Below are 144,179 nucleotides of genomic sequence, written 5' to 3'. Positions count from 1 at the left end.
CTGCGGGGGGGGCTGCCCGGGTGATCGCTGGATTGTCCGGGCAGCCCATAGCAGATAGCAGCGGTCCTATTCCATGGAGTGACAGAAGCAGATTGTTGCTATCCTGGTCGTTTGTCTTTCAATATGTTGTCTTCTATCACACCAGACGATCATCGACCGTAACGGCCCATATCGGCCAAATACGGCCGATAATCGTTTAGTGTAATAGGGCCTTAACCATGGCAAGGGGGCATCCTCTATGTCAGCCCAGACGCAGATTCTTTACAGACTATGGATCTAGCGGTGAGACTATGGATAACAAAAAGTGCTGGTTAAAAAAATTTCTCTGCGTGATTATTAACCGATTAACGATAAACAATCGCAAACGAGATTAACCTGAAATCGCTCACCATATTACACAGTTACGATCTTTACGATGAGATCTAAATCAATGATCGGCGACACATGAGCGATTTTTTAATCGTTGCCTGCAATTACACAGAACGATTATCGTTTAAATTTGAACGATATAACGATTTTCCGCACAATAATCGTCCTGTGTAATAGGGCCCTTAAAGGGCTCATTTTTGCTGATGAAAAAAAATCCCTTACTACTCTCATAATTATGTGAACATTGATCTATATGGTGTTGCATATTATTACTGTGTATTATATCTATAGATGGGGATCGTTGGCTCCTGCACACCTGTCCATTACTTTACTAAGCTAACAAGTAACTATCCATTCTGTTGGATCCTCAGCTTCCCTGAAATTGCACAAAATAAATATATATTAACAAAAAATCTCTAATTATTTATCCCCAGACAGGAAGTTGTTCCACCTAAACAATGATGCATCTGATGATAGATCCAGGTTCTTAGGATGCATTTTTTTCAATCACATACACTATATGTGATATTCACAATTATCAGCCCATATGTGTGCAAACATATGGGCAACAGATGTTGCAGTCATGCTGTCCCCTTCTCCCTGGTCACGTGCCGCTGACATAGTGTGGATTGCAGGTAATGTTGCTCCAGGCAGGAAGCAGGGACAGGAAAGAGGTCAGACAGGAGGTGAACCAAGCCTGCCAATGCTGCGACTACACTGCTTTCCTATTTAGCAGAACAAAAAAAAAAAAAAATCATAGACACTCTCCGAGATATCCAACAAACAACATATTTCTATTAGCAGTGGTGTACCTAGAGGAGAGGAGTCGCCACTATGGTGCTAGATTTTGTGTTGTGTTGCTATATTGCTTATATTGCTATTGGGTGGTGCTAGGGGTGAGTACAACTGCGACTGGATAGTCACTTCTCAAACAGCAATGAAGAAAAGGGATGGCAGGAGGTTGAAGAAGGGTTCTTATGTATAGAGCCAGGTGAGTGTACAGCTCTTCTCTTTTATGTTGACAAATTAACCCCTTGATAACTGCCCACTATCTTTGACGACAGGCTCTTGGGTTCTTTAGCTGGCGCCTGGCGTTATGGCAGTAGAGGGGGTATGTGGCTGCAGAGCTGCTCCTATGCTAAGAACTGAAGATGATACTTACAGTCCTGTGGAATCCTCTGGTCCACAGGCAGGATTGGAGGAGCCTCTACTCCTGCCAGCTTAACCCTTTTATCACCACACTCCATGACCAGGGCACAAAGGGGATTCCTTGTCAGGCCTGGTCATTAGGAGTTAAAGTGAATCTGTATCGGCAACCACCCATCCGCCAGTATTATTCCCTATTTGCCACCGTCTCTTGACGGTCCTGGGGTCGGCCTTCCTCCTAGGACCAGTATTATGGTTAAAAACAAGTTTGTGGGGCGAGGCAGGGAGTCAATGGGGTGGGCCCTAAAGCATCTCAACAGAAATAAAAATTCTCTTTAACCATAATTCCAGCCCCAGGATGAAGGCAGGGACCTGACTTGCTATGGTGATGACTACAGAACGTTACTGGCCATTTGGGTGGTTGGCAGCCGTTACAGATCCCCTGTAAGTTGAAAGCCAAAGTCATTGTAAAGTTGTGATTGAACAGTACTGGCTTGTGACCCTGTGACTTTAACATTAGAGTGTGTGAAAAACTGTAGAGAAGAGGTTTCAGAGCCGTGTGAAGTTAACAGTGTTCCAGAGGTCTGTGTGAAGGCAACAATGTCCTGACTGAATTGTATTGACTGGAGTAACACAAATTGGAAATTAGGCCTCATTCACACGATCCGTGCCGCTATGACCAGAGGAGGATCACGGCACGGATCCCCAATAGAAGTGCAGCCCCCACGTCCCCTGGCAGCAGAGATGACAGGATCGCAGACGACAACTACTCGCCTACATGGCTCACATGTTCACCGGCATGGGGGGAGTAGGCGAGTAGTTGTCTTCTGCGCTTCTGTCATCTCTGCTGCCGGGCGGCGGAGGGAATCTGTGCCGTTATCCGCACTAGGACATGTCCTATTTTTTCACAGTGTGGATTGTGGTGGGGGTCGTGGCACAGATCGTGTGAATGGCTGCAATTATTCACGACCACGGACAATTTTATGGGACGTGAGAATGCAGCCTCACACTACGTAAGTTCTGCAGAAATCATGGCCGTTGTTACAACGGCCATAATTTCGGCGGTACTTACATAGTGCTGCAGGCTGAGGGAATCCCGGTCAGAGTATATAACACATAGTATACACTCCGGACGGGATCCCTGGCGGTGCCGCGAGAAACTGACATGTCAGTTTTCTGCGGCCACTATTCAATGAAAAGCGGCCGCAGAAAACCCTGTCAGTGCACACTATGGAGCGAGCGGCTCCGGCGTACACTCCATTGTGTGCAGTGAGGAGTTCTGATGCGGGCGCGCACGATTGCGCCCGCATCAGAACTTAGTGGCGCTAAAAATCATCCGGCCGGTACTGCAGTACCGGCCAGGATGATCTTTTCTGAGACTGGCCGCTCCGTGACCCGGATGGGTCACGGAACGGCCAGTCTCTTACAGTCAGTGGCGGGCTGGGATATCTGGGGCCCACCAGAGGAAATGATCCTGGGGGCCCACCAATGAAAAACCAGCGGGAAACAACATGTCAGTCAGTGTTTGTGCAGGTTCTAAAGCTGGGGGCCCACCGGAGGATTGTCCAGTCCTCTGGTGGGCCAGTCCGACACTGCTTACAGTGTATAGCCATAGCCTTACTAGTAGAGAACGAATAAGGCAGGAGTCTCACGGATCCTTAGTGCCATAAATATATTTTGCCGTGTGTATCTTCTCCTAAATGATTTACATTGAAAGTATTAACTCATATAGTCCACTATTATAATATTAATATAAAAGCCGGCATGTAGTAAACAGCAGTGACCAAAAATGCACATAATGCATCATAATACATGCAAATCTCAGGAGGGTGTTTGCTGCTTTAAGTCAGGCCTTCCACTAAAAGAGAGGACAATGGCCATTATGTACATGAGCACATTTAGGAACCCCCAGGACGATCTGCCCTGCAGAATCTAACACCATTAATAATCAGCCCATCATTCCCTTTGTCTCGCCTTCTATTGGGATTTTACGAGTCATTTCTGTTCTGCTTGACTAAAGAGGAGGCCACGAGGCTTGTACATACAGCACGGGGAAGAGTCATGTAAATAAAGGGCAGCTTTGTTGCAGCTTAATTCCTTACCTGCAGAATTAAGCTTGAACGGAATAGTGTGAACCTGCCTGCTAAAAGAATAAATTATTCAATTACACACATTACAAATAGCCGGCTTTCCCCTGAGGTCTTTATTCTGTAAATTATTAACACACATTAGTTCTCGGTTGCTGATCAATTATCTCTTAATGTTTCATGTGTGTTTTATTTGTGCAGCCAGTGTTATATGCATAAACAAAATTACTTTTATTTTCTTTGTCGCCAAAAAATCCGAAGAGCGCCGAGAGCCCCGAGGACAACGCGTTTAATGTGGCGGTAAACGTGCAGGTAATAGAAAAGGATGTGTTCACAAATGTTTTTCGATTTTTTTTTTTATATTTTAACCCCTTAAGGACCTCTGTTTTTTTTACTTATTTATAGAATTCTTTACCTATAACTTTTTTTTAAAAAATTGTTTAAAGGGGTAGTTCACCCCCCAAAAAGTTTTTTAATTTCAAATCAACTGGTGCCACAAAGTTTTAGAGATTTGTCATGTACGATTGAAAAAATCTTGAGTCTTCCAGTACTTATCAGCTGTTGTATGTCCTGCAGGAAGTGGTGTATTCTTTCCAGTCTGACACAGTGCTCTCGGCTGCCACCTCTGTCTATGTCAGGAACTGTCCAGAGCAGTAGGAAATCTCCATAGGAAACCTCTCCTGCTCTGGACAGTTCATGACACGGACAGAGGTGGCAGCAGAGAGCACTGTGTTAATCTGGAGAGAATACGCCACTTTCTGCAGGACATACAGCAGCTGATAAGTACTGGATGACTGAGGATTTTTTTATTTTTAATAGAAGTAAATTACAAATCTCTGATATTTTCTGGCACTAGTTGATTTGAAAGAAAAAAAATTTTGTGAACAACTCCTTTAAGCTCTAAGGTTGTAGATTGGGTTTTTTTGGAAGTTATTTTGGGGCATATTAATTAAAAGGAAACCTGCCACATTCTACAGGCAGTATGTTATAGAGCAGAAGGAGACGAGCAGATTTATATATAGTTTTGCAGGAAAAGTACCAGGATAACTCGTCGTTTATACATGTAAATTTCTGCTTATTCTGAGCTAAATAGTCAAGTGGGTGGTCCTACTCAGTGATTGACAGAAAAATGCAAATGGGTGGTCATATAGAGAGGGTAGTCAAGTGGGTGGTCTTACTCAGGGACTGACAGCTCTCTCTATATGCACATGAATACATTGATGATAACTGTCAATCAGCGAGTAGGACTGCCCACTTGTCTACCTTCTCTATATGCAGACTTATACACACATAGCTGTCAGTCACTGAGTAGGACAACCCACTTGGCTATTTACCCCAGAATGAGCAGAGATTTACATGAACAAATAACAAGTTATCCTAGAACTTTTTCAGTAATCCTATATATCAATCATTTGTTGAACTTGTATAAAATCTTAATTATTTTTACAATTCTTTGGGGGAGATTTATCAACTATGGTGTAAAGTAAAACTGTCTCAGTTGCCCCTAGCAACCAATCAGATTCCACCTTTCATTTTCCAAAGAGTCTGTGAGGAGTGAAAGGTGGAATCTGATTGGTTGCTAGGGGCAACTGAGCCAGTTTCACTTTACACCATGTTTGATAAATCTCCCCCCTTGAGTCCAGTTTGGGGACTTACCCTTAAACTTTAATGACATTATATTACGGCCTGTGCAGTAAAATGCACCAACATCTGTTGGGTAACAGGGACTTCTACTGAAAGCTCTGGGGATTGTAGGCCCCAGACTGAGAGTATAAAACCATTAGTCGTGGTAAATGCCACATGTTAGAGATGGTGGTGAGATAACAAAGAGGGACGATCACTTTGTCTGCTCTGATCATGATCTGTAAAGGGTTAAATGTCCAGGATCAGAGTTTTCTTTCATGGAGTGATCAGGCAGAAATAGCTTATGTGCTATCCCATCATGTATGTCAGAATTCACACATGATAGAACCCTTCCTGCAGTGTATAGGATATGACATAATGATGTGGGAAGGGGTTAAAGGGGTTGTTCTCCAATTTTTTTTTCTTTCAAATCAACTGGTGCCATAAAGGGCCAGAGATTTGTAATTCACTTCTATTAAAAAATCTTAAGTCTTCCAGGACTTATCAGCTGCTGTGTGTCCTGCAAGAAGTGGTGTATGCTTTCCTGTCTGACACAGTGCTCTCTGTTGCCACCTCTGTCCATGTCAGGAACTGTTTAGAGCAGCAGCAAATCCCTATAGAAAACCTCTCCTGCTCTCCAGACTGGAAATAATACAACTTCCTGCTGGGCATACAGCAGCTGATAAGTACTGGAAGGCTTGAGATTTTTTTTTTTAATAGAAGTAAATTACAAGTCTCTGGCACTTTATGGCAGCAGTTAATTGGAAAAAAAAATTCTTTTTTGGTGTACAACCCCTTTAAAGGATATTTCTAAAGTGTCCTGAAAACCGAAAAATTTCTTTCAAATCAACTGGTGTCCAAAGTTTATATAGATTTGTAACCTGCTTCTTTTTTTTTTTTTTAAATCCTAAGTCCAGTACTTATTAGCTGCTGCATATCCTGCAGGAAGTGGTGTATTATTTTCAGTCTGACACAGTGCTCTCTGCTGCCTCCCCTGTCCATGTCAGGAACTGTGAAGAGCAGGAGAGGTTTTCTATGGGGATTTGCTGCTGCCCTGCACAGTTCCTGACATAGACAGAGGTGGCAGCAGAGAGCACTGTGTCAGACTGGAAAGAATACACCACTTCCTGCAGGGCGTACAGCAGCTGATAAGTACTTGAAGGTATTATTTGTTACATTATTCTGCCGTGATGATGCTTGAAGCTGAAATCTACAATGATAAGACAGAGGTATTCTAGAGAGGATACAGTATTTTTCTAGGTAGAATACGTCAGGTCCCACTGGACTCCATACAAAGTCTGTATACATCATATATAACATCTGCTAGCTATCCATGGTAAAGCACAATCTGCATCTTCCTCTCATTTGTCTGGTATCCCTTGTTTTCCGTGCATCGCTCACTGCTCCAAAAATCTTTCATCTCCTTATCTCGGCTCTTTCATCGTCTCTAATTCTTGAGCTTTGCACCTGCCAATCTGCAGTCTTGTCCTTCTATCTCCCTAACCTGCCCGATAACCTGATTCCAAACTAATAGACTTAAAAATAAATAAATATAGAACTAATAAGCAAATAAGCAAAATAATAAATGCAAAAATTTATATAAACAACCTAAACTAAATAGGAAAAAAGGGAAGAGCCACCCGGGGCCGGCCTCATGGTATCTGCTCCCATCAGTTTTCTAAACTAGTTGGTTGAAATCAGGGAGCCTGATGCTGCGTTTACACGGAACGATTATCGTTCGAATCTGCACGATAACGATCGCATTTGAACGATAATCGTACGTGTAACGATCAAGCAATGAATGAGAAATCGTTCATTTTGATCTTTGAACATGTTCTCAAATAGTCGTTGGTCGTTCACTAAAAAGTCGCAGATCGTTTCGTGTAAACAGTCTTTCACCGTTTTAACCTATGTGGGAGATAGGCTTAAGCGATCGCAAAACGATCGCAATATGATTTTTACATACGATATATCGTTCCGTCTAAACGCTGATCGTTATCAAAAACAAATCGTTATTTCGAAATCGTTAATCGTACAATCGGGCGAATTATCGCTCCATGTAAACACAGCATGACTGTGTTTCAGGCTGCCGAAGGGTGTTATTACATGGCCCGATGGGGGCCCGAAAATAACTGAAACGAGCGCCGATCTGCTAGATTGGTGCTTGTTTACTGGGCCTATTACATGGCCTGATAATCGTTTAACAAGGGCTGCAGGGACATCGTTACCGATGTCCTTGCAGCCCTTGCTTAAACTGTATACATTACCTATCTAGGCTGCAGGGCTCCTCTTGTGGTCCGCTTCTCCCCGGGTCCCGTGTGCTGCAGCATCAGAGCGGCCTGTCTCAGCTAACAGGCCGCTAAGCCAATCACTGGACTCGCCTGTCCCGGACAGTGATTGGCTAAGCGGCCTGTCAGCTCAGACAGTCCGCTCTGAAGCTGGAGCGGGCGGGACCTAGGAAGAAGCAGAACGCAAGAGGAGCCCTGCAGCCTGGATAGGTAATGTTTGCAGTTTGGAAATCGTCAGCTGCCGGCCACTCACCGCTATTACACGTAGCGATGCGCAGTTGGCGCCCGACAATTATAGGTCCAAACCTATATCAACGATCAGCCGATGATCGTTGTAATTGGTTGATCGTTGTGTTTATTACACGGAGCGATAATCGGCCGGATAGGGCCGGTTCGTACGATTATCGATCCGTGTAATAGGGCCCTAAGAATTGGGTTGCATGAAAACGATAATCGGTTCCCTTTAGGGTATGCTCACATGTGTCAATATGTTTAACATATCCTTGGTAAAATCTGAAACAAATCTGCAACTTATCCACTATGTGTGAACATACCCTTAAAGGACATGCAATACCTAGATAGACTTTTACTGGTTGGAGCCCGATTCACGAATGTTCTATTTTCTGATTATATATATATTTTTTTGTTTGTTTTTTTTTCCTTTCCTTTCTGTACATTGTTATGGGGCCACCTGCCATCTTGCCTGATATGTGTTTACAGGGAATGCGTCACCTAAATTTTCTTCCACTGATTAGTCAGATACTAAAACTTGTTCTTTTATTTTAAAGGGGTTATCCAGCGCTACACAAACATGGCCACTTTTCCCCCTACTGTTGTCTCCAGTTCAGATGCAGTTTGCAATTAAGCTCCATTTACGTCAATGGAACTGAGTTTCAAAACCCCACCCAAACTGGAGACAACAGTAGGGGGAAAGTGGCCATGTTTTTGTAGCGCTGGATAACCCCTTTAATCTGTTTTTATTTTCTGACTTTAATTTTTATTTATTTCACTTTTTGTGCATTGTTATGGAGGCTGCCGTATTGCCTGGGCTGTTCTTAGCAGCATTTAGTGGCATGCTTTACAGCAAAACTCAAGGACATAGACGACAATAGACAGAGTCTTTCTCCTTTAGAAAGGTCATTCCACACAGAGCTGCAATTGTCTCTTCTATCTACTGGTGTCACATGTCGCTGCAATGCAAATCACTTTACAGCAGCCTCCTCTTATCACCACAGACACAATAGAAAGTATCAGCTTAAGAAGGGTGCTGAGAATTCATGATATGGAAAGGGGGTGACAATATTACTTTACAACTTATGTTCTACAAAAAGAAGCCCCAGGACTCACGGACAGAGGTACCTGCTGCTGTGAATTTGGCCCACATGGGTGATAGTATTAAGTTAACAGCATTTACTGCTATGCTCTTCGCCATGCCCCATGGACATAGACAACAATAGAAAGGAGCTGTCTAACTGATATAAGTGTGATACATTACTGAGTATACTTTGTGAACTTTGAAAGGAGCTGCTTCTGTCATATCTACATACTGGTGTCACCTGTCCCGGTAGATCACTTTACAGCAGCCTCCTCCTTATCATTACAGACAGAACAAGAAATCTCAGTTTAGTTTCAGACATAGTGGTGAAATTATTTATTGTATTAATTATTGATTATCTTATAGTATAGTAATATGGAAGCTTAGAAACAATGTAACAAAATTTCTTAAAAAATATGTTAACATAAAAACTTTAAGCAATAGGTCTTTATGATAGTTAGCAGTCCCCATTATGTATTTTAAATTGGGGCTTAAACATTGTGAGACATACCTTAACCCCTTTACGTCAGCAATATTTATATTTACGTTCCTACTGCCGATACGTTCCTGCTCCCGATAATGTATATAAACGTTCCTGGCGTGAAGGGGTTTTAATGTGTGTGGGGCCTATCACATTGAAGCTGGCAAGTCCAGCGAAAATTTTTATTAAAGTAAAAAAGTAAAAAAAGTTATACGAATCACCAATTTACACTTATTACAGGAAATGAACATAAAGTACTCTTTTTCCCTGCACTTACTACTGCATCAAGGCTTCACTTCCTGGATAACATGGTGATGTCACGACCCGACTTCCAGAGCTGTGCGGGCTGTGGCTGCTTGAGAAGATGATGGCAGGGTGATGCTCAGTGTCCCTCCAGTGCCCTGTGTCCCTCAGTGTCCCCCTGCCATCATCCTCTCCAGCAGCCACAGCCGCACAGCTCTGGGAGTCGGGTCGTGACATCACCATTATATCCAGGAAGTGACATCACCATGTTATCCAGGAAGTGACATCACCATATTATACAGGAAGTGACATCACCATGTTATCCAGGAAGTGACATCACCATGTTATCCAGGAAGTGAAGCCTTGATGCAGTAGTAAGTGCAGGGAAAAAAAGCACTTTAAGCATTCCCCGTAATAAGTGTATATTGGTGATTGGTATAACTTTTGGGGGGGCAATACAATACATTAATAAAAAATTTTGCTGGACTTCTCCCTTAAGGGAGTCAGTGACTTACGTCCATCCTGTAAGATCAGCGATCTTCTCATTGAGGGCTGCCCTCAGGCAGACTCTGTGCAGATGGCTGATAATGCTAAATCAATGCTATGCAATGGCACAGCATTGATCAGGATATGCAATCTAATGATTGCTCATATAACGCCTCTAAAGAAACTTATAAAAGTGTAAAAAAAAAAATAAGTTTTTTAAAATATTAAAAACCCCTCAATAAAAGTTAAAATCACCTCCTTTACCATTATACAAATTAAAATATGTAAAAGAAAAAAAATATTACATACATATTTGGTATGACAGCGCGTGAAATTGACCGATCTATTAAACTATTACAATACTGTTCCTGCACAGTGAGCGATGTAAATGAAAAAAGGGGGAAAAAACACCAGGATTGCATATTTTTTTAAATTATATATTTTAGAAAAAATTAATAAAAAGCTATTAAAATTTTTCTTTTACACCAGTATGATACCAATAAAACTATAGATCATGGCTCAGAAAAAGACAGCCCTAGCAGCCCTGTAGGTGGAAAGATGAAAATGATATGGATCCTAGAAGGCGAGGAAGAACATTGCTTTAATTCAACCTGTACATCTGTGCGTCAATGACGTTTAGTCAGCACAGTGCTCTCCGCTGCCACCTCTGTCCATGTAAGGAAAGGTTTTCTATGGGGATTTGCTACTGCTCCAGACAGTTCCCGACATGGACAGGGGTGGCAGTAGAGAGCACTGTGTCAGACTGGAAAGAATACACCACTTCCTGTAGAACATACAGCAGCTGATAAGTACTGAAAGACTGGAGATTTTTTAAATAGAAGTAAATTACAAATCCATATAACTTTCTAAGGGTGCGTTTACACAGAGAGATTTATCTGACAGATTTTGGAAGCCAAAGCCAGGAATGGATTTGAAAAGAGGAGAAATCTCAGGCTTTCCTTTATGACCTGTTCTCTGCTTATAGTCTGTTCCTGTCTTTGGCTTCAAAGATCTGTCAGATAAATCTGTCTGTGTAAATGCACCATAAAACCAGTTGATTTGAAAGAATTCCCCCCTAAAAACTGTTACTTCTAAGATGCTCCAAAACTACAACCCCCAGCATGCTCAGAGTTGTATTTGTTGCCACAGCTAGAGAGGGAACACTGCCCTAAGGATTGAGTAGAAGCTCTATCATGTAGTAGTTCCTTTGTTTGAAGTAATACCATTTCTTTTTAATCTTTTCATAAAAATAATCTGGTATAATGGCGTTTTCTCAGAATATGCTGGAAACATTGATTTACGTAATGGGTCTCTTGTTTTATCTGTTCTCTAAAATGATGAGAAAGATAATTCATCAAATCATCAAATCAGATAAATCATCACCATAATTTACGTCTTTTTTTTAAACTCCTGCTTAGTTATGTCTTATTATATACAGGTCTATTTACTAGGGGGGCTTACAGGGCCGGACACAGGAGGGCCGCAGACAGCTGGACTCAAGGAACGCTCTTGTATAGCCCATAGTTACAGGAGAGCATGGGCAGAGAACTGAAAAAAGTTGGCACTTGTGCTCTGAAAGGCCCGGCTCCCCAGACGTGAATACATGATGTGCATGAATAATCGGCCGCTTCATTCACATGGAAAACCTCTGCATGACAACGTCCATTCACGGTTTGAAAAGGACATAACGTGTTTTTTTATTTCTGCCTGCTAGTACTTTATATAACGCTATTCACATATCACAGGCCTGTAAAATAAATGTTATAGACTTCTGTATGTCTATAAACCAAGTGGATAACTGAGGGAGACCTTTTGTGTCGTCCGTGTTATCCAGCTTGATAGGTTCACACTGCGTTTTTGCAATCCGTTTTTTTTTTCATCCGTTTTTTTGCAAAAAAAACAGATGAAAAAAACATATGCATCCGTTTTGATCCGTTTTTCCATTGACTTCCATTGGGAAAAAAAAAACCGGATCAAAACGGATCCGTTTTTTTTAAGGGACACAAAAGTAGTGTCAGCTATGTTTTTGTGTCCATCAAAAAAAAAACAGATCCATTTTGATCCGTTTTTTTTCACAATGGAAGTCAATGAAAAAACGGATCAAAACGGATGCACACAAATGCATCCTCTGTTTTTTTCATCCTTTTTTTTTGCAAAAAACGGATGATAAAAACGGATTGCAAAAACGCAGTGGGAACCTAGCCAACTTTTCTTACGTTCTAATGGTCGGTTATGCGATCTAATGGATGGCTACATTCTTCATTAATCTATTTCTCCTAACTTCGTAAAAAAAAAATAATAATTTTATCGACATGGCAGATGAAGTGATGTCATTAGTCTTTAACCCCTTCATGACCAAGCCTTATTTGCTACCATTCTACCATTCTTATTTTTGCATTTTTGTTTTGGCCTCGCTGCGCTGTTTTTTCTCAATCTACAGGTCCGTGCAAGGCTTTTTTCAGGGATGAGTTGACTATGTAATGGTGCCTTATAAATGAATGATGGAGCCCCAAAAATATTATTTATGGGGAAAAAAATGCAATTTTGTTCCTTTTCAGTGGTTCCCATGTCTACGTAATGCACTTTATGGTAAAAGTGACATGATATCTTTATTTTATAGGTCAGTCCAAACACAACCATATACATGTTTACCTAGCTTCTCTAATGTTTTACATGTTTTTGCAAACAATTATTATTATAAACCTAAAATGGCCTTACTGTGATTCTTATTCTATGGGGCTGTATGGTATGTAATTTACTTGCACCATGATCTCTACTTTTTATTAGTATCATGTTTGTATAGATTGGATGTTTTGATCACTTAAAAAAATTATATATATATATATATGTGGATAGTATGTGTAATAGGGTTATGAAGAGGGAGATTTATTAAACATGGTGTAAAGTGAATTTGGCTCAGTTGCCCCTAGCAACCAATCAGATTCCACCTTTCATTCCTCACAGACTCTTTGGAAAATGAAAGGTGGAATCTGATTGGTTGCTAGGGGCAACTGAGCAAGTCTCACAGATCCAGTTAAATGGACCACCCACCCTGCAGGAGTGTTTCTTGTAACACTCCTGGTTGATAATAGGGCTGTGTAAAAAGCCCTTAATTGGGTAATCCTGTGTGAGAAAAACATGGCCATTTTCTTCCACAGACAGCCTGACTCTTGATGATAGCGGCCATGTTTTTTCCCTTTAGGGTGCGTTCACACCTACCGCATCCGCAGCTTATTTTTCCGCGGAAATCCGCAGGTCTGGTAGTGCAGATTTCAACCTGCGAGAAATCCGCATATGTGTGCGTTTTGCGGTTTTTCTGCAGCAAGTTTATTGCAACTGAAATGTCCGTTTAGAATGAGAGACATTTTAAACTGACATTTCAGTTGCGATAAACTTGCTGCAGAAAAAACGCAAAACGCACACATATGCGGATTTCTCGCAGGTTGAAATCTGCACTACCAGACCTGCGGATTTCCGCGGAAAAATAAGCTGCGGATGCGGTAGGTGTGAACGCACCCTTAAAGTGTCACTGTTGTTATAACTTTCAAAATCTAAATCAACAGTAGATGTGATATAAAGCCAGTTTGAGCTTGATAAAGGCCTTCCTGGTAATTTGTCGGCCGAAACGCGTCACTTTATTGTGAATAAACTGGTTTTTACCGTTTGGAACAGTTGCGTGGTTGAACCATTTACAGAACACTGATGCGGTTCCCATGCGTTTTTCTACGATCACGATATTACACCTGTGCCTTCCATTGTGTAAAGGGGGAATTTTTTACCGCTGGTCCGTAGCGGTATTTGGAGCTCTATAAAGCCAGTTTGCAATTTACATTCATTATTGATTTTTTAGTTATCATGGAGAACACAGCACTTCCAAAAAACAGGAAACAGTCAGAAAACAGGAAGTCCTTTGTTTCTGTACTGGCCGGACTTCCTGCATTTAGTCTGTTTTTTTCAACCAGCACAGAAAAAGTCAGAAAATTTGCCTTCAGCACCTGGATTTCTGGTAAGTACTGCTTTGTTTTACAGCATGATAACAACAAAAACAATATTGAATGTAAATTACAAACTTGCTTTATATCACATCTACTGTTGATTTAGATTTTGAAAGTTATAACGACAGGTACACTTTAACTGTGACTTATCCCTCCCATAGGGAACACCTATTCATGTGTAGGGGGATAATGGGAGTGATAACTGTCCTCTGAACAATTGTTCGGTCAACATTTATCAAAGGTGTATAGGCACCTGGGACACAATATATCAGAGGAGATGGCACCACTAGCTATGGAAAGGCAAGCACATAGCTAAGAAAGCAGTAGCACCAATGGATAGCTGTAGAAGTGTTAGCACCGGGACACTGGCAAGATAGGTAGACAAGACAAGAACAGTGAGCCCGTCCACTGTCCCTGCCTACTTGCCACAAGACAGCCCTAGGCGATTGCGAGCAACCACGTTGCCAGTCCCTACACTGAAATAGGTGGATAACACGTAACAGGACAGACAAACAAACACAATACAAGTCAACAGTCCGGGTCGGCAACAGTGGGCAGCGAAGTACAAAGCAGCAGGCAAGAGAAAGGTCCAGACACAGGCACAAGGTTCAGGGCAGGCAGCAAACCAGGATAGTCCAAGCAGAGAAAGCCAAGGGTCAAACACAGAAAGAGATACAATACAAGCTGAGCAGTTTAGAACTACAATAACCAGCAAGGAGTGCTGGAGCTGAATACTTATTCATACAGGATCAGGGACTCAGTCCAGCAGCAGATTGGACCAGCGCCTGATCCTCAACACAGCTCACCTGCACAGCAGCAGGGTTATCCCTGAAGCTGCCAGGCAACAGTGAGCAAGACGGGTGGGGCTGAACAAGCCTGATATACACCTGTGTTCAGACAGGGTTTCGGAAACTGCACAGAAACCTCAAACTCAGCACCTTCTCGGCCACATAGCCAGAACCAAGTCCTGACAAGAAGACAAAGAAAATGAAGACCAAATGTGTTGTTCACTTGCACCAACACTGGGGCGGGGGGTTAAATGTTATTTATAGTTTTTTTAAATTTTAACTTTCAAGGGACTCTGTCAGTAGGTTAACGATTTCCTATACAAGGGTAGCATAAGCTAGTGACAAAAAAGCTGAACAGAATGATGTATCACTTACATTGTTCTGTGCAGCTGATCCAGAGATATCCTCCTGAATAACATGGACAATAAGTAGTCCTCTCCATTATGTGCATGAGCCCAGTAGTCCTGGATATTCATGAGAAGCAGAAAACTCCACTGCAGATTGGCAGTTATCTATCCATGCTGTGTATAGGCAGTTAACTGTCAATCAGCAGCTGAAGGGCGGGGGGAGGGGTGTGGCAAGAATCCTATTATCCTGCATATTAGGAGAATGGCTGAACAGAATGATGTAATTAATACACCGATCTGTCTAGCACTAGTTTATGCTGCCTGCATTTAAGGCAGCATAAACCTAGTGACAGATTCCCTTTAACATCCCTTTAAAAAAAAAAATCCAGCTTTTTCTGTCTGATAGAATGGCACAAGTATTTTACCACTGGTTTCCAGATCATCTCAGCACTTTCTTTGTGCTGTATACCCAGCATACACCATGTGCTTAAACCCCAGTGTTGTCACAGCATTCTCTAAATTGCCCTGCGGGAGGCGGTATCAGCTGGCCATCCATTATACGCGGGGATAACAGAGCTGACAGCTAAATGTTTTATTTAACCATTGCATAACACAGCGACATAATAACACCGCTACAACGCACAAATGGTTCCGGTGGAAGCAAAATGAAGGTAAACTAAGATGACGGATGTGGCGAGAATGACGTCACTTTCCATTACAATATATCCAATTTCAGATGAATAATTTATGACATAAACTAAAGAGTAAGGGGTATGTAGAGTGTATTAACAGGCTCACAATGGAGGTGAGGTCACATGCTTATGTATTTGCATATAAATTCCCATGTAGGCCATAAATCCCTATTGATTAGGTAACATAAATGCGCCTACTGTGTGTTTGTAATGCAAATGCTGCTGGTGGTGAGCACAACGTACAGACGTGTAGTCATTAAGTATTTCATAGAGGCCTTTTTTTCTTTATCTTAAAGTGACATTTATATCGCTATTGAGCCTTATTTAGCCATAGTCTAAAGAAACTTCCACTAATAAATATCTGGTTTAAGGTGGAATTGTGTTTAGTCAGAATCAGTTATACAAATATTACTATATAATGAATGTCAATGGTCAAATCCACATGTATGCTTCAATACAGTGATCCCCAACCAGTCACTTAGATACCAAATGTGGCTCCCCAACCACTTGGTGTGGACTGGTTGGCTGGACCTTAGGAAATCAGTGACTTCTGATGAGGTGTAGACAGTTACATGTATGGTCACCTTTACTTAAAGGAGAAGTCCGGCGAAAATTTTTATTAAAGTGTTTTATTGCCCCCCCAAAAGTTATATAAATTACCAATGTACACCTATTACGGGAAATTCTTATAAAGTGCTTTTTTCCCTGCACTTACTACTGCATCAAGGCTTCACTTCCTGGATAAAATGGTGATGTCACTTCCTGAATAACATGGTGATGTCACTTCCTGGATAAAATTGTGATGTCACGACCCGACTCCCAGAGCTGTGCGGGCTGTGGCTGCTGAAGAGGATGATTGCAGGGGGATGCTCAGTGTCCCTCCAGTGCCCTGTGTCCCTCAGTGTCCCCCTGCCATCATCCTCTCCAGCAGCCACAGCCTGCACAGCTCTGGGAGTCAGGGTTGTGACATCATCATTTTATCCAGGAAGTGACATCACCATGTTATCCAGGAAGTGACATCACCATGATATCCAGGAAGTGACATCACCATTTTATCCAGGAAGGGACATCACCATGTTATCCAGGAAGTGACATCACCATTTTATCCAGGAAGTCTGGTGGGGAGGGGAGTCAGTGAAAATTGATATTGGGCAGGGGATAGGGAGAAAATAACAAAGAACATATGCTTACCGGACCTCGTGCCATTGCTGTGCCGCATCGTCAGGCAACCCTACCATGCTATTTTCTCCCACCTATGAGATACGTCACGACCCTGCTGCCACATCACTGAATAGTGGGATTTAGCCTGTTCAGCCAATCAGTGACTACAGCGGTTTCCTGCCCCAGTCACTGACTGGCTGAGCGGGCCATCTGTCAGCTGGGACGTGACATAGGAGCAGGGGGAAACATGCAGGATCCAGGAGCGAGATGTGCACTGCATGGGCACAGTGGTAGAGAAATATACCTTCTTTATTGTGTTCCCGCCACTCCCAGACTGAAATTATTGTTTTGCCCTCCAGCCAGACTTCTCCTTTAAAGGGGTTGCCTTGTTAGAAAACTCCTTTTCTACAGTTTCTACAGTTTCTACAGGGATGATGTGTCATCAGAAACCGGGAAGCAGCCGTGAAGACACTGAACCCAAAACATCAACATGGCAGCTGTGGGGAACTGGAGTAGGTGAGTATACGTTCTTTTTTTTTTTTGCACCAAAAACATCTAAAAAATATTTTTATCCATGGAGCACATGCATCAAATGACTTCACTTCAGTAAGGATTGTGTAATGCCCAAACTCCCAATTTTGTGGTTGCGCTGTATGGGAATTGAACATGTGCATAGTCACATAAGCCACATCCAGAGACTTATCTCTCCCAGAACTAAAAGGTTGGGTGGTAAATTTCCATCATGCCCGACCCTTATCTCCACCGACATTATCTGTCGGTGGTCGAAAAACCAACTATGATGGCCCGATTACACAAATTGACTATTGGCCGTATTCGGCCGCTGCGGCCGATAATCACTTCGTTTAATAGAATACAACGATCAGCCACATGAACAATGTCAGCTGATCGTTGTTTTTCAGCAGGCTGAAACATAAACGATCAGTCTAGCAACGATCTGCTGCCGTGGTTCCGTGTAATAGGAGCGGTGGCAGAAGATCCCCATTATCTCCTACGCCCCTGTGTTGTTCCCCTTATAGATGGCTCCTGTATTGTCCCCCTTATAAATGCCCTCTTATGTCCGATGTATAGATGCCCCCCTCCCTGTGTTGTTCCCCTTATAGATGCCCCTTTTGTTGCCCCCCCCTTATGTTCCCCCCTCGTGTTATCCCCCTTATAGATGGCCCCCCCTGTTATCCCCCTTATAGATTACCCCCTAATACCACTCTTATGGATGCCCCCTAATATCCCCCTTATAGATGCCCCCCTAATATCCCCCTAATACATGCCCCCTAATATCCGCCTTTAAAGAAGGCCCCCCTAATATCCTTTTTTTGGCCATGTGATCAGTATTACCAGGCTTCATCACTGGTGTTTTTCTTGTCATAAACAACCTGATGAAGCCTGGTAATGCTGGCCACCTGGCAGTAGTAAGGCAATTTACTTTTTATGCTTAATTAACACATTACAGTTATGGTGCGTTTACACAGGCAGATTTATCTGTCAGATTTTTGAAGCCATAGCCAGGAACAGACCATAAACAGGGAACGGGTCATAAAGGAAAGACTGAGATTTCTCCCTTTTTCAAATCCATTCCGGGGTTTGGCTTCCAAAATCTGTCAGATAAATCTGCCTGTGTAAACGCACCATTATATACCTTTTTAATGCTGCATTTACACGGAGTTATTATTCGGCCAATCGAACGATTAACGATTTCGAAGTAATGATGTTTTTTATAACAATCAGTGTTTAGACAGAACGATATATAGTTTGGTAAATTCATTATAGCGATCGTTTTAAGATCGCTTAAGCCTATCTCACACCTAGGGTAAATCAGTGAGAGACTGTTTACACGAAGTGATCTGCGGATTTTTAGCGAACGACCAACAACGATTTGAGAACATGTTGAAAGATCAAAATGAACGATTTCTTGCTCGTCGCTCGATTGTTCGCTGTTTTTACACAGAAAGATTATCTGACAGATTATCTGCCAAAGATTTGAAGCCAAAGGCAGGAACAGACTATAAACAGAGATCAGGTCAAAATCCACTCCTGGCTTTGGCTTCAAATCTTTGGCAGATAATCTGTCAGATAATCTTTCTGTGTAAACGCACCATTACACGAGCCGATTATCGCTCAAATGCGATCGTTATTGCAAAAATTCGAACAATAATCGTTCTGTGTAAACGCAGCATAATGTGTATCAATAAGCTATCTGGCCCGTTACCCCCCTTCCAGAAGTTAAATAAAGTATACATACCAAGTAACTGTCGACCCCGTCCTCTTCTTCCGGGCGCCATCTTGGGTCGATGTTGTCAGAGCAGGGGGCCTGGACTTCTTCCTCTTCGCTGTCTTCCACAGCAGTGAATGGGAGAGGAAAAGGCTGCTGTTGCACTTGCGCACCAGCAGCCTTTTTATTGGCTGGAGCGCATCACATGGCTTCAAACTTGGTCAGCCCTGATTGGCTGAGCAAGCTGTAAGCCATGTGATGCGCTTCAGCCTTTTCTCTCCCATTCACTGCTCCGCAACCCTGAAGTGAGGGAGACTGAGGACGGCGAGCCGAGATGACGGGGATGCGGCCGGCGGGAGATTCAAGCGGCGATCATCACCAGAGGGATGGTAAGTATGGGTTTTTATTTAATTTAATTTTTTTAAGGGGGGAGTACTCAAGCCCACAAACTATGAATACAAATGAGATAAATAAGCGACTTGTGGTTGGATGAGTAATTTTATTGAAGGTTATAAAGTCAGGCTCGGCTCGCTGGTGGCTTTGGCTTACTTTGTACTCTCATTATTGGTACGTTGTATGATTAGAGGGTTATTAGATACATTGTCTGTTATTTTAAAGAAAACAAGTAAATTTTTGTTTTTTTCTAGAGATGAGCGAACCAGGTTCGGGTTCGAGACCATCCAAACCCGAACAATCGGCAATTGATTAGCGGGGGCTGCTGAACTTGGATAAAGCTCTAAGGTTGTCTGGAAAACATGGATACAGCCAATGACTATATCCATGTTTTCCACATAGCCTTAGGGCTGTATCCAACTTCAGCAGCCACCGCTAATCAAATGCCGAAAGTTCGGGTTGGGATGGACTCCAGCATGCTCCAGGTTCGCTCATCTCTATTTTTTTCCCATTTCCATCCGTTTCAAGAATAAATATATATATGTACAATATATATATATATATATATATATATATATATATATATATATATGTATATACAACTTTCTTGGTTTAGTCCGGGAACGAATAGGATTTTCACTGCACAAGGTCAATAGATGTGAATAAAAAAAACTAAAAAAAAACTACTGGCAGTGCTAAACACTCGTGGCAACTGTTCCAGATCGATTGTAATGAGGGACTAATTAATTAATTATCTAAATGAACAGAGCAATGAGTACAGATGCATAACCTTCAAGCTCGTAAATCCAGGTGCCAGCCGCAGAAGGAGCCGGCTAAGAAAAGGACTCTCTTGAAATCTCTTTGTATCAATGATTCAGATTCCCTTGACTTTTCGCCGTGACACGAGCCGATTGTAGACTGGCAATTCTCACACTCCGGAAAGAAGGGGGACACTGTATTCGGCTGAGTATACAGACAATGATATATTCAATGGGCTTCCTACACATGGAGCCGGCAGCTGCAAACAGACAACATTTCACTTTGAATAATTTCTCCGTACAGGTGTTTTTCACACAAAGTCAAAGCTGGCAAATTTATGCCAGACCTGGCTCCAAATCGAGAGCAAATTGCCAAATCGAAAAATCAACTGTATTGTGTAGTTAACTAATTTGCTAAGTGACATGTTAAGCTTTCTGTTGTCATGGAAAGATTAAGGAAATTAATGTGTAATTTGTCAAAAATTTGCTGGCGGGGAATAAACGACTGGCTTTATGGTTTATGTGAAGGGTCTAATAATATGTACAGTCCGCTCTGCCTGCTAAGTGAGTCTCCGTGTATCTACAACTGCGGAATAATAATGACAACTGATTTATTCTCCAGTATAGGATATAGGTCGGTGATTAACGCAGTTGGGAGAATCGGGCTGAGATTTTTGTAAGAAAATTCACAGAATTTTTCTGGGCTGTCATCATTATCCTAATTTAAGTGGGAACACCAAGCCAATTCACATGCAGTTTTATACACAAGTAGATTTTGATATATATATATATATATATATATATATATATATATATATACACACACAGTGGTGCCTTGGATTACGAGCATAATTGGTCCCAGGACAGCGCTTGTAATCCAAATTGACTCTTATACCAAAGCAAATTTTGCCATAAGAATTCATATAGAAATGCAGACAATTGGTTCCACACCCCAAAAATAATGATTTATTATTCTGAATAACATGTAAAACAGATGAAACAAACATTCAGAAACAGCAGAATATGTGATATTATAAGTTACTGTACAGTAATGGAGAGGATGGGAAACACAAGGGCGGACAGAGACTGCAGGGAGCATGAAGGAATGAGCAGGACAGATGTGGGCACATACATGCAGCGCTCTCTGTCCGGGGAGAAAGGGGTTACAGCTATAGAGAGATTACCTCCACAGTCCTGTCCCCTGATGTAAGCCCCAGCCTGAAGTGGATCTGCTATGATTTGAAAGGTGAGGGAGACTTCCTGGGTCAGAGTACAGTGCTGTAGACCCCGCTATGCAGACCATGCCCCTCCCCTACTCCTGCTCCCACCCAGTACAGGGAGCTCTTAAACCAAAGCAATGCTCTTAAACCAAGTCAATTTTAAAAACCTGTGAGCTCTTAAACCAAAACGCTCTCAATCCAAGTTACTCTTAAACCAAGGCACCACTGTATATGTAATGAAAAAGAAAAAAGTTGGTGAAATTTATCTAAATTAATTAGAAAGAAAAACAAAGTATTTTCTTTATTTTTTGCAATTTTTTTGCCCCCTAGGGGGCTTGAATATGAGATTGCTTTTACAGTATACTGCTGTGCTTGGTAGTCTCCGTAGGGGCAGCTTAAAGGGGTACTCCAGCGAAAATATTTTTCTTTCAAATCAACTGGTTTCAGATTTGTAAATTACTTATATTTAAAAATCTTCAGTCTTCCACTACTTATCAGCTGCTGTATGTCCAGCAGGAAGTGGTGTATTCTCTCCAGTCTGACACAGTGCTCTCTGCTGCCATCTCTGTCCGTGTCAGGAACTGTCCAGAGCAGCAGCAAATCCCCATAGGAAACCTCCCCTGCTCTGGACAGTTCCTGTCTTGGACAGAGATGGAAGCAGAGAGCACTGTGTCAGACTGAAAAGAATACACCACTTCCTGCAGGACATACAGAAGCTGATAAGTACTGAAACTGACAGCTGAAAAATCTTTCAGACATCAATTATCTCTCTCACCTGACCTCCCCATACAAAGGAAGTGTTCCTGTATTCTCTATGGGGAGCGGAAGGGTAAGCTGCAGCCAGAGAGCTTTCACTGCGGCTTATCTCTTCCTGAACAAAGGGATTGGGCAGAGATTTTGCATTACTCGCGACCCCCTTATTACCCCGACATCATCTGTTGGTAATTGTTTTGGAGAGCCCCATACACCTTAGGTTGACATCCTAACCCACCACGAGCGGTGGGTACAGCCAACTAAAGTCTAAGGTGTATGGGGACCTTTACCAATGGTAACTCTTCTGGTTCATACCAATCAGTACCCAGACTGCCAGGAAATCAGTCAGCGCCCACAAGCCCCCTTCTGCCCTCTATACTTCATAGTGTCTGACTCATAGTATCTTTATAGAATCAGTATACGTAATACATAGAAAAAGTCATTCATGTTAACCACATGTTTAGTCTTCTGCAAATCAGGACAAGAAAAGTCTTCCTCTTGGCAGGGACAAAGCCGGTGCCCATGGCTGTGCCACAAAACAACAAACACTTCCAAACAGGAGAATGGTTTTATAGTTGCCTATAATGCTGCCAAGAAGAAGATATTCATCTCCAAATTTGGGTTTTTACGTTTTATATTCAAAATGTAAAAACAGCCATGATCCTCCATGTAAGAAGCTGATGTAACAATCCGTGTCTGTTGGGGGATTCGCACTGCCAGAGACGCTGACATTTCCCATAGTCCTCTAATAAAGGGAGCAATTGTGGACATGTTGTTATGTCAGGGAATTGCTATTTAAGGGATAATAATCTAATTTATTCTTATGAATGGGGAATAATAGACATAATAATATAGATTATTTCAATTGAATTGTTAACTCTTTCAGTTAACCTCAAGGTTCCTGGGATTCGGTACCTACTGTATAACCTTACTGTTTACCAAATGTCATATGTGCAAGTATTTCTGAGACTGTACATGTCCCATGTGCCCAATTCCCATGTGTTTTGTTGTCCTTACGACCATCTTAGGGGCATCCACTGAGATGGTCAAGTGTGCTCTGCATATGGCTTGTTAGCCTCTACTGCCGTGGCCTGGGTTGCTGGAGCTGATGTTAGGCCTGCTGGTGGGTTCTGGTATTCGGGAGGCTACTTGTCACAGTGGCCAGGAGTGGTAACACCCACCCCCGGACACACGGCAACCGGACATTGGTTAGGACTAAGGTGAGGTGCGAGGTGTAGATGCAAGTGCGGCGGCAAAGATGACAGAGGAGTCCCACTTTAAGCAACTTTCAAACTTTAGTTATCAAAGGTATCTAAGTACAAAAAAAAAAATGACAACTTAAGGCAAAAATCAGTAATAGAATTCCAACAGGCAACACAGGTGGAGTTAATAGAAGAAAACAGTAATAGGTGTCAGGGACCGGATAGGAGGGCCATTGCCTAGTGTACTAAGTACTCTGCCGGGATGTGGTGAAGTGTTCCTGCAGTGTTGAAGAAATCCTCGTACTAATATATGGATAAGTCCAAGTTATCTCACCTAACCGCCTTCTGTCCCAAAGTGTCAGGAGTCCGTCCTATTAGGGTAGTACGAAATCCGCTGTGGATACCTTCCCATTCACTTCAATTGGATGACATACTCACGGTGGGATTGTCAAAGTATGTCAAAGTCAGCGCCCTTAACCCCTCGCGGCCTGGGTACATACTTTACCGGGTCCCCTGTAGTCTCCCGGCGCTCAGCCAATCAGTGCGCTGCGGCGGGGCAATCAGTTTGAAGGAGCCTCGTGTTAAAGGGGCCATGGTACTGCAGCATTGTCAGCATCTAATAATGATAGCCTGAAAACCTAAGCCTTACCTTTTTTGACCCAAACAAAAATAAGTTAGAAGAATAATCTCCTTAGAAGCAGACTATGAAGAAAAAAAAATCCTACATTTGCTCTGAAATTATAGGGGGCGCTTTATTTTGATGGGACATTTCTGTAACAATATATCGGAGCATTTGGAGATGATGGAAGATTTAACTAACTGGATATCTCGGTTGACTGAAAAAATTAAAACGGCTTTATGGCAAATGGGATTTTTTCCGCTTCATCTAGTTCTCAATAAATAATATTACTTTTGTGCGCGAAGGATCGGTGGCGCAGCCTGTTCTATTCATGCTTGATGTCAGTTTTGGTATTGGATCTTACAGCTGTCTGCACAATATAACTTCTCTTGTAATATCGGTTCGCTAAAGTGGACTATATCTTATATGTATCGCAGGATATTATAAAATAAAGGAACAAAGTTGTCAGTATGAATGATACATGCATATATATATATATATATATATATATATATATATATATATATATATAACTCCTGCAACAAGATGGGTAGAGCAGTAAGTCACAGAGTGAAGCACTCAGCGAGCACTTCTCCCAGCCCTATTCTACAGTCAATAGAGGTCTGAACAACCTCATCCTGAAGGCTCAAAACTTTAGACATGCTTGTGTTTTTAAAGTGACAGTAACTTTTTAAAGGGATGAACATTTAAAACTATTAAACTTGGTAAAAATTAAAAATTTAAACTTACTAGCATTCTCTTATTGCCACTATATGTGTCCCCTGCCGCCAGATACAGTATATCCGCCAGATACAGTAACATCACTACAAAGGCTGTCTGGCCCTGCTATATGATGTGTCATCCTGATGGGCAATATGTCATCATACAGGAGTGTGGAGAGAGATGTCATCACCAGTAATTTCTAGGAAGATTATATAAAGCTATTAAACCACTTACTGGTAATATGATACAAATTTTGCTTAGAATGTTGTGTCAGATTTCCAGTAACAGAAGTCTGTGTGATAGCGGTCAGGTGTTTGTTTTTTTGATACATAGTCCCATATCTCCTGTATGAACATAAAGACAAGTGACAAAATTCAGGCTGCCTGCAGGCACCACTAGGGGGAGCTTCAACATATAAGTCATATTGTATTAAAGGGGAAAAAAATATATTTTTCATATCAACTTGTCAGAAAGTTATTCGGATTTGTAAATTACTTCTATTTAAAAATCTCAAGCCTTCCAAGCTGCTGTGGGTCTTGCAGAAACTGATATATTCTTTCCAGTGTGACAAAGTGTCTCTGCTGCCACCTCTGTCCATGTCAGGAACTGTCCAGAGCAGGAGAGGTTTTCTATGGGGATATGCTACAGAGCGCTGTGTCAGACTGGCAAGAATCCACCACTTCCTGCAAGACATACAGAAGCTGATAAGTACCGGAAGACTTGAGATTTTAAGATAGAAAGCATACAAACGTGTATAACTTTCTGAAAACATTTTATTTTTCTTTGGCATACCCCAATATTTGACGTTCATGTACATCATAATCTTAGGTCAGACTACATATACCCCAACTGACATTATAATGTATGGGTGTATGGCGTGGGCTCAACTCACTTCATATATAGTGATTGTAGGCGGTACAAGCCTGATAACCAGTGATGAGCAAACTTTCTGAATGTTCAGGTTCTTCCACACCTGAACGCTCGTATTCAACTCCCAGCTGAAGAAGTTGGATGCAGCCCTAGGGAGTCCTGGAAAACATTGATATAGGTCATAGGCTGCATCAATGTCTTCCTGGCAGCCTTAGGTCTGCAGCCGCCAGGAGTCAAATGCCAAGCATTCAGGTTTGGATGAACCCGAACCTTCATCAGTACTGATAACCTAACCTCCCCCTCATACACACACGATAAGAATTGATTACCAGGATTTAGAGAAGTCAACTACCATTCAACATGGATTTGAGACAATCTCTTGAGTCTTGACCTAGAGCAGGGATGGGGAACCTTCGGCCCTCCAGCTGTTGCAAAACTACAATTCACATCATGCTTGGACAGCCAAAGCTTTAGCTTTGGCTGTCCGGGCATGATGGGAATTGTAGTTTTGCAACAGCTGGAGGGCCGAAGGTTCCCCATCCCTGACCTAGAGGATCACAAAAAAAAAACAAGCGCCTGTAGCATTCAAATTTAAAGAAATGCCGATCACTGTGATTGGGTAAGCAGGCACTTCCTGTGTATCAATGCAGAACCAGGAAGTGTCATCCTGGTTCTGCATTGATACACAGGAAGTGCCTGCTTACCCAATCACGGTGATCGGCATTTCTTGCCATATTCCATGTGGAAGTGAGGATCACTGGGAATCCAATGAATATTTTAAACCAATCTGATGCCTTTAAAAAAAAAAAAGCTGGACAACCCTTTTAATTGCAGCAACAGTAAAGTGAACGTTTGGATATAATAAACCCATGATAGCTGGAATAAGGGTTAGACTGAGTTTGTAATTCTTGGTAATAAAAGCCTATAATGTTACTTTCCTCCCTGGACCAGATATTACAATACCCGGCCATGGGAATGGGATAGTCCAGCATATGGTGCTGTGATTAAAACTTCTGAAATAGGCCTCTCTGTATATAACTTCTATTCAATTAGATTTTCCATTAGTCATTGGATAGAAAAGTCTGTAGGTTATAAAAAAAAAAAAAAAAAAATAGTCCCGGCATGATATTCCTTCCTGTGCAATGTCAATTCTATTAGAAGATCACATGGAATAAACAAACCGGATTAGTAGTGAGTACGAGGGGATGTCTCCCAGTCTTTATCAGAAAGGTTATATATAACTTTCATTGTGATTTAATTACATGGAGGTTCTATGTGTTAATCAACTTATTTATACCTTTGTGAGTGTAGTATTAGAATATCTCAGAGATCAGACAGGAAATCTGACAGTGGTTTTACCATACGTTTATTCAGGGCCGTTTTAATACATTGGTGGGCCCAGTGCACAGTCCTCAAGAGTGGGCCCCCCCCCTTCCCTTTTGGCACATTGTATAATGTACTGAATTTGCCCCCACACTGTATCAAGAGCCCCAATACATACAGTAGTTACCTTATAACACTATTTCCACCATACAGTGATTACATATTACATAAAAACTGCACTAAACAAAACAGAAAGATATCACTAATGATACCATTACATAATACCGCCACATCATGACCCCTAACACTACAACCCTATAACAGAGTACAGTTACATCCAGTGACTCACCGGGGACGTCTTCTCCGATCAGAGTCTGTCACCTTTTCTTTTTCTCTCCATCTAGCCTGGGCCACCTTGAAATCTTCTCCTGGCTGTGAATCTTCTCTCCAGAATCTGCCAGACAAATATTTAAGGCTCCAACACATACAGTAGTTAGGTCCCTTGTACCCCTATACAGTAGTTACACCCCTCTGTACCCCTACATAGTTACACCCCTCTGTGCCTCCATAGTTTTAAGGTGTCCCTGTAGTATATAGACCCTCATGTGCTCCTCCAGTTATATACAGCCCTCCTGTGTGCTCCCCCATTAGTATATAGCCCCCCTGTGCACTCTCCCCAGTAGTATATAGCCCCCCTGTGCTCTCCCACAATAGTATATAGCCCCCCTGTGCTCTCCCCCAATAGTATATAGCCCCCCTGTGCTCTCCCACAATAGTATATAGCCCCCTGTGCTCTCCCCCCATTAGTATATAGCCCCCCTGTGCACTCTCCCCAGTAGTATATAGCCCCCCTGTGCTCTCCCACAATAGTATATAGCCCCCCTGTGCTCTCCCTCAATAGTATATAGCCCCCCGTGCGCTCCCACAATAGTATATAGCCCCCTGTGCTCTCCCCCCAATAGTATATAGCCCCCCTGTGCTCTCCCCAATAGTATATAGCCCCCCTGTGCTCTCCCCAATATATAGTCCCCCTGTGCTCTCCCCCATAGTATATAGACCCCTGTGCTCCCCAATAGTATATAGCCCCTCTGCACACTCTCAAATTAGTATATAGCCCTCCTGTGCTCTCCAATAGTATATAACCCCCCGTGCTCTCCCACAATAGTATATAGCCCCCCTGTGCTCTCCCCCCAATAGTATATAGCCCCCCTGTGCTCTCCCCCCAATATTATATAGCCCCTCTGTGCTCTCCCCACAATAGTATATAGCCCCCCTGTGCTCTCCCCAATATATAGACCCCCTGTGCTCTCCCCCATAGTATATAGCCCCCTGTGCTCTTCCCCATAGTATATAGCCCCCTGTGCTCCCCAATAGTATATAGCCCCCTGTGCTCCCCAATAGTATATAGACCCCTGTGCTCCCCAATAGTATATAGCTCCCATGTGCTCCCCAATAGTATATAGACCCCTGTGCTCCCCAATAGTATATAGCTCCCCTGTACTCCCCCATAGTATATAGCTCCCCTGTGCTCCCCAATAGTATATAGCTCCCCTGTGCTCCCCAATAGTATATAGCCCCCTGTGCTCCCCCATAGTATATAGCTCCTCTGTGCTCCCCCATAGTATATAGCCCCCTGTGCTCCCCCATAGTATATAGCTCCCCTGTGCCTACCCCATAATATATAGCTCCCCTGTGCTCCCCCATAGTATATAGTACAAGTTGTAACGTGTGGATTGAAATCCCTGATCATTTTGTGATAAGGAGTCCAGTGGGCGGTGTCAGGCAATAGACTGGATTCTTTAGCATGGAAACATTAAAGATTTCAAGTTATACTGAATCTTTTGCCATAAAGATATATATCAATCCGCTCAGCTGCTTCTGCTCTATAACACGATGCCGATAGCTTTGGTAGCGTTTTCATGGCGATGGGTTCCCTTTGAAGGTTTTAAATCATGCTAACTTATTACGTATTATCTACCCTCCTAGGATAAGTAGCTTATTGCTGCAGGTCCAATCACTATGGCCTCTGCCGGTCATGAGGTACCTTGGTCCAGAATGAATGGAGAAGCAGCGAGAACACTTGACCGCCACTCTATGGACTCTTAATGGGGCTTAAAGGGGAGTACAATGTGCAGCTAGATATAACCCACCCTGTGGACAGTTGATAACTTTTAATCTTGTGATAACCCCTAAAATGAGCACTGTCACTTTTAAACAGTGAGAGTCTGGGTGTTCAGACCATGATCTATAGACAGAATAAACTAAGCGCATTGTCTCCCAGCTTTGTGGCATATGACTGAGATGGACTGTATTGGCTGTATTACACGACATGATTTTCCTGGGGAAACAAGCGCCGACCTTCCCCCTCGTTCCCTGCTCGCTGCCCGTGCTATTGCACACACAGACAGCAAGTGGGGAGCAGTAGAAGGGGTGGCCCGAACGATCCCTAGATCGGGCTGCACATTGAAGTCACGGATGAGCGATGAGCAGCAAACTGTCAATGACATAATCGTGACCTTTCAGCATGTTGAAAGATCACAATCAAATTGTTGCCTTTCAACATGCGCCATTACACTAAACAATTATCACCCTAAATCGTCAGTAATCGGCCAAGTAAGGCCCGTAATGGCTTAGTGTAATAGGGCCTTAAAGGAGAAGTCCGGCTAAAATTTTTATTAAAGTATTGTATTGCCCCCAAAAAGTTATACAAATCACCAATATACACTTATTACGGAAAATGCTTATAAATTGTTTTTTTTCCCTGCACGTACTGCTGCATCAAGGCTTCACTTCCTGGATAACATGGTGATGTCACTTCCTGGATAACATGGTGATGTCACTTCCTGGATAACATGGTGATGTCACTTCCTGGATAACATGGTGATGTCACTTTCTGGATAACATGGTGATGTCACTTCCTGGAGAAAATGGTGATGTCACTTCCTGGAGAAAATGGTGATGTCACGACCCGACTCCCAGAGCTGTGCAGGCTGTGGCTGCTGGAGAGGATGATGGCAGGGGGACACTGAGGGACACAGGGCACTGGAGGGACACTGAGCATCCCCCTGCCATCATCCTCTCCAGCAGCCACAGCCCGCACAGCTCTGGGAGTCAGGTTGTGACATCACCATGTTATCCAGAAAGTGACATCACCATGTTATCCAGGAAGTGACATCACCATGTTATCCAGGAAGTGACATCACCATGTTATCCAGGAAGTGACATCACCATTTTATCCAGAAAGTGACATCACCATGTTATCCAGAAAGTAAAGCCTTGATGCAGTAGTAAGTGCAGGGAAAAAAGCACTTGATAAGCATTTCCTGTAATAAATGTATATTGGGGATTTGTATAACTTTTGGGGGGGGGGGGGCAATACAATCCCCTAAAAATTTTCGCTGAACTTCTCCTTTAAGTCTAAGTTGTGTGCACAGACAGCAAAGATAGACGGTCTCATTAGAAATGAGCGCAACTGGAGTATCGCTCGACATTTGAATGTTGGTGGCTGACGAAGTTGCATGCAGCCCGAGGGAGTTCTGGAAAACATGTACAGTATACAGCCATAGGCTTTTCATACACTTTTCTACCGATTCTACCGATTCTAGCAGTTGGTCGTCGTCTGAACACTTAGACCTTGATTAATCAAATTGTTTGACATGTCTCTATGACATACTACAAGAAAATAGGGTCCAACAGCAACGTGGGTAGCAGTCGGAAGGCAAGTGTAGGAATGGATGCACACAGGGGCGGTCTTGGCATTTCTGGGGCCCCAAGCGAAGTTATGTCTGGGGCCCCCCCTTGGCACGCATTCCAAAACAATAGACCGCTGTGTGTTGCCCCCAGTAGTATATACCCCTTATGTGCTACCGCCAGTAATATATACTCCTTGTGTGCTGCCCCAATAGTATATACCCCTTGTGTCCTGCCCCAGTAGTATATACCCCTTGTTTGCTTCCCCCAGTAGTATATAGACCCCTGTGTGTTCCCCCAGTTATATATAGCCCCCCGTGTGCTCCCCCAGAAGTATGTAGACCTCCTGCGTGCTGCCCCAGAAGTATATAGACCTCCTGTGTGCTGCTCCAGTTGTATATAGACCCCCTGTGTGCTGCCCCCAGTTGTATATTCCCCCTGTGTGCTTTCCCACTAGTATATAGGCCCCCTGTGTGCTCCCTCGGGGGTATTTAGCCCCCCTGTGTGCTCCCCCACTTGGAGATAGACCTCCTGTGTGCTCCCCCACTTGGATATAGACCCCTGTGTGCTCCTCCAGTAGTATATAAACCCCCTGTGTGGTTCCCCCAGTAGTATATAGACCCCCTGTGTGCCCCACCAGTATTATATAGACCCCTTGTGTGCTGCCCCAGTAGTATACAGACCCCTGTGTGCTCCCCCAGTTATATATAGACCACCTGTGTGCCTCAAAAGTAGTATATAGACCCCCTGTATGTTCCCCCAGTAGTATATAGACCCCCTGTGTGCCCCACCAGTAGTATATAGACCCCTGTGTGCTCCCTCAGTAGTATATAGCCCCCCTGTGTGCTCCCCCACTTGGATATAGACCTCCTGTGTGCTCTCCAAGTTGTATATAGACCCCATTTGGCTGCCCCAAGTAGTATATAGGCCCCCTGTGTGCTGCCCCCAGTAGTATATAGACCCCTCTGTGAAGCCCCAGTAGTCTATAGCCCCCTGTGTGTTCTCCCTGTTATATAGCCCCCTGTGTGCTCCCCCCATTTATATAGACCCCCGATGTGCGCTCCACCAGTTAAACAGACCCCTGTGTGCTCCCCCTCCCATATAGTATAAAACACTCAAACAAACACTTATACTCACCTGGGTCCGGGCGTCTCCTCTTCTCTTCACTCTTGTGGCCGCAGGAAGGGTTTTCCCTGCGATCACAAGAGGCCGCACTCCCCTTGCCCTGGCGCCGATGCTCCAGTGATGTCACTGGAGCGCCGGCACCACAAGGACAAAGCTGCCCCTTGTGACCACAGAGAAAACCCTTCCTGCGGCCACAAGAGCGACTGACAGGAAGGGAGCCAATGTCTCCCGCCCTGTCAGTGCTGCTGCATGTAACTATGAGCGCTCATTATGAGTGCTCATAGTTACAGTTCAGATGGCAGCAGCGAGCGGGGCAGCAGCCCTGTCCAGCAGTCTTTAACACAAGAGCGGGTCATGGGGGCCCCCTGGATGTTGGGGGCCCCAAACGATCGCTTGGGGTGCTTGGTGCCAAAGACCGCCACTGGATGCACACCAGCTGACCAGCAATCCCAAATGGCTGTATATCAACCCATAAGAGTCAGAGAGTCCAAGAGAATCCCGTAGTGTGCAAAGAGTTCCAAGCTTTCATTGTATGAGCAAGTATACAGCAGCAACGTTTCGACCTCGGAACATTCTGTGCACTACTGGATGCTGTTGGACTCTCTTGCTCTTTCATGCCTCTACAACATATCAAAAGTTTTTTTTTTATTTTAATGAGCACAATTTAAATAAGCAACGGAAAGAGCCAAGGAATGGATAATATAACTATTTAAAGGGCTTGTCTGGGCAAAATAAAAAAAAAAACGGGGAAGTGAAAACATAACAAACACATACCAGTCACCTGTCCCGGTCAACTAAATGTTCTAGGAGCAAGACAACTCCTCTTGAAAGTAGCGCCAAGTAATTATGATTTGGTGGACCAGAAGGCGCCGGAACGAGCTGGTGTAGATGGGCATCATTTATATTTTCTACTACATCCTCAGCAAAATATTGAAACTGTTAGGTAACCTGAATACCCCTTTAACCCTTTAAAGACAGAGTTAATTTCGATTTTTGCACTTCTGTTTTTTTCCTCCTTGTGCTTAAAAGGCCATAGCAGTTGCATTTTTTTACCTAGAAACCTACATGAGCCCTTATTTTTTGCGCCACTAATTGTACTTTGCAATGACAGGCTGAATTTTTTCATAAAGTACACTGCAAAACCAGAAAAAAAATAAATGTGTGGTGAAATTGAAAAAAAACAAATGCATTTTGTTAATTTGGGGGGTATTTGTTTTTACGCCATTCACCCTGGGATAAACATAAAAATATGTTCTTCAAGCTGTTACGATTACAACGATATATAACATGTATAACTTTTATTGTATCTGATGGCCTGTAAAAAATTCAAACCATTGTTAACAAAAATATGTTCCTTAATATCGCTCCATTCCCAGGCTTATAGCGCTTTTATCCTTTGGTCTATGGGGCTGTGTCAGGTGTCATTTTTTGCGCCATGATGTGTTATTTCTATTGGTACCTTGATTGAGCATATACGACTTTTTGATCCCTTTTTATTACAATTTTTCTGGATTTGATGCGACCAAAAATGTGCAATTTTCCATTTTGGAATCTTTTTAAACTAAGGGGTTAAGGGGTTAAGGTCTTAAAAATTTGCATGGAACAGTAAAAGAGTTCCCTGTGGTGTATGGGGTCATGTAATATAACCTCCATATACACTTTGTGTCCGTTAGGTGTTTATTACAAACATAAAAACATAGAAACATAGGAGATTGTTGGCAGAAAAAGACCACTGGGTCCATCTAGTCTGCCCTTTTAGTATTTCCCTTCTTATTATCTTAGGATAGATATATGTATACACCAGGCAGGTTTACATTCAGTTATTGTAGATTTATCTACCACCCCTGCTGGAAGTTTGTTCCAAACATCTACTACTCTTTCAGTAAAGTAATATTTTCTCACGTTACTTCTGAACTAAACTCTCACTGTGTCCTCTTGTTCTTGAGTTCAGTTTGTTTCTAAAAACACTTCCCTCCTGCACCTTATTTAGTCCTTTAATATATTTAAGGATCTGAATCTGTATAGTCTGGAGGAAAGAAGGAAAAGGGGGGACATGTTCGAAACCTTTAAAGAGAACCTATCACCTAAAACTAACTATCCCTATTATCAATGTGCATCTCTCCCTAAGTCTATCTATGAAGATACAGACTGCCTTTACCCAATTCTTATATCTTATACTTTACCCAATTCTCTTTTCTCGTCTCTTTTTCCCATCTTGATGACGTCCCTTTGCGTTCCACCGCTGGAACGCAAGCAGCAGACACCCATAGAGAATGACAGGAGAGTCCAGCGCTCCATCATTCTCTATAAGCGTTGGACTCATCTGTCAGCGCGCGCGCCGGGCTGCAGCGGCTGAGATCTTCATCACCCGACCACCTCCAGAAGCGGGACCCGGCGGGATTAGGTAAGTATAGGGGGCTCTAACGGGGGTCGGGAGCCTGTTCCCAGGTTCCCTTTAAGTCTTTCCTAACTTGTTGTATGCCTGACACCCTCCACCATTTTTGTAGTCCGTCTTTGGACTCCTTCTATTTTATCAATATCCTTTAGTACAAGAGGTCTCCAGAACTGGACACAGTATTCCAGATGTGGTCTTACAAGAGCTCTATACAGCGGTATCACAATCTCCCTCTTCCTACTGGTTATACCTCTAGCTATACAGCCCAGCATACCATCATATAAACAGCCCAGCATACCATCATATATATATATATATATATATATATATATATATATATATATATATACAGCCAAGCATACCATTGTATATATACAGCCCAGCATGTGATTTACTTTCCTCACCGCCTGGTTGCACTGGTGACTCATTGTAATGTCAGAAATCACTACCCCTAAATCCTTCTCTTCTGAAGTCTTTGCCAACACAGAACTGTCAATATGATACTCGGATAGAGGATTCCTCCTCCCCAAGTGCATTATTTCACATTTGGAAACATTGCACTGCAGTTTCCATTGTTTGGACCACTTATCTAGTATTGCTAAATCATTTTCCATAATACGGACACCTCCAGGAATATCAACCCTATTGCACACTTTTGTTTATTCCTGAAAAAAAAAAAAAAAAAAAAGAATAAAAATTGTGCCTTACTTCAAGATTCTATTAGGCTAGGTTCACACTCCGACTTTTTTTGTCCATTTGACGCCATTTTAAGGCCAAATAATGGTTGTTATTGCGAAAAGACGTCCATTACTTCAAAACAACGTCCATTATTTGGCCTCAATATGACATCCATCTAATGGCTAAGGGAAGACAGTGTGTGAACCTAGTGTATGTGCAATTTGCAAGTAGAAGACAATGGGGGAGATTTATCAAACATGGTGTAAAGTGAAACTGGCTCAGTTGCCCCTAGCAACCAATCAGATTCCACCTTTCATTCCTCACAGGCTCTTTGGAAAATGAAAAGATGAATCTGATTGGTTGCTAGGGGCAACTGAGCCAGTTTTACTTCACACCATGTTTAATAAATCTTGCCTGTAGATCAGGGATGGGGAACCTCTGGTCCTCCATCTGTTGCAAAACTACAATTCCCATCATGCCTAGGCGTCCAAAGCTAAAGCTTTGGCTTTCTAGGCATGATGGGGATTGTAGTTTTGCAACAGCTAGAGGTCCCAAGGTTTCCCATCCCTGCTGTAGATCAACCCATGCCGGCTGTATGGCCAAGACTCCTATGCAGGCATCGTATATAGGGCTCTGCAATGTGCATGGATCCTAAGGAAAAAGACTTTTTAGCTTTTTTGGCACCTGGGAGGCTTTTTGTCGGTGCATTTTTCTACAGATTAGAAAGTAGCTTTATAGTGTCCGTGATAGCGGGAACAAAAAGTATGTTAGAGCCTCCATTCATGGCTCTCCATTACAATGACTATTCATGAGCTGGCGGATGCAGCGTGGCTCCAGTACACACATGACTACTATCCTGTCAGTGCGAGCCTTGACTCTCTTCCAGATCTTATAAAGGATTCTGTCAAAGACATATTTGTTGGATTAGTTGTATGACCTTAGGAAAACTATGTCCGATGACTCAGAACGTAATAAATAACACCAAAATGTCACAGCACAATACACTACTACAGGCTAAGACCGCCCCCAGAAGAGCAAAGGGTCCCAAAATATTCCCAACCTGCCGCATTGTCGTGATGGGGCGCCGTGTATCCGCTAAAAATAAAAAAAGCTTTAGCATTTACATCTAACAATACAGAATAAAATGGTAATTTTCTTTACACATAAAAAGGTTACATTTAAAATCAGCTTCCTATATCATTATAGAGTTTTCTAGTTTAGTCTTAATTACAATATAGTACTTTTTATGGCACCATAATCTATTTTCTGGCCTTCTAGTATTAAAGGGGTACTCCAGCACAAATAAGAAAAAAATTCTTTCAAATCAACTGGTGCAAGAGATTTGTAATTTACTTCTATTTAAAAAAATCTCTGGTCTTCCAGTACTTATCAGGTGTTGAATGTCCTGCAGGAAGTGCTGTATTCTCTCCAGTCTGGAGATCAGGAGAGGTTTTCTATGGCTATTTGCTGCTGCTCTGGACAGTTCCTGACATGGACAGAGGTGGCAGCAGAGAGCACTGTGTCAGAATGGAAGGAATACACCACTTCCTGCAGGACATACAGCAGCTGATAAGGACTGGAAGACTGAAGATTTTTAAATAGAAGTAAATGACAAATCTTTGGCACTTTCTCTCAACACTTTAATTGAAAGAATTTAATCTTTGCTGGAGTACCCCTTTAATAGTGAGCCAGTTATAGGGAATCAATAGGAGATGGAAGGATATGTTTTGTTCTGGCTGACTTTTCCAAGGCATCAACTTAAACATAACCCAACCTCTTTCACTCGGTTCCATGTCCATTATACCTTTCCCTCCTCCCTGGTCCTTCCATTTCCCCCTTCCAGGGTAGGTATCAGCTCACTTCTGTATGAATACATGGGTATCTGCCTGTATATGGGAGCATAGTTTTGTATCTTTTTGTCTTCTATTTTAGCCCTGCTAGTCATGGTTAGATGTTAAAGGGGAACTCTGGCCAAAATGAAAAATCAGGAATGCGATAACATAATAAAGAAGCTGTACCTACCCATTCCCCGTGCCCCCCACAGTGCCATATCACAGACTTACTGATTGCCGCTGGGCTCTAGCTTCTTCCCTGTTCCCTTAGGGGATAGAGTCTTGTTATACACAGCAGCTACTCAGAGGAGGCAGAACTGCAGGGGAGGGACAGAGCAGCAGCCTGAACCAATGATAAGATAGGAGGCGTGGCTAAGACTACTTCAGCCTCCCTGTAAGAACTATAGCTGTAGTTGATATCCCAGGTGCGTCCTAATGGATCTGATATACTTTTTTAAATGGCCATAATCTGAGACAATACATATCAGGTAATCACCCCCTGTAGCTGCTGACTTACTTACCATTTCTATTCTATTCACAGGGACCCGCACAATTTGAAGGATTCCATTTTTTTCTGTTTTGCTTCCTTGCATTACTTTATTTTTTTTATATATATATTTTTCATCTCGAGTACCAGTATAAGGCGTCATTTTTTGAGGCATGAGCTGTACTTTCTGCAGATGCTACTTTTGTCATATTAATATCATTAGTTGGAAAATGAATAAACTAAAAAATACAACATAAAATATTTTTATTTGGGGAATTTTTTTTTAAAAAAGCTTACTCCATAAAGGCTTTTTAGATGCTATTAGGCAATAGCATACCTGCTCCCTACTTAAGCTCTCTGACATGCAGAAAAAAAATCTCAAGTCTTAAAGTACTTATCAGCTGCTGTATGCCCTGCAGAAGTGGTGATTTCTTTTCAGTCTGACATTGCTCTCTGCTGCCACCTATGTCCATGAAAGGAACTGTCCAGAGCAGGAGAGGTTTTCAATGGGGATTTGCTACTACTCTAGGCAGTTCCTGTGTGGAACAGAGGTAGCAGCAGAGAACACGGTGTCAGACTGAAAAGAAAACAATATTTCCTGCAGGACATACAGCAGCTGATAAGTACTGGAAGACTGGAGAATTTTAAATAGAAGTAAATTACAAATCTTTATAACCGAAACCACTTAATTTGAAAGAGTTTGGTTTTTTTTGCACTTTTATCCGCTTTAAAGGGGTTATACAGGATTTTAAGACTTTCTACCAAAAACAGCGTCACCCCTGTCCTCAGGTTGTGAGAGGTATTGCAACTGATCTCCATTCGCTTCAATAGAGCTAAGCTGCCAACACAAACAGGTGGCGCTCTTTCTGGAAGTAAACAGACATGTTTTTCTAATCATAGGGGCAGTGCTGTGATGCAACTCCCTGCACAGCGGGCGGTGAAGAACACCACTGAGTAGGGAGAAACCAAAAAGAGACTCGGATTAGCAGGGGTCACAGATGTCATATGGCTTGGAATGTTATGGCATATGTAATATAGTATAACATCCAATAATTGGAGTATCTGTATATGAGTATAGTGGTATATAGGGAGAGCAGTGGTTATCCTCCCCTACTCTGCCATTGGATCATTTAGTCTTAATGGCTATGATAGTGATAATACCAAAGGTCGTCTATGCAATTCACTACGCATTGAGTACACAACAGACAAGGGCATTGCTTTATTATTACTATTATATCTACCTTCTGGCAGCCATGTTTACCTGCAAAATACAGAATTATCGGTCGCACCAATACACCAACGCATGTTATACGTTGAACATATGAGGAAAACTGCTACTATGGTTAACATAGGTGGTTTTGGGGATAACCCGATTCATCGCAGATCAAACAGAAGTGGAATGACGTAGTGAAACCACAAGAAAACAGATGTTCTCTCCATGTGCCGGCAACAGCGCTCGAGTACAGAAGGAGCTCGGAAAACAAACCCTGTTACTAAAACTGCTAAAGCATATAAATAAAGTTATTCAAACACCAAGCTGTTTATCTTCTAAATGGGGAAAGATGGCTGCCACCAAGACTAAGGGGCCTATTCCACGGAGCGATAATCGGCCCGACCGTGTCATCGGCTAATCGTTTATTTAGGTTCAAACCTAAAATCAGCGGTAGCCACCCACGCATCGCTACATGGAATAGCGGCGGGCGACCGGCGATTTGAAAATATAATACTTTACCTCACCAGGCTGCAGGTCTTCTCCTTCTCCCGGTCCCGCGCGGCAGCATCAGCTTCGGAGCGGCCTTTCTGAGCTGACAGACTGCTGAGCCAATCAGCTGCGGCTCGGGACCGGGAAAATGAGAAGATCTGCAGCCTGGTGAGGTAAAGTGTGAAACAAGGGCTGCAAGGATAACGGTAACGATGTCCCCACAGCCCTCGCTAAACGATTGTCAGACCATGGAATAGGCCCAGTAAACAAGCGCCGATCTAGCAGATCGGCGCTTGTTTACATTATTGATCGGGCCCTGGTCGCCCGTGGAATACCATCCTAACACTCACACAACGGTTTATCCCGTCCTGCTCTACAATCAGATCTATCCTGTTTGGAGCCATGATATCCACATATCTACAAAGTAAACAGAGAATTATGAGGGAGATTTTATCAACTGGTGTAAAGTAGAGCTGGCTCAGTTGCCCCTAGAAACCAATCAGATTCCACCTTTCATTTTCCAAAAAATCTGTCAGGAAAGAAAAGTGGAATCTAATTGGATGCTAGGGGCAACTGTGCCAGTTCACACAGAGTAAAACTGTCGGAATTCCACCAGCCTTTGTGTCATACAGCCTGTCTATGGGAGGGATCACGCGCCTCCTCTCTCTGTGCTTCTCCTCTCGGAAGAATTGACATGTCAATTCTTCCGAGCGGAGAGGCGTGGAGAGGAGAGGGGTTGTACCAAACTGATGCATTATGTGAAATTGAACATATTTTAAATGTACAAGGATTTGTAAAAGTGTCCTGTCTGAGAGATAGAGACTGCCCAATGTACCAGCATTGTTCCAATAACCTGCTGCCCTTAAAGGGGTACTCCAACGATAAAAATGATCTTTCAAATCAACTGGTGTCAGAAAAAGCCAGAGATTTGTAATATACTTCTATAAAAAAAAAATCTCCAGTCTTCCAGTACTTATCAGCTGCTGTATGTCCTGCAGGAACTGATGTATTCTTTCCAGTCTGGAGAGCAGAAGAGGTTTTTATGGAAATTTTCCTGTTGCTCTGCATAGTTCCTGTCACAGACAGAGGTGGCAGCAGAGAGCACTGTGTCAGAGTAGAAGGAATACACTACTTTCTTCAGGGCATACAGCAGCTGAAGACTGTAGGGTTTTAAATAGAAGTAAATTACATATATGTGGCACTTTCTGGCACCAGTTAATTTCAAAGAATTTTTTTTCCATTGAAATAACCCTTTAAGACTGAATTAACTGGGCCAGGCATGCTTAGTTCATCTGCAATCCCCAGGAACTATTGGCAGATGGTCTCCACTGAATCTAAAAACAAGAGGGACTGCATGGCAACACTAGGGTCACAGTTCACAGAGGAAACCAATAATGATTATATACATTGTGTGTGTATGGGGGGGGGGTATGGGATATGTGATTAAACCTCCTCCCCTCCGTGACGCGGTTCCGTCAAATTGTGGCTTATAGACAAGAGGACCCTAGCTCAAGGTGGTAGCTTTTCCCCCAAGCGTGTGACTTCATATGTGCCCCTCTGTATATAAGCCGATGGAGGGTCTTACACAGGCAAACTGACCCAAGGGACGTCTACTGCCTCCAGTGGTCGGTCCGTTAAATAGCGTGAGCATATTACCCCTATAGGATCAGGTTATTTCTAAAAAAGATCTCGTTGTTTCAATGTAACAGTTAGGGTTCTCCATGCTATTAAAGTCTTCTTCTCACATTGTAAAGTAGTAGAGTACAACCAAAAGTAATAACAGTTATTACACCGTCCGGCCTGACCTTGAGTTCATCCACCACATTCACTAAAAGGGTCCAGAAATGAGGATTTCTACAGAAATTGCCTTATCGGCGACGACTTTGCTTACACTCAAAGGAAGAGCAATCATATCAACATCTCTCCGAGAAGCGAAATCAATATCAAAAAACTGTTATCTGTAAAAGATGCCGAGCGGATGGCACAAAGTGCATTAAGGAATACAAGTTTCCAACAGATGGTGCCAAATTGGAGGCACAGCACGCCTGTCAGTGTCAACAAAGCATGGAGGGATGGGGAAAGTTGGCAGAGCGTTTGTCTCTGTTGACATCTGCCTGGCAGGAAGAGGGTTAACACTGTGCTGAGCCATACAATCGCTGGCTGTTCCTATGGGACAGATGCGCTGACGATTTTCCGCATGCAGAAAATCAGCAGCTTAGTACCGTGGATGAGAAGTTACAAGAGCTCATTCACATGGTGGGAAAAATATGAGCACATAGAGTAAATCGATTCGATTTATAGTGCGGCTACACTATAAATTATTGCTGCACTACAAATGAAAAATTTAAAGTGACACTGTCCCCCCCTTTTTGCATTCTGACTTCTCTACACAGGTGTAAAGGGTAAATTGAGCAGTTTTTACACCTTATTTTATATCATACGTCATGGTGCTTGTTCAAGTAAAGAGCCATCTTTTATCATCTGCGGATTGTGCTATCGTAGGCCCCGCCCCTCTGTGACATCATCGGCGCATAGGCCCCACCCCCTCCGTGGCCATTGGTATGGCTGACCTAGAGGGGGTGGGGCCTAGTCCTTTAGGCCAGCTCACTCCAATGGCCGTCGAGGGGCCTACACGGCTATGATGTCACAAAGGGGTGGGGCTACGGTGCCGTTGTTGGCGCAGCTAAGTGCCGCTTTGGCCGAGAAGCCCCCAGGCAGCCCCCAGGTAGCACTGCAGATAATAAAAGATCACTTTTTACTGGAACAAGCACCATGACGTATGATATAAAATAAGGTATGAAAACTGCAAAATTTACCCTTTACACCTGTGTAGAGAAGTCACAATGCAAAAAGGGGCTGACAGTGTCACTTTAAAGGAGTATTCCAGCGAATTTGTGAAATTTTTAAATAAATTTATACAACTTTTATTACAAAAAAAGTAATTATATTTTTTCATTTATTTTTTCACATTTTTACATTACCCCTCTGCTGCCACCAGTGGTTGTATCGGGAACTGCAGGGCTGCTGAAGCAAAGTTAGTGATACAGAGAATGCCCTGAGGTCTATTTTAATGCATGTTAGCATTAGAATAGAGATTACACTTGGGGAAGCTGTCTGTGTCACTAGTGCTGCAGCTACAACAAAGATGGGCCGATGGGGACCTGATAATAACAGTAAACGAGCGCCGATCTGCTAGGTCGGTGTTCGTTTACTGGGCCTATTACATGGCCCGATAATCGTTTAACAAGGGCTGCATGGACATCGTTACCGATGTCCTTGCAGCCCTTGCTAAACTGGCGTACATTACCTATCCATGGTCCAGGGCTCCTCTTGTGGTCAGCTTCTCCCCAGGTCCCGTGCACTGCAGCTTCAGAGCGATCTGTCTTAACTGACAGGCCACTCAGCCAATCACTGGCCACGGCAGTCCTGGCCAGTGATTGGCTGAGCCGCCTGTCAGCTAAGACAGGCCGCTCTGAAGCGCGCGGGATCCAGAGAGAAGAGGATCATGGATAAGTAATGTATTTATTTTGCAAATCATCAGTCGCCGGTCGCGCACAGCTATTACATGTAGCGGTGCACGTTCGGTGGCCGACAGCTACTGGTGGTGGCTGTGTTGATTGCTCGCTCCCTGGCGACTCACCTTCACTGAGCGTGCTGATACAGCCCAATACTTTTCTTGCTTCTAGGTGGTGGGCTGTGATGCCGGGACTCGAACAATGTCTGCATGTGCTGGCCAATGGCTAAAGTTGCAGTATGGGCTTCTGTATGCAGGTTTGGCGTCACCCACAGGTGGCAATCGCAATATAGTCCCAGCCCTAGTAACACAGTCCGACCATTGCAAGATGCGCCAGAACAGGTGGTAAAGCCTAATACATAACCCCTCTAAGGCCAGTTTCACACATAACAGATCCGCAGCGAACTTCTCGCTGGAAATTTGCAGCGGAATCCGCTGCAGATCACTTGCCTGTCATTCTCAATGAGAAGACATACTCATTCTCATAAGACATACTCCCAGTGGAATTGACATCCCGATGCGAGTATGTATGTGACAACCCCCTTAACCCCCTGCAGACTCCGCGCTCAGGCTTGCTTAGGGGCTTCCCAGCTCCTGGACGTCCCGCTCAGCGCGGGGCAGCGCACTGATTGGCTGAGAGGGATGTCCAGCTGGGAACCTCGAAGCAAGCCGGGCAACAATCTACACCTGCTCCAGTCTTTTATGCATTGTCGGCGTAGGGGCGGCTAGCTGTACTAAGTAACGTGTGCCTCTTAGTAAATCCGGCCATGGAAAAGGGGGCGGGGCTTTAAGACTGGCTTACTGGTACAGTCTTGATAAATGTTTCTCTTAGGGCCCTATTCCACCGGCCGATTATCGTTCGCATAATCGTTAACGATTACCGATCTCAAGCAACCGCTATTGCGAAAGACCTGAAAACGTTCCCTCATTTCCATGGAACGATAATTGTTACTTATGATCGTATTTGCGATAGTTTTTTCTTCGCTATTTCTTCACTATTGCGTTCGTATCTATTGCGAACGATCGAACGACGTCTTATTCAATGCGAACGATTTGCGAACGTTTTGCAAACGAGCAACGATAAAAATAGGTCCAGGTCTTATAAAGCGATCAATGATTTCTCGTTCTGCCGTTAATCGTTAACTGCATTTCAACCGAACGACTATCGTTTAGATTCGAACGATTTAACGATAATCTGAACGATAATCGTCTGGTGGAATAGGGCCCTTAGTCCTCAGTTTGGGTGTGGGTTTTGCAGCTTAGTTCCTTTTAAGTGAATAGATCAGACTTGTAATACCAGACACAACCTAAGGACAATAGTGGCGCTGTTTTTTTTTTGGGTCGCTAATCGTTGTATTTCCACATTCGTTCACTCAAGTTCCACATTTGTTCAATAATCACTCAGTGTAATTGCACATTGTTCATTGTTTTGCTGGGATCAGAAGGAATAAAAGATTGCAATAACGATCGTAGTAACGATCATATCTGACGACCATCGTTCTGTGTAATGTGGTGGACGATTAAAGGTTAACGCTAAACAATCTCGTTTGCGATCGTTTATCATTAGTCAATAATTGTTAAAAATCGCTCAGCGTAATAGCACCCTAAGGGCCCTTTTACACGGAAAGATTATCTGACAGATTATCTGCCAAAGATTTGAAGCCAAAGCCAGGAATGGACTATAAACAGAGATCAGGTCATAAAGGAAAGCCTGAGATTTCTCCTCTTTTCAAATCCATTCCTGGTTTTGGCTTCAAATCTTTGGCAGATAATCTGGCAGATAATCTTTTAGTGTAAAAGGGCCCTAAGAGGTGTAGACAAATGTGACCTAGGCTAAGAGTTAGGTTCAGTTCACACTGGACTGAAATGCAGTGGATTAAAGGAGTTATACAGAATTTTTAAAAAAACAGCTACTTTCTTGCAAAAACAGCGCCACCCCTGTCCTCATTCATCTCCATCATTCACTTCAATGGAACTAAACTGCAAAACCCGCACCCGAAGTGAGAACAAGGGTGGTGCTGTTTCTCAATGCAAGTGACCATTTGTGTTCACTCATTTTTCAAGATGACCTCAATAGCGAAGTATAAATCTGCAGCAGTTCAGTCCTGTGTGAACACAGTATAGACCTACGCCTATGCTCTTCACTTCATTCTATTATCCATCACTGTGGGCACCAGTGATTCCCAACCTGCGGCTCTCCATCTGTTGCAAAACTACAACTGACAGTGCATGCTGGGAGTGGTAGTTTTGGAAAGTCACATATTGGGGATTGGATGTATATTATATGTGTATGTATAATACTGGGCATCAGGTATACACTATATCAGGGGTAGGGAACCTTGGCTCTCCAGCGGTTGCAAAACTACAACTCCCGTCATGCCTGGACAGCCAGGCTGTCCAGGCATGATGGGAGTTGTAGTTTTGCAACCGCTGAAGAGCCAAGGTTCCCTACCCCTGCGCTATCTGCTAATAAATTAAAGGGCTTTTCCATAAAGATGACCTGTGACCTTCCATGAGACCCCAGACCTGACAGAGCGACCCCCCTAGATGCCAGCAGTCTGCAGGGAGCCCTGGGGCGGTTTGTTTCCTCTGCATTTGTTGTATTTTCCATGTGTTGTAGCTTCTCTCTTCACTTCCCCTGTATGATGAAGTGTCAGGGGAGGGGGAGGCTGCAGCAGCAGGGAGCCCCTCCCCACCTGGTTACGTGTCTGGCAGGTGGGCTGCAGCCCTGGCACAGGATGCTGAATAGACACGATGCGTTTGGCAGCAGCAGCTCCTGTCACATTGTGTCACTCAGCTGCCTGGGAGGGAGGAGAAGAGGAGGAGAAGAGGAGGAGGAGGAGGAGGCAGCAGCAGGGGGCTCCTCCTGGCCCAGGCCCCTCCTCACCACTCACTTTAGCACATCTGATGTTGCCATGTGATGTTATCCATTGCCCCATTCACTCGCATGTTGGCACACCCTGCTTATATTACCTAATAAGAATACCTGATCTGCCAGCTGATGCCCCCACTCAGGCAAGGGCTGGTGCCAAGAGCTAACACTCCACACCTCTGTGCCCTTCCTGCATTGGCACAGTATAACTTATAGCACTGGACCTGGCACCCTCCTCCTCCACCCACTGCTGCCAGTGTTTTAGTGCAACACCTGGGGGTGGCACACACATCCAAGCAGACACCTCTGGGTAAGTTAGGGTGGCATCTTATTGATAGCAACATGTGGCTGCCCTAAAAGTCACACTGCACCCATCCCAGGCATATTAGGAGTTGTAGTACTATACTAGGTTTCCAGATCTCATTGCACCTATTAGGAGTTGTAGTGCTATACTAGGTTGCATAGATCTCATTGTGCCTATTAGGAGTTGTAGTACTGTACTAGGCAGCACAGATCACATTGCGCCTATTAGGAGTTGTAGTGCTATACTAGGTTGCATATATCGCATTGCGCCTATTAGGAGTTGTAGTACTATACTAGGTGCATATATCGCATTGCGCCTATTAGGAGTTGTAGTACTATACTAGGTTTCCAGATCTCATTGCGCCTATTAGGAGTTGTAGTACTATACTAGGTGCATATATCTCATTGCACCTATTAGGAGTTGTAGTGCTATACTAGGTTGCATAGATCTCATTGCGCCTATTGGGAGTTGTAGTACTGTACTAGGTTGCACAGATCTCATTGCACCAATCTAATCTCCAGTTTTAAGTAGCTACTTATTATTATTGTCCCTACAAATCCCAGCCCTGACATGACATGCTGGGAGTTGTAGTGCCACTGAAGCTGAGGTGAGTAGTAAATTGTTTCTCAGTAGCAGCCTGTGGCTGTTATACACTACAGGTCACAGAAGACCCAGAACAGGTATGCCATACTGGGACTTGTAGTACCACACATACTGATCTTGTTTATTATAGCTGCAGATTATGTTATTATAGCAGCATGTGGTTGCCCTTCAGGTGCCAGCACTTCCACTAACATTTGAGATGCTGGTTGTTATATCACTATGAGACAGGGGTAGGGAACCTTGGCTCTCCAGCTGTTGCAACACTGCAACTCCCATCATACCTAGACAGCCAAAGCCTTAGCTTTGGTTGTCCAGGCATGATGGGAGTTGTAGTTTTGCAACAGCTGGAGAGCCAAGGTTCCCTACCCCTGCTATAGGGGATAATGAGTGATGGCTGTCCTGGAGGTCGCAGCACTACACTATAGAGATGACATGCTGGGAGTTGTAGTACCAGGCTGTTGGCCAATTCTAGTGCCATGTGGGTGCCAGCACAACCACCATCTCATATGAGGCTGGGTGTTATACAACCATAGAATAGATGATGAGAGTTGGCTGCTCTGATGGTCCCAGCACTGCAGCATAGACAGCTGGGACTTGTAGTACCATAGAAGCTGAGGTTGGTCAACAAACTGATGCAGATCCAGCTGTCACTATACTCCAACTCCCATCATGCATGGTGGGAGTTGTACCCTTGCGACAGCTGCTATAGGGGATGAGTGTTGGCCGTCCTGAAGGCCCCTGTATTACACCATAGACCTGCCATACTGGGACTTGTAGTACCCCAAAGAGTGAAGCTGCCTATTATAGCAACATGTGGCAGCCCTTCAGGTAGCGCCCCCCCCCCCCCCATGAAACGCTGGGTGTTATATCATCACAAAGACTGAGTGACAACAACATATGGCTGTCCTGGGGGTGACAACGCTACACTATCGACGCGACATGCTGGGACTTGTAGTACCACAGAGGATGTGGGTAAACATCTGTCCATTAGAGCAACATGTGGCTGATCACACCCACCAACATAGAATATTCTGGGGGGGACCACAACAAAATATGGCTACTCTGGGGGTCCTAGTATTACATGAAAAATATGACATGCTGGGAGTTGTAGTACTGCACTATAGACGGGACCTGCTGGGACTTGTAGTACCACAGAGGATGTGGGTAACCATCTGTCCAACATGTGGCTGATCACATCCACCAACATATGACATGCTGGAGGGGGGGGGATATGGCTGCTCTGGGGGTCCTAGTACTACACTATAGGTGTATAACATGCTGGGAGTAGTAGTACTACACTATAGGTATAACATACTGATAGTTGTAGTACTACACTATAGGTATAACATGCTGGGGGTAGTAGTATTACACTATAGATATGACATGCTGATAGTTGTAGTACTACACTATAGATATAACATGCTGGGAGTAGTAGTACTACACTATAGGTATAACATGCTGGGGGTAGTAGTATTACACTATAGGTATAACATACTGATAGTTGTAGTACTACACTATAGGTATAACATGCTGGGGGTAGTAGTATTACTCTATAGATATGACATGCTGATAGTTGTAGTACTACACTATAGATATAACATGCTGGGAGTAGTAGTACTACACTATAGGTATAACATACTGATAGTTGTAGTACTACACTATAGGTATAACATGCTGGGGGTAGTAGTACTACACTATAGATATGACATGCTGATAGTTGTAGTACTACACTATAGATATAACATGCTGGGAGTAGTAGTACTACACTATAGGTATAACATACTGATAGTTGTAGTACTACACTATAGATATGACATGCTGATAGTTGTAGTACTACACTATAGATATGACATGCTGAGAGTTGTAGTACTACACTATAGGTATAACATGCTGGGAATAGTAGTACTACACTATAGGTATAACATGTTGGGGGTAGTAGTACTACACTATAGGTATAACATGCTGGGAGTAGTAGTACTACACTATAGGTATAACATACTGATAGTTGTAGTACTACACTATAGATATGACATGCTGATAGTTGTAGTACTACACTATAGATATGACATGCTGAGAGTTGTAGTACTACACTATAGATATGACATGCTGAGAGTTGTAGTACTACACTATAGGTATAACATGCTGGGAGTAGTAGTACTACACTATAGGTATAACATGCTGGGAGTAGTAGTACTACACTATAGATATGACATGCTGATAGTTGTAGTACTACACTATAGATATGGCATGCTGATAGTTGTAGTACCACAGAGAATGTGGGTAAACATCTGTCCAACATGTGGCTGATCACACCGACCAACATATGATATGCTGGGGGGACCCCAAAATATGGCTGCTCTGGGGGTCCTAGTACTACACTATAGGTATGACATGCTGGGAGTTGTAGTACTACACTATAGATGACATGCTGAGAGTAGTAGTACTATCCTATAGATATGACATGCTGAGACAGCCATAGTGACAAGTGTGACATCTCCAGCAGCAGCCATGACTGTATACATAGGTGCAGTCTGTTCTCTATATACACCTCTCCCCACACTCTCCTGGGTGCCAGCCTAGCCTCCCCCACCTGAGCCCCCCTCACCCAGCCCCATGGGGTGCTCCCACCCCCCTTCTAAGACCACTAGGGGGGCTGAGGTGATGTCGTAAACGAGAAGTGTCGTAAACCAGGTGCGGACCTCGCCAGGGGGAGAGGAGAGCAGTGCAGGCAGGGAGGGAGGAGGGAGGTGGTGGTGGTGTTAGGAGGGGCGGGGGAGGGAGGTGACTCGAGCATTTAGACACAAGAACGAGAGGATCATGGCGGATGGCCCCAGGTGTAAGCGCAGAAAACAGGCGAACCCCAGGCGGAATAACGGTGAGTGCCGGGCCCGGGGGGAGGGCGCTGCTGCGGCCGGGGGCCGGGGTGCTGGGCATGCTGCTCCCCGGGAGGAGCGGGGCCGGGGGCCGGGGCTGCGCGTACCGTTATGTTACCTGCTGCCGCCTCCTCCCTGGACCGTTAGACGCATCTGCTCCCGTGTTACTGTACGGAGGCTGCCGGTCCCGCACCGTCCCCGTTATGTGTCCCCCCTTGGACCCCTGAACCCAAACTTCCTCCATCCCCCCCGATCCCCCTCCCCTCCAGGTAGTGCAGAAGTAGCGGATCAGCGGCCACGTTTATTCTACAGGCGCCCCCCCCTCCCCGGCCTGGCTGCCGTTCTCTCCCAGCATTGTTACATTGGAGCAGGATCCATGGAACTTTCCGGGTACGGGGGCTCCCCGGGAGTTCTGTTACCTGGGTGATGATCCCGGCAGCGGCGGGGGAGGGGGATGGTGCCCACTGCTCAGCCCGACACTGTTGCTGCAGTACAAGTGTATCGATTGTCTATCAGCACATCCCCTGCTGCGTCTATAGGTGACAGGTATATATATATATACTGTGTATACACCTATATACCTGCCAGGTACAGCTCACTCCTATCACCCAGCCCCTATAATAAATCCATTCTCTCTCATCCTCTATAGGAGCTAGAAAGTCTGGCTACTGCAGCTGCTGCAGAACCTCTTTGAACTATTATTTTTTTAAAGCTGAATCCCGAATCTTAAGAATTCTATAATATCCTTCCTATTCAGGTCTGATTTTATTTATTTATTTTTTTTGAGGGGAGGGGGCAAATATTTTTGTATGAACTTCCTTGCCAGGTTGGTTATCGATTTGATCGCTAGGTGTAGTGTCCCTTTAAGACTGACCGGTCTGAGCGAAGATGTTCTGCAGTAGTTTGTTTACTGCAGTGTTTTTTTTTTTTTTTTTTTTGATTGACAGGTAGCAGGAAGTGACTTCTATCACCTATATCCCTGGCTGTATACTACTTGCCACTCTGACCTTAAATGGTTGCCCTAAGGGGGGGTATTGCCCCCCCCCTCTAGTGACTAAGTGACGCCCCCCTTCACCCATTGGCTTAACCCCTTTGTGGTGTATGGCAGCTGACGCTAACCTGGCACTGCAGAACAGTCCAGCTTCCTCCTACAAGGGGTTAATAGAGCAGTTTATTTGATCATATTTCCACCCACTTTGAAGGTAATTTTCCTACTCGCAGTCACTCCCTCTGCTGGTTTCCATTCCTCTTTTTTTTTTTTTCTGATGTCTGATCTATATCAGGGCTCCGTCCCTATATTGGCCGGGTGCAGTTCTCCTTTGTACAGCTATCTAGGTGCTGGTTAGGTTATTTTGGTTGGGTGGTTTCCAGTCTGGGGGTGGGTGGGTGCTGATGGTGATAATGATGATGAGACATTTGGGTGCGGTGAAAGCTGGGGAATGGCCTACAGAAAGTTGTGTTTTTTTTTTTCTTCTTCTTCTTCTCTCCTTTGGTCATCTCTCCCCTCCTTCTACAGAGAGGTACCTGCCTGTCTACAAAGGGGTGGTGTCTGTATGCAGAAAGGGGGGCCCCTTCTTACTCCGGCCGCAGCCTATATAAGGGAAACATTTACATTTCACACTCCGGCTGCCTTTTCATTCTTACCCCCCCCCCCCCCCCCCTCCTCTTCTTGTCCCCCTCCTCTATATCCCTAGTATCAGGAGTTTCATCCCACGGTTGACGGGCACATTGGCAGACACTCCCAAGGGTTGAAGTGGGTTAAAATAAAGATATTTCCCAGATGAAGGAAGGGGAGGAAATACTTGTTGTTTTATCTCACCCCCCCCCCCCCCCCCTTTCTTCCCCGCTGCTGACACTTTGTAGTATTATGGGTTTTGTGATGATGGGACTTCCTGTCTCACAAGGATTGTATAGGGAAGGGATTTGTACTCCGCCGCCGCTCCATGCCAGCCCTATAGTTTCCCCCGTTATGTTGCCGACTTGTAATAAGCAGCTCGCTTTTAACCCCTCATAGTGGGCTGAAGGAATAGGGAAGCTTGTTAAGATGCAGGGCAAGGTAAGTTTGGAGATGCTGATGCTGGCTACGAGGGGGGAGGGGGCTTCTTGTCATTGCTGACGACATGGGTTTTGACATGTGGGCATGTGCCACCCAGCGTCGAAACCTGTAAACATGTTTACCTGGGCACAAGGCAAGCCTATTGGATTCTATGGGAAAATAAACCTAGATGGGTTAATCTGATGCCCTGAATGTGCCAGGATCTATTGCCATCTACAGGAAATCGCTGCACCAAATGGCAACTTCTTGTGCAGGTAGAGGAATAAGAATAATAATGATAATAAAAAATGGTGTTTAGTTCCTTCCTGCAATGCCGGGCAGAGCCCCTCCTGCCTGCTGCCTCCTCCGATCTCCAGGGAAGCATTGATTTACCTCTCGCAAGGGCTTTTTTTTTTTTTTTTTTTTTTTTTTTTTTCCCTTCCTCTCCTACCTTCTGTTTTAATGCAATTTTTATAAGCTGCTGACATATCGCGTGGACTGCTCCATGATGCCCCACCCTGGCAGCAAAGGTGCACTGGGCAGGGATCATAGAAACCAATCTCATTTCAGGTATTTTTTTTTTTTTATACTGACGTCACCCCGTCTTGTCTCTGATCCGGCATAATCTGTATATTTTTGGTCACTCTAGATAGAATGTTTTTTTTTTTTATTATTATTTATTTATATTTGTAAATAAATATATATATATATTTTTTTTTGTTCTGCTACTTTGTTGCTCTTGATGGAGTTTTGTTTAGTGTTTATGAGGTTTCTTCTGTTTATGTAAATATGGAAGAAGAAGAAGAAGAAGGTAGGTGGGATGATTATGGGGTTGGGGGCACTTTGCAGCAAGGTGCATTGAAAGGGGAGGGAACTGCTAGTAGGTAATGGAAGTTGACAGCCTGTAAACTAATGGAGAGAGCGTTTGGCGAGTGTATGCATTGGGCGTCACAGTAATGCAATTGCTCATGTATTATAAAGCTGCATTAGAGGGAACGTTTTATTACTCGTATTGTAAAGCTCCATCTCCCTTGCATGTAGGGAAAGAGAATTCTGATAAGCTTTTAAGCCCTTTTGTGGTGTGCGGTGCTGTACGGCGATAGACTGGAGTAGCGTGGAGTATTTATCTGCTCAGTCCAGTAACAGTCAGGACAAATGCTATTAAAGGTCTGTACAGATACAGTGGGGGAGGAGTCGCCTCTTAAGAATGACTTGCTATTTTCTCCTGTCTAAAATGTCATTCAGTGGGTGAGGTGAGGCTGACCTCTACTTTCGAAACGTGTCAACTGGATGGGGCGACGGCCCATGGCGGACCTGGAGACAATAAAATAACGTAAATAAATGAGCTCGGCCTCCAGTGACTCAGATCTCATTCTATAGATGGTAAAACCTTTTACGGATGTAGCAGAGCTGAGTTGGTTATATGCCATAATTTAGTGGGTTTTTTTTTTGTTCTTACCAAAAAGGCCAGTTTGTTATTGGGAAACGACAGCGTAGGTTTTGCTGCAGTTGTGCCAAACTAGAGGTTCAGCTTGACGACATAACGAGTGTTATTATGTATATGGGCTTATATAACGTTATATAGTTATAGATTGACTCTTTACAGATGTAGCAGTCACTGACTTGTGCGTGCATTTTATTAGCACATACAGTTCAGCTCTGCTACATCTGCCGTAATATAAACAACCCAAACCAGAATTAGGTCTGCTGCCTCTGTACAAATATAGACAACCAGAACCCAAGCTGAATACTGCTACATCTAGAGAACCGAAGCAACTCTGCTACATCTGTGCCAATAACCAGAATCCAAATTCAGCTCTGCTACATCCTAAAATAAATAAGCAGTCACCATAATCGCATTGGTCTATCACAGGTTATTATAATTTTATGAAACAAGTCAATGACAAACTCCACTCTGCTTCATCAGTCTATGCCAGCTGCAGCCATGGCAGAAGTCAACCTACTACTACATATTTTAAAAGTGACCTCTGGTTGCTATCTATATCCTCCCTGCTTAAGGCCATTAACTTAAAGGTGTTAACAAGTGTCAGGATGTCAGGTGGTGGTGGTGACGCCTGGGATACTGCATTCTTTGTTGCAGCGTCCTCCCCCATTTTTAACTTCTACTTTTAACCTGGTATCGTGTTCTCTCGAGCTGGATTTGAAACTTTCATTTGGGGAATAGAGGAATTCGGCCTAAGTGAACATTCCAGGCTCGACGTGCTCATTTTTAGGGCCAGATGATTTTATGTAATTTTTTTTTCTTTTTAGTTTGTGGGAAAACAAAATAAATAAAACAAAACAAACTTTTTTTTTTTTTTTTTTTTTTATACTACTTTAGATGGGACTGCTCATAATTCCTGCCTAGTCACCCAACTTTCCCAGAATCCTGTATGGCAAATCAGTTATGCAATGAAGCATCCTAGATCACAGGGTGACGACCGGCTTACTAGTTGTTGCACAGACTATAGGAAATCATTGACAACTTGATAAATCAGGGAGCGTTTGAAAAGTTTTTTTTTTTAAATTTTTCTTTTTTACTTATTACTTTTTGCTTTTTCCTTTTAGCTATTGCCAGGTCTCACAGCTGGGCCTTTTGTGGTTGAGAATAATTTTTTTTCATGTGGATTTCTGTATATGAAGGCATCCATTCTGCGCACACACACACACTTGTTCTAAAGGGAGACCCTGGACTGTTCTCTCTGAAGTATCTGTCAGTTTGATTGCTAATTCAGACCAATATTTCCTGTATTACCTTCTATCCATCACCTTTTGGATCTGAATTTACTTCAGGAGATGTAGCAGAGCTGAGTGTGTCCCTTGGTGGGAGGCTGGTTTGGCCTTATCTGTGAGGAGGGGGAATATACATTAAATCGTACAGTTCCCTGGAACTCTTATCACAAGAACAGGCCGGTTTAGTCTTGTTCACTTTTTTTTTTTTTTTTTGGCAGATCCCATTTTGCTGTCCGCCATTTTTAATAATTTAATTTTTGAATTTCTCTGCAGGGAAATTAATGGTGATACATATAAGGGTTCAAGTACCGAAGTAAATCTATATTCTGATTGAACACGCCACTATGTGCCTCCATATGCAATCACCTACAATACAGTAGAGTCCCAGTGGTCCCATAATATGGAACCGTAGGGACTTCTGGTGCCACCAAAGAAGCTGAAATTTACAACTTTGGATATTGGCCTTTTTATAGCTACTCGCCCCAATCTCTTTAGTTTTCAGTGTTTCTGCCGCACCCTCCTACGGGACAGGCAAATGGTATTACTCTAAATCCACTGGCGCTGCCTGCGGACCAGGAATAGCAACATGCGGGAGAGCAGAGGACATACTAAAATAGAACAGCGATGGTGCCATGAGAAGCCTTGTCCTCCCTCCCATTGCCTCCGCTTCATTATGCATTTTATGCCTCTACCTGCTGCATTATCTGGTGGTATTTTATTTTTTTTTTCTTTAAGTTCCCATTTACATTGACAGGTTTTATTTTTTTTCCCCCGGCTCAGCTGACTAGTACCCCAGCCCTCCCTCCCCCACCTAGAGGATAGAACTTCAGCTCAACTAATACTTTTTACTCTGTAGCCAAATTGGTTTGTGTTGGAGTCCCAGAACTTTTTTTTTTTTTTCCCCACTTCAAGAATTTTTTTTTTTTTTTTTTTTAGGGTGCACCTTATATCCTCTGATACCATAGACACACAGGTAGTCTGGCGATTTATTGTAACTGAGGGCTTATACACCTGGAGGAGCCTGGTTCTTGGTGGCCATTTTTTAAGGGAGAAATAGATGCAATTAAAACTTACAAAAAAAAAAAAAGGAAATATATATTATCAGTTTTATTTTTTCTCTTGTAGGAAAGTAGATAAATATGAAAAAAGATTGATCTGTTAAACAGACACGATTTGATATCCTCTAGCTTTATCCATCGCCCTACACTGTGAATAGAAGTTTAAAACTGATCAAGATGGAGAGCAAAGCATCCAGGGTTTTTTTTTCTTGTGCCGAATAGTGTCTAAGATATCCTATGCAGATTCACCTCTGAGTCAGAGGCTCCTTTTGGGGCCTCCGTGCCAGATTCAATAGCAGTAAACAGAGCCGGCAGGTCTGCTCCATGACGGACACCAATGGAGCCCTACATTCCCCATTATCTTTAATGGGTCCCATCAGGATTCTAGATGGTGCCCGTCATTTTATTGGCTATTATGTTTTTTTTTTTTTCTTTTATTTGAACTGTACATGGGGATACAGTCCCCAACACACATATGAACTCATCCTAAAAAAAATATAATGCTACAGAAACGGTTGCATCAAGTTGATGTATCCGTTAAATATACGTGTCAACAGGGTCTTATGTGCGTCCATCTGTGATGCATTCTAAGTGGCGAATTCATCTAGGCTCCCATATAAGACATCTGGAAGCAGCTGTTATGGGGTCTGCAGGTTGGGGGGGGGGGGGGGCACGCTAGGATGAGAACTTGTGTAGGGCTACTGCAGTATGTAGGGTCTCTGATACATGGTACTATTGTTTATACCGTATTACACCTTATGCTGCTTCTTCCTTGCCTTACTATAAGTCATCTCAGTTAACATAGCTATACTTGTACGTGTGGTCAAGTTAAAGGGGAACTATAAGCAGGTTCGTACATACAAACCTGCTGATAGGTGCCTGTACCGGCGTTCCTCAGCCCCTCAGTGCACTGTCCCACCCCCCTGCTGCCTCTTATGTCCCCCCTCCTACTTATGCATAGGAGATGGGCATGGCTATTTATGCATAATGGGAAGGGACATAGGAGGCGGCGGATGGGACAGTGCACTGAAGGACTGAGGAATGACCCCATTGCATAATTTGCATATATCATTAGATCAAACTACAGAGTAACTGCACCACAGAGCGAGCGAGAGAGAGGTAAGAAGAGCAGAGCGGGAATGTGCAAGTACAGGTACCGATCACCTGCTGATAGTTTCCCTTTAAATATTTTTGTAGATATATTTATTTAGCAAACTCGTCGTCTTCTCTTGATATTCATGCACTTTTTCTCTCATAGTTAACAACTCGTTGTCTAGGTAATGGACCACTGCTCTGCTCTAAAAGCAGTGCTGTAGTATACCTAGTGTCTGTATAGGTATAATATACATATTTATATATACTATACATCATGTATGCACCATGGGGACATCTATGAATCCTAGCGCTGGGGCGTACGCCAGAGAGAAGCTGCAGATTCGCCCCTTCTCCCTGGTGTATGCATGCTGTTTACCCCACTTGCCTGATGGGGTGCAAAAAGTTGGGAAGGAGGTGTGGCCTCCTCCTGCACCTCATCTATCATGATTCACGTCTGCTTGCAGATTTAAATCATGATTCAAGTCTACACCTCGAACGGGGAAAATGGGCGTACGTCAATCTTCATAAATGTCCCCCCCATATCTCTATACAGCTACATTATGGCTATATATACACCCACCAGACCACTGTTTTTAGAACTGAGTGATGGTCGGTAACCTAGACATCAAGCTGTAAACAATGGGAGAGAAAGCGCGGCATGTCAGGAAGAGGCGTTTGCTTAATGTATGTTTTTTTTTTTCAAAAATATTTAACTTGAGGAGCGCTACAAGCATAACTATATACCCCTTTAACTTTGTATCTGCCTCATAATACAGTGGTACCTTGGTTTAAGAGTAACTTAAGAGCTGACAGTTTTTCAAAATTGTGACTTTGTTTAAGAGCATTGCTTTGATTTAAGAGCTCCCTGTACTGGATTGGAGGAGAGTGGGGGAGGGGCCTGGTGTGCATAGCGGGGTCTACAGCCCTGGACTCTGACCCAGGAAGGCTCCCTCACCTTACAAATCATAGCAGATCCACTTCAGGCTGAGGCTTACATCAGGGGACAGGACTCTCTTCATAGCTTTAACCCCTCTCTCCCCAGAGTGCATTTATGTGCCCACATCTGCCCTGCTCATTCCTTCTTGCTCCCTGCAGTGTCTGTAAGTCCTTGTGTTTCCCATCCTCTCCATTCCTGCTATAATCTGCCTGCACTCACACTCGGCTATACACACTGCTGTATAGAAAGGTTTCTGTCACTGTCCTCCTGCACAGCTCTGTGATTCTCACTTCCTGATTGGTCCATGTTGAACACACACCCCTTCCCCATTGCTGTCATGTGACCACACAGACCTCTGCTTCTCTATTCTAGTCTGTAATACACTACTGCATTATGTGGATCTGCAGCTCCATCCTGTATCTACAAACTGCTGCTGTTTTTTGTTCAGGTTTATGCACTTACTGTACATTATACTCCACATGCTGAGTGCTATACTGTACAGTAACTTATAATATCACATATTCAGCTGTTTCTCATTGTTTGTTTCATCCGTTTTACATGTTCAGAATTAAAAAAAAAAAAATAAAAAAAATCATTATTTTTGGGGTGTGGAACCAATTGTCTACATTTCAATAATTTCTTATGGGAAAATTTGCTTTGGTTTAAGAGTGATTTGGATTACAAGCGCGGTCCTTGAACGAATTATGCTCGTAATCCAAGGTACCACTGTACTCTGCAAATTGTAGTACAAATTTTTTTTTTTTGGGACAACACTGCTCTACAGTGGAGACAAAGAAACAAGGGTTGATGCGTATCGGTAATGGTGCTGCAAACAATAACTAGGGGCCACATCACGCGGCCGTCTACCAATGCATGCGAACACATCTCTGTAACGTTAGCTATAACTGGAATTGCGCTTATATGCGGTAAAGCGATACCTTGTGCTCAGTTGCAAAATCGGTACCCCTTTTAGCTATTAAAATATTTTGCCGTTTTTAATGTATTCGAATCTTGGATTTTTATTAAGTAGTTGCTATGGGGTCAAATGTGAATGAGGAGCAGAGGAAGGTGTGTTTATCCAGAGGGCTGTGCTGGTCCATGCAGCCTGTCAAGTCATCCTTCAGCTAAACTCATTACATTGCATTGTGAATTCTGATCTCATCCAGGTCTAGAGAGCCATCTGCTCCGCTCAGCCTTCATCCAGCTTACGCAGGTCTCAGCGCATGGCTATGTCTATGCTACCCGAGTCATTGTGCTGTGGATTTGTCTTTTTTTTTTTTTTTTTTTTTTTCTCCATCCGACCGGGGAGTGAAGTCGCCCCTTGAGGTGCTGTTTTATAGGAAAAATACACCAAATAGAACAACCTAATGCTACCAATTAGAGGTTGTGTTTCCATTCAGAAGATTGGTGTTTGACCTTAAGGCCCGTCAATAGTCGCACGTACGTGACTGCGGTAGTGGGGGGCGTCATTGAACTTTTATGGCGGTATAATGTGCTCTGTGAACTTGTGGTACAGTCGGTTACATTACATTGGTTTAGTTGTTACACGTCACTTTAAATGTACAAATATTGCCTGCTTTGTGTATAGTAAACTATACGCCACAGAGCTTTATATACTTATAATGCTTCAGTGCCTATCACCAATGATTCTTTATGGTTTTCTAGGCTTCATTTACAAAATACAGGCTGCTACCAAAAAACCCCTACCTTAGACTATTGCAAAACTACAACTCCCAGCATGCCCAGACAGCCTTCGGCTGTCTGGGCATGCTGGGAGTTGTAGTTTTGCAACAGCTGGATAGCCACTGAGTGTGTAACACTCCTGTAGGGCACACACTACGTTAGTATGGATGTGTAGTAGGCCGGAGTGTACATGTCGCATTACTGCAAAAAGGTATGCCACCATATACCATGGCAAAACCATAGTGGGAGCTTTATAAAGCAGTCTTTGTTGCCCATAGCAACCATTCAGAGCTTAGCTTTCACTTTAACAGAGCTCGTTCATATGTCAAGGCTGAGCCCTGGTTGGTTGCTATGGGCAACAAAGGATATCCTTAAGGTGATCATACACTTTCTACTAAATAATATAAGATCTATGGCGGTCCCAAAATGCTTCCTAGTAGGCTACATTCACTCCATTTAAAGGGGTTATCCAGTGTTAGGAAAAACATGGTCACTTTCTACCAGAGACAGTAGGAATCTTGTCTCCAGTTTGGGTTTTGGTTTTGCAGCTCTGTTCCATTAAAGGCAATCGAGCTTAGAGGTGATGTCCGGTGGGAGATAAAAAAAACAAACATTATGGCATGAGGTGGGGGGGGGGGGGGAAATAAAAAAAACAATCAACAAGGTATAGTCACCTTTCCCAGTGCCTGCGCAAAGCTGTGTCCTGCTACTGGACCCTGTTTGCTGTCCTCTGAGCTTTCCCATTGGCTATGTCGCGACCTGGCTGATGGATGCCCCTCTCAGCCAGTTAATGACTGGGGTGGGACACTGCTGCAGTCACTGATTGGCTGAGCAGGCTATTTCCCTTCCAGCCTGAAGTGTCATGGGCTCCATTATAATTCAGTAGACCGCAGTTATAGCGAAGATGAAGGGGCAGAGAGCGCGGTGCTGAGCGTTCTAGTGATTAGCGGGGGTCTCAGCATCCTGACCGATTCGAACTTCTGACATGTTGAAGCGCAAGGCTATGTGCTTCACTCTGATTGCAGGAGATGGGCTCCATAGACTTATAATAGAGTGCAATAGAATGAAGTGTGCTGTAGTGAGCATTCCACCGATAAATCTAATAATTGGAGGGGGTCTTGGCACTGAGACCCCGACCAATTGAAACGTCTGACATGTCAAAATCTGAATGTGGGAACACATACCCAAACTACATTATGCCGCCCCCTTGGTATTTGTGCTGAAAAGCTGCAATAAAATTAGTTCTGTATCAGTCGCCACAGTGAAAGCGGAGTGAGGTCCATATGTAAAAAAAATTCCCAAGAATTTCTAATATAGTTGCAATAGGTGATCTCCTGAAACAATTGTTTTTAACCCATAAGATGCATAATTAAGAGGATGTGGCGTTGGTTCTCTTTTAAAGGGGTAGTTTGGTAAAAAAAAAAAAAATTCAAATCTGGTCCCAGCAAGTACCAGAGATCTGTAATTTACTATTAAACAATCGTCCAGTACTTATTATTTGCTGTATGTCCTGCAGGAAGTGGTGTATTATCTTCAGTCTGTTACAATGCTCTCTGCTGCCACCTGTGTCCATGTCAGGAACTGTCCAGAGCAGCAGCAAATTCCCATAGAAATTTTTTCCTGCTTCGCAGACTGGACTGGGAGACTTGAGATTTGTTAATAGAAGTAAATTACACATTTCTGGCACTTTCTGGTACCCGTTGATTTGAAAGAAATATACTTTACCTAACGTTATCTATATGCCCACCAGAGAGTTCCCCCACCGAAGATGCCCTCTCTTATTGTTACCATTTCTTAATAGGACTTCCTTGGCTGCAGGGCGTCCTTGCTTGACTCTGAATGATTTAGTGAAACAAATGTTCTATGGCACGGATTATCCCTCAAACCTGGACGGGCAGGGGTCCTTAAGGAATGTAGTCGAGGACCCTTTGTTTCCTTGAGTTTGGGGGTTTTCACAACTTTTTTTTTTTTCTTTCCTCCACTTCTTTTGATTGACAGGCATCTCCTTCATTCATGGATCCAGGTGTCTGGCCAGTTCTTACAATAGAACGTCTTCTGAGCTATGACTGCATTCTTCTGTGGCTATCGTCTTGTTTTTTTTTTTTTTTATTTAGTATCCTGTTTTTTGTTGTGTCATCGTTTCCAGACCAAAAAGGGGAGAAAAGAGCATTTCCCAATTGCAGCCACAATCACTGGTGACGCCAGTATATGGCTTTTTATAGCCTTCACCTGGATCCTGGTTCCCTCATCACTATATAACTTTGCATTGCAGCGACTTCTGCATGGTTGCGGTCCAACTTTTTTTTTTTTTTTTTTCTTGGCTGTTTTTGGTTTTTCCTGTTTCATACTCTCACATGAGTTTATGGACTCGTAGGATAAGTTCCCCTGTGTTCTACAGGCATGTGATGTGCTCCCATGATTCCAAAGCTTCCTGTCCTGTCACATGTTGTCCGCCCAGAGATCGCTCTCTCTTCTTGTTGGGAAGTGGTTAAACCCAGCGGAGAACAGCTGAAAGTATTCCGAGCTTTTTCCGGCACTGTCAATAAAGTTGTGTATTCTGCATGAACTGCAGACTCCCGGGCTGAAAAGAAAAGAAGAAACACTCCTTTGGCTCTCAAGTCTTCATTTAGAGTTTTTCTTCCTCACTGCAGGAGTCTGAAGATGCAGGCTAGGGTCACATTCTCCCACCCCCTTACTTCTCCCAACCCCCACAGGGTGATTTTTTTTTTTTTTTTTTTTTTTTTCCTTCCCCCCCCCCCCCCCCCCCCCCCTTCCTTGCAGCCACATGGGATCCATCACAATGGATAGTAGTAATGACGGCAATAAATATATGATGGTAAAAATATAGTGTGCATATTACAAATTGGCCTCACTGTCTTCATTCCTTTATCCCCCGGTGAAGCTTACAATCTAATTTCCTTATTGTATGTGCACAAACACCAGGGTCAATTTCATAGGAAGTCAATGAGCCCATTAGTATGTTATTGGAGATGTGACTGCAAATTGAACACCCAAAGGAGATCCATTTAGGTAGAGGGAAAACTTACAGCCACCATATAGGTGTTAGAGGGGGTATTATTAGCTCAGTGTGTTTTTCCCTGTCCCAGTGATGGGGAACCTTTGGAACTCCAGCTGTTGCAAACTACAATTCCCATTCAAACGCTATACCTTTGTCCAGGCATGATGGGAATTGTAGTTTTGCAACAGTTGGAGAGCCACAGGTTCTCCGTCCCTGCCCTATCCATAGGACAGGCGATAACAAGCTGATTGAATACTATTGGTCCAACCCTGAATACTATTGGTCCAACCCCACACTGAACCCAAGAGCAGAGACATTGTCCTCGAAATGAATTGCGCGGGCCATTAAAGTGAATGAATGGAGTGCTGACTGGCAATATAGTCCACCATGCTGATTCTCAGGATCGCAGGGGGTCTCTGTGGTTGGGTTTCTATCAGTCAGCTTGATAAACCCTCTATCCTATGGAAATCCAGCATACCCGATCCTTCGCTTCTCCAACACTATCTACCTAGAGGCTTCCATACACACTAGACAGTCGGACTGTCTTGTTGGGATCAGTGAGTTCTGTAGTATTTTGTTCTATGGGACCTTTTACTCTGGATATGTACTTTACATATATAAAGCAGAGTAGTTTCTTTTTGACTTAAAAAAGTAGTAGATCTTGGTGGAAGATGCCTATACGCATTAGATAGATATGGGCTATAATTCCTGTTGAGCGAACTCGCCAAACTGTTGAGGTTCGGCAACGTTCGCTAAACCCAAACGCTTGGCATTTGACTCTCATCGGCTCGAAGTAACATGCTGCCCTAAGGCTGCCAGGAAAACATGGATACAGCCTATGGCTGTATCCATGTTTTCCAGGACCCCCTAGGGTGGCATCCAGCTTCTCCAGATTCCTGGAGTCAAATACCAAGCATTTCGGTTTGGAGAGCGTCACCGAACTCTAACAGTTTGGCAAGTTCGCTTAACACTTTTTTTTTTTTTTTTTCTTCTTACATATTCATCACATGCAGAAATATGCATATGGCAAAGCATGTATAATTATTTGTGTTGTATGCATACCCCTATTTTATGACAGTATCTGGTGGGTTTGTATAGTTTTGTCTAGAGGCTGCTTTCTGTAGGTATTGTGTATGTAATGCATAATTTTTAAGTGCCCGTCTTTAAAAAAATAAATAAATAAAATAAATTTTATATATAATATAATCTACTTGCATACAAGATAACTCCAAACCTGTAAGAAGTGTTGACTATTTTTGCAGCTGCCACCAGACTCTTAGATCTCGGCCTCGGAGGGCTTGTATCCATATGAAAAGATATCAGAGCCTGGAGCCTACATACAAGTTCTCCGGCACTGACTGCAGCCCTGAGAGGTTTACATTTGTTCTTGGCAATCACAAACATCAAACCACAAGTTTTTTTTTTTTTTTCCCCTTTCCTCTTCTGTCCCGTTGGGATTTGCATCCAGCAGAGGTGGAGTTGTGGCCTCAATCCTTGTATCCCACTTGTGCATGTTGGAGTGACAGCTGGGTCCTCCCCGCTCCTTTGTGAGCCCATCATTCCCAGCTACTGCAGACATGGAAATTGATGCATGTGTTGTCCCTCTTGCACCCTCCCCCAGTGCGGTCACTCTTGGTAAATTACCAGTCATCTTACAATTCAAGCTTGGTCCAGCCGTCCATTGTTACAGCCGGCTCTCTGCATAGGGATTATTTTGGAGCTATTGGAAGGGTATCCTTGCAGGCTGGATTCTTCTGCATTAATCCAGTTCTTGTACTGTTGTGAATGGGTTTCATTTGTACGTAAAACTTTGCAGTGTTAGGTGGTGTGGCTGATCCATATCAATGCATATATATCTCAATAAGCCATAACATTAAAACCACCCCTCTAATATTGTGTAGGTTCTTCTCGTGCTTCCATAACAGCTGGAGCTGTAATACCACAATAACCTGAGGACAGGTGGGGCACTGTTTTTGGTATTTGTTTGTTCTACCACTGGATAATTTAATGGAGCTTTAAAAGCTTTTTCCCAATCTGACCACAGGATAGGAAATAACTAGCTATTTCACATGGGGTTTGACCACTGGGATCACCTTGCAAACCCTTCCTGTGATTTCGAGACCAGGGACTCCAGTCTTCTGGTGGATTGGCAGGTCCTGCGGAAGTTGTAATTGCCACATATATACTACCTGCCAATCCATTCTAACTTGGAACTGTGGTCCTCTTTCTTCAGTTTGCAGTTGGACATTCCTGCGATCAGCTAGTTATCCCCTATACTGTACATAAAGGATGTACCCCTTTAAGTCCTGTAAGTTGTGAAGTGCAGCTTCCATGGTTTTGCAGAACAACCCACAGATGCTTGATCGGATTGAGATCTGGAAATGTGGAGGCCGAGTCAACGCATTGATCTTTGTCATGTTCCTTATCTTTGAACGATGGCAATGTCTGCAGTGTGGCCGGGGTATTATCCTGCCAAAAGAGGCCGCTGCCATAGGGGATCCCACTGCCGTGAAGAGGGGACTTTGTACATTGGTTAGGTAGGTTGTTCGTGTTGCAGTAATATCCATGTGATGCCGGGGCTTCAGACAGAACATTGCTCATCGTACTGTCTGGCTTATATTTTTCCTGTAGTGAATCCTAGTGCCATCTCTTCCTCAGATAAGTGTCACAACCACCCGTCCAATGCTCATGTGTCTGTAATGGACCAGAACGGTATTTATTGTCAGGCGTCTGGAAATGTATTGTTGCTATTGGCAACCTTAGACAGTCTGTATTAGGGCCTATGTATTTGCTGCTCTTCCTTAGCTCTCTTGTAGTGGTATTGTTTTCTGCTATGTATTTATTTAATATGTTATGTATTAATCGCTAATAATACAAGTGTTGAGCTTTTTCAGTGCTCCTCCCCTGCAACCTATCACACTCTAGTGATTGGCCAGGGGAAAGCTAGCTCCGCCCACCTTTTACCCAGAAGGGCTGTGCGGTCTCCTCAGTGACAGTTGGTAGTCTGGCATTGCCAGAGTCACATCTAACCTCCCTACGTCACCTCAGTAATTCTGTCAGACTCCATCCTCAACCCCCTAACCCAGGGGTGGGGAACCTCCGGCCCGCGGGCCGCATCCGGCCCCTGAGACCTCCCGATGCGGCCCGCAGCTCCCCTGTGATGCTCGCCGCTCTGCTGGGGAAGAAGCCGGCATACACCGCATCCTCCGGTGTCTGTGACAGCTGGCGGACACCGGAGGATGCTGTCTATGCCGGCTTCTTCCCCAGCAGAGCGGCGCGTGTCTTTAGTCTCCTGCGGGCCGCGCGCGATGACGTCATTTCATCGCGCGCCGCCTGCAGGAGAAGACCGGCACAGAGGACCTGGGAGAGAAGAGGACCTGGACTGCGTGGGAGCGGAGGTAAGGTGAGAGGGATGTTTATTTTTTTATTTGGGGGCTAACTAGGATCCCAGGGACATGATTGATGGGGGGGGGGGGACAACTAGGCTACCAGGGACATGACTGATGGGGGGGGGGGGGACAACTAGGCTACCAGGGACATGACTGATGGGGGGGGGGGGGGGGGACAACTAGGCTACCAGGGACATGACTGATGGGGGGGGGGGGACAACTAGGCTACCAGGGACATGACTGATGGGGGGACAACTAGGCTACCAGGGACATGCCTGATGGGGGGACAACTAGGCTACCAGGGACATGACTGATGGGGGGGGGGACAACTAGGCTACCAGGGACATGACTGATGGGGGGACAACTAGGCTACCAGGGACATGACTGATGGGGGGACAACTAGGCTACCAGGGACATGACTGATGGGGGAGACAACTAGGCTACCAGGGACATGACTGATGGGGGGGGGACAACTAGGCTACCAGGGACATGACTGATGGGGGGGGACAACTAGGCTACCAGGGACATGACTGATGGGGGGGGGGGGGGACAACTAGGCTACCAGGGACATGACTGATGGGGGGGGGGACAACTAGGCTACCAGGGACATGACTGATGGGGGGGGGACAACTAGGCTACCAGGGACATGACTGATGGGGGGGGACAACTAGGCTACCAGGGACATGACTGATGGGGGAGACAACTAGGCTACCAGGGACATGACTGATGGGGGGGGGGGGACAACTAGGCTACCAGGGACATGACTGATGGGGGGGGGGACAACTAGGCTACCAGGGACATGACTGATGGGGGGGGGGACAACTAGGCTACCAGGGACATGACTGATGGGGGGGACAACTAGGCTACCAGGGACATGACTGATGGGGGGGGGAATAACTAGGCTACCAGGGACATGACTGATGGGGGGGGGACAACTAGGCTACCAGGGACATGACTGATGGGGGGGACAACTAGGCTACCAGGGACATGACTGATGGGGGGGGAATAACTAGGCTACCAGGGACATGACTGATGGGGGGGTGATAACTAGGCTACCAGGGACATGACTTGGGGGTTAACTAGACTACAAGGGGCATCACTGGGGGGTTAACTACAATAGCAGGGGCACTAGGGGAACAATACTATGCCTTGTCCTGGGTGCTGCAAACCCCCGCTACTAACTGCCGCGCACGGTATGCGGCCCTCGAATGATTTTATTAATGCCCGACCGGCCCTCGACATGGAAAAGGTTCCCCACCCCTTCCCTAACCTGTTTCCAGTCAGCCATAAGGACTAATACGTGTCTTCAAAGTCTCAGCAGGACATCCTCTGTATTTATTAGTGCCTGCTGTCGGATTGGTGAAATGATAGAGGGTCTCCCATTCACCGTCCACATCTTCCTGGCTTCCTAGTCAGTGTGTCCATGCGTCTTCCTCCTACATGATGGTGAACGTCGACAGCGTCAAGTCTCTTCAGTAACTTCAAGTACCTATTCACACGTACCTTATAAAGGCGGAAAGCTATAGTCTCTGGAACAGGTCTGTCTCTTTGAAATCCTATTTATCCACCAAGTCTTAAGCTATAGTAACCAAGGTAACCCTTCCCCTGAAGCAAAGGACTATGATCAAGCCAACAGTTTACCATCATCAGATGAGCCAGTATTGTATTGTTTATAGTTATCCTTCAAGTAAAGTCTTGATATACTTTCACCGCTATTGTGTGAAGACTTTTATTAAAAATTATATGTCCCTGCGTGTATGCTGAAGAAGACATGGGCCCCAGCACCCTTGGACCCCACCGTGACAGGAAGGTTTCAGAAGGTGAGCCCTAAGGTTGCACTACACCTCCCAGCAACACAATAGGATAGGACACTATATGTCCATTTGTAGGCACTTTGAGGGGTGAATAGCAATCGGAACAGACTTCGGCTTTAGGTATCTACTAACCACTACGCACCAGGAGCATCCCACCAGATCTACCTTTTATAAATTTGCCTTTCCAGCCATCACAAATTTGACCCTTGCCAGATCCTTACATGCGCCTATTCCTCCTGCTTCCAACTTGCTGCCAATTATATCTATAGCGGTAGCTTCTCACTCATCACGATCATCATTTCCGCCTCCTGTAATATTTCTTTTCAGTCCTCCTCCAGTATTTTATCACTCCCCCCCCCCCCCCCTTTTATTTTAATCCGTTTAGTTTCCTGGGTTGCTTTTCCGATGACGAATCAGATGGAATTATTGGCCGGGAATGGATGTAGATTAACGTTTTCTATCTTGCCGACTCGTGATAACCCCCTGACACCCATCACTGACTACAGGCAAATGCTGATTTGTGCGAGAAATGTGTCCGCCTGCCATTCTCCCCCCCCCTTATGAAGAATTTATGGATATCGAGCCAGGTTATTTAATTTGATGTCATCAAAGAGAAGATGCAAAGAAGTTAAGTAACTGACCTATAAATCTCCTCAATCTGCCTGCGGTATCAGCGGTATTAAGTCATTTCAGGATACTTTGTCCATTTGGAGATATTACATAGGTCGAAAATTAAAAGAAGTACCTAAAATCTGTACAGTAAAGTTTCAGGACATTTATAAGTCAAGGCCTTGATGGGGTAGGAGTGACATATAAGTGTTCACATAGAAAGAGCTGTCAATTACTAGGACCGCCCACTTGGCTAATTAACCTAGAGTAAGCAGAGATTTCCATTATTTAAAGGAATTTGCATAATCTGACAGACGGTAGGGAAGAACATAATCAAGTATTGCTTACCTTTCCCGTGCCTGCGAAGCAGCATCTGACAGGCTCTAGGATCCCTGCCCGAAGACATTTTCCCCCAAGTTATGACATCACGACTTGGGAGGGGGGGGGATGCCCATCCCTGTTGATGGACATCTAACGTGACTGGAGCAGTGTCCTGGCCCAGTTGCTGGCTGGCTAAGTTTTCATCAACTGGGTCGTGGTGTCAACTGTGCTAGAGGATCCTGGAGACGGTGGAGCAAAACTTTTTAAACTTTACTTTTTTTTTTTCTTTTTTTTTTTAACTAATCTACAAAATTATTTTTCCTAGCCAGTCGGGCAACTTTCTTGACTTTGTTGTTAGTATGAATGTATTTAAGTAGCTAAATGTGCCTTGTCTATGGATATTGGCGTAGCCGCTGCTTGTTATGTTTATCTCTCTGGGCATACATGTTTTAGTCAATTTGTCTACCTCAGATTAAAAAGGTGTGTTTTTTTTTTTTTCCCTCTCTCTCCTGTAACTGTAGAAAGTTGTGTTTTGTTTTTTTTAAGAAAGTGCTACATCTACAGTTAGTCCCCGTCGGGTTTGTGAATTCTTTAATGAGCTGTTGTGTGTCAAAGAAGTGAAAGCGCATGACAAAGCCCCCTGTTACCTATACAGTTTGCTCGATGTACCTCGTAGAACGGTATTGTGAAGGAAAAGCTCTATTCAGTGCCTGGTGTATAAAAGCCAGTAGCCTATTCAACAGGGTTGGTGGGAAACTTCTGTCTAAATTTGTATACACTTTTTTTTTTTTTTTTTTTTTTTTGAAGGTTTCTTGAGGGGGGGGGGGGATATATGTAGTTTGCGCTGATTTTGCTAAAATGTAAATGGTTCATCAAGAAACACACCTCATAGTTTTTTTCTTCTGAATTCACATTAAGTATATAAGATATCTACTTGCATATTGAGGATGGACTTCTATCAGAAGACTTGTTTTAATGTATTGGATAGAATCTTAAATAAAAATAAAAAATGTCAATTTCTTTGCTCAAAAAAATAATTAAATAAAATAAAACATTTTATATACAACACGTTTTTCTACTTCAGTCATTGGAACCCAAATTTCCCATAATCCCTCACAAGTGTTGACAACTGTAATTCTAGTTCTAGATATGCTGCTGGCACACTGCCGTTGATTATAGAACAGCCCGCCTCCTCTTTAGCATAGAGAGGTGAGGCGCTATGTTTGTAGTCACCCACTTCCTGCTAAATCTGTTGCTGAGCAACAGGCAAAATATATCTGAGTTATTCCTCGCACATAGCCCACATACAGAAATTACTCATAGAAGGAGAACTCCCAATAATGAGTGACATCATGAAAAAGGCCAAAACACTAAATAAATGCCAATTCTCAACCTAGTTACTGTCATTGCTTGTACTGGTCACATAAATGAAGTGTGTAGGCAAAAAATGGATTGCATTTGTTTTTTTTTTGTTTTTTTTTCATGGGTTGTGTCCCCTAGTAAATTTTATACTTTATCGTAAACATAATGAAACGTTAACAGTATTTGTTTACATGATTGGGGGATCGAATGAGTTTATATTTATTTACATAGTATGGCGCCACCTGGTGTTTAGTGTGTATAGCAATGTGCATGTCCACACCACAGCCCAAATCTTTATACCTTTTTTTTTTTTTTTTTTTTTGGAGTTGTGATCCTCTGTTCTTTAAACAGCTAGTACAAAAACATAAGGGGGTAGTCCAGTGCTCCTAAATATTATATAGCTGGATATATGTAAGTTGTTTTTTTTTTTTTGTTTTTTTTTGTAGCGATCCTTACGGCTTATCTCCTCTTCAAAGGCACAAGTAGAACCTACCCAATCAGCCATAATCTGATCACATTGGTTCCCCGTCGTGGCCAGTGACTGGCTGAGTGGATAGGTCCTGCTACAAACTGTCATCTTGAAAGTAGAGACCAGTATCGGGGACTGGAAGGAGCCAAACAGAAGCTCCTGTGGGGAATTGGGGTGTTTTTTACCCCAGTAATATAATTTTAGAATACTTCTCTTAATATGTTGGAAACAGGGCTTGGTTATTGCTCTGGACCACAAGTACCTTGTCAATGTGTAGCAATTGGCACGATTGCCAGAGGTGAAAGGGGACTGGTTGAGGGACCATTTTTCAGCTGCCAGAGGTGGGAGGAGACTCGCTGGCAGTGATGTGGGGAAGGGGTGAGGTCATGCAAGGGGTTTTTAAGGATTTTTATTTTTCCATACATCGCGAATTCTGGCACTAAGCGATTCGACTGTTTTAAATTTGATTTCATTGCCATTTAATAGAAATCAGATTATTCTGTTCCTTTTTGTTCATTTACTCATCAATACAGAAACCCAGTGGATTATTCATCTTACTCTTTCAGTTCCAGATTTTACTAACTATCTTTCATCATGTATAGATTATTTTTAATGCAATATTTTATTGTTGTATTCTGCCTCCAATGTCAGATATGGCAGTGGATGCTATATAAAAAGTGCACAATACGTTTCTGACACTCCAGTGGGGACCCATTAGTTTGACCCCTACTGATCATATACTTATTACCTAGTCTGTGCAAGTTTTTAGATCTTGGGACAACCCCTTTATTGTGGGCCATTGCTGGGCTTCACCCTCAAGCAAGCACTTTTGCCCTAGGGCAGATTCCATAGGACGGCCATTAGACTGGTTTCAAATGTCCTTAAGGCCCTATTTCACGAAACTATTATCGTTCATAAACTCACTGCAGCGACCGCTCGTTAATGATAATTGTTCCGTGGAATAGCTGTAAACGAGCGAACGACAACTACAGAATCGTTAGTGAGTTGTTCACAATGGTTTTTCTGCATGTCGAAGAAAAATTGTTGGTCTTTGAAAGATAATTCGCTAATTGGTTCGTAAAATTTGAAATCTTTCAGTCGTTCGTAAAAAGGTTTTAAAAAAAGTAGGTGTCGTATGGTCATGATCACCCCGGTGAACGTTTTAAACAACCATGTAACGACCGCAAAATCGTTACACTACATATATCGTTCACGTTCCCACGTGTGTTAAGTGTTATCATTCGCTAAAAAAAAAATTGTTTAGTGATCGTTAACAAGCGGTCATTGGCACAAGTTTATGAACGTTAATCATTCCGTGGAATAGGGCCTTTAGGGCAATTGCATGTAGCTTCAATATTATAGTTACTTCACAAAAATCAATATACTATGAAGAAACCGAAAAATCCACAGCGTATCTGCCCTGTGTGAACATACCCTTCCACAAATGATATTTAATCCTCCCATATGCCCAGTGGACCAAGCCCTGTAATAAACAATGGCCACAGTCTCAGAAGTCGCCTCGCTGTGCGTCGAGGTCATTTCACGCTAGCCATTTTGACCCAGAGAGCCTGTAACTCTATATAGTTTGGGCACGGTCTGTGTTTTCAGCTCTACCTGACTCTCTCTCTCGACATATGGTTGAAGTTAGAGGTGGCAGCTGCAAACACAATCAGGGATGACTCATAAAGAGTAGAGCATGAAATTCCCCAGGAATCAGTTCAGTTCCATGGCTGAGAGCGAGCTCTGCTAGTGTGTAGGTGTGGTGCTAAAATGCAAATCCTCAATCAAGATTTTATTTCTTAAGATGTTTCGGAAAAAGAAAAAAAAAAATCACTGTTTCCTATGAGAGATTTTCTGTGTAATGTAAAAAAAATCTGCTATGTTTGACGTATACGCTGGGAACAGATCCTATTATGTGCATTTAACCTATCAGTAGTGCTTTGTTAACCCAAGGGTGTTTTGCTCCATTCTGTGACCTTGGAAGACCAGGCAGGTGGAGATGATCGCTCTTCTTTCAGGGCTATTCTCGATAATGGTGTATTGTTCTTTGCCCGTTGGCACAGCATGTTGGGATTCTCAGTTCCGTACCCGAAACTTCATATAAACATCAATTTTGATACCATAGTAAATGTACCAATTTATAACTACATGAAGATAGGAGCTCGTCTCCATCAGAACGGCCATGAGTGACTATCCCGGTCCAGTCACATGATAGAACTATGAAAGGACTGCAGCTGTCACCTCTCCATCTTCATTCTTCAGAAGATCTTTTCAGGTCATTGTCACTATTTGTATTGGCCACCAGCAGTATAACATGCAGATATGCTCATAGGGCCGGTGTTCGGAGCTGTTCAGTTATGTCACGTGGTATAGAGTTGATGACGGAAAATCTTGGTGACCTTCCAAGCTAGAATTAGGTATACTCAATGGATTCCCTGAATTACTAGCGTAATGACGTAGTTTCTGACTTGCTGTAAAATAAGATTTATACTAAACCAGTTGACAGGTCCTCTATCTGCGGACTTGCAGTAGAAGAGAAATTTTTAAAGGGGTTTCCTGGAACTTTTTTCATTCACTTCAGAGGGAGCTAAGCTGCAGTAACCCAGCATGGCCACTACATAATCTATGGTGCTGTCTGCTTCCAGTTCTGTTCTAGATTTGGTAAACAGCTGTCCTCCTGATGGAGTGAAAAACCCTGGAAACCCCCTTTTTAAGGTATGCTAACACATGGTGGACACACTGTAAATAGTAAAAATATGCAATAATTTTGCAGTGTATTATACACCTGTGGGAAGGTGACTAATGTCTATTAACTCCTTTAAAGGGGTACCCAAAAAAAGATATGAAAACCCCTTTAAGTACTAGCCATAGTAGCATGTGTGAACAAACTGCAGTATTGGAATAAACAGTAAATTTGTTAAAATGGGGTTGGATCATCTGTTTTGGAAAATCCCTTTAAATTGTGTATACTGTTACATACTATATATTACTCCTTCTGCATTGGTATAGTATTTATACTGTGTATCCTCTAGTTTCTCTGTATAGTGTATCTTGTACATGTAAATACTATAACTTAACTCTATGTATTAAAAAAAAAATTTAAATAAATAAAAAGCTTCACCTGCTTTCGGAATGACATTGCGTGAGTTGGAAATGTTCCACAAAGGGATTTTGAGAACGTTCGTGTTTTGCACCAGAGTTCCACTATAGTTGGGAAAATCGCCCTTTGTATCATTACAGGCACCTCTCCATGACATTAAGACCGCTCGCTAGAATGGACATTGATATGTAAATGTCTTCTACAGACATCAAAAGACGCCGTGACAGCCACTTTCGCTACACTCAATCACTGTTGTGGCAATCTTACACCGTAATTCCCAAATGTCCCTCTTTTTGTGACACAGTCCCAACTTTTTTTTTGGACCAGAGCCTTTTGTTCTGCTTTTGGAAATATTCCATAGAATTGCGGTAATAAATGTACTATATTATCCTAGATGCATAGAATCTCCTATTCCATGTTTTTGTTTTGTTTTTTTGTTAGCATTTTTGTTTAGCATTTCTATACTTACTTTTTTTTTTTTTTTTTTTTTTTTCTGTACGGTGAATCTTTAAGAGATTATTATTTATTATTCCCATTCAGTGTTTGCACAACATGTTTTGTTTCCTCTAGTCTAATCAATTTATTATTTTTCTCCATGGTAACAGACTACAAACAAACCCTGTGTAGTCTGATCTTGAAGTCCTATTCCCATTTATTTGTTGTGAGCTCTAGACACATAAGTCAAGGATGTTTTTAATAAAGTTTATTTATGTGGCCATAGTATATGCTTGGCTTATGTGTTGTCAGAGATTGTGCCTGGAACATTGTTTGCTTGGATTTCATATAAGAAATGGATTTACTATGGATAAGAATGCATCACGAACATACTGTTCATCTTTCTATTAAATAAGGCTTTGGCAGTGATCAAACTGTACTACTTGAACGGGCACCATATATCATCAGCCTGTAGATGTGTGCTATCTAGAGATGAGCCGAGATGACAGCCGTAGATGTGGAATAACGCTCATCTACATGGTGCATGTTCAATGGGAACTCCAGGTTGGAAGAGATACTAGTCAGAAGAACAATCATTCAGCCAGTGGTGCTCTTCTTGTTTTTGTTGTTGGTGAAGACTTCTACGAATACTTTGAAGAATACAAACCAGTAGATCATTGATTCAGTTCCTAGACCTGTCTTGGTCAGTGATCCATTGGTTTGTGTTCTTGTTATCCAAAGTATTCGTAGAAGTCTTCACTAACAACAAAAAGTTAACCAAAGAGTGTACCATTGGCTGAATGCTTGACTCGTATGTCTCCAAAAGTGCACTTAATTGCCATCTGAATGCCTATCTGAGCACCATGCCCGATCCTTCTTATTTCAATACCTGCTTTCAGTAGGCCTCCATACACATTAGATTGTTGGCCAAGTGCGCCACAATTTTTTCCATTCCTTCATAGTAATTTTTGCTATATCTGTCAATTTTTTTAGGTTCACTTTCATGTGTCCTCGTGAAGCATAACAGATGTTTCATTGCATCTAAGAACACCTTTTTCCTGCACCATATCTTAGTTACCATCCATGTGCTGAATTACATTGTTTAAGCTGTCAATCACGAATACTCAGTTATGCGTTTTTTTGGGGTTTTTTTTATTAAGTTTTATGCACCTTCTAAGCCAGGGATAACCTCACGCTAGCGAAAAGCAGACCCTATCATCTGTTGTGTGGAGGAAATCATGGCATTTGTGGACACAATTAGTATAGAGGGTGAGGACTTCCTGCATTGTTCCTGAATACAAAGTAGAGAATGTTGAGGTCATGTGACTGAACAGAGCGACGTTAGATGCACAGTATTCACTATATGTAGAGGTAAGCAAATGTAGGCATTAAAAAAATAAATATATATTGTCTGCATGGGATTATAAGGTAGCTATTTGCCTTGGATATAGAAATAAAATTGTTGTCCCAATTTACAAGGGATCACGTCAGCCAAAAAAAAAAAAGTGCTCCATCTGTAAAAATAAAATGGAACAGATTATACGTAATACAAAAACTGTAATATTTGCCAGTACGAGAACAGATCTAGGTAGGCGTGCATGTGAAGAATCTACGTTCTCTGATTCATGCAAGTGGCCCATGTTTACAGCCGTACCTCAAGAGCGCACCATGGGCCCACAAAGGAAAGTTACACTGATGATAACTAACCACAACTAGAGAAATGTGTGGGGGCTTAGAAGATCATTGGTTTCTGGTAAGCGTTTTGGTCACTGGAGTCTTTACAGAAATGTTTATTCGTCTGGAAAATTTACTTACTAATTCGGGTGAGTACATTAACGTTATGAGAAGGTCTCAATCCTTTTAGTTGCCACGTACTGTTCTAATGATGACAGTCAAAAATAGTTGAGGTTCACTAGACCCCCGTTTGTAACAAAACTCTTGAGGTTTGAAGTTTTCCTCATTCTCCTCTATCTGTTTCTGTATTTTTGTGATCTGGGGATGGGGCCCTTCTGGAACTCAACCACAGCTGGGAAAATGGGAACACTTTGTGCTGGTAGATCCAACCTGATGGCTGCTATTCCTATGAAGAGTGTAGGCAGGAGTTGCAGATAGTCTGCTCCTCTGATAAGGCTCCTCCAAAACTGCTGCAAACACTATGTAAAGGACATGGAGAAGAGTGTAATTTCATATTGAGGGTTACAAAGTGTTCTATTGTCTTGATTTCTGTTATGCAAAGTGTGAAGAAGGCGGGCCCTTTGTGTTCAGAGCTCTCTATATTAAAGGGGTACTCCCGGTGGCGGAAATTGAGTGCTTCTAGTAGAGATGAGTGAATCTTGAGCACGCTCTGGTTCGTCCAAACCTGAACACTCTGCATTTGGCTGAAGTTGGAATCCTGGAAAAATTGGATATTGCCTGTGGTTTTATCCATGTTTTCCCAGACAGCCCTAGGACTGCATCTAACTACTTTAGCCACCGATAATCAAATGCAGAGGGTTTAACCGGACAAACTGGGGCTGAAGCACTGGAGGCAGGCCGACCCTCCCCCAGTGGGTGGAAACCACCACCCCTCTATGATGCGGCTCCATTAGAATCAATTGAGCTGCATCATAGAGGGGCGGGTGTTTCCTCCCACTGGGGGTGGGTCTGCCTGCCTCCATTGCTTCAGCCTGGGCCTGATGGTACATTCACTTTAAGATTTGCTCTTCTCTACTTATCAGCTTTCCTGGTAGAGGTTGTGTATTCTTTTCAATCTAACATGGTGCTCCCTGCTTCCACCTCCGTCCCTGTTGGGAACTGTTTAGAGGATGAGAACACCTTTGTTCTTCTCTTCTGGATACTTCTGGACACTACCCCAATAAGCATTTACCTTGCCGCCATGCTCTGTTGTGATTGTGTCCAGTCCGAAAAATACGTGTCTCCACTCTATAACCTCAGAAGACTAATAACTCTGCGAGGAAGGGTCATTGAAGATTCCAATTCCAGGGGGTCACTTATGCCTGTTTGCATGGCCTGGGTGTGTATGGCAATTATTAGTTTGATATCTAGCATTACTGTCTTGTGAGAGGTTATTGTTTTTACATTATATATATATATATATATATATATATATATATATATATATATATATATATATATTATAAAGCCTAAAACTCTATAGTGTTTATTGTTGTGTTTTTTTTTAATGCACTGCTATAGAAAGTTGAAAGTTTTTAGAAGTTGAATAATAATCTTCTAGGTTGATTAAAGTTTGAGAGTACTTGTTCAGTGAAGGTTCACTGCTTCTTTCTCCCCCCCACCTCCTCCTCTTCTTCCCAATGAAGAATCAGATTTTTAGTGTTGAGCCGGGGCATGTGGCCGACATTTGGCTTGTAGCAGGAGTGGGCATTGCTCTGTTGTTTGGTTCCCTCCCCCCCCCCCCCCGAGTCTTCCTTCAGCTGCCTCCTGATTACACACCTGCTCCCACTTGTCAGCACAACGCGCAGCAACAACAGGCCGGGAAACACAATTCTCCTCGGCTTTTTTTTTTTTTTTTTTTTTTACAAAACTTATTAAAATGCGGAGGGAAATGAAAACAATTTAGGGTCATCTTATTCTTCCCCTAGTTGTTGGTGCGTGTTAAGATGCCACCATTTGCATTGCTGAGTATGGATCTTCTATGGCTAAGGGCCCTATTCCACGGGCTGAGCAGGGCCCGATCAACGATGTAAAAGAGTGCCGATCTGCTAGATCGCCGCTCGTTTACAGGGCCTATTCCACGGCCCGATGATCGTTGAGCGAGGGCTGCAGGGACATCGTTACCGATGTCCTTGCAGCATACATTACCTGTCAGGTAATAAATTACCTGCAGGGCTTCCCCTCCGCTCTGTCTTCCTGTCCGAGTCCCGCACGCTCTAGCCTCAGAATGGCCTGTCAGCTGACAGGCCACTCAGCCAATCACAGGCCGCGGCGGTCCTGGCCTGTGATTGGCTGAACACTCCGTCAGCTGACAGGCCACTCTGAAGCTAGAGCGTGCGGGACCCAGGGAGGAAGACTGAGTGGAGGAGAAGCCCTGCAGGTAATGTATTGGGCTTCTCAAATCGTCGGTCACCCGCCGCGCACCACTATTCTACCGTAGCGATGCGTGGTGGGGGAACTATTTCAGGTCTGGCCCTAAATGAACGATCAGCCGATGACACGATTATAAGCTGAACGTTCTCTCTATTTCACAGAGCGATAATCGGCCGAATGGGGACGATTATCGTTCCTGTGGATTAGGGCCCTAAGTTACAGATTATTCAGCTGAAGAACATTTTTCTACTGTATTTCATTTAAAGGGGTTTTCTACGCTTAAAAAAAGGACGTTGGTTGACTTAAGGGAGATCAACCAAAACACCGCAGAGACACAATCACGCGTCTTGACATCAGTGTATTCTAGAACGTTGCCCCCTGGGAAATCAAATATGCAAAAGAACACTGCAGAGTCTCCATCACATGTCTCGACGTCAGTGAACTAGCCAGAAACTCCTCCGGGAAGGAACAACCAAGCCAAGGAGTGTCTCCAATCAAGGAAACCACCAAAGCAAGGTATCCATCCACAAACAGCTGTTTCAGGGTATTTGTCCTTCATCAGCGTGGAGTAGGATTCCGGCTAGTGAGAGCAATGCCTAGTAATGATCTAGAATACACTGATGTTGAGACACGTGATGTTTTGGTTGATCTCTCTGAGGTCAACAGCGTCCTTTTGCATGCACTTACTAGACATTGCTCCCACTAGCCAGAATCCTACTCCACACTGATGAGGGGCAAATACCCAGAAATGGCTGTCTGTGGATGGATACCTTGCTTTAGTGGTTTCCTTGATTGGAGACATTCCTTGGCTTGGTTGTTCTTTCCTGAAGGAGGGTCTGGGTAGTTCTCTGACGTCGAGACATGTGATGGTGTCTCTGCAGTGTTCTTTTGCATTCTATGCTTAAAAAAAAAACACTAAACTAAAGCTAGAGTCCGATCGTTTAGCAGTGGCTGAAGAAGTTAGATGCAGCCCCAGTCCGGGAAAACATGGATAACAGCCTATGGCTCGAGTTGGGCTCATCTCTAATGATGACTTTCTTCAAGAAACAGCACCACTCTTGTCCTCAGTTTTGGTGTAGCTTTGCAGCTACATACTACACACAGGACAGGGGTGATGCTGTTTTGCCAGATATATATAATTTTTTTTTCTCAGTGTTATACATAAAAATAACGTTTTTTTGCTTTTTATTATTTGAACAGCATTTGTTTTCTTTATATTCTTTGCCATATGCATGTATCCGACTTCTTGAAACTAACCCAGTTTTACAGAGTCATCTACTTGGCTCGAACCAGCTGCATGTAACAGCCCATTAATGAACAAGTACGGCCCTGTGTTTACTTTACAGCCAGCAGCTGGCTTGTGAGCGGGCATATGTGCCTGCTGTTCCAGGTTGGCTTATATTGTCACTGATGGACATGCCCATTTGTGCCGCTCTCCTGCCATGTGCTTTCCTGGTAAATTTACTGCAGCTATTTCAGATTAAAGATGTCACTGTGCAGCTCATTTCAATTAAAATCCCAATAAAACTAGAGGGCCTGTTGCCTTTTCCAAGGGGTTGTCTGGTTTAGAGAACCTCTTTCATTATACTGTTAGGGTTTTAAAGTTACTGTGTCCACAAAGCCACTCCTCCAAACCACTGTTGCTGTCCGCTTGAGAGTCCTCCTTCTTGGTCGTGTCTTTTAAAATAGGCCCGGTGCCCTGGTTAGGCTAAAATATCTTTTAATCTGCAGCAGCCGAGTCAATGTTGCATGGCCTAGAGTGTCTTTGCCCTAGACCTGCGATGCCTCTCCTTTCTTTCTCCCAGCCCTTCTTAGGAACGCACCTGGCAGGATTTCTCCTGTTCATCCCTTGTCTAAACAGTGCCTTAACTATTCGAAGCGGCACATGTTCAGTGTATAGACTAGTGATGAATAGGAGAAATCCTGGCAGGGGTGTTCCTAATAATAATGAGGAGGATGGGTAGGAAGAAAGAGGCGTTTCAGGTCTGGGGCACAGATACTTTAGGCCACACCACATTGGCTGCTGCAGATTAAAAGTTTTTTATTTTTTTAACCCTTACCAAGGCACCGGGCACATTTTGAAAGACCCGAGCAGGAAGGACTTACTTTCATCAAATAGACGGAACTAGTGGTTGGGGTGGGTGGGTTGGTGGATACAGTGTCGCTTTAAGGGTCCCAAATAACAAATGTGATTCACAGCCCTTAGATTTTATTGGGTGCGGTGTAATGCCTCCTTTCCCCTGTGGTCTCACTGCAGATAAATTGAACACTTCTACAGCTCCCTTCCACAATTGATAATTGGCAAAAATTCAATTAATAAAAATAAACCTCTCAACCCTTAAACTTGATGGACATGTCTATTTTTTTTTTTCCAACCATGCTCTATAAGAGAATTATTTATTTACATGGCACCAACATATCCGTAGTGCTGTACAGAGACTTTCATCGCTCCCTTTGGGGGAAACAAACTAAATTCTAAATCAAAGTATCAGTAAATTTTTGAACTGCGGAGGAAACAAGAGTCCCCTGAGGAAGCCCATGGAGAAAATACAGACTCCATGCAGATGTTTCTCTTGGCTGGATGTGAACCCGGGACCCCAGGAACACGGGAATTGTTACAGAAAACAGCAAAATAATCAGCACAGTGTTTGCTTCAGGGCTGCTTTTCACTTTGACATCATAAATGTTAACTAACAACTATAGTCATTCTTTTTCGAGGCTATGTCCTTTGTCATGCATCCAAAGTAGTTGTATTCAAGGATTATAAAACTAATGCCTAAAACTCTGCATCTGATACTTATGAAACCATCAAATACAACTACCAGACCTCGAATTAAGAACATTATGTATTCTGTGTCCATCTGCCCATTGACCTGGTGATGCAACAGGATATAGTAGTGAATGGTCTTCCTGTATCCCTCTTGAGTTGGAGTTACAGGGAAGCAATAAAAAGTGACACCTACTACATAAGCCACCAGTGTTGTGTAATTATTTACAGGAGCAATGGCAGCTATAATAGATATATGTATGCATACAGTACTTGTTCTCTAAAGATCCACTACTTGTACCTAGAAGTGCTGAGCAGAAACGAAACTGTCCTGGTTTGTCAACCTCTTTGAACCGGAACACTCTGCTTTTGATATCTGGAGAAGTTGGGTGCCGCCTTAGGGAGTCCTGGAAAACATGGATACAGATATAGGCCATAGGCTGTATCCATATTTCCAGGAGTCCCTAGGGCAGCATCCAACTTCTCCAGATGCAGGGAGTCAAATGCTGAGCGGTCGGGTTCAGAAGTTTGCGAACCTGAACAGGTCGCTCAACACTAGTGCCAAGCGTTGAAGGGATTTTTATCCTGTGTACCTGCAAAAACTTTTGAACTCTCCCAGCAACATATCAAAAGTTTTGATCGATCAGGGCCTCATCGATGAGGAGGACTTCTCTGTCCAGCAGCCCCATAGACTGAGTCACCTGGAAGGAGATCGCTGTGAGCCACTTGTTCTCCTAAGTGATGGGAGTCTTGGCAGTGAGATCTCGGCTGATCAAAACTTTTTTATATTTTCAATTGTTCTTAGTTACATCCAAAATCCAAAAATGTGCTATTAAAATCTGGAACGGGACATTTTTTAATTCAAAAAGTCCCTCCATTTGAAATTAATGTGAACCTAGAGCTAGTCATAAAGGGGAAATTGAGTTGTTGGCTAAGCATTCATGTTTAATTTGACAGGACAAGGGGTATAGGCTGTTGGTAGACATATGGCACCTGATCAGGCATCTCAAAATCCCACTCTAAATTTCAGTACCACCATTGGAGCACACTTGTAAGGCCAACTTTTTATTTAAAGTGTACCTGTCATTATAACTTTCAAAATCTAAATCAACAGTAGATGTGACTTATAAAGCAAGTTTGCAATAAACATTCATTATTTTTTTTATCATGCTGTAAGACAAAGCTGTACTTACCAGAAATCCAGGTCCAGTCTCCTGAAGGCAGATGGTTGAAAAAAACAGACTAAACACAGGAATTCCGGACAGTACAGAGAGTCACGGCTCAATGTGTCCATCAACCACATGACTGCCTTCTCTCTGTGAGCGCTCAAATGGCCTGGGATACACAGGACTTCAGAAAACAGGAAGTGCTGTGTTTACTGTGATGACTACAAAAAAATATTTTAGAATCTTTAATGTTTCTAGCCATTGGGTACTTTTCCATCATCATGTCAGCTATCCTGACTCTATGTAGGAGTGCCCCCACGTGCGAGAGATAACCGCATGTTTATAACATAGAACTAGAGATGAGCGCATGCTTGAGTCTGATCGTTCAGGATTTGAATACTCATCGCTCCTCCCAACTTCTACAGGGCTGCGTCTAACTTCTTCACCCCCTGGCATTCAAATGGAGAATGATCGGCTTCAAGTACGCTCAAGTTGCGATCAGCTCTGCATAGAACCAATATCAACAATGGGCCAATGGGCAGGCTCCACCAGTACCACTCATTGTGGGTTAATTCATCGGGTGCATTCTCAGAACTTTGGTTCTGCACCCCCCCCCCCCCCCCCATTCCTTTAGATGTAGTAAGCTTACACCAGAATCCCCCCCCCCCTAGCCCTCCACAAACTAACCGTATCTCAGAATATGGTGACGCATTGATTTCTCCGCTATAGAATTTTACATAAAAGAAGTCTTTCCATCCCAGAACACTATATTTAGATAGGAATAGAAGACTAGCCGGAGCCTCTGGATTATATACATTGTCTTTCAGGTGCAATAAAAATGACAGGAAATCTTTATTTACTTCATGTCTTGTTAATGGGCCGGTCACTAAGCCTCTGTTCAGATCAGGTTTACTCTGCACGTTTTGATGGTTTTACGTCTGAATATGCTGTTTGACACTCCTACGGGAAAGAAGGGAAAAAAAATATATTTCAAAATCAATGACCATATGAAGTAAGGCAAACATAGGGGGAGATTTATCAAACATGGTGTAAAGTGAAACAGGCTCAGTTGCCCCTAGCAACCAATCAGATTCCACCTTTCATTCCTCACAGACTCTTTGGAAAATGAAAGGTGGAATCTGATTGGTTGCTAGGGGCAACAGAGCCAGTTTTACTTTACACCATGTTTGATAAATCTCCCCCTATATATTAAGCACCATGGTCTATGGGGGCAGAACTGCCTTAGAATAGGGTGTCACTGTCATCGCCTTACAGTAAAGTGAATTTGTATGGTGACGTATAATGGGTAGTGTTGTTGACCTATCAAACTGTTCAGGATCGGCAACGTTGTCAGAACCCAAACACTTAGCGTTTTATCCCTGTGGCTGCAGAAGGTGCATCTCTGGGTCTGCCAGGAAAATATGGATACCGCCTATGGTTATATCCAGGTTTTCCAGTTCAGAGAACATTGCTGATTCTGAACAGTTTGACAGGTTCGCTCAACAGTAATTATGGGGCCATACTGTATTGCCATTTAAGACAATTTTATACGAAGGATTTTTTAGCCCATAAAGTAGGCCCCACCTTTTAAAGTGATTCTGTCATTAAAAAAAACAACAAAAAAAACGTTTTGATTGGGCCCAAAACACTCGGACCCTGACTGATCTCTAATATGTGTGGCACTCCCCGACTCGCTGCATTGTAAGTCCAGGTTCACACAGTGAGACAGAAAAGGCAGGGAGGGAAGTGTATAACCGGACCCCAACCAATTGAAACTCTTAATGGTGCGTTTATACAGACAGATTTATCTGACAGAATTTTCAAGCCAAAGCCAGGAACAGACTATAAACAGAGAACAGGTCAAAGGAAAGATTGAGATTTCTCCTCTTTTCAAATCCATTCCTGGCTTTGGCTTTAAAAATCTGTCAGATAAATCTGTGTATACGCACCATAATGCCCTATTAAACGAATCGATTATTTTCCGTTATGACCAATAATTGCTTAGTGTAATAGAAGACAGCGATCAGCTGACATTCACAATGTCGGCTGATCGTTGTCTTTCAACAAGCTGAAACACAGGCGATCAGCCTGGCAGCGATCTGCTGGTTTTTTAATAGAAGTAAATTTCAAATCTTTGGCACCAGTTGATTTGTGAACTACCCCTTTAACCGCTGCCTAAATGATAGCAGTTTCTCAATTGGGAGACGCAGTACTTTATGAACTTTTATATTTTTAGGTCCTGTCTGTATACCTACTGGTGACTTATAAAACCATATATCAGACATAAAGCAAAGTACTGCCGTCTTAGACTACTTACTAAATTTATTTTTGATGGGTAGAAAATTTGTTGACTTTAAAGACGTGTGACTAAGTAAGTTATTAGCGCTTTGGAATTAAGGGTTCTTTATAAATAAATAATAATAATGTGACGTAGTACAAAGTCCACTATGTTCTGCCCAGCCGCCCATGCATGGACGCAGCTACTGTTGTACAAGATGTATAGTTACGGTGGCCGCCATGTGTCTACAATTATCAGAGTCATTACACAGCGTCATTAGTCAACCAAATGAGTGGGGGGATCAGTGGACCCTTCAGTGTGAGGGACACGACTGCCCCTGGATACTTCACCCTGTTGTCCACCGTTGACTAATGGAGCTGATCGTGTTACTCTCCTGTTTTTTATGTCTTCATTATGTTTGGTGTAAAGTGAACTTGTGATGTGCAGGAAGTAGGTGCAAGGTACAAAAAAAGGAAGTAGTCACGGGTGTCACGTTGTTGTTTTTAGCAATGGTGTCGTTTCCACACTCTCGTATGTGAGGATTGTTTTATTGTGTGTTTCTTTTGGGTACATCACACTTCTTTCAGACTTCACTGGTTTCCAGTAAAGCAGAACCATGTTAATGAGTGTTTAGCAGGTCATAAAAGTCAGGCTTCATCCATTAAGTAGCACAAGCATCCTGCCCTTCCTGTCCAGGGGGCGTTCATGCCTACCAAGCGATCAGACCCATGGCTGAAATTAAAAAAACATTTAAAAACAAATTGCATATATTTACAATAGGGGAGGACGTGTAGCTGTAGTTGTACTCTTGTGCATCTCTAATACATTGCCTGTGTAGTATTTACTCCTGGTCGTCCTTGCATCAACATTACAGATCTAATCTTAAAGGAGAAGTCCGGCAAAATTTTTTATTAAAGTATTGTATTGCCCCCCCCCCCAAAAAAAAATTATACAAATCCTCAATATACACTTATTACAGGAAATGCACATATAATGCTTTTTTCCCTGCACTTACTACTGCATCAAGGCTTCACTTCCTGGATAATGTGGTGATGTCACTTCCTGGATAACATGGTGATGTCACTTCCTAGATAACATGGTGATTTCACCCCCGTCTCCCAGAGCTGTGTGGGCTGTGGCTGCTGGAGAGGATGATGGCAGGGGGACACTGAGGGACACAGGGCACTGGAGGGACACTGAGCATCCCCCTGCCATCATCCTCTCCAGCAGCCACAGCCGCACAGCTCTTGGAGTCAGGGCGTGACATCATCATGTTATCCAGGAAGTGACATCATCATGTTATCCAGGAAGTGACATCACCATGTTATCCAGGAAGTGAAGCCTTGATGCAGTAGTAAGTGCAGGGAAGAAAGCACTTTATAAGCATTTCCAGTAACAAGTGTATATTGGTGATTTGTATGACTTTTGGGGGGCAATACTTAAAAAAAAATTTTCACCGGACTTCTCCTTAAGCACATTCTGGTTTGTTTAAACCCGAATGCTCAGCATTTTAATACCGGTGGCTGAAGAAGTTAGATGCAGCCCTACGGACACATGGATACTACCATAGGCTGTATGCATTTTTTTCCAGGACACCCTAGGGTAGCATCCAACTTCAGCCATCAGTTATCAAATGCAGAGTGTTTGGGCTCAGACAAACCGATCGTGCTCGAGATTAGCTCATCTCTAATCAATAAGTTATTAGGCGTGATGGTGCAAACTATAATGGTGTCTTATTTAAAGTGTCACTGTCACTTTGCGAAACTTTTGACATGTCTTAAAGACATGTCAAACTTTTGATCAGCCCGGGTGTGAGTGTTCAGACCTGTTCCAGTCGGGAGATAGAGCCAGGAGAAGCGTGGTTCTCTCCTGGCCCTGTGTCACGTGATTAGTCGGGATTATAATGGAGCTCTAAGGAGCCCAACTGACCATGCTGACACAGAGCGGGGGAGGACGTGCTGCAGCTTGGTCCTCCCTCCACTCGTTCTCCCTATCATTATGTGTCTGAGCACTCAGACCTGGACCGATCAAAACTTTTGATATGTCTGACGTGTCAAAAGTTTAGCAAAATGACATTGACACTTTAAGTGAATGGGGCACCACCGCAACTAGTAGTATAGCAATGCAGGGATTAGATGTAAATATGGATGAGGCTGGAGCACTTGCAAAAGTGCTGCCACTACAGATGAGCAAATTTACAGTAATAATGAATCAAAGTGCTTGGTTATATCTGCCATCAGCTCATCAGCCGACTGCCTTTTAACTCTGTGCCGCTGTTCCACGGGTGCTAGGAAAAGCTGGATTCAAATTACTCCCAGTTTCCCAGGACTGGATCCAGCTTTTCCCAACACCCGGGGAGGAGTGGCAGTCAGTTAAAAGGAAGCAGACCAATTAGCGGATTGCAGAGATAACAAAGCGCTTCAATTCGTTCAGTTTATCATTGGACCGTTGCTACTTCTGCTATAAATCAGACACTAAATTACAGTAGATGTGTCTTGTCACGTGAGACCACAACCCATCTACTCAGTCCAATCTACTTTTCTGTAAAGAGTCATGAGCGTCATAAGTAATTTTTTACACAAAATTAGGCCGAAAACTTGTGCATGTCACTTAATAATAATAATAATAATAATAATAATAATAATAATAATAATAATAATATTTATTATTATTATTCTCCACGGAGTACAAAGTCCTGGCGGCCTTGGATGGCCATTGGCAAACACGTGGGGATGTGTGTGGTTTCGGACATATGAATGCATCAGCATGTAGGATTGCTGCCATGCTGTGCTTGGCCTAACGTCGATGTGTTTTGTATTAGGGAGAGGGGGGGAAGCCGCTGCAAGATGCGTCTGATGGCGGCATATCTCTCCCAAGAAGAGATGGATCATCTGTCAGAGAGAGATTCGGGAAGCCCAATTTGACATGTATTGATCATACCATATGTGGCATGTGAATGTGATACAGACCACTGCCTGAAGTTTTATTGTGGGATACTTTTGGATCCCTCTAATAGTATAGTATGAAATAATTATTTATGCCGTTCATAGCAAGAGACATGTTCCGTATCTCTCGGACGGCTGCATCGGTAATAACATACATTAGGATCTGCCCCTCTTGCTCGGTATAGGGTTTTCTTGCTGTCCCAGACACGATGTTCAGTATTTCTCTCCGGTCCCGACAGCTGGCCCCAAGTATTTTGGCTGTTTGTCTCCTGCCAACAGGTGCTAATGTTGCGCGGTCTATATATTCCCACAGTCCAGATGACCATTTGCTGCAGTCCAGATGGAAACCTTTTCCTGAGATCCTTCTCCCAAAATGACACGACTCCGCACAAACTTCAGCCGAGAACAATGAGGATTGTGCACGACTCTGTTATGACTTGGATACATGTATCTGCTTTCACAGCGGGATTTCAAAGGTTTCCGCCAAGAAATAATCTATGTCCGTATGTGCTCTGTGTAACTCCGCTCGGCTAGTACTAGTGACTGCAAAGCACTTGGGTAAACAGATTAAAACTGGAATTATACAGTTCTGTCCTTAAAGGGAAGGTCCACCAGTGCAATTTCTTTTTTTAATCCTGTCGTTTTGTGTCTACAGCCCCTATGTAGGGCTATGTGTCTCCATAGTGATTGTCTATAAACAAAGCCTATGTAGCATAATCCTGCCTCTGTTCAGAAGCACCATCCCCCATGATGTTTCAATGGCCCATACTGACTGTGGGTGTTATCAAATGAATTATTATGGATGCAGACCCGGCCCGATCACAGGTCTGATGGCCAATCTGAGAGCGGTGATCCCCAATGATGTCACACAAAACACCTTAGTGTTCCTGTTACTTTATAAAAGTTTTGACATGTAGGAATACGTCAATAGATTTGGGTATTCAGACTCGTATTGGTCGCTAGAACGGGTGGGGAGACACTTTTTTTATAAAGTGACAGTGCCCATTGAATTGTCAATTAATATTCAGGAGATTTAAGAGAAGAACAATGGGTACCAAAGAAAAAAATGGAAATTCATATATTAATATTACATATTTCACGCTAGCATAATACAAAGCATTTTTCCATCCTTGTTCCGGATGCAGGCCTGAGCTGATCACAAGTCCAATGGCCAAAATTCACAAACTGATTGCTTTCAATCAGTTTGGCCATCAAACCTGTGTTCGGGCCAGGCCTGCATCTATAACAATAATTCAGGTGTTCAGAGCAACAGTTGGCATGAGACCTGCGGCCATGATAAGAATGCAATAATGCAGCCTTATAATGCTTCTATAGCTTTGGCTGCCCAAGCATGATGGGAATTGTAGTTTTGCACCAGCTTGAGGGCTGCATGTTTGTCACCTGTACACTAGTGTTAACTCAGCGTTAAAGTAAAGTTTTAACCCCAACTCACTTAGCTCTGCTTAAAGCAGGGATGGGGAACCTTCAGCCCACCAGCTGTTGTAAAACCAGGCATGATGGTAATTGTAGTTAAGCAACAGCAGGAGGGATGGAGGTTCCCCTTCCCTGTCTTAAAGGATTCCATATTAGGGGGATACCGAAACGTATACGTGGCAAACACTTTTTTCTCTGCAAAGTTTTCTTTTTCTGCGTTCAGGCTTTTGTTGCTGGTTACAACATCCTGTATGAATAAACAGCCAAAGCTCATTGTGCTGGAGCAGCGGACGGGTCTTTGTGCCTTGTCATGGTATGAGCATGTTTCCACCCTGGCATGGTTTTACTTAATGGAAGTTATCATCTCTAGTGATTATACATTCGGAATGCTGCTTATGATTCAGGCATTACTAGGCTGGAAAACAGCAGGAAACCGTTCCTAAAAATAACTGGAGCCCTTCTTCGGAGCGTGAGCCGAGCTGTGGAGCGCTCTATAGCTCCACCGCCTGTTTGCTGTGATACTACTGCTGCTGCTTGTAGTCCGAGAAACGTTTCTAAAGGACTCCTTCAGTGCTGGCACATCCCCCTCAAGATAATATCCCAATATAATGCAGGACCTATGAACTGTGAAAAAAACCTTCATAGGTAAAGAATACACGGCAACTTTTGCCATGACCAAGGTTGCATAGTCGAAGATCATCATGTCGTGTTCAATAACTTTTGCTGCATTGTGCGCACCATGCCTGTGGTGCTCTACGGACCTCTTAGTCTTTAAAAGGGTTATTCCTGTAAATTAAAGCGACTCTGTACCCACAATCTGCCACCCCCAAACCACTTGTACCTTCGGATAGCTAGTTTTAATCCAAGATCTGTCCTGGGGTCCGTTCGGCAGGGGATGCAGTTATTGTCCTAAAAACAACTTTTAATCCTACAGCGCTGTGTCTAACGGCCGGGGCTTACATTTGTATATGCATTAGGCTGGCACACCCTCTCTGTCCTTCCTCCCCACCCTCCTCATCATTAGGAATGATCCAGGAACATTTACTGCTGTTTGAGCATTGCACAGGTATTAACAATCCAGCCCATGTTCATTATACACACAGGTGGGGAATAGGAAGAAATCTGCCTGGAGCATTCCTAATGATGAGGAGGGTGGGGAGGAAGAACGGAGAGGGTGTGCCAGCCAAATGCATATACAAATGTAAGCCTCGGCCGTTAGACACAGCGCTGCCGGATCTATGAACACCATGCTAGTGCTGCCATAGTTACAGTATAGTGGGGGGGCCCAGGCCTACTGAACAGCCCGGGGCCTATGGTAAAGTTAATCAGCCCCTGGGTGGGTCATCGTATCTTCTGTCCAGGATTCTGGCATTGAGGTGCCTGATGGAACCAATGACACAGATGTGAACAATGTCTGATAAAAGTGAATGTGGAACCTGTCCAGAATTGACTTATGGTTGTGGGTCATAACTAGAGATGAGCACAGCTGGAGCATGCTCAAGTTTGATCGCTTGGCATTTGATTACTGGTGACTGAAGTTGGATGCAGCTCTAGGGAGTCCTGGAAAACATGGATGTGGCCTGCGGCTGTATCCATGTTTTTCAGGACTCCTTAGGGCTGCATCCAACTTGTTTAGCCACCGTTAATCAAATGGCAAGAGATCGAACTCGAGCATGCTCATCTCTACTCCACATGGGTCTACCCCTTTAAGAAAACCTCTGAGAAACTCCCTTTAAGGCCGCACCTGTACATTTTTATGCCTTTTGGTTTTTGCTCTGATTGAGTTTCATTTTTCTTGGCAGGCGATATGGATATTTCTCGGCTGACATTCTGACATACGCAGGGTAAAGTGACTTCTAAAGCATACATCTTAATAAAGTTCCTATTAATTTCTCTTCCGATTGATCATTGTTCCAATCCATCTAGATGCCCTTGGCAAAAGATTGAAAGCTCGCAGAACACTTTGATTCACTTTGTGAATGTAAACCTGTATCCATTATGTGACCTGGGTATAAAGCGCCGGCGCTTGGTTATTTCTATATGGGTATCGCGCTTCTACCACGCCTAAGTTTAGCGCAGTGGGACACTGCATTTGCCATGGATTGCAATCCAAGTCATTGTTATCTAGATATCATAACTTGTTGTTCAGGAGTCCTTTGGAATCCCACCAAATTAGAGCGAGGGTCCCTTGTCCTTTAAAGTGATTGGAGCAGCTCACTCCATTAGTCACAAAGAGACTGCAGAAGGCAGCAGAGTCAATGACTGACAGCAGAACTGCCCTCTGACCGTCATCTCAACCTGGTCAGCTCCTCCTCCCAATACATTGTCTGCTGACAGGTCAATGTATACATTGTAATGGGTTCTCTTTAACATAAATAGGCAACAGCCGTTCATATAGGTTACCCCTAGCTGCCTTCACGTTTTAATAAGAGCTGACATGAGAAATCCTCGGCCTAAGCCGCTGCAGCAGCTGAGAGATCTGACACACCGGTCTTGGTTACACATGCACTGAGCATTTCATTTAGTCATCAATCTCGGCCTCATGTTTCCCTATGTTTTCTTCAGTATCGGAGTTAAACTCTTGCAGCTGTTTCGTCCACCCTGTGCCATTTTCATTATTGCATGTCAGAATGTTATGGTGATGAAATTCTTTGGCTTGAGATTTTGGGGGTCTTCTCTGCTCCGACGGGCGGGCTGGTCATCCTATATGTTGGGCCTGTTCTTACTGCTCCACATCTGCTGAATGTTTTGTTGCTGTTTCGCAACGCCGAGAGCTACAGGTGGCCTCTTACTAACACAGTATTAACCACAAATTACAGGAAATCCCTGACCTGAGTAGGGGGGGCTTGTGAAAGTCGCGTCACCTTGTAGCTTTCATGGCCTTATCTGGTGCTGCCTGGTGGTTGAGCATTGTTCCTTAAAACATTAGTGTGATCTTACAACAGGCAACCGGTAAATGTCACCTGTGGCTTGTTTTATATGTATATAAAAGTAAAAAAAAAAAAAAAATATATATATATATATATATATATGTAAAAAAAATAAATGATAGATATCTATCTCCTGTATATCCAAATTTGTTGAAAAACTGTTTAACGACTGACACTTAATGCCTTTTGTGATTTTGTGATTTTATGTGTTGAATTAGTAAGAACTAGGTGCTTCAGCTCCCCCTAGTGTTGGCTGCAGGCAGGTAGAATTTAATTGTTTAACTTTACACATTGTGTTGCGGAGCAGATGCTTTGAAACCCTGTATCCCCAAAAATATTCTATCTATGACATGACCCCTGACAGACACCTCTCGATACGGTGTAAGGAAACCATAAACAGGACGGACCTGTCGATTAAAGCAGAGCTTCACTGGAGCTGCCTTTTCTTATGGAACTGTTTTTTGATCCATATTTTCAGCTAAAAGAATACAGGTGGAACTGGTTTATAAATGTTTTGCAAGTTGTTGCTTTAGCCCCACTCTCTGAGTGACTTCAACAGCCTACATCGCTGGTATACATATATATCTTAGTGGGGACATATATTTATAACATGCTGCTATATGATGCTATAGAAAGAGCAGACAGGGAATACATGCAGCAGGTGCTGATTGTGAATTGAGATGTTCTGCAACAGCTCTGGGCAGCAAACTGACAGAAGTGCTGTGGGAGGGGAATGGGCAGGGTGGGAGAGCTTGAAGGAAAGCATTGCTTTCTGGAGATTGTACCACTGAGCAAACAGAGAGCATAGAACTAAGACCTCCAATACAAATGGATTGTTGGTGGTTTCGGAACTGGATCAGACAGGTAAGCAATGCTAGATGCTTCCGCAGTATGTTTATTATTAGAGTTCCCCTTTAAGTACGTGTGAATGTATCCTTAGTATTTGGGTGATGCTTGAATACAAAATAAACAGTGACACTTTTGTTGATGCCAATAGCTGTGCGTGCGTGTGTGTGTGTATGTATGTGTAAAATATATAACACGTTATGGACAGAGCGACCGCAGCATTTTCAATGTTAATGTATATATTCCAGCTATATACACAGTTGCATTTGTAGTACAGTCCTGAATGTACATGGCAGTGATCCTCTCTGATGTCCGCAGTGAGAACACTTGGTGGAAGCGGTGTTCTGAGGCAGCGGCCGCTCTGACAGGGTATTGTAATCATTAAATAGATGGGGTTTATTCGGTTGCTATGTGAGTGGCTACAATACAAACTGCACAGCTCCGTCCTAACCTTGTGCTGGGCGGGCTCTGATGGAGAACAGGTTTCTTCTCTCTTCTAAACTTTTTTTTTTTGGGTTCTATATTTGTGACAACGAGAGTGGCTGCATTAACCCCCTGTGTGCCAGAGACTCCACACCGAATTCCCAATCCAGGGACATCTCCCATTGTCTTATAACATAATAATAACCAAAGGAATAAACCATATAATAGACCATGGGTACTCAACAACTTTTAGTGGTTTTTGCTGTTCATTTCCATAGAAGTGAATGGAGCAAAGTTGTAATATCATACACAACCTGAGGACAGGATGGCGCTGTGTTGCAAGAAGGACCTGTGTTTTCTTTCTAACCCTGGATATCCTCTTTAGGGTGCGTTCACCTACCGGATCGACAGCGGATTTTCATGCTGCGAGTTTGCAGCCAAATCAGCTACGGATCCTGTACTGTGAAGCTCAATGGGTCCCATACACGCAGCGGATAATACGCTGCCTGCATGGGACCCGACCCCTTTAACCCCTGCGCCGCCGCACGCCCTATCGCCGCCCAGGCCCCCCGCACGCCCGATCGCAGCCCCGGCCCCGAGCATACATCACCTGCTCGGGCCGTGGCTGTGTGATGCTCGGCCCGGCCACGGCCCGAGCAGGTGATGTATGCTCGGGGCCGGGGGCTGTGATATCGGGCGTGCGGGGGGGCCGGGGTGGCGATCAGGCGTGCGGGGGTTTAAGGGGGCTGGGGCTGTAAGCTGTGGCCGGCGGCGGCGCAGGGGTTAAAGGGGCCAGGTCCCATGCAGGCAGCAGATCCGCTGCGTGTATGGACCCATTGAGTTTCACAGTACAGGATCCGCAGCTGATTTCGCTGCAAACTCGCAGCATGAAATTCCGCTGCGGATCCGGTAGGTGTGAACGCACCCTTAAGGTTCTTTTTAAATGGGCAGATTATCAGCGGGAACACTCATTGCCAATGAACAAGTGTATAAGAGCCAGCGATCAGCCACCAAGTGAGCAGTCTATTATTCAGTGACTGCTGTGTAGTCATTTTATATCATATTTTTTGAGCTACACAAATGGAGGCCTGGTCGTGTGACTGATCTGTTTAAAAAAAAAAAAAAAAAAGTTTCTGTAAGGGCCCATAAAATTTTTTATTTTTTTACCTCTTCAAGGAATTTTTGTAACTGCTTTTAAATACTATTTCTGCGCCGGACTTAGAAATGTCCCCGCAGCTCCGGCACTATGGAGATTTATGTAGAGGTGGACTGCCTCTACATAAATCCCCTGCGTGCCGGTGCGCATGACGGGAAGCCTACGCCAGCTGAGAGCTGGAGTAGGTTTCTTGTGTATTTTTTAGCGAATCTAAAGCTGAATAGTGCGGACTCTAGAGTCCCCGCCCCCCTGGCGTACCGGGCAGAAAGTGCCCATTTGCGAATATTTTTTCCGCAAAACTGCAATTTTGCAAATAAAATGTTTGCAAATGGGCACTTTCCGCAAATTTCTGCAAAAGCTTGACAAATGTCCCCCCTATGTGTTCTTTCCAGTCTGACACAGTGCTCTCTGCTGCCACCTCTGTCTGTCAGGAACTGTCCAGAGCAGGAGAGGTTTTCTATGGGGATTGGCTACTGCTCTGAACAGTCCCTGTCATGGACAGAGGTGGCAGCAGAGAGCACTGTCAGATTGGAAAGAATATACCACTTCTTGCAGGACATACAGCAGCTGATAAATCTATTTCTAGTCTTACAGTATTTAACTTATAAATCATTGAACAGTCAGCACCTTAACCTGCTATGGATTTTTTGCTGCCGATGCAGTGACTATGACCAAATGGCTCAAATCCTCAAAGGAATAAATGCATGTGAACATCTAGCTAACATCTGGCTGCAGTGTTTTTTTTTTTTTTTTTTTTTATAAAAAAAACAAACAACAAAAGTGCCTTCTTTTCCAGAAAACCGCCATGTATGAAGCCCATCAAATCTGCACGACTTAATTACCGATCATCTTAGCAGCTTGTAGTTCATTAGCTGATGCTACAATGGATGTAATATGAATATAATAATGGGCTGACCTCATATTGGGTGTCACTCTCTGGGATTGTATGGAAGGTGACATCCTTGGCACAGTTTCCAGAGCTGTGATCTCCATGGCAGCTGTCACATTACAGCCTTACGCTAAATAACCATCATATTGTATTTGCTTAAGTGATTGATTTTTCCCAAACCAATGTGAACTGGGACATTGCTGTAATAAACAGCCGTAGATTGGCACAGACTCCTTACATCTAGCGCCTCCAGACAGGTGCGGATAGGATTTGATGCGTCTCTCACTGTAAGGTCAAGGATTTCCTTTTTATATTAAAGGGGTACTCCGGCAGAAATCTTTTTCTTTCAAATCAGGTGGTTGTATAGATTTATAATTTACGTCTATTAAAAAAATCTCCAGTCTTCTCATACTTATTAGCTGCTGTATGTCCTGCAGGAAGTGGTGTATTCTTCTCAGTCTGACACAGTGTAGATGTGATATAAATTAAGTTTACAATATACATTCATTATTTATTTTGTTGTAATGCTGTAAAACAAAGCTGAACTTACCAGAAATCCAGGTCCAGTCTCCTGAAGGCAGATTTTCTGACTTGTGCTGGATGAAAAAAAACAGACTAAACACAGTAATTCCGGCCAGTACAGAGAGTCACGGCTTAATGTGTTGTCCATCAATCACATGACTGCCTTCTCTGTGAGCGCTCAGATGGCCTGGGATACATAGGACTTCTGGTTTTCTGACTCTTTGAGGGGAAAAAAAGAGCTAGAAAACAGGAAGTGCCGTGTTTCTCATAACTAAAAATAAATAAATAACAAACTTAAATGGCAAACTTGCTTCATATTACATCTACTGTTGATTTACATTTTGAAAGTTTTAACGACCGTGACACTTTGAGGGTAAAAACACACTTGCTGGATTCGCAGCAAGTTTCTCGCTGCGGATCCCTTCCCTATGCTTTCAATGGCAGACAAACTTGCAGCACGGTGTACATCCCGCTGCGAGTTTGTCCGCAGCCCTCCCCATTAACCCCCCGGCCGCTGGAGCCTATACATCACTAGGTCCCCGCTCCTGCTTGCTTCGGGGCTCCCGAAGACGTGTCAAAACTTTTTGATTGGTTGAGGTCTAGGTGTTCATTCCGCGAGTAGCTACTCTATTCCTCTTATCCCAAGAGTTGGGTTTCATAGACTACAGAACCAGATTTCTGCATCAAGTTGAAGAGTAAAGCACTGAGTCCCATGCTTCTCCGAGGTCTTATCACCAATCACGTCTGTGCCAAAAAGTTTTTCGTTTCTTTTTAAAGTGACACAAACACTTTAAAGCCAACTCGGTCAGCAGCTGCTGTTCCTGAATTCTCCATTTGCACAAATGCTTGGCTCAGCCAGGTGTTTGTGTTCTGAATTCGATATGTGAAAAGGGTCTTTAAGCTACTCTAGACTCCCGGAGAACAGTCAATATACTCTGTCAGAGGAGAGTCGGGAGCCCACCATATATACATTAGATGATCGACTAGTCCAGCTGTAATCGGTGCCTTTGGACAACACATGCCTTATGGTCATAAGTAGATTTAAGGGAACCTCAAGCGCGCGCGGGTTAGTCTGAACCTGTACACTCAGCATTTTAATTACCGGTGGCTGAACTTAGACATATCACAAAAATATCTATATAAATGAACTATAGAGCCAACTCCACATAAAACTCTTTGAGAGAACGTAATATGCATGAACACGTAAGTCCTTCCAAATGCCCATCTGGCTTCAATGGCCGCTACGTAACGCTTTGTTGCATTAGGATCGTGTGTGCAAGGGAAGTGATAACTACTCCCAGCGTAGGTAACACGCAACGTGGCAGTTTTCACAGGTTTTTCAGACAAAACTTGCTGGCAACTTTTTGTATTTCTGTTTTTCAAGCCCAAAAATGTAACCCTTTATGTTGAGGACCGTTTATACCCCTGGCTCTGCTTTTATATATTTTTTCGTCGTGTCTCATTCATGTCGTTGAATGCATGAAAAGATTTTTAAAGCGTGGATGTTGAGGTTTGCCGTCAGGATTGGATAACACAAGAACGGCTCTTACTATTATTAACGGAGTCATTCTGGAAGGGCTTAGAAAAAAAGGGATCATTATATTCTGCATCGAACATACAATTGTGACTACGTGGTACGGGAGGTATTATACTGCGGTGTTTAATGGAGTCTGTATGAGCGCCGCGTACAGCTGTGTCGGCCCGTGCTAAGTGGTTTCTTTAGCACATACAGGGGATCACACAGTGATAACGCACTTCTGTTTTGTCAACTTTTTCTTTTTTAACCCTCAAGATTTTTCCCATCCCCATATGGTTGTAAATAGCACCAGGAGAATGTTGTATAATGCCAACCACAGAGGATATATTTGATTATGATGGGCGTTGGCACACACCAGTAGAGTGATGGCAAGGGCCACTTTACTCCAAAACCAGCCCAGGGGGCATTCACATGTTCTGTATGGTCCGTGTGCTACAAACCGGGATTCGAGACTTCCGACATCATCATTCATTGATGCCAGGAGCGCTGAAACTTTTTTCAAATTTTTGTGCGATTGTACGCGCACCCTGTGTCAGCACAGTAGAGTGAAGATTAAGGGTCCTATTAGACGAGATTGTTTATCGTTAACCTGCAATCGTTCATCACGTTGCACAGAACAATAGTCTTAAGTTACTACAATCGTTTACTCCATCTGATCGCAGCGAATGAAGGAACGATGCGGAATTACTTTGAACAATTAGTGAACAAATGCAGAATTACAGCGAACGATTAATGATGATTTTGCTGTCGGCACCCAACGAACGATGAACGATTTCTCATTGGTCTTTTGATTGTTGACCGCATTTACACAAAGCGATTATTTTTTTAATTTGAATGATATAACCATAATTTGCACTATAATTTGGTGCAATAGGGCCCTTGAACAGTTTCTTAGCTCCTGGCATCACTATAAATGATGATGCCGGGAGTTCCAAACTCCGTTCTATAGCACATAGTCTGTATTTACAGATCGTGCAGGGAACGCGTGAATGCCCTCTAAATGTTATTGACCAGTTCTGAAGAAATTTTTCCAAAAATGACTCTCCTGGACAAAGTCTGAAGACCGCATCAACCTGAAAGAACGGTATATGTGAGGGGTGCCAGACAACATTGAGCATCTGCTTGTTAGCAGATAGAATATCGAGAGCTCCCATTCCTTGGGCTAATATTATTTAGAGGTTTTCTAGTTTAGTAAGTTCATTTTTATCTATTCATTAAGGGTTGTTTTATGGTTGCCCAAGTGGTAGGGCCACATGAATGTATGCCCAACTAAGAAGGATTTTCACATTTTCCTCGGGTTTATGTATTACAATGCAGATCCATTCACTTCAATGGAACGGTGCTGCTAAACCACACCCAGACTGAGGACAGGAGAAGTGCTGTTTCTGAAGAAAGGCGGCCATGTGTGTGTTTTTTGTTTTTTTTTTTTTTTTTTTTGTAGCTTGCAAAACCCTATTAAAGGAACATCACATGGATCTCCCTGCATAACGCAGATGAGGCTGAAATAAACCAGCTTGTCCCATTCCTCGTGTAACCTAGACATCACATATGACTTTGGAAAGTTTCAGCCAGGGTTTCATACTCCCACACACTGACTATAAAAATAAACTTGTTAGCTGTATCTGATAGTATTTATTTCTGCCTGGTAAACCTGATGTGTTTACGGCCTGAAGTTTAAAAGAAGGAAAATGCTTAAAGGGGTTATCCCAATAAAAAAAAAAAGTTAGCTATGAGAAGTAATGCTACGCGGGATCTGTAGACAAGAGTGGTGCTGTCTCTGGCAGAAAACGGCCATGTTTTTCTAAGCCTGGGCAACCCCTTTAAAGAGAGAGGTGCCTCACCTTTAGTTTTTTAGAACTTTGTGAAACTTTACAGTCTTTTTGTGCAAATGAACCCTTGCATATCTGATCATTTAAGACCTAGGTGACATTTCCTGCAAAATCGGTGAGATATTCTGTGATCTGGAGATAACAATGACTCTTGTCTGACCGCTGTATTCACTTGATGTGGTCATTTTTGTAAAACTGTTTTGCCTTGTTTCGTTTTTTTTTTCTTCTGTTTCTTCGCTCTCTTGCTAAGCGACATCTACTGTATTGTATTCAGTCATTACTGTACTTCAGAACTACCTTCCTGTTTACGAGACAGCTAGGTGGACTTCCCTCTGCAGGTTTTAAGCCCTTACACTATTGTTAGTATATTAGTCATTTCTTAAAGTGATAGCTCAACTAAGTTCTCATTTTTCTCAAATTTTCTATTTCTTTTGGGAACGCTTGAAAACCACCAATATACCGCTCATCCAGGACTGGGACCAATGAGAAGAAATATAATCTTTCTGTTCTCCTCCCCAGTAGGTCTAGGCTGTGATCAACTCTCCAAAGACCAATCCTTATTTCTGATATGTTTGGTCATCAATGCCGTCTCACTAGCCCATCTGCATGGAGTGTCTTCCATGTTCCTCAGCACATTTTGCCCGTATCCTCCACATTCATCTCTAACGTCTAGCCCTACAATGTGATCTTTGCCTTAGAAAACCAACAGAACCTTGACTGTCTGGACTTTGTCATGTGATCACCATTACTAGGCTTAATGACATCTGTTTTTCTTACCATAACTGTTCTGATAAAGCCTGGTAATTGCCATTTGACTTTGACATTAAGAAAAATTTTAGAACCCACATAATCCACTAAGCTCTAATTCTGGGGAAACAAAAGTAACCAAAAACTGCAAATGTGTGAACACAGCCTCCCATAAAGGGAGATGATGCCCTCTTTAACACTCTTCATTTGTAGTTGATGACGCTTTGGTCATGGATACTGTATCTGTACAAACAGACTTTGCTATGGACCCCGTAAATACCTAGACAGTGACAGCATCCAGACTCCTAATTCACACCATACCTTACAACTAATAGGAAACACCAGCCATGAAGCACATCTTTCGGGACAGTCTGGCAGCCCTGACCTGTAACATCATTTTGTAAATCGATTTCCTGACGTGTTACATCGACGTATGCTTTGGGGGTGGCCATTCATAGACCTTTTAGTTTAGTGATTGCAATGGATCATGTGAAAAAAAATTCTGTACAAGATTTCAACCTTAGTTCACTATAGATGAGCGCAACTCGAGCATGTGTCCAAATACCGGTAGCTGAATAAGTTTGATGAAGCCCTAGGGTATCCTGAAAAACATGGATACAGCCTATGAAACTTCCTAGGGCTGCATCCAACTTTTTCAACCATCAGTAATCAAATGCCAAACTCAAGCACGCTCGAGTTGCGCTCATCTCTAATTCCTTTTATTGTGGTTTCTGGCCAATAAAAAAACCACAAACTAAAAATATTTTCGGCCTCTTGCTCTTCATTTCCACTCAGGTTAGCTGAAATACTCGAACGCTCTATGGGTATGTGCTGATGAGCACACTATGAAATATTCCCTTTTAGTGGCCGACATGGTCGCTGGAGGAGAATGGTAAACTCCAGTTCCTGCATTGCCTTTTGCGCCTGTGAAGCGAGCGCTGGCCAGATGCCAAGTTGTAAACCTTGACTGTGATTCCTCATAGTAGGTGCTGTATAGTGTCCAGGAAATTTATCTTTACCTTTCTTTTTCCTTTGGCTGGTTCCTGTGTGGCCTGTGTGTCAAGATTGCTGGCTTCTTACCTTTTATAGCCAGTGGTTTCCGGACTGGTATAAATACCTCCACAGCCCCGACCTGCCTGTTCCCTCTTCACTTCACTGCTTACCTAATTGGTTTGAGCTATATGTAGTAACATTTGTCTGTTCTGGGCATTTAACTGTTCCGCTTCCCTGGTCGGCTCGTATTGTTTGTTTTTGTTCTTTTTTTTTCTTTTGCTACGTTGCATTCTATGCAGATTATCGGTTTATTTTAGGGACACTTACATGCAAGTTTGTTTGACTTTTTTTTTTTTTTTTTTGTCTTTTTTTTTCTTTTATATAGTAAGTTAATCCTATTTTTTTGTCTTTTTTTATATTGTATTGAGCTACAGTTATGCCGGGTTTACATGGAGCGATAATTCCCTCGATCGTACGATTAACTATTTCGAAGTGACGATTTTTTTTTTATAACGATCAGCATTTAGATGGAACGATATATCGTACAGAAAATTCGTTTTGCGATCGCTATCTCGCACATAGGTAAAATAGGTGAACGACTGTTTACACGGGACGATCTGCGAATTTTTTTGCGAACGACGATTTAAGAACCTGTTGATAGATCAAAATGAACGGTTTCTTGCTCGTTGTTTGATAGTTCGTTGCGTTTACACGTACGATTATCGTTCGAATTCGATTGTTATCGTGTAAAATCCCCCGATAATCGTTCTGTGTAAACGCAGCATTAGTCATACCATTTCAAAACTTTTGTAAAACCTATAATTCATACAAATAATTTAAATAAGAAAACACTGATATAAAGGTGTTCTTATCGGTTAAGCCAACCTCTACGGCAGAGTTCTTGTGTATGTATTGGGAATAGCTGTTCTCAATAGAAATAGACAGGATAGAAATTGTTTGTTGAAACTAAAGCAACATAAAAACCCACATTAAAGTGGATGGAGTAAAAGTAGTACAAAATATATAGACTTGTAATTTACTTCTATTTAAAAAATTTCAAGTCTTTCAGTACTTATTAGCTGCTGCATGTCCTGCAGGAAGTAGTGTATTCTTTCCAGTCTGACACAGTGCTCTCTGCTGCCACCTCTGTCTACATCAGGAACTGTCCAGAGCAGTAGAGGTTTTCTATGGGCATTTGTTGCTGCTTTGGACAGTTCCTGTCTCTGACAGAGATGTCAGCAGAGCACTGTGTCAGACTGGAAAGAATACACCGCTACCTGCAGGACATACAGCAGCTGAAAAGTATGAGATTTTTAAATAGGAATAAATTACAAATCTATATAACTTTCTGAAACCAGTTGTTTGAAAATGTAAGGGGTTTTCAGCAGAAATCTTTTCTTTTAAAACTTGTCTACTTTCCAAAACAACTTAGGGCTCAGTACATTAGACCAGTAGTGACCCCTGCTGGAGAGCCAGATGAAGACTAGGCGCCTAACACTTTTGGTTTACCGTAGACTTGTGCTGTCATATTTGATGGCTAGTTAGATACCTACAGTTCCCGGAACTAAAATGTATATTTTGTAATGGATAATAAATTTAACTAACCTCAATATTAGTGAACGAGAATGACCGCTTGGAGCCAAGACTCGGCTCTCACAACTGTCGCGGTTGCCTGTAGGCATTCTGTATCTCCGATGTTACGCGTAATCCATATGCTACCCTATATAAATAAGCATCTCATACGCTTACCCTTCTATACTTGTCCTTCGATATCTTTGTGGGTTCCTGACCCATGTCACCTTTAGTGTGCAAATAGTAGTATTCATTCCGCCAACTGCAATAGAACAGGAATCCTTTGGGGGGAAAAAAAAAATAGCAGATGTACATATGTATTGAGCAAGTGTAATAGGGGAAAAAATGGTCCCGTATTTTGCAGGCGTAACCCACCAGAGCAATGGGAATTGAAGGGTTAAAGGATTACCACTGAGACTCTTTAATTCCATTACAAAGAGGCCTCTGCTAAATTTCCCTGGCTGCATCTGGGAAGCTGTTTATGATGTAATGCTCCAGCCGGGGGAAGTTATGATAGTGTTCCAAACAGCTGGCTTCCAGTGGGTAATGGAGGTTAACGTAGACAGGGCCACATCATAGCCTGGGTGTTATCATCATGTGCAAAGTAACAGGCGCCACCATCCCGTGCGTGTCTCTAGATGTCGAAAAGCTGCCACCAACCCTTAGAGGAGTCTCCATATAGGACGCCAGATATTACGGCACTGTTGCGGTGTGTGTTACTTTTAACTAGAGATATTCAAAGGCATTTCTGTTTTCTTTGGAATGTATTGAGTCGAAGAGGGTCTCTCTCGTAAGGGCCCCAACGCTCCACAATACACGTGCAACAGCAGCGCTTTACAGTGATTAGTGGGAAGTGATACAGTTATGAGATCGTAGCGCAACATTTCTCTGACTTCTATGGGATTCTGCAAAAGTCTCGGTTTTGCAGGTTAAAGGGAATCAACTTTTTTTAAGCCCTCGAAAGTGCTGACATCGCTATACAGAAGAGGAGGTAACATACATCGGCTTATGATTAGGCAACTTGTCTGACCTAATAATCTGTGAAGTGTCAAAAGTTTTTGCAAATGACAGACATGAGAGAAGAACGTCCAACAACATCCAATAAAGTGAAATCTTCAAATCTTTGTAAATCCAAGTCAGTGAAGTTTTTCGACTAGAGATGAGCGCAGCTCGTGTATGCTCGATGCCGATCATTCTGCATTTCAATACCGATGGCTAAAGAAGTTTGTTTTCTAGGGTTCCATCTAACTACTTCAGCCACCGGTATTCAGATGTCGATGATCAGACTCGAGTTGGTCTTTGTCAAGACTGTGTATTACAGTGCCATCTACTGGGATCGTTACCCTAGAATCTACAATCTACTAGCCTATCCTGCTTGACTCTGATATTTATATGATGTCAGAGACACATTGAAAGTTTCGATTAGTTGGGGTCTGTATGTCCATACAGTCTTGCCGCAGGAGACAAGCTTCATAGACTTCCAAAGAAGCCAGTCTTTAAGCCAGGCCATGAAGTTTTTTGGCTAGGTTCACACTGTATCTGAGCCTCCATTGCAGTTGCCATTTGGTACTTACAAATGGAGCACAAATGACCCCATTGAATATAATGGGGTTGTCAGCAATATATATTTTTTTTTTATATGATTTTTGTCCTCTAATTTTAAACAGACACAACTACATTCATTACATTAAAATTAATTAATTCCATCCCCTACATTACGGTTTTTCAATGCATACCGCAAGCATGGGATTGTTTTTAGATCTGAACTTAGCCTGAAATGAAATGAATCTACTTAGTTGCTAGAAATTCCAGTAGATTAAAGTTCATAGCGTTGAACTTTTTAAGATCTGGAATTTTATTCAGGGGTGTGGCTAGTAAGAGGGGCCGGCAGAGCATGTTCTGCATGGGCAGGGCACTACAAAAGATTAGCAGCAGCAAACTATATTTTTCTAGCCCTAATTCTTCAGGAGGACAAAGCGGAGAAGCAGCTCTTTATGATAATGGCATATCTTGCGTTGCTATTTTTTTTTTTTTTTTTTAGGCCCATCTTCCTAGAGCAACTCCGATCCTCCAATGTCTCCTTGTATATTTGCTCTTCCCATGCAGTTATTCAGAAGATTTGATCTGTCACATTGTTTTATTGCCAATTAGATGTAATTTTTGTCTCCGGAGGCCACCGATAGTAAAGACTTTTTCCGCAGAAATTGGACACTTTTGTTCATGGGTTTCCTGTCTTCCTGTAAAGACTTTTAATTAGCCGGTCGGAGCAGATTAATATTCTGTTTGCACCAGGACCATTATCCTCTGTTCTGTACTTTGCTGCATGGATGCGTTTCCACCGTTCTCCTACATCACAGCTAATCTAGTCAGAAGGTGAAAACTTAATGGCCTGAACTCTGAGTATGTATTTACTATGCACGGATCATGAGAACAAAAGTCAGCGCTTGCTTTTTTTTTCTTTTTTTTTATTGCGGTAAAGGGTTTAAATCAGCTTCTTTAATGTGTACACTAAAGCATTGGAATTATACTTTAAAGGACTAAATGATTCATTTACCTGGCGCAAGTAGAAAAGGGAGAAGTGAAATAATTGGCTTAGCATCCCTCTGGCGGTTCACATAGCTTTATTTTTTCCATTGGCACTATTATTTATTCAAGGCAGAAAAATATGTTTTGCAACTCGCGAATTGTATAAATGACCTATTTTTCATCTCTTTACGTATGCAGGATCATATTGTCTTTTTGCTAACTTTTACGTCTTTAGTCTTTTGAAAACGTTTGCACTTGGGAGTTGGCAGTATTCGGTACTAAGTCGGTCTTTCTTCCCTTGTATTTTTTTTTTCTTTTTTAAACTCTTATTAAAGTTGGACTCTCCAATAAATGTCGATGCACACTTTCTCATAGACTTCTTTAATTTTGATCTAATTTCAGTCCGTCCAAATCCTAATTTTTCCTTTTCAGATGAGGAACGTGACATGGCAGTTACTTATAGACCCCATCGCCATATAAATAAAAGGACAGCTAGGGCTGTAACCATCTTACCACGCTCTGGTTATATCTGCGTCAATTTTTATTTTTTTTTTTCTCGAAAACCGATACATGGAGATTGACAGGCCCCAATATAATTAATTGAGATCCATGGTAGGCACAAGTGTCATTAAAGGTAGTGAACTGTCAAATGGAAGCCTTAAAGGGAAAACTATCAGCAGGTCAGACAAATCTAACCTGCTGATGTGTCCCTATTGCACAGGAGATGACGAGGAGGAAGGTATGTCTCTTACCTTCCTCCTCTGTGCCGATCCGATGCAGATAGCTGTGTGCTCCACGGTCTGGTGAGACTGTTAAGAGCACTGCCCTCCCCATATCGCAGAACTGGCCTGCCCGCTCCATTCACTATCATTAGAAAGGGGCGAGCCAGCCGGGGGCGGATCGGCACTATGGGGACGGGCAGTGCTCCTAACGGTCTCACTGGATCGTGGACCACATGGCTAACTGCATCGGATCGACCCAGAGGAGGAAGGTAAGAGACATACCTTTCTCCTCCTACTCTCCTGTGCAATAGGGACATATACGCAAATTAGATTCACCTAACCTGCTGATAGTTCCCTTCTAACTGTAATATTACATGGGCAGGCATAGGCCAACCGTTATCTCTCCCATACGCAGGAACATGCATTCCTATTTTCTCTATGAAGAGTGGAAATCCGCCACCAGACAGCTCTGGTAGCAGCTTATTTTTCTGAGAAGAAAGGGTTAAGACGGTAATTTTCCATCATGCCTTAGCTCCATCAACATAATCTGCTGGAGAAGTCTTGGGAGAGCCCTGTGAGCAACAGGTTTAGCCGACAAAGTATGAAGTGTATGGGGACCTTTTTAGATTTATTGGGTGTGAATGGGAGCATGCACAGTTGCTGGATCATGGAGAAAGGAAGGGTAGCTCTGCCATTCCTGTAGCAGTGACTGGTCTCCCCTGTTCCCTGTGTTCTCTATGGGGAGGGGTAAGCGGCTTGCCTCTCCCTGAACAAAGGGATTAGCCGTGATTTTCCACCATAGCCGACCCCCTATCATCATAGACATCATTTGATGGTGGATGTTCCAGACCAGGGATGAGGAACCTTTGGCCATCCAGCTGTGGCAAAACTAATATTCCCCTCATGCCTGGACAGCCGAAGCTAAAGCTTCGGCTGCCCAGGCATGATGGGAATTGTAGTTTTGTCACAACCGGAGGGCAGGAAGTTCCCCATCCCTGGTCTAGATGACCCCATACACCTTATACCGTTGGTCATATCTAGAGATGAGCGAACCTCGAGCATGTTCGAGTCGATCCGAACCCGAACTTTCGGCATTTGATTAGCGGTGGCTGCTGAAGTTGGATAAAGCACTAAGGCTATGTGGAAAACATGGATATAGTCATTGGCTGTATCCACGTTTTCCAACAACCTTAGAGCTTTATCCAAGTTCAGCAGCCCCAGCTAATCAAATACCGAACGTTCTGATCGACTCGAACCTGAACCCGGTTCGCTCATCTCTAGTCATATCCACCGCAAGTAGCGGGTTTGGCCAGCACAATGGGCTCCTAAAATGATTATGGATCTGATCGGTGCTTGTATCCAGCATGGGTCTACCCATAACTGTGGAACCAAAAAGTATACTTAATCAGCAACTCCCCTTGTATTGTAATTTATAAGAATCGTAAATGAATATGAATATGTCAGGGTTTCGAGTTATTATAAGTACTGTAATGCGTGAGGGAGGCAGATTGATGTACAGAGGTCGTATTCATTCACGCCAGGATATTGTGCAGTACACAGATACTATGTGATAGTAAAATATCGCTATGCTATGACGTTGTCTGGCTTACAAGTCCATTCCAAAAATAAATGGCTGCTTCATTTTCCCCAGCTTGTTTATAATCTCCAAACGGACATCTGTTTCTTCCATCATGAGCCACGTAAGCATTAATCTTTGGGTTGTAGGTTCATTTGGCACTGGAAAGTCGAATTAAAGGGCAGTTTAAAAGATAAACTTGTAGTGCCCGGCTGGTAGCTGAGCCTCTGATCCCTATATCAAATTTACTCAGGCTTTAGGAAGTCGATAGGCCAAGACATAGCAAGCCTTATCTATTCAACTGTGGAGATTTACATCTGCATGCCAAGGAAACCCGGAGGTAGCTCATCACCCTAGGGCTATTAATACATCTTATAATTATAAATTACATGACATAAACAAATTAAAAACCTGCAAATACTCATTGCGTAATATAAATCTTCACGAAATCCGCACTTTAAATGCAAAAATATTATGCTGCAATTGAAAATATCTTAACATGAATAATTGCTGCAATTATAGAATAGATTCCTGTATGGTGTAAAGGCGCATTCCATACTTAAAGGGGTTATCCAGAGGGAGATAGATAGATATTAATATTTTGTTTGTTTGTTTGTTTTCGTTTAAACTGGTGCCAGACAGTTGTACAGATTTGTAAATTATTATTATTATATATTTTTTATTTTTTTTTTTTAAATCCCAAGTCTTCCAGTACTTATCAGCTGCTGTATGCCCTTCAGGAAGGGGTATATTCTTTTCATTCTGACACAGAGCTCTCTGCTGCCAACTCTGTCCATGTCGGGAACTGTCCAAAGCTGGAGAGGTTTTCTATAAAAGTTTGCAGTTCCTGTAATGGACCGAGATGGCAGCAGAGAGCACTGTATCAGACTGGAAAGAATACACCACTTCCTGCAGGGCATACAGCAGCTGATAAGGACTGGGAGACTTGAGTTTTTTGTTGTTGTTTTTTTAATAGAAGTAATTTACAACTCTAACTTTCTGATAAATATTTTTTTCTCCATCACCAATAGATGTGAGATGTTGCTGGTAATATCACATTTGGCACCATGCTAATTTGTAGACCCTTGACCCCATCCTTTGTAGGTCATACCCCTTGTATGTGGCCCCCATCTCGCTAAATGTACTAATGTCATGATCTTTGCTGCCCAAACCGTACTAATGCATGACAACTAGAGATGAGCATGCTCCGGTCATTCGGCATTTGAATACCAGTGGATGAAGAAGTTGGATGTAGCCCTAAGGAGTCCAAGAAAACATGGATACAGCCTACGGCCTATGTCTGTTTTTCAGACTCCCTAGGGCTGAATCCAACTTTTTCAGCCACCGGTAATAAAATGCCGAATGATCGGACTCAAATTGCCGTCCTCTCCAATGACCACTTTCTTGCTAGGTTATGGTGGCACCAATTATTTGGAGAGTTGCCAGTTCTTTAGAGCAGTGATTTTCAACCAGTGTGCCGCGGCACACTAGTGTGCAGCGACACATGGTCGTGTGTGCCGCGGGGAAAGTTCCCCAAACTATGGTGCCCCTGCAGATCGACCCGCTGCTGCTGTCCGCCTCACCTACTGGCCGCCTGTAGCGCCCGGAGGTGCTCCTCCTATCCAATCAGCGGAGATGGGGCCCTACGGGCAGCCAGTAGGTGAGGCGGAGGAGGAAGGGGGGAGAGAAACCTGGGGATGGGGGAGAGAAACAGGAGAAAACAATGGGGGAGAGAAACATGGGGATGGGGGAGAAACAGGGGGGGAGAGACAGGGAGAGAAGCATGGGGGAGAGAAACCTGGGGATGGGGGAGAGAAACAGCGGAGAGAAGCAGTAGGGAGAGAAGCATGGGGTTGAGGGAGAGAAACAGCGGAGAGAAGCAGGGGGGGAGAGAAGTTTGGTGGAGAGAAGCACAGGAGAGAAGCATGGGGGAGAAGTATGGTGGAGAGAAGCATGGGGAAGAGAAGCACAGGAGAGAAGCATGGGGGAGAGAAGCAGGGGGGAGAATTATGGTGGAGAGAAGCACAGGGGGGGGAGAAGAAAACAGGCCCAGGTTTCACACTGAGTATAAATACATTTAGAATCTATATTATTAACTATCTGTATAATATGTACTGTTTTAGTGTCATTTTGTGCCATTTTGGTTGGTGGTGTGCCCCGGGATTTTTTAAGTATAAAAAGTGTGCTGCGGGTTGAAAATGACTGCTTTAGAGCATACCAGAAGTCTCCACTTTTCCGAGGAGCATCCTGGACCTTGGCAAGGACGCTTTGAAGTTCTGCCAAAATATAGACAAATTTTCAGTTATAAGTAGGAATTACTTTTGTTGCTCAGTAGATTTACTTAGCAGAAGGAGACCATAAAGTACACCAAGACCATATAAATTGTATAAAAACTGGTAAGGTAAAACAAATGGTCAGGTCAGAGAAGAGGAGGCTGAGTTCCAGGAAGTCTAAATGGGATTGGACTCTCATAAAATCTGGTAATGTGCTGAATAATATCAACCTTTTAAGGGCCGTGTCAGCAGCCGCTTGGTATCCTTAAACTACTCCAAGAGCAACACAAGCAATTTTACTTAGTCTATAAAGTGTAGCAGCATAAGTAATTACCAAATAACTCAAGAAAAAAGAAAAAAAAAAGTCTGATTGAAGAGATTCTGCACATCCTATAGGGACTTTGGTCGATCACTATAGCAGGTCAAATGCTTATTGTACTTGTTACTTAAAGGGATCATATCAACCATGTTGTTTTTACCCTCTTAAATCAGATTTTACTTTTTGAATCTTTTTTTTTTTTTTTTTTTTTTTGTTTTCTTACTTTTTAATTGCATCTTACATGTTTATGGGGACCGCCATATTGTCTCAGCTGCTTCTTTCTCAAAAGAAGTTCAGTATATATTTTACAGTATTCACTGGTGTTTGAAGGAGAATTCTGTTTTTTTTTGTTTTTTTTGTCTTTTTTGTAATCTGACAGCCGGCAGGGGGGAATTTAATTAGGAGTAGGAACTTGCCTTTTCCCGTACCCGCAGCAGGACCGGCCATAGGACCCCCACCACCGGAAAGCATTTTTCCCCCTAGTTGTGATGATGTCACAACTTGGGGGTGGCAAGGCTTGTCCCGGCTGATGGACTGGCCGCTCAGCCAATCAGTCCATCAGCCAGGTCATCACGTGTACACAGTGGAGAACCCAGAGCTCGGCGGGGGTCCTGAGGCCGATCCTGTCGCTCACCGCAGGCACGGGAGAGGTAAGTTCCTACTCCTGATCAAATTCCCCCCTGCCCCTGCTGGCTGCCCAATTTTAAAAAACTCTCGACTTCTCCTTTAATTCTTTAATTTGACATTTTCAGGGACACAACCCTTTGACAAGGAGGAATTTGACAGCATGTGACTCTTTACGGAAACACCTCTTCGACAGAGAGAGAAACCAGTAGTTGCCATTTTATAATCTCACAGAGCGCAACACAGACTTTTGGGAAGAGACACTCCAGAGTTGTTTGTTTTTTGGAGGGGAAACAAGGATTTACTAAAAGAAGCAGGAAAGCCCAATGATTACATAGGTCATTTTCTAATGATGGATTCCTTTAAGGGGTGTGCATTTTTAGGGGCTTATCTACAGCAAACAGTCTTGCTTTGGGCAATAAGTAAGAAGTGCAATCCTCTCTGCTTTTCTTACGTTAATCTATCGCCTATTTCAGTGGGATTACTGGCGGTAAATCCACGCTCTCATGATCACCCATTATCAGGGATCGAAAAGGGAAATATTTACCTATGTGTGAATTTTTTTTTTTTCCTAAATTTTTAATTTTAGAAATATTGACATTTATGTCTTCTAGCTTTTCAAACCCCTGGTCTCCTGATAGATAGGAGAGTGGCACCTACCATGCGTTTCTATCTACCTAAATTTTCCATACAGAACCCTTGGACCTTTATGGCTACAGGATCTGGGTACGAATGATATCTGTGCACCCCTATAGCTACACCCCTGCTTCTAAGAGTATGCTCTAACCTTGCATTTGCTGTGGAAACTGAAATGCCTGTCACGGTTAATTGTGTAATACCACAGTATTAGTACCACAGTATTAGAAATTGAAAATAACCACATGGACTGCAGCTTCTTTTCCACCTGAAAACCCTGACGATCAGGTCACCAGATGGATGCTCAATTGTCTGCAGTGGCCACTACTGGCGAAATAGGGTATTACACTGTGCAGTGGTGGAAACTAGACCCATTGTGACAATTTTTTATTTTAATGCAGACGGCAAAGGGGAAGGAATGGGGATTAGAGATGAGCGAACCTCAAGCACGTTCGGGTTTGTCCGACCCCAAGCATGCAACGTTCTGGTTCCTTCATCTTTATTTTTCTGCAAATTTGTTCTTGACAAAAAAAAAGAAAAACTCTTTTTTGCACAGTAAGAAAAATTATTAGAATTTGTGATTGGGAGAAATAATTTTCTTTCATGGTAACAAATCAATACCCAGCCACACAAGCTATTTAATATTTAATATTGTATTGTTGGTCTCGGCATCAGGAAGTATTTACTTAAATACCAACACGTCTTACGAAGTGAGAAAATATCTATCTCTTTCTCTACACAGACGCGTGTATGTGGTGTTATATAATAATTTACAACTTTTCATGGTTCTCACAATTAATTTTTTAATAAAAAAATTTTGTTACATTTTTAATGTATAGAATTGCTCTTTTTTAAGTAAGTATTTTTGGTTTTTATGGGTTTAGTTATCCTGCCCTATTATATCACATTTCTTTTATTAGTTCAAACAATCTGACAATTTATTTATTTTTTTTCGCATTGACAATCCGAATTTCCAGATGTTTACGGTTTATTTTTTGTAATTGTTTTCTCATGTGTTTGGTCAATATTTATTTATTTATTTTTATAGTGAATGATGGTGTGATGATGGGTTGTGTTGCTATACCAATTAGAAGTTGAGAATTCCCAGTGTGGTCTGGGCAGAGATGCTAATTGTTGGTGTGTTTTTTTTTTTTTCTTTTTTTTTTTTTTTTCCCGCTAATGTGCCACATGATCTCATTGTAAATACCTGTTATTGTAATGGCTTTAGCACATCACTGTTGTCAGACACATTCGCTAAAAGAAACCTTTTTGTTTTTATTTTGTTCTCCCTCTGCCACAGTTACCAATTACAACAATGTGTTAGAGGCAAATTCAGATTCCGACGATGAAGACAAATTACACATAGTGGAAGAGGAAAGTGTTACAGATGCGGCAGATGGCGAGGGCAGTGTGCCAGAAGACGACTTGCCAACCGACCAAACAGTATTAGCAGAAGGCAGCGAAAGTGTGAAGCAAACTTGTTGGGACGATGAAGGTATTCATATTTTTCTTTTTTTTAATGCTCAAGGGAATAGCCACATTTTTATCTTCTCATTTATCTATTGAGTCACATAGTTATTACAATTACGTTTTTTTGTTTTTTTTTGCTATCGTAACATAAAGGTGAATTTATGGGCTTATCCCATATATATACGGGATAAATGAAAAGTGTCTGTCTGATTGGTTATTGGTAGAGAAGAATGCCTATGGCTATGTTTATGTTTTTCAAGACTCCCTAGGGGTGCATGCAACTTCTTCAGACATCGGTATTCAAATGCCAAATGATTGCATGGCATTGTCGGGCTCCTCTCTAGCTATAGCCTGATGACTTCCAAAGATTGTGAGAATGAGGGGCCCAAGTACTTCTGTTTGAATGGAGTGGTGGTAAACATTCTTTAATTCTCCACCATTCAAACTCCTAAGGAATACTGAATACAGCCAATTACAGCACTCTTCTGTTAAGAGTTGTCCAATTTTTAGGGTACTGCCACAAAAAATAAAAAATTTTTTGGTAAGTTGGTGTCTGGGTGTTTAGACTCTACAGATTCTAACTATGTCCTAAGCAAGTCCACCCCACCCCCCTCGTCGCCATGCCATGGGCAGACTTCTATGCTGTAAGTCTGTCGGACCATCTTAGTCACACGCAACAAGAGATGCATTCAGTCACTCCCTACTTATCCCATTTGTTCACCCATTCTCAGTTTGTCTGAGCAGGCAGAGACTCGGTCACATATTTTGATTAGTAAGGGTCTATTGGTCCATTGGTGCGTTTACACTGGGAGATTTATCTGACAGATTTTTGAAGCCAAAACCAAGAACAGACTATAAACAGAGAACATATCATAAAGGAAAGACTGAGATCTCTTCTCAAATCCATTCCTGGTTTTGGCTTCCAAAATCTGTCATGTAAATCTGTCTGTGTAAACATACCATAAGGGGCCTACTACACTGAGCGGTAATCGGCCGAATTGGGAAAATTATCGCTCTGTGTAATAGAGACAATGATCAGCCGATGGCAACAGTTATCGACTGTTCGTTGCTTTAGGTTTGGATCTTAAATCTTTGGTCGCCTACCGTGCATCGTTACGTGTAATAATGATGCGCGGCTGACTATTTCCCAAATGCCTGACACCTTACCTCTCTCCGCTCCCGGTCTTCTCTCCTGTGCTCCGCAGCTTCTGGGTCCCGGAGGCTCAGCCAATCACAGTCCGTGGCAGTCCCGGCCTGTGATTGGCTTAGTGGCCTGTCAGCTTATGTCCATACATAGTAATGTTGGGCGGGTTCTCTAGAGTTATCTTTTCCTTTAGAGCCCTCCCAGGAGGAGCATACAAGTAAACGAAAATAGTCAAGACCGTATTTTTACGTTTAAAGCCTAGTAGGAATGTTTGGGGAGGTTGGATGAGCTGCTGGCCAAGTCCCTCGAATCTCAAGACTTTTACTACAATGCCAAAATTGAAAGATTTAGCTGTTTTATTCTTTTACATTCTGTAAGTAATAAAAAGAGATACACGTTGTTTAATCCGCCGCTTATAACTTTTTCTTACAGCTTAATATGCACATCCTAACATCTAAAAACACATTGTTATTAGCAAATAAAAACTAACATGATGTGTCCACCTGTGAAAACAATTGCCTTCTGTGAGAGGCTTTTATATAGCAATCTTTCATCCTCTCCCACGCTCCTTACTCGTTCAGACAGGTGTGCAAAGATTCAGTTGGAGGGAAAACCACAAAACTTTGAAAAAAAAGTTTTTAAAAATTCCCAAGATTGCTACAAAGATTCATCGTAAATTCTGCAGCTCACTTCCTTAGTTCTTCTAATATCTCTCTATAGTCCAAAGTCATGTTCAAGCCTTGCCATGGCAGTGCCTTTACACCGCACAACTAATCGAGTGACCCATACATTGCTATCACCTGTTTACATGGGTAGATATGCGGCTGATCTGCCTCCAGATGGGTAGTCTTTCCTTTTGGAGAGATTTTTGGCCATGCATATGCCGTTAGTCAATGTTCTAAGACTCCTACATGGAGTGAAACACTGACTGGAAGGGACACTACTTTGCCTAAGGGTCCTTTTTATGCCTTTAAATCGACGGCTTCAAGCGAGTGGCAGTCAGTAAAACCGGTGCTCATTTGCAGTGCCTTTACATGGCACGAGCAATTGAGCAGCTGGGCACATGAACAATCCTTCTATCATATGTATATAGTCGTACTGTCAGTTTCCAAATCACACTAGCAATGAATACACCCCTTCTGGGCCGCCGTGTGATCCGGCATCCCGCTCTCTCGTCCTGCTCTCCCTTCTCCTTAGGCCATCCCTCCTGTCAATTATTCTGGAGGAGGCGGCGGCCTGAAGATATAACGTTGATGGGAGAGAGAGCCAGAGAGCGGGATGCCGGATCACACAGCTGTGCATAATAGCATAAGAGGAAATAAGCATTTCTTATGAAGCTTCCAAAATTCCACTTGTGCTTTTGTTTAATGCAGAGTTTGTTAAAAAAGTTGGTGGGCGTTAATGCCGAAACTTTATATGAAGAACTGGTATTTAGGGGCTAGATGAATTATTAATCCTGTGGACCATTTCCCAGTTGAAAGATACAATATGGCAGCTTTGAGGGATAGTATCTGTATCACCTGACTGTGTTTTGGTATTACAACTCTGCTGCATTCACCTCAATGGAACTGGGCTGCGGTAGCACACCCAAACTAAGGGCAAGGGGGGTGCTATTTTTGCATGAAAGCAATGATCTTTTTCTAACTTTGGATATCTCCCTTTAACATTTTGACCTTGTCAGCATTAGGATCCTCTGGAATTAGGACACGTGTATGGATCTAATGAAAGAAATAATAATTATAATTTATGCATGTCAATAGTCAACCCAAGTTCCCCTCTTCTACATAAGACCCCAATGTAATATATAGTAGATAGGGGTGTTAAATGGGTTGTTCATCAAATAGTTTTTTTCTTTCAAATTAACTGGGGCCAGAAAGTGCCAAAGATTTGTAATTTACTATATATTAAAAAAAAAATCTCAAGACTTCCAGTACTTATCAACTGCTGTTTGTCCTGCAGGAAGTGGTGTATTCTTTCCAGCCTGGAGAGCAGGAGAGGTTTTCTATGGGGATTGACTACTGTTCTGGACAGTTCCTGACATGGACAGTAGTGGCAGCAGAGAGCTCTGTGTCAGACCGGAGAGAATGCACCACTTCCTGCAGGACATACAGCAGAAGTACTGGAAAATTTGAGATTTTTTTTTTTTTTTATAGAAGCAAATGTCAAATCTGTGGCACTTTCTAGCACCAGTTGATTTGAAAGAAATAAAAAAAAAGGTGAACGACCCCTTTAAATATTTTTCATCCGGGTCAGTTATGTCTGTAGTATAACTAGCAAGCGGAAAGTTAGAATCGATTTGCAGGTTTATTCGGCGCATAGTTGCCGGTATTCATCAGCGAGTACAATCCAGGCCACAACATAGATTACAATGAATATTTAAGAGAATCGATAGCGATTGCTGTGAACGTTCATATACAAATAGCCTCCTCAGGAGAACACGCTTGACTCGGGGAAGTCAGCTAAACTTAGCAAAGGGGAATAACACAAGCTAATACCAGAGCACGCCAAACGGCTATTTATAACCAGCGTGGAGTTGCACTTCGAGACATTTTCCCATTGCGGATGGTTGATACTGCCCTTGTACATGAGAGGTCATGTGGAAAATGTAATGGGGTTTCAATGATTTTAACAAATGTGTAAATGCTTTATTTTTAGCTGTTGTGAAATGTGTTTTCTATGGCGGGAGCAGACTGCGTGCCTGGATGCTTGTCTGTGACTTGGAGAGATTTGGGCTTATTTCAGTAACTGGACTACATGTTAGGTCAGTCTTATAGGGTGCATTGGTTTTGACCTCACGGCTCTGACATCTGGAGATGTAGAAACTTCATTGCAAAAAAATAAAAATAAAAAATTATATATTATGTTATGTTATTCAGAACGTATTTATTCCTTTCTTACAGATGGAACAGAAGGCAATGAAATCCTGGGGCCTGAAGCTGAAGTGGATGATCTAGGATGTGCAGGTAACTGGAATATTTTGCTTCTGTTGATCCATAATGTCTTTCCTTCTGGATTCATATGGAACGGATTTAGAACAAATTTATTTTCTTGGAATGTCCCTTAAGGGCCCTATTACACGGGCCGATTTATCGTGTGAAAAATCGTTATATCGTTTGAATTTAAACGATAATCGTTCTGTTTAATTGCAGGCAACGATCGAAAAATTGTTCGTATGTCGTTGATTTCGATCTGAACCTAAAATTATCGTTCATCGTTCGCTGTAATTCCACATTTGTTCGCTCAAGTTCCGCATTTTTTCACTTATCGTTCAGTGTAATTGCACATTATTCATTGTTTTGCTGGGATCAGAAGAAATAAACGATCATAGTAACCAACGCAATAACGATCGTAACTAACGACTATCATTCTGTGTAATATGGTGAATGATTTCAGGTTAACGATAATTTCGTTTGTGATTGTTTATCGTTGGTCGTTAATCGTTAAAAATTGCTCCGTGTAATAGGACCCTAAAAAGGCAGAAAACTCCTTTTAAATCAACTGGTGTCTGTTTTTTTTTTTTTTTTTTTTTTTTTTTTAATAGATTTAATAATTACAAGATTTAAGTAATTTACAAATCTCCAGTATTTTTAAAATCTCCAGTATTTATCAACTGCTGTATATCCTGCAGGAGGGGGTGTTTTTTTCCCCCAATCCGACGAAGTGCTCTCTGCTGCCACCTCTGTCCGTGACCAGAACTGTCCAAAGCAGTAGCAAATCCCCATAGGAAACCTCTCCTGCTGCTCCTGGCAGCAGAGAGCAGTGTGCCAGACTGGAAAAAAAATACACGCCTTCCTGCAGGGCATACAGCAGTTGATAAGCACTGGAAGACTTGAGAATTTTAAATAGGAGTAAATTATAAATCTATGTAAGTTTCTGACACAAGTTGATTTGAAAGAAAAAATTTTCTCCGGAGTTTCCCTTTAAATAAGGGTGACCTTCCAGACCGCTGAAAACACCAACAAGTCGTCCAGGTAGCCATTCTCTTGGAATACTCCTTGTTCCCGCCTTCCTCTGTATCATCAGGAACAAGGAATGTTGTCTAGTGTCTTAGTTTGACTTTAGAGGATGTTCTATTGACTATTTGTAGTTGCTGAACTGACCGATACATGTTTGGGGGTATGCATGCACCACTTCATTAGTTGCTTCTCAAAAGCTCACTGTCCCTGCTCAAAGGTTGCCAGGTATGGTAGCCTCATTACATCTCTATACAGCTTGCTGGCACTACGGTAATTGCTACCATACTATGCTTTTTTTTTTTTTCTATAATTCTCAATTGATGATTTTGTCCGACAGCTATTTCTCCCAACCCCTTCATACACCTACATGCTGGGATTGACTGAGCATGCATGTGCTTTCTATCAGGAGAGGGGGAAGTAAGCGGCTGCTAGATACCGCAAGGGAGAACAAAACTTTCGGACATTGTCTCAACCTTCTTTTCTCCAGCACTATCAGTAGGGGAAGAGTCAGGAGGCCCCATACATACAGTGAGTCCAAGAAGTATTTGATCCCTTGCTGATTTTCTTTGTTTGCCCACTAATAAAGACATGATCATTCTATACTTTTAATGGTAGATGCATTCTAACATGGAGAGACAGAATATCAAGAAAAAAATCCAGAATATAATTTTAAAGAATATATTTTAATTAATTTGTATTTCAATGAGGAAAATAAGTATTTGATCCCTCTTGCCAAACACACTCAATACTTAGTGGCAAAGCCTTTGTTTTGTTTGCAAGCACAGCGGTGAGACGTTTGTTGTAGTTAACCACAAGTTTAGCACACACACCAGGGGGAATTTTGGCCCACTCTTCTTTGCAGATTCTCTCTAAATCATGAAGGTTGGTGGGCTGTCGCTTGGCAACTCTGACCTTCAGCTCCCTCCATAGATTTTCCATCGGATTGAGGTCTGGCGACTGGCTGGGCCACTCCATGACCTTAATGGGATTTTTCTTGAGCCAATCCTTTGTTGCCTTTGCTGTATGTTTAGGGTCGTTATCATGTTGGAAGACCCAACCACAGCCCATTTTCAGAACCCTGGCAGAGGGGAGGAGGTTGTCCCTCAGGATTGTGCGGTACATGGCTCCATCCATCTTCCCAGTGATGCGGTGAAGTAGCCCTGTACCCTTGGCAGAGAAACCCCCCCAAAACATTATGCTTCTACCTCCATGCTTGACGGTGGGCACAGTGTTCTTGGGGTCATAGGCAGCATTTTTCTTCCTCCACACATGGCGGGTGGAGTTGAGGGCAAAAAGTTCAATTTTGGTCTCATCTGACCACAAAACCTTCTCCCAATAACTTGGTTCATCTTTCAAATGATCATTAGCATACTTGAGGCGCGCCTCCACATGTGCTCTCTTCAGCAGGGGTACCTTTCGGGCACTGCAGGATGTGAATCCATTGTTGCGCAAAGTGTTGCCAATTGTTTTCTTGCAAACTGTGGTCCCAGCTGCCTTCAGGTCATTTGCTTACTCCTGCCGAGTGGTTGCAGGACGATTTTTGACTGTTCTCAGCATCATTGCCACCCCACGAGGCGAAATCTTCTTTGGAGCACCGGCCGAGGTCTGTTGATTGTCATGTTATACTCTTTAAACTTTCTGATAATTGCACCAATAGTTGTTACTTTCACATCCAACACCTTACTAATCTTTTTGTAGCCCATTCCAGCTTTGTGAAGGTCAACAATTCTGACTCTGAGGTCCTGTGACAGCTCTTTGGTTTTACCCATATTGGAGACTTGAAATCTGTGTGATCTGTCTGATTCTGTGGACAGTTGTTTTTCACACAAGTGATTAGTGAGAACAGGTGGCTTCAGGTCAGGTAACAAGTTGATTGGGAGTGTCTAACTGGTCTGTAAAAGCCAGAACTGCTAATGAATACTGAGGGATCAAATACTTATTTCACTCCATGAAATACAAATCAATTAATATATATTCCTTAGATTTATTTTCTGGATTTTCTATTTAATATTCTGTCTCTCCATGTAAGAATACATCCACCATTAAAAGTATAGAATGATCATGTCTTTATTAGTGGGCAAACAAAGAAAATCAGCAAGGGATCAAATACTTCTTGGACTCACTGTATAAGGTTCGATTTACAGCCGTTATGACTTCCATTATAATGGGACCATGACGGCAGTGCTGGACCTGACGGACAGCAGATGACAACTGCACTCAATAGATACATTAGGGAATCCATTATTTTTTTATTTTTTTGTGGTATTTTGATAGGATAGTAAAAAAATCCTAGGATCAGCCAGGCCTCCTGAAATCTGTAGGAACCAATCACCACAAAATGGTATATTAAGCACCACATTCAGTCTAATAAATCTTCTAGTGCGGTCTCCAAATATAGATCTAATCCTTATCCTCTAAACTTATACCCCCTAAAAAGCACTTTGTTCATTTCCCGTGGTGTATGTAAATTATACTTATCTAGGCGTTGGGGCGGTCTTATGCCTTGAAATAGTCACAGCTGGCGGGAAGAATTGTCTGTGATCGTGGCTTTTTGTGCGTGATTTAGGATGCCGGAGGGAACGGTCCGTATCTTTCTCTGAGCTCGGACGTGTTTGCTGGGCAAGCCACTTTATGACGCTGGACAAATCACGCCCAGAGAGGCGTGATTTCAGACCATTCTTTACTGGCCACGAATACTTCGGCGCATAGGACCGCCTTGATGCCTACATAAGTTTAATTTCCATACAGCGGGGGAATAGAACAAAGTGCTATATAATGGGTACTGAAATCCAAGATGCCTTACTGTTCTTAAGGTGCCTATATATCTTTTAATATCACCTATAGTCACAAACTTTCAGCATGGCCAAATATTTGTGTTCCCTATGGGGAGGGGAGGGGTAAGCCACAGCCAGACCGCTCTGGCCCAGCTTATCTCTCAAAGAACAAATGGGTCGGTCAGTGAAAATACATAGCGATAGGAAGAATCCCGGCACTCACCACGTTAAATTATGCTTGTTTATTCAGTGCAAAGCATCATAGGGTACAGGAGGACGCGTTTCAGCATATAGCCATCAGCTGATGAAGGCTATATGCTGAAACGTGTCCTCCTGTACCCTATGATGTTTTACACTGAATAAACAAGCATAATTTAACTTGGTGAGTAACTGGATTCTTCCTATCGCTATTTCTGGGAGGCTGCCCTGCCACGAGCACCACCACCACCACCACAGAGTGCCGTCTCCCGAACTATACACCAGTAAAAATACATCATGCCTGACCCCTATATTCACCACCATCATCCATCATAGAGAGTCAAGAGGCCCCCATACACCTTATGCTGCCGGCTACGTTTAGTATGAAGTGCATGGGGCCTAGTAATAAAGGATATGTTGCCCATGGCAACCAGTCAAGGCCTCGCTTTAATTTTGATTAGGGCCTTAGGAAAATTGGAGAAATTCTTAATGGTTGCTATGGGCAACTGGGTTACTAGTTTTCCTACTAAATTTGTTTTACCAAATAGTTTTGTGTTGAGGGGTAAAAAAAAATGTCGTCCTTGTTCACATTCCTTTTCAAGCTTTCTGTTTTTCTACTCCATAGTAATAGCAAAAAAAGTGCTGTATCCATGGCACGACAGACACCATTAGCACCCGAAGGACCCTATTGAGTTATAATGGGATCTGTCAAGGTGTACGTCATTTTGACAGAAAGAATAGAGCTGCACACAGCAAACATGACAGAACTCCTGATGGAGTCTCTGAACAAATCCTCTAGTAGTAGTGTGAACGGAGCCTCGAGGTGGCCATACTCCTCCTATAGCTGTCGGGCAAATGTTTGTTTTAGCTGACAGCTATCACTTCCAATCTCTCAATACATTTGAACGTTCGCCTTGTTCTCAGTGGTAAGCCGCTGACAAGCTCCCCTGGTGGTGGCTGATGCCTCTGAAAACACAAAAAAAGGCAATAAGAAATCGGCGGGTTTGGCCTATTTTCTCACTATTGTAAAAGCATGCTATACAAATGCATACAACATCCATAGTCTCCCGTGCAGTATATGCCTCTGTTAACCCATTCATTGCAAGATTCATGACTTTTATCAACCATGATATGAACACCGTTCTAGATTATATAGTTATATTTTTATGCGACTATTTCAAATGCGAAACAAGAATAAAAGTTGTCTTTTTTTAATATTTGGCGTTATGGCTGCCCCTGCTCCTCAGGCATTGACATTCAGTGAGGGTCAGTCCAGCCCTGACACTTCTCTATTAACATGACATGATGAGCGGACGTGGGACACCGCTAGAATTGATGTATTCTCGCAGATCATCGTCTTGTCAGCCCCTCCCAGATTAATGAGGTTTCTCAGTTTATATCCACCATTTCTGGAAATCACAGGGTGTAACTGATGTATCGCCTATCAAGTCTGTCACAAATCACACTTTATCCTGATAATTCACTGGTTTGGCAATGTACTGTATATGAAGATATAATAGCAGCAGTCAAGGAGACACACGTTATGCCTTAAGATCTATAAACACCCTCGGTATATATTATATCCTTGACTTGCCCTCTTGGAAGTTGCGTCTATAGTAGTCTCTAGACTTTTTGTAAGTGGCAATGTGCCCCTTTTCTTGTCTTCATACATTCTCTGCTCCCTTATTGCTGTATAAGAGAAAAGACCTGTTCAGGAGTCTAGGAAAGCTGGGTGCTGTAATGATGCCCTGAATCTGAAATGGATTTTCAGTTTATGTATCTATATTAGTCTTTTTGCATGCCTGTTATGAAGTATAGGGTAGTTTAAAGGGATTTTTTTTCTGTTTTTCTGTTCTGATTTTGTTTGTGTTTTTTTTTTTTTTTAAATTCTCATCACTATATGCACTGGGTAGAGCTTGGTATATAGCACCTGAACCTGAGTGACTGCTTCTTCAGTGCATTCTCTCTGCTACCAGCCAGTGGATGTGTATGGTGGCCCCAGAGGCTTTCTGTGTACATAGTTGCTCACTAAGTGTGCTGTACATTCATTGGGCCAGGTACTCTTGTGCCCAGCCCAGCAAATCTTAAGTCAGTGGCAGTCCATACAGTACTGTAGTCATTGCAACTAGGTGAGCAGGAGCAGGGATTCCACCCTGTGACAAGTCTCTGCAACTTTTCTGTCACTCGGAAAGACTAGAGTCATGTTGGTGGCTGGTACATCTGTATGCTTTACAGCAACCAAATCACCACAGGAACCCGTAGTCTGGAGAGTGTTGTGGGCATGCTCTGTGACATATGCAGAAGTCTCGATGCAGGGAGGAGACAAGCTGTCCATACTGTATATTGTCAGTAATGGATCCTGTTCTCTGCCTCCAGCTTTACAAAAGAGGCAATACCTTACATTGTTGGTCCTGTCTGTGATCATGAGGCTTAGCCATCAGTGGGAAAAATTAGATTTTAGATATTTTACCATACCTTACCTTTTTTTAAAATTTACTCGGCAATTAAAAAAAAAAAAAAAAAAAAAAAGACACCTATGTAGTGTATCCTAATAATTTCTGTTCTGTTCCTAGTACATGATGAAGAATGTGATTCCGATGTAGAAAATGAACAGAACCATGATCCTAATGTGGCAGAGTTCCTCCAGCAAGGTGATACGGCTGTCATCTATCCAGAAGCTCCTGAGGATGACCAGAGGCAAGGCACGCCCGAGGCTAGCGGCCATGATGAAAATGGTAATTATCACTCAAAATGGCTGGAAACATTAGTCTCTTGTTACACACATCTGGTTTATCTTGTTTTATGTGTTGGCAGGCATTGCAGACAGCGGTGATATCGCTTTGTGTTTATTCTTATATGACAAATTTAGCTCTCCTATACTTGCAAGTTGTTTTTATATTTTTCACGATGACACATCTGATCCATTATTATGCAAAAACTACTACTCACTCAATGAAATGAATGGACAACCATGTAATACATGATCACACACTTTGAGTGTAAAGAATGATTCGGAATCATGAACCCACCCTCTATGACATCCATATGTGTCATTGTGTCTCCAGGATTGACATAGAGCAGCAACTCCCATCACATGAGTTGATATTTTATAAATAATTTTGAATTGTTAATTTAAAAAAAAAAAAAAAAAATTAAAAAGTCAACAACTTTTCATAAAGAAACATGGAAGTCACTAGTACGTGGCATAAAGCAATAATTATTCTACGACTTTTGTGTATCCTTACGCTGATCTGTGTTCCTGACCCATAGATCCAATTTTCTTTGAACAAAAGAGTATATTGAAAACAATTTTTCCTGTTTCTGGTAACGGAAACCTATCCTATCTTCCAAAAAGAGTATGCCTGTATGCAATAAATGGCTTGACAGCAAAAATCCTTATTCGTGACTAAGCTTTACCGCTGCCCGAATGTTTTCCCGACTTAACATGCATGAAAGACCTGCTGGCTGTGTCTTCTCTGCATTGTGAAGAAGACAAGACCACTTTGAAGGTACTTTGAAGGTGCACAGGCTGCGGAAGATTCTATAGCAGCAATAACACTGTTCAAAAAATGAAAAGAAATACAAATAAATCACATGAATTATAATGGCGTGGAGTTGGTAGAGTCTGCCACAAGGTGCAATTTACAGTAGCAGCTGGAAGCAAAAAATACTTTGTAATAAAAATACAATGACTTACGATCACCATGTGCGGAGAAAGTGATTGCTGCAAGGAAGACTTATAACACCTAACCTCGGTTTTCATCTCTCAAGTCACCAGCTATTTTAGAGGTCAGGTTAAGAATGAAATTTTAAGGAAGTAATATTCTCAGATCGTACACACACGGTAATACCATAGCTCGGAAATGATATGGTTTACCACCCCTTAGATACAGTATGCACAGATCGCGGCTTTATAATTAAGATGACAAAATGTGTAGGCTAGTCACCAATTAGTCATTTTGTTGACTTGGTTTCTGCTATTACAAAGGGTTACAAACCAAAGACTTTATTTGCTTAAGCGAAGATCAAAAGTTATATCCTATTCATGGGATAAGTGCTAACTACCTGATTGGTGGGGGTTTGACCTAAGGCCTTTTGTCCTCTGAGTGAGCGGCAACACACGTTTTCTCTGAGACTTCAGAACTTATCTGAGCCCTGTACAGTACTATCTTCAGAAGTCCCATAGAGTGAATGGGGTGGTGACCCCATGTGCTGTCACTCTATTCACTAAAGGGTAAAAGGACCTGTGTTCTTATTATAGGCCAAACCCCCATTGATCATCTGGCATTGATCTTGTGATAATCCCCTTTTAAATGTTTGTTTGTTTGTTTTTTTTGTTTTTTTTTGTATTGATAATGTTTATTGCTTATGCAAACAACAGGTACTAAGTTTTCAATTGCAGGGGGCCTTACCACTGTAACCCCCATGATCACAAGTTTTGGGATCCCCAATCCCCACCATTCTTCCTCACAGCATATCCAAGGCGAGGGGGAGTTGCACATACTTGAGCATGTGCATTGGCACTCTATGTAAGATGTAAAGATATATTTCTGTATCTTCTGTTGACTTGTATATGTCAGCAGCACCATGAAAGGGGCAACGCTCTTGAGTAATAGGTGACCATGGATTGAGGTAAAGTGATATTGTAAACACTATATAGTGACACTGTTAACAAGAGTAAGGGGGGGAGGAGTAGCTTGACAGTATAACCTTAAATGCAATTCTGCAGAAATGGCATCGCAGCATAGCTGATGCAAATCTTGTTTCAAATGTTTTCAGTCAGCGTGATCCATTGGACATCAGGTTTCAGTTGTTTGCAGATGGCTACCAGCCCTTCGTGTACAGGTTCACTTGCCAGTAATGACAGATATCTAGAGATAAGTACAACGCCACCATGCTCGACTCTTGGATGCAGCCCTAGGGAGTCTAGGATAAAATTGATACTGCCTATGACCGTAGCTATGTTTTCCCAGACTTTCTAGGGCTGCATAAAACTACTTCAGCCAGTCTAATTCTGTTGGTATGGAATATGATCAAAGCAGGTTATTACATATGATGCACATTTGGAAAGACTCCAATATCTGGATTTGCTCACATTTTCGCTAAGATCAATGTTCTCGATGGAAATGTCAGTTGTTGATATTTTATAGATGTGCAAAGGACAACCAATATATTGTTTCCAAACTCCATCTGTCATCCACCTAATGCACCCGGATTGTATGGCTTTGAAATATTTGGTTCATTGTCATTTACAGGAACTCCAGATGCTTTCTCCCAGCTCCTCACCTGCCCATACTGTGATAGAGGATACAAGCGCTACACTTCATTGAAGGAACACATTAAGTACAGGCATGAGAAGAATGAAGATAACTTCAGCTGCTCTATGTGCAGCTATACATTTGCATATAGGACCCAGCTTGACCGTCACATGACCTCACATAAGTCAGGAAAAGATCAGGTATGTTATGGGACGTTGCCATTTATTTGGTCTCGCCCTATTGATAAATTCTACAGAGGAGATTTATTTAGACTTGCGGTTTCATATCCCAGTCTTGGCATATTTTACTCCGGTGGACCGTTTCCAATGGAGGGGCACACCTCTTTGGCACATGTTTAGCAGTCTCTATGCTCCAAACTGAAATTAGATTCAGACCTCAGACCAAAGACCTAAATTGGACAAACGTAGACCTTAAGCCAAACCTGTAAATAAATGAAGCTCTTGGACCAGACACCCTGAATTAAATTTAGGCCCCATGTGCCATATACAGTACTTACTGCTCTTTGGTCTTATTCACCTCTGTGCACTGCAGTACAAGATTGTTGCAGGCTGGGCAAGGACTGTGCAAGTTATCATCCCTTTTGTGAAAGTTGCTTCCCCAACAACTAGGGGGCGATCACTGGTGAAGCCTACCTTATGGTTTTGCAGAGAAGTGGTACTAAAAAGCACTTTTCTCTTTTGTTGTATTGTCACTAGAAATGGCGCAACTGAGCATGCTTGAGTCCATTCATTCGGCTTTTGAATACCAGTGGCTGAAGAAGTTAATTGCAGGCCTAAGGCTGCCTGGAAAACATGGATATATCCATTGGCTATAGGCTGTACCAATGTTTTTCAGGACTCCTTAGGGCTGCATCCTACTTGTTCAGCCGCCGTCAATCAAATGCCGAACGATCGGACTCCAGTTGCGCCCATCTTTAATTGTTACTGACTATATGTGTGTTGTGTTCGGCAGAGGCATGTGACACAGTCTGGAGGAAACCGTAAATTCAAATGCACTGAATGTGGAAAAGCTTTCAAATACAAACATCATCTAAAGGAACACTTACGGATTCACAGTGGTAAGTATTTTGTATGCTGTGCATTAGATGGAGCACAGGTCTTTTATTGACTATACATTTATGCTAGGGAAAAAGTGTGTCCCTGATATCTTGGGACTTTACTGCCCAAAGTGGCCGTTTGCACATAGCCAAAAAAAAAAAAAAAACCATGGAGCCTCATTTGGGGTCTCGAAACACAGGACTGGCCAGATATCCCTCCGGCAAGAACCCGGACAGCTAGGATTTCACCGTATTGAGTGCTTTAACTAGCAGCCGCCAGTGTTATCTTTGACTGGTCTCCCTGAGATCAATGACCTGTTTCTCTTTTATTTGGACATAGCAGCTGGGGTCCACTGTTTAGGACCTTCACTTCTATGAGCAAGACTGAACAGTAAATGCTCCACAGGGCAGGTACTGGGACCACCAATTTTCATGAGAATGGAGGTTCTGTGTCCCCCTTGTAAATGAGCAGTGGTTGAGCATGTGCACTGCTACTCAATTAATTCTATGGGGCTAACTGGGATAGCTGGGTACTGCTCTTGGCCATCTTTAGCAGTCTTAATATGACTAAATGAAAGGTCAGTAGTCATGCTCCATCCAGTGATTAGGTGAAAAATTGTGATCCTAGAATAAGGGCCCTATTCCACGGGACGATTATCGTTCAGATTATCGTTAAATCGTTCGAATCTGAACGATATTCGTTCAGTTGAAATGCAGTTAACGATTAACGACCGAACGAGAAATCGTTGATCGTTTAATAAGACCTGGACCTATTTTTATCGTTGCTCGTTCGCAAATCGTTCGCATTGAATAAGACATCGTTCGGTCGTTCTCAATAGATACGAACGCAATAGCGAATAAATAGCGAAGAGAAACGATCGCAATTACGATCATAAGTAACGATTATCGTTCCATGGAAATGAGTGAACGTTTTCAGGTCTTTCGCAATAGCGGTCGTTTGAGATTGTTAATCGTTAACGATTATCCAAACGATAATCGTCCCGTGGAATAGGGCCCTAAGGATCAGACGATTGCTGGTTATTTCAGTAGTGGGGGGGATAAGTGGCTCCTAGGTAGGCTAATACCTCCTAATTATGCTTTAATATGCACATATATTTTTGTCTTCAAGGAGAGAAGCCATATGAGTGCCCAAACTGCAAGAAGAGATTTTCCCATTCTGGTTCTTACAGTTCACATATAAGCAGTAAAAAATGCATTGGAGTTATTCCTGTTAATGGACGAGCCCGATCAGGATTAAAGACCCCTCAGTGTTCTTCCCCGTCCCTTTCTGCATCCCCTGGTAGCCCAGCCCGGCCACCTATCCGACAAAAAATAGAGAACAAGCCTTTACAGGAACAACTTCCAGTAAACCAAATTAAGACTGAACCTGTGGATTATGAAATAAAGCCCATAGTGGTTGCGTCAGGAATCAACTGTTCTGCCCCTTTGCAAAATGGGGTCTTTAGTGGTGGTAGCCCTCTGCAGGCAACCAGTACTCCTCAGGGTGTGGTACAAGCTGTTGTTCTACCAACTATGGGCCTGGTATCACCTATTAGTATTAATCTAAGTGACATTCAAAACGTTCTAAAGGTGGCCGTGGATGGGAATGTAATCCGACAAGTATTAGAAAATAACCATGCAAATCTTGCATCCAAAGAACAAGGGACACTCACCTCTGCAACAATTCAGCAAGCAGGTCATTCTGTCATTTCCGCAATTAGTCTTCCTCTGGTTGATCAAGATGGTACAACCAAAATAATCATCAATTACAGCTTACAGGAACCAGCTCAGCTTCCAGTTGTTCCACAAAACCTAAAGAAAGAAGTCCCAGTTGAAGTTTGCAAGGCCGAAAAATTACCGGAAGATCTTACCGTTAAAACGGAAAAGGACACAAAGTTTACAGCAGACAGCACTTGCATGATTTCTGATGATGGTCCACAAAACCTAAATGCACTTCAAGAACCCAAGCACTATGACCAGAAAAAGAGTGAACTACTTCCTGAAAGTAGCAAAGAGGAATCTGTCGAGCCATCTTCTGTGGACACCACAGATGGAAATCTTACTCCCAGTCAACCACCATTGAAAAACCTCCTATCTCTTCTAAAAGCTTACTATGCGCTGAATGCACAGCCAAGTGCCGATGAACTTTCTAAAATTGCCGATTCAGTAAATCTACCACTGGATGTGGTAAAAAAGTGGTTTGAAAAAATGCAAAACGGAGAAATTTCTGTTCCGTCTTCTAGGTCATCTTCACCAAAATGTGAACTTAATGATGTTGGGACAGAGAAAAATACTGAATCAAAAGATGGTGACAACGTCCCGAATGGCGAAAATGACCTCTCTAAAGATGAGCCCTCTCAACCATTGACAGCAAATGGTTCTACGAGTGGCGCAGCCTCTTCTTCACCACTAAACCTCTGTTCTCTAAAAAACTCAGACGATGCAACGACCTCAGACGAGGGCCCATCGGAGCAGCAAGTCGAACCTCTAGACTTATCCTTACCAAAGCAGCTTGGAAATGTACCGGAACGACCTTCCATTACTAGCGTTTACCAGAGCAGTGTTTATTCGACTCAAGAAGAACCCTTGAACTTATCATGTGTTAGAAAAGAGCCAATGCAAGTGGACAGTGTCGCAAAGTTGGAGCCAGCTCTAATTATAAACCCAAGTGCCAATCCCATAAACATTGCTATTCCTACAGTCACTGCCCAGTTACCTACTATTGTTGCCATTACCGATCAGAACAGTGTACCCTGTTTAAGAGCTCTAGCTGCCAACAAACGGACTATCTTGATTCCTCAAGTGACATATACTTATGCCACCACTACTACACCTATAGTTCCTGAACCACAACAAAAGAACCTCCAATCCAACGGGATTCAGGTAATGCGCTTTATATGTTTTTTGAGAGATAAATAGTTTGTTGGTATTTGATGTCTGCAATAAGAACATTACTAGTTAAGAGAGTCTACAGTAAGGGATCATTCACATGTTCTGTCATTACGGTCTGTGCACAGAAGATGTAGTACGTACCGGAATGCAGAACTTCCGGCATCATGATTTACGATGATGCCAGGAGCTCTGAACTCTGTACCGTAGCACATCTTCCATATTTATGGAACCTACATGGAACATGAGTCACTATTGAATCAGCCATCAGTTATTTCAGTCTCGAAGACTTCCATTTTCCAATCCCTCGATAAGTCTAGAATGCAACAATTCCAGACTTCTTCAAGGGACGCTTGGAAAGCTGAACGACGACAGCCAATACGATAGATTTAGGATGGTGACTCTTACTGTAGACTTACCCAATGCCACTTTTCGTTTATATATTTAATAAATGTAGAATGTTTCATTACAGTTATGCAGTCCTTGTTAACACATCTAATAGGAGAGTATCCATAATTTTAGGTCCAGGACCGGATTGCATTTTTTTTTGTTAGACATGAGGGAAATTTGAGTAAATTTGGTTTTGTCCAAACTTTTGGCATTTGATCACCGGTGGCTGAAGAACTTTGAGTCCTTAAACGGAACCTGTCACCCGGCTTTACGGCGGTTATATCCATGTTTTCTAGGACTCCCTATTGCTTTTGGTAATCAAATGCAGAGAATCCGGGTTCAGACGCCGATGAAAGTATTCTAAATTCACTCGTCTTTAATTTTGACACGTTCATAAGCGTAACAGGCAGCATTAGTGTTGCAAAAAAGAGAAGTGAACCCTGACACAATCGCTGTCCTGGCTTCCTTTTAAAGATTTTTATTTTTACGTTCTTGACAACCATAGGAAATAGAAATAAAAGCATGAGGCGTGAATGTGGCCCTACGGTGCTTTTCTTGTGACAGATGTTGGAGCGGTTAAGCTATGACATGCCGTAGATGCTTAAATTAATTGGAAAAACTGCACATTGAATATACTGCTGTTGTGTGCTATTCATTACTCTAAACCATGTATGCCATAAACAACACTATACACCATTTAATCATAATACAGCTGCCTATACATGGAGTGCAATGTGAAGCAGGCAAGCTGCCAGTACCATGGATCATCCACTGGGGTCAGTTTATAGGACAAAAGTACACAGGATCATGTATATAAGAATATCATACAGAGATTCCAACGTTTTGATCTGGGGACCTTTTGTCCAAGTGTCTGTTAGGTGAAAATTGTGTGATCTGTTCTGCAGATTGGTTAGGTGCAGGAGCTGTGTCCTATGGAAAGTGCTGAACCCACGCTCAGTTATAAGTGTGCGTCATCTTAAAGGTGGTTACTGCTCATTTTATTATCTCTATGGAATCGCTTCATGATTCTTTGCAGAGTGTGAGAACTTTTCCTAGAGAAACCACAGTAGTTACCACCTGTTCCTGTGCTAGTGTTGGTACTAGTTCGCTTCACAACACCTGGATGCTTTAACTAAGGCCAGTTTTAGGTGAGCGTAATAAACATTTCTGTGCCATATTATGGCCAAATGGGCCCAACTGTAGGGTTTATGACCCGAACTAACGGCATAGTTAGGAATAGAATATTTTCTTTGTAGATGTTTTCACTTGCTTCATTGAAATCTGGGTCCTTTTGGGCCATACGTGATGGCATGTTTAGTTAGAGGACAGTTTCTCATTAGTTCATATAAGCATTGTAGAAAAAGTAACTAGACGTGAGCGCTACTCAAGCATGCTCGAGTCCGCACGCTCTGCATTTGAATACAGGTGGCTGATGAAGTTAGATGCTGCCCTAGGGGGAACCTGGAAAACATGGATACAGCCATAGGCTATATACGAAAGATAAAGTGGATGTGGTCAGATCACCTCAGTAAATGTGCTTTGGTCGCAGTTCATTAGAGGAGGGTGCACGGTTTCAACGATAGCCAGTCATAGGAGAAATGGAAAACAGGGGTCCCGGCACTCCAAGAAAGGTTAAAATCTAGATACTTTATTTCATGTCAAACAAATAAAATCTGCTGCAAGTCAACACCGACGCGTTTCGCGCGCATGCGCGCTTAGTCCTGGTATACAGGACTAAGCGCGCATGCGCGCGAAACGCGTCGGTGTTGACTTGCAGCAGATTTTATTTGTTTGACATAGGTTAAAATCTAGATACTTTATTTTTTCTTAGAGTGCCGGGACCCCTGTTTTCCATTTCTCCATAGGCTATATAGGCTGCATCCACCTTCAGCCACCAGTAATAAAATGCTGCATGCTTGGGTTTGGACAAGCCTGAGCGTGCTAGAGCTTCGCTCATCTCTAGTAGTCACTTGCTGACCATGTTTAGCCTATTAAACTGAATGGGCTCTTTGCAGTACCCCGCAGTATATGTTGGAGTCCCTTTATAGACAGAATGCAAACATATACCTTGGATGGACTAACGTGATGTGAATAAGCTATCTATGAGGGCAATCTGACTCTTCCCTGACAGCAGATTATTGGATACTCAACCCTTATCTCCCCCTTCTTCCCCCTTCCCTCACAGGACATTTGCTCCGGAAGGGGCCTAGGCCATCCGGGAAGTTGTGAGTCAATTCAACTATCAGTTATTTAGGGTGGTGTTCACACTTCATGGCCTCCATTGTACCTTCTGTATGCACCATTTTGTTTGTTCTCGTTTGCATCTGCAAAATGACGGACATCAGACTGAAACCTGACACCACCCCTTTAAAGTCAATAGCGACCCTTAGAATCCATTGGTGTCATCATGCAATAGACATTCAGCTCTATTTACTCCTCAAGATGAAGGATCTGAGCCGAGTTCCTGCAGACGTGTGAACTTCATATAATATGACCACTTTTACACCGAGCTCTCGGTAGACAGGAGGTGTTGTCATGGGAACACAAAGCTCCAGACAAAGGGCCTGTAACCTTTCAAACATTGATAATTGATAAGGAAAAAAACCCTCTCTCCGCATTTTCCATGCACACTATAAGCAACAAGGACATTGATTCTTTGACACCATCTTTGATTTTGTAGGGATGCAGCAGAAGCAATAGGTCAATGAAATACTTGGGATTTTCATTTCTATAATGGATATTTTTTGATTTAGTAAATGTACATGTTTTCTTATAAGATACTTGTATATAAATCCTTTGGGTTGATGGCGCGTTTAGTTAGAGAGGATGGTTTCTCTTGGCCGATCGGCGAGGAGCCAACCACCGCCTACGACTGTAAATGTAAAAGTAATGCTGCTTTCAGACAAAATTCATTCCCAGATTATAAAAACATGGAATAACATAAGCATAGGAGAACCAGGTATTCCATCTCATTCTTAACCACATTTATGTTATAATATTGCATTTCAAGGAATGGTCTACTATAGAGTAGAGATGCACAAACTTTGAGCATGCTCGTGTTTGTCCAAACCCCAACTCTCCGCATTTTATTACCGTTGGCTGAAGAAGTTGGCCCTACTGCTGCCTGGAAAACATGGATATAGCTATAGATTGTATACGTTTTCAAGGACTCCCTTGGGCTACATCCAACAATTTCGGCCACTGGTAATCAAATGCCAAGAGCTCAGGTTCGGACCAACTCGAGGTGGGGGGGGGGCTTGAGGTTCGTTCATTTCTAGTAGCGTTATTGCATTCGTCATTTATGCACTGAAAACCCTACAGGCCTGCAGGGAATTTCCGGTAGTACTTACATATACAGAGGAGGTAGCGTACTCTGCATTACACTTTACATGATGGGAAAATACAAGAAAATTCTGTTTCTGCTACAAATGCCAGTAAGGCAATGATTTCCTTCTTAGACAAGCACTTCTGATCCTTCAGAAAGGTGTGATAGAATTTACCTGGAGTATGTCCTTATAGACTCCAACAGGAAGTGTGCCTGCATAGGCTTAAAGGGGTATTCCCCTCTCACTTGTAGGACTCGACAAATTAAATATTTTTGCAAATACATTCATTTAGCAAACTTGTCTCCTTCTCCTGATATGCTGCTCTTCTCATTCCTTTGTTGACGGCTCATTGTCTAGGTTACCGACCACCACTAAAAAAGCAGTGCTCTGGCTGGTATGTATCTCATGTATTTTCGCTTTCTTCCAAAAACGACACCACTCTTGTTATCACTTTGGGTTTAGGTTTGCAACTCTCTTCTATTAATGTGAAATAGAGCTGAATTGTAATACCAGACACAACCACGGGACAGGGGTGGTGCTGTTTTTGTAAGAAAGTAGCTTTTTCTTCTGATCCTCTATAATCCCTTTAATACAAGAAACTTAGGAGGCTAGCTCGTCGCGCTAGAAGTATTAAGTAATTGTTGGGGTGGCAGCCAGGACATTAACCTGTCCACCATTCTCCCACCAAAATAGACTGGGGGAACTATTAGTCTACTTTGTCTAAAAGGGATTTCCAGCCTGCAGTCATCTTCTGCAAATTCTGGGCTTTCTGGATTAAAAAAAACTATACATACACCCTATAAGTTGTTAACATAGAGGCGTTTCTGTTAAGAGTCGTCATCATCTCTTGGTTAGAATGAAGAGTGTTGGTCATACTGGAGAACCTGACCCCATCCTGCGTTACACAGACAACCCATTGGATTGATTAGGCACAGTGTAATACTTTATTCCACCTGTGGTGGTGCTGCAGAGAAATGAAGCACTTCCTGCCATGTTTCTTCCTAGATCATAGCTAAGCACTAGGGTCCCGGCAGGGGAATACTTTGTGATCTGTTTATTGTTAAGGGACTCTTCTAATAAGTAGGGATTATACAAAGTGGAGAACCCTATTAATATCATTACACTACGTTATAGTCTACTGATTGGACATGATCATTTACGAGCTTAAGAGCAATTCCGTCTTTTGGGCCTCTTCTCTTTTCCGTCCCATAGGGCTCAGGTAAAAGTAATAGTCTAGTTGCCTGTGCATCATGCGTCCTGTTTACATGACCTCCTATGGCTCCTATTGCCCCTCCTCAGATTCTTCTAGGGGTTCCTTATGTCCTGTTGCTCCTTTATTATAATTTTTTTTTTTATTAATTCCAAGATATTTCCCCTTTTTTTCTTAGTTATCTCGCTCTTTCTTGCCTCAATCTATTAGTATTTGTTATACAGTGTAATAGAATTACGGTGCCAGACAAATAGTATTGATATTCTACGAGGAAGGAGTCCAGCTAATTCCCTTTGGTCTCGATGGTAAATCGCCACCTATTGACATGTCACAGCTGAGAGGATTGACTCTTCTTCCTCCATCAGGGTTTTAGCTTCCAAACATAGTTTGTAATCCTTTAATGTTTCATGTTTCCTCCGGTCTGGCATCCTGAGTACATTGAGCGCTGCCCCTGGAGCTACTTCCATAATTTGGGGCTGCATTTATATCCTTATAAATATGTTCTTGTTGCCGAAGAAAGATACTTTTCTGGGCTGACGTCTTGTCTATAGACTAAGAACTGATGCCATTACTAGGTTGTTATAATTTTTACCATTGCCCTTTTGTTCTTGCTTGCCAAAAATCCAGTAGATTAGGCTATACAGAGGGTAGGGTTTCTATAATTCCTTTCCTAAAAGTAGCCATTTTGGGGTCAGTCCTAGCTCATCTCATGGGTTTTAAAGTGTGTAGCACCCTATAGGCGCATTTTATACTAATGGATGGGTGCAAATACCTGGAAATACAACATCCATAATGGAGTCTGTAATGGTGTCCTCTCTGCTGTACAGTACACTGCCTCTTCCCATGCTCAGACTTGAGTATGACCCCCTCTAGGCATGAGAAGTCACATAGCATCCAAACCATGATAGATGAGCCCCTCCTCTCAGCTATGATTGATGGCACAAGTGATCTTCTGATTGGAAGCTAGACCTGTCACTCAGAGCTGATGGGAAGAAGGGTTAGAAAGCCCTGGACACTTGACCTTTAGACTCCTCCTCCTGGACACTTGGCCTTTAGACTCCTCCTCCTGGACACTTGCTGGAGTAGCACCTGGGGTACAAAACAGAGGGTATTAGACTCCTTCTCCAAACCTCTGTATAGGAGTGTCAGAAGTTTTAATGGTTTAATATTGCTGACAGATTCCCTTTAAATCATATTATAGACACTGCTGCTCTGACTGTAAGCTGCAAATCTCAGGGTTGCATATTACAACAAATAGAGATACTATGCTGTATGTGCTGCTGAGTGTAAAAGGTCTGAGACGTCTGTAAACGCTGCTAATTCCATAGCTCTGAGCAGAGTCCTGTCCCAGCTAGAAATAGTCATGATTTCAGTGGCTTCATGCTATACACTGTCTGATCACTGTGATATTGTTATCCCACTTCAGCTTGGGATGTCACCAGCATTAAATTGCAGCATTTATTAATCTAAATAATGGTGCATTAGCCGACTGGGGTACTGCGCACACTGCACTCCTTGCTAAACGATACAGACGTCATATTCAACTTTGCCGTTTTGTTTCCAGGATGAGAGACAGGATACGAGTTCGGAGGGAGTGTCAAACGTAGAAGATCAAAATGACTCTGATTCCACTCCACCCAAAAAGAAATTGAAAAAGACGGAGAATGGGCTGTACGCCTGTGACCTCTGTGATAAAATATTCCAGAAGAGCAGCTCCCTGCTGAGGCACAAGTATGAACATACAGGTATGTAGTCACTGGACCTGTCCATACCTCATCCAATCAAACTGGACATAGCCAGGTAACATAATTTTTAGTTTTGTTATCTTCTCCACTTAAAAAAAAAAAAAAAAAGTAAAAAAATTAATAAAAGGGGAACTAACAGCAGGTTAGACGAGTCTAACCTGCTGATAGCTCCCTATAGAGCTAAGTAGGAAGATAGGTGTCCTACCTTCCTCTTCGGCACCAGTCCCACCCTGTTAGTCGGCGTAATTTTCGACTGGTAGCACTGCCCCACCTCCACAACGTCATCGGGCCCACCCGCTCCATTGATTATCCAGATGATCAATATAATAAACAAGTGCCAATCTGCTAGATCGGCGCTCATTTACTGAGCCTATTACATGTCTCGATTATTGTACAATAAGGGCTACACATAAAATTCTTAGCAATGTCTGTGCAGCCCTTGCTTTAAAAGTGTAATAATGAAGTTCATACATTACCTGTCCACGCTCCCGGTGTCTTCCTGTCTTCTCCCCCAGCCTTTAGTGCAACTTCAGAGCCGGCCTCTAAAGTGACAGGCCGCTCAGCCAATCACTGACTGCTGCGGTCCCGGCCAGTGATTGGCTTAGCAGCTTGTCACTTAAAAGACTGTTCTGAAGTTGCACTGGAGGCTGCAGGAGTGTGGAGAAGCCAGGAAGATCCCGGGAGCTTGTACAGGTAATGTGTGAACTTTATTATATTCTTTACAGGTTAATCAGCCACTGGCTGCGCATCACTATTACACGTAGTAATGCGTACCTGGTGGCTGATAATTTTAGATCAGAACCTAAAGACACGATCAGCCGATGATCGTTGTGTTTATTACCCGGAGTGATGGTCTGTCAAATTGGCCTAATTCTGCAGATTATCGCTCCATGTAATAGGGCCCTTAATCCTTCTGCATGTATGGGATGTAATATGATGTACGTATCTCGCCTCATCATGTATTCTAGCCGCTGAATCATCCTTCACATTCCTCTCTTCAGATTTCTAATTAATGAAATGTAATTTGTTCGCTAAACTTTGTAGTATAATGACGACAAGTGAAATCTGTGTATACAGAGATTGCCGAGGCTGGTGATAATCGCTGGTTACAAGGAAAGGCATAAAAGCCAAGCTGCTCCTGTCACTTCCTTGCTGGGAATTAAACTGTATCTTTAATTTAGAACACGATTTAACGTGATTCTAGAACGGTTTAGGTAATGCCGCATTTCATTTATTTCTTCTTGTCAAGTCCTGATTTATTTATTTCAGTATAAAACGTTATTCAATGAGAATAAAAGGAATATTGAGGCAGTGGATAAAGAACAGGTGTTACGGGATAAGACGTATGGACGGGTGCAGCTTTGTTGTAGTGCCAGAGTTAGCAGCAGTGAGACACGTTGTGTCCGCACAGAAAACCACTTTAGTCTGGAAGCCAATACAACGACCAGCTGATGAATGTAGGACTGGCTCCAGAATACATGCACACCAGCAGAGCGTGTGTAAATATCACCGGGTGTGGACCCCGTGTGCTACTGTACCTAATCGTTTGATTTGGGCAACTTTGAAGGGTGCTGGTAAAGTAGCGCTCCAGTTTCCACTCTTCAACCCCTTTACTGAAACTTGGACATTGTACCAGAGTTGCCGCCAAAGAGAAGTTGACTTTGAGGCCCAAGAGACAAAGGTGCGAAGCACAAATGGGGTAGTAAGAGAGGAGTCCAGATACATGGCAATTTGAGCATGCTCGAGTCTAAACGTTTGGCATTTGAATATTGGTGGCTAAAGAAGTTCAATGCAGCCCTATGAAGTCCACCAAAACATGGATACAGCCTTTCCTGAACTCCCTATGACTGCATCCAACTTCTTCAGGCACCAGTTTTCATATGGGGAACGATAGGATTCGAGCATGCTCAAGTTGCCCTTATCTCTTATAGCAAGGTCTAAGACTGGCAATATACATGCGTGGTCAGTGGACAGACAAAGAAGTCAGGATGGACAGGACAGGTTCATAGTCAGAATCAAGCCAAGGTCAGACACCGGAAATACAACATAATACAAAGAAAGCAGACTGAGATGATGTCAAGGCAATAAGCCAGGGTCATATACTGTGATGAAACCGCATACGAGGAACAACTTTGCTGGAACACTAAAACTCTTATGAACCTCTTCTTCAGGCGGTGTATAAATGCTTGTTATCCCTTGTAATTGGAGGAGATAGGATAGGAGCATGAGCCTTGGCCCTTTAAGAATCAGGGAGGAGGACAGAGGGGATGGCACACAGGAACCGTAACTGGTAGCAACATAATGGTAGGAGGGAGCAGTAGAAATTAGCAAATCCTTAGTAAGTTTGGCTGAACGCGATCACTCGTCTGTTGAATCCCGCTGCGTCTAAAAGAAAGGTGCACCCCTAGGCATGCCTGGAAAATATGAATACAGCCGTAGGGCAGTATCCATGTTTTCTAGGCAGCCTTAGGGTTGCATTCATCTTCTCCAGCCAGCGGGATTCAACGGCCGAGTGATCAGGATTGGGTTCAGCCAAAGCTACAGTATCGCTATAAATTACCTGCCGGATGTGCCATTCCGGGAAGCACAGTACACCAGTAGAAGCAGGCTGCCAAAAAATAAGCAATTTTTTTTTTAAATGGACATCTTTGTGCAATGTTTTTCAATAGTTTTAGAAGACTAAAACTGAAGACTTTTTAAGAGCCATTTTTTACCTGGAGTTATAACACACACACCTCACGTTGAAGTTTCCAGTTCAATGATTTTCTACCAGTCTTGATTAAGAATCTATGCTCTATATAAACGTCTAGATATCTTTTCGCATATGCATGTAAGTTTGGTATTTCATTCTTATCTTTCAGTAAAATGTCAGGTCTTTAACCTAGAAAACATAAAGTCTAATGTAATACCTCCAAAAGCATTCCAAACATTTATGTAAACCAGCCCAATGTTCTATAAAGCGCATAGTAAATTACTAGCGGCTAGATAGGAGTAACATAGGAATAATTACAGGATCACTATCATTCCTTTTTATGAGTTTCTATGTTGTCATACATATTACAGTTCTCCTTTCTTTTCATTCGATGTTTGCAGGAAAACGGCCGCATGAGTGTGGGATCTGTACTAAGGCGTTCAAACACAAACACCATTTAATTGAACACATGCGCCTCCATTCTGGAGAGAAGCCCTATCAATGTGACAAATGTGGTAAGAGATTTTCACACTCCGGATCCTATTCCCAACACATGAACCATCGTTACTCGTACTGCAAAAAGGAGGCGGAGGAACGTGACGGCATGGAGCATGAAGAGACTTTACAAGAGACCCTCAGCAACGAACATGTCGATTCCCAGGCTTCTCCATCTCAGATAGACTCTGACGAACATGAGAGCATCATACGGGAAGATGACAGCGAGAAGGAGGAAGAGGACGAGAAAGATACAGATGATGGACAGGACGAAAAAGAAAGTGTTCTAATGCAAGATCTAGAGGAGCCAGAGTTAGGTGTTGAACCAGGACCATTGGAAGGTACTTTGAAGGATGACGAATGTGTAGATAGTATTAAAGATTTGGAACCAGAAGTTGCAGAAAATCCAGTGTCAGAAAATCCAGTGTCAGAAAATCCAGTGTCAGAAAATCCAGTGTCAGAAAATCCAGTGTCAGAAAATCCGGCCTCCCAACCTTAGCCGGTCGTCTCTTTATTTTCCACTATGGAAAAGTCTTTTTGACGTTCTAATGAATTTTATTCTATATTATAACATGCTTTTCTCTGAAACACAGTAGTGTGTATACTGTGATTTCTATTCACTACTGTGTTAAAAAAAAAAAAAAAAAAATCCAGGTGTGCCTGAATCTCAAACTTAGAAATTTTTCACAGCAATTTTAAAAAAATTTAGGAAACGCGTTTATTACATGCAACGTCCAGTATATAATGACTCAGAAGTTGAATCTGGTTTTTAAGGAACCTGCTCATCCTGCTCATATTCACATCTGGAAACCATTTATTTTATCAGTATTACGTTTGTTTTTTTTGTTTTTTTTTTTTGTTTTGTTATTGTGTTGGTTAGTTTGTACATTTGGGAGAAATTTTTATCTTTTTTTTTTTTTTCTTTTTTTTTATTATAATTATTGTTATTACCGTTACAGACTTCTACTAAATCTGCTTCAGTATTTTATTTTATAAAAAAAAAAAAAAGAAATGTGAGTATAACTGCACTACAAAATTCCTTTACAAAATAATTCATATTTTAAATGCTACTACTACCTTGGCATGTCCAAGACAAGGTGGGGATTTTATAGATAATATAGTTTGAAGAAGAAAAAAAATATTATTTACAGCATATTTTTTAGCCTTAAGCAGTGTTGGAAGTAAGAGGTGTGTTCATATCAATGAGTTACAAGTTGTCATTTTTAATATTATTTTTTTTGTGTTGTTCATGAAGATCCTATTTGCAGGGACTAACAGTTTATTCTGGGAAAGAAAACTGCAAACATCAGTGTTTATATTTGCTTGAAATGTAGTACCTATATGAAGGATTTAAAGCTATGTATCCTCTCTTGGCCTTATGCAAGACTTTCTGTGCTGTAAGTGCCATCTTTCAGTATTTTAAAGGCTTTGCCTTTATTTAATGGTGGTCTGTAATCACTAGCATTTGTAGTATTGGTATCTCTTCTATGTAGCTAAAGCCAACAAAGTTTTTAATCAAAATTCTAATTCCAGTCTTTTATCTTTTTTTTTTTTTTTCTTCTTGTTTTTATTCTGAGCACGGCCTTCCCCGTGAACTTAAAAAAAAAAAAAAAAAAATTTCCAATATTTGCTCCAAAATGCTAACTATTATAGACCTCGTTTATTAATGGTGTTAGCTAAAAGAAATTACCTATCAGTATTATTTTAAAGGTTTTTTTTTTTGTTGTTTTTAGTTTTAGATCTGTCTTTTTTTTTTTTTTTCTGTTTGTGTACTGTATGTCTTCAAAAAAAACCTGGCAGTATTAATACCCTCCTTACTGACCTGTTACCCCTTTTTAGTTTTAGAAAACTTTTATATTTATGTGTCTTATTTTTATATTTCTTTATTTATTACACAGTCTAGTGTATAAAACTGTAGTTTGTATTAATACAATAATATATTTTAGTATGAAATTTTGGAAAGTTGATAAGATTTAAAAGTAGAGCTACCAAAATGGTTCTCTTTGCATTGAGATTTGATGTAAACAGTGTTATGTTAACATTTATACTTGCCTTGGACTGTAGAACAGGTAATTTAAAGACAGGAATGTATTAGATTTACACTTGCAATCAAATCCTTGTTACCGATATCTGGATTTTGATGTAAAGAAAAAATACAAAAAAACTTTTGAAATTCACTGTGAGACTTGCGGCTCGATGCCAAGCAGTTTATTTCAGATTATTGTTAAACACCATGATTATTATTGTCCTTAGCAAGCCAAATTAGATGACCTTACAAAACAGTGTTGGGAAGTGGGAACAAAGTTTAACATTTTTTTTGTGCCAATTAGTTCTTGTATTCATGTGTTTTTTTTGTTTGGGTTTTTTTTGTATGTTTTTGGCAGGGAAAAAAAGCAAATGAAACATACCTTTTTATGTTCATTGTAATATCATAGTCATTTTCTAGTTTTTTACCAAGCTCCCTCTCTCACAATAAAATACATCAACAAGTCACGTGTGTCTGTCGTCTTTGTTGGGGAAAATTACATAGCGGCAAGTTTTTCTTTTCTTTTTTTTCTCACAATTTTCAAGGTTGGTGGTGGAACGTTTCCATGCGGAGGATGCAGAACAAAAGAAAATAATAGAAAATAGCCAGGCCACATATTCGAAGAGGCAGATTTCTTCCTACGGATACAATGGTTATTCTAATAAAGCCTATAATATTTCTATTGTATATAACTAAAAACGACAGTGTGTCAAATACTAGAATCAATGACTTGCTTAATAGTGTTGAGCGGACCTGTTAAACTGTTAGAATTCTGCAACGTTCTCCGAAACCCCAATGCTCCGCATTTGGTTCCCCGTGACTACAGAAGATGCCATAAGCTGTATCTATGTTTTCCCGGCAGCTCTAGGGCATGTAACGACACGCGGTTGTGTCCGTTATCCCCTACCTGCTGCAGGTCGCTCTGTCCTGTGGTCATCTGTATGCTCTCCTTTTCTGAGCTAGCTCCTGGAGGATTGGGCTCCCTCTAGTGGCAGGCTTGCACCTGTTCACCTGTATTTATAGCTCAGCCCACAGGTTCTGGAGAATTCTAGCCTGTTCACCTAAGGGTATATATTAGTAGTCATTTGGATCTTCCATTTCTGATTCTCAGCTCCAGTCTGAGCAGTGCCTTCTTATATTTTGAAGTGTGAATGCAGAAGAAGAGCATCAAGTTCCAGGCTTCTGTTCTCCTTCTCTGAGAGTAGTGAACTGGGAGTTTCCTGCAGCGAAGCCAGGGGCTCCTTAGACTCTGCTCCTTCGAGAAGGTACATCAGCACTCCTCAGTGATGCCAGGTCCATCAGTTACAAGGCTGCATCTAACTTCTGCAGCCGCGGGGAATCAAATGCAGAGAGATCGGGTTCGAAAACATTGCACAGTTTTCCGAACCTCTTTGACAGGTCCACTTAACCCTAGTGTTTTTTTTTTCTTTTTTCAAATTTATTCTTTTAAATAGTGCAAGAAATTGGATATAGAATTACATTTGATATCCTAATTTTCCAATAGTTTAGATATTTGAAAATGTTTACTGATTAAAGGGACAGTACCTAAACAATGTGTCGCCATATTACCACACAGAACAAATAGGGATGTGATGAAACTTAGGACTGATGTGATGATGTTTCTTGAAGAAAGTAGCTATATTGCTCTAATCCTGGATAACCCCCTTTAACTCAAAACAGTGCTGTTAACGGATGGATGTTTCTGGTTTGGCTGTTAATCTGAGCCATGTTTCAAGGCAAGCTTAACAGTGACTTATTGGGCAGCACTAGAGAGAGCTCTTCCTTGTGGAGAAGAAAAATTTTGTATCTAACGCACACGTTTGTTTCTGACTGCCCCATTTACAGTGACTAGCAGTACATTAAACAACATATCTCTTTTTTCCCCTCTGTCTGAGGATTCCAAAACTACTTTTCTCCTTTTAAGTCATGTGATCACATGGCAACCCACTGGTAATAACATGCGTTTCTGTGCTCTCAATAGGGTCACCATCTCAGTCAGCAGAACGTCCTATATGACTGAGCACTCCACACAAGCTCTCCACAAGGGGTTGATAGAAATTTCCATTAGGGTCCATTTACACAGAAAGATTATCTGACAGATTATCTGCCAAAGATTTGAAGCCAAAGCCAGAAACAGACTATAAACAGAGATCAGGTCATAAAGGAAAGCCTGAGATTTTTCCTCTTTTTAAATCCATTCCTGGCTTTGGCTTCAAATCTTAGAGTTACTCATGATTATAAGGCTTCCGTCACAAAGTTATAATGGATTTGAAGACAGGTCGTCTTCCCCGACTCTATACTTAAGTCTCTTATTTAGATATTAGAATTATTACTTTCCTCACAGCAGCGATGGTACTTGCCCATGTGATGCTGTGCTTAAGGTTTAATGGGATTGAGGGCAGATATTAAATGTTGAAATCTGAAAATCGATGTGGTGGCTGATAGATCACATGATCCACATGTAATGATGAAATCTATAGATGCAGAAGAGCTGGAATGAAACAGATGACGCTGCAGGAATAGTCAGGGTGACTATGCATTATACAGGCAAAACCTGGAAAATCTTTAAATCAAGTTAAAATGTTTTAAATCCGTAGACTAAAGGCCCAATTACACTAAACGATTATCGGCACAACATATAACAGTAATAAATAAAGCAGTAAACAATCTAATTAAAATCTACTAAGAAAGAATACAGAAAGTCTGCACTGGTGTAGGTGGCATGCGAAACGGTACCCCAGCAGGACATTGCACAGAGCATTACACTGGCTCAGCCGACTTCATGTTTTCCCATTCATGATGACCTCTTTCCCCTAGTAAGTGACAGACACATTGGGGGAGATTTATCAAAGGGTGTAAAATTTAGACTGGTGTAAACTGCCCAAAATAACCAATCACAGCTCCTCTTTCCTTTCACCAGAACTGAAAGCTGAGCTGTGATTGGTTGCATTGGGCAGTTTACAAAATTTTACACCCTTTGATAAATCTCCACCGTTGTACTTTTAATACCACGTAGGAAAAAATTATTCCGCAGACCTGTGGTTCAGTTCTTATGTTCACTTGTAGTTCCTCTGCCTGTCTGCTGCTATGCAGCCCCATGTACAGTAAGCTGCAATGGGCAGTGTCGTCTTATCGTAGCCACTTAGATCCTTACACTTGTTTTCCTGCTTCAGGTACGTCAATATTCATTTAAGATAGGGCTGTTTGTGTTATACATGATTGGTGTATGTACCTATACTGCTCAGTGATTCTGCCCATTGCTAACATATTAAAGGGAATCTGGCAGGTGCTGACAGTGTATAGAAGGTGTCAGGCTCCTTGTGAACTTGGTACCTTTTGGGAATGCAACTGAGGAGTAGATTCTGTACAATCTTGGTTCTTGTAATGTAATGAGTCAAAGAGGAGTAGTGGTTTGACTTTTGTGCCGCACTCTGGCACGCCTCATCACTGCTTCCTCCTTCCTCTTATCCAACAATATTTTTTGCTAGCCAGCTTTCTGCTCACTCTCGCTGTTATCACTGTGCATGTATGCGCTGCTCGATGGTTCAC

At 42.7% G+C, this 144,179-nt stretch overlaps 1 protein-coding gene across 4 annotated transcripts; it reads left to right on the top strand.

Moving 5' to 3' along the window:
* The first annotated feature begins 49,102 nt into the window (after positions 1-49,102).
* Positions 49,103-141,095, top strand: ZEB1 (zinc finger E-box binding homeobox 1). 4 transcript variants are annotated; one of them, XM_069958989.1, is made up of 9 exons: positions 49,103-49,186; positions 111,301-111,495; positions 115,515-115,577; positions 122,116-122,277; positions 124,798-125,000; positions 125,773-125,878; positions 126,987-128,740; positions 135,237-135,417; positions 138,511-141,095. In XM_069958989.1, exons 1-9 carry the CDS (start codon positions 49,129-49,131, stop codon positions 139,101-139,103), a joined length of 3,315 nt encoding a protein of 1,104 aa, XP_069815090.1. In that variant the 5' UTR covers positions 49,103-49,128; the 3' UTR covers positions 139,104-141,095. The 4 variants fall into 4 exon arrangements, with proteins under 4 accessions (XP_069815090.1, XP_069815091.1, XP_069815092.1 ...); XM_069958990.1 differs by lacking the exon at positions 49,103-49,186 and adding an exon at positions 51,385-51,494; XM_069958991.1 differs by lacking the exon at positions 49,103-49,186 and adding an exon at positions 91,615-91,674.
* Positions 141,096-144,179: the final 3,084 nt, after the last annotated feature.

This window comes from Dendropsophus ebraccatus, chromosome 2 (assembly GCF_027789765.1).
Source record: "Dendropsophus ebraccatus isolate aDenEbr1 chromosome 2, aDenEbr1.pat, whole genome shotgun sequence".
Taxonomy (NCBI): Eukaryota; Metazoa; Chordata; class Amphibia; order Anura; family Hylidae; genus Dendropsophus; species Dendropsophus ebraccatus.
Note: the sequence above shows the minus strand (reverse complement) of the source record. Positions and strands in the feature narration are given on the sequence as shown.

Coding starts and splice junctions, on each gene's coding strand:
- ZEB1 (XM_069958989.1), top strand. CDS start 49,129: ATGGCGGATGGCCCCAGGTGTAAGCGCAGAAAACAGGCGAACCCCAGG. Junction 49,187..111,300: donor GAACCCCAGGCGGAATAACG/GTGAGTGCCGGG, acceptor CCTCTGCCACAG/TTACCAATTACAACAATGTG. Junction 125,001..125,772: donor ATAAGTCAGGAAAAGATCAG/GTATGTTATGGG, acceptor TGTGTTCGGCAG/AGGCATGTGACACAGTCTGG.